This window comes from Cupressus sempervirens, chromosome 6 (genome assembly GCF_028749045.1).
Source record: "Cupressus sempervirens isolate cs-2001-9-10 chromosome 6, ASM2874904v1, whole genome shotgun sequence".
NCBI classification, from domain to species: Eukaryota; Viridiplantae; Streptophyta; class Pinopsida; order Cupressales; family Cupressaceae; genus Cupressus; species Cupressus sempervirens.
Genome location: NC_143123.1, coordinates 220,237,514 through 220,381,692, shown reverse-complemented (window position 1 = coordinate 220,381,692; position 144,179 = coordinate 220,237,514).

The window sequence follows — 144,179 nt, the reverse complement described above, 5'->3', positions numbered from 1 at the left end:
TGTAGGAATTGTCTACATAAAAGCTATATTTTACATCAATGCCTAGAATTAAAGTGATAAAAAGACATATTTTCATAATTGGAGATACAATGAGAAATGATAGAAATGAATATTCAGTAAGTATCAAGCATCAATGGTATAGTCTATATTGACCGAGTGATCAAGAAGGATTACATACTGACCAAGTAAGTTGGCTATGACCGAGTGCATAACGTTGATCAAACTAAAGTTAAGGTTGAGCCCAATTATCAAACACTATTTGAGTACAAGGACATTTATTGCATACCTAAGTTGAAAGATTGAAGGTATATATCAAATTTGAACAATTATTTTTCTTACCCAATGATCAAGGAGCTCACATAAAGATTCAAAAGTGATCTTAGCAACCAGAGCAAGGAACCACAACAAGTTATCATTGAATTTACAAAGAGAAGTAGTACTCTTATTGCTGAGTAAAGTATTTTGTGAAAATATTTTATTGAAAATCCTAGTTCACAATGGCATCTAGAAGCCAAATGTTAAAGGATAATAATGTACAAATCATAAGGAATTGATCACCGATCTCCAACAAATTTCAGAGACATAGTTAATATTGAAACCCCTAATGATAATGTTGGAGTGTTGTCATATATTCTACCTAGTCTTGACTATGCAAGACATTCGATCATGTTATCAATGTAAGCTTGGAGAAATTGGAGATTTTGAAATTAGGACAACTTATTAAAAATTACATGTGTAGATGGAATTTTGAAAAATGAATTCAAAATCATTACAGACAAAGGGCTGACTTGTGCCCTATATTTTCCTAAATTTTTCAAGAATGGATAGATATAAATTATTTTAAGTTGAGTTCACAACATGAAAGTATGGTTGGAAAGCAGACTAATCAAGATCAACAAGGCAATCATTCGAAGAGTAACTAGGTATCCTACATTGCATCAACCTAAGAGCCTAAGGAGTGGCACATGAAATGAAATTGAAAGCATAACCAAGGCAAAGTGGAATGGTCGTGGAATGTTAATAGACAACATTGAGGATCCACTAATTGAATTGTTGTTCATGTGATCACACACAAATTTTATCAATCTAGCAGATTGAATAATGTGTCATGCATTACAATTGATTTGGGATACAAAATTGTGAAGAAAGATCACACATATTATCTTTCCGAGTTGCATTTACAACAACTTATAGAGAACCTAGAAGCAGTAAGAAAAGATAAGAATACATCGTGTAAGTTTGGTTCCCTATTAGTTTGTATATTTTTCTATGTACAAAACTATTTTCCTACTATTGGAAAGGTAACATGGGACAAGAACATGACTATTGTAGATTAGTTGAATGAACTAATAAAGAGATTGGGAGATAATTTTGAAGCAATCATGGACAACTATTTTGAAGAATTCAAAACTAAAATGAAGAACAGGATGAGGATTCCAAAATTAGTTGTAGATAAATATTATGATGAAATATGTTTCATTATGGACACAAATTCTGTGTACACACAAGCAGTAATACCAAGGGTAGCATGGTTGAGGCTTATGTCTTATGAGGTAAATGTTGATGACATATCAACAACAGTCACTACACTATTGACAGAAGACATAGATGCTAGTGTTGAGCAGTTTGGCACATATGAAATAGTTATTACCAAGATAATTGATGAAGCTAACACACCTAAGGCAAGTAAGCAAAGAAAAAGAAAATTTGTTGAGGCAAGTGAAATGGAACAAGGAGAAGGGTCAGGTTAACCCTCAAAGGCTGAGGATTGCAAAGGCAAAGAGCTTGCAATTGTGAAGTAGAAGACCACAAAACAAAGGAAGGTTGTAATAATTGCACCTAAGGTAAAGGAAGACCTTCAAAAGGATATGCAAGGAATGGTAAAACCATCAAGGCCAAAGGGAAAGGCTATCATTACAAGAGGTCAGCACAACCTACTACCCAAAAGCCCATCAAAGAATAGAAAGTAGGGAGACGAGCAAGTAAAACCAAAGAGGAAGCAAATAGTTGAACAAGAAGATGAGGAAGAAGAAAAGATGATAGAGTTTAATGAAATCAATAAACTACAAGTTGTAAAGAGACTCCCTCTAATGACTGTAGATCAGGTATGTGAAACTTTGATAGAATTAAAAAGTATTTTGGCTCTTAAAGACTTACAATATGATTATTTGAGCAATGAAGATCAAGATAAACTTGAAGAATCTTTAATTGATATGTTGATCAAGTTTACGTACACACCCGTGGAATTAGGAACTGGAATTCCTGTGGGATTGTTTAGAAGGGTGGGTGCTAAATGGAAATGGGCATTGACCATAGAGAAGCAAATAAGAGAAACAACATTGGCACATGTCATGCCAGATTTTGGAAATACACATATGCATATAGCCCTTAAATATTTTATTAAGAAGCTTATGCCAAGGGATAGAGAATACAAAGTTGTAAAGAATAAAGTTCCTGAAGTTGAGGAAGCCAATATTAAATTTTGGAAAGAAGTATTTGGAGTACTTACTCCAGCTATAGGGGTGAGGGAAGGTAAAGATGCTACATAACTTGAAGATGAAGATGAGCAAGAAGTAACCAAGCCAACAATAGAAATGGAAGAAATTATTAGTGGAATTAAATTTAAGGATGCTATCACAATTGAAGATGATACTGACATCCCCCCACTTAATCCAAATGTACTCACTGAAGAAGAAATCCAAGGATTGATGAAGGACTGAATAAAACTCTGTACAAATCCAATTATGTTACATATAATTGAATATCCAAAGCTTGAAGTTAAGAAGACTGATGATGTTATATTCACACCAATTATAGAGGCTACAAGTGCTCAGCAACTTGGTAAGGCATTGATTGTATATTTGCTACCAATGACTTGTATGCAAATTTTGAAAAAGGAAATAAATTCTAAGAAAGTTTCAACAACAAAGTCGATAGTTGAAGAAATTACATAGAAAGAGCAAGAGACTACTCAAGCTCTCATTCAAATTTTAAGTGCAAAGGTTGTAGAACCTACACTAGTGACACCTATACAACAGGTGATATCTACATCTATGATGTAACCAAAGGAGAGATCAAGTGATAAAGGGAAGAAAATACAACTATCACTGCCGAGTGATACACCCTCAAGATCTCAGGCTATGACTCATGTAGAAGAGGATAATGATGAGTCAATAGAACTTAATGAGGTAATTACTTTATCTACATATGATTTGAATAATCTTACCTTAGAGAAAATGCATGAATTGCAAATCTTGTTGAGTCGAAAGGCCAAACAAGAATAGCTAAAGAGAGAATAGAAGAGAAGACAAGTATTACATACTGTCAAAGACATTTTTGCAAATGCTTTTGGTCGTATAGATGTAAATCATCAACATATAATTTTGGATCAACTAGTATCTATAGTAGATAGAGTTCAGATAGAAGACATAGAAGCAAACAAGAAGTTGTTACAATGGTTTGAAAGGAGAATGGAGCATAAAGTATCGCAGAAAGTCTTGCATGTACTTTTACAATGCCAAGCAGAGCTTTCTACAACCATTACACAATTGGAAACAATTTTGAAAATAATAACATACATGAATGATTCGCGTATTCATGAGACTTTAAAGCAAAGTGCAAATAGAATGACAACAAACTAATCTAAACCCAAGAAAACATTGTCAAACGAAGACTCTACAAACATCCCACGTTTCCCTAACTACAACCACTAAGATTTCTCTCAGACCAGCATCTCAATAATAGTTCTAGAATGGGAGTATGTCATGAATGTAGATCTATGATTAAATACATATTATATGCGTGTAACAACTCTAGAATGCGATTGAATGAATATGCAATAAGCTAAACATGTGCTAAAATGATACTAAATAACATGAAAAGAAAGCTAAAATGCTATCAAAATAACATGAACTTGCTATAATAACAATGCTAAACATGATAACTCAAAATGTGTCTATAGTGCAAATGCCTAAAACTTGGGTCCCTTTGCTCTTGAATCTCCCTCCTATTTATGGGATTTCAAAAGGGGTTGGGATAAGAATTAGAATTTTACCTTTAGCTGGAGGATGGAGGTGAAACTAAAAATATCTCATAAGGCACCAAGAGGAAGAGTCCAAAAGACTTAGTTTGTGAGGATAAAAGAGGATTTTTCAATTCTTTTAAATGTAAAAAGGAAGATTTTCACTTTTGTGAGGATAAATGGATTTATTGATTTAATAAATGTTCCATTTATTTTCAACTTTTGTCTTTTCCTTTTTCCTTATTTATTTCATTTTATGATTTATCAATTTCTTTTCCTCTTTCTAAAATGATTTAGGTCCTTTTTGGTTTGATATTTGCTTGATTGATTGATTTTTGACTTGATATAATGAATGATTTGAAAGTTTGTTGTGTCCCTCTTATTTAATCCTTAATTCACATCCTTTGATCAAAATTGCATTGTTTATGTCTTTGCCAAATTTTGGGTGTGTACAAATAAATTCTTTATACTTAAAATTGTGTGATATAGATTTCTTTACAACAAATACTACACGATCTTTAGAGTTATTACATGCAAGCATATACTTAAAATTGTGTGATATAGATTTCTTTACAAGAAATACTACATGATCTTTAGAGTTTTTACATGTAAGCATGAAGACTAATGGTCACTTATTGAGCAAGAATGCAAGTTCAAATTCATTTTCATTCAATGAAGTTACATTCAATCAGACAAGGTTAGCTGAGCTCAGAGCTAAAGATTCAGAAATACAAAATAAGTTCACACGAATTCAACTTCAATTATTGGCATACATAGGTATAATTCATAAGGTTATTTCTATTGCCAAAGAAATTTTGAAGAGACATAAATTATGCAATTATTGCAGGATCCATTGACCTAGTTGTCGAGCTAGAGATTCAGTATCAAGTTTTGGAAAAGGTAAAAGAAAGATGGAACACAGGCTTTTCCCATATTGTGGCAAGTCATCCAATTTTTTTCGACAAGTTCTAACTCACCCCAATAGCCCTAACTGTCATCAGTGACAAAAAAGGGGGGATAATTGATGGAATTGATAATAAGGTAGAAGTAATAATAAGAAAGGGAGAGTTAGAGTTATGTAGAAGAAGGTATCCAACACAATCAATTTTTTGGTCTCAAGGGAGAATACATTTTTTTTGAAAGAAATGATTTGATGACAAAGTGTTTTTGCCACTAATGTCAAAGGGGAAGATTGTTAATCTATAAGTCTATGTTGCCTATTGGTGACCAAACACTTAGTCATTTACTAGGCAAGATTACAAGGTCATCACTGCGACTAAGTTATCTAGTAAAGGTCGAGCAAGTAACACTTCAACCAAGTAGAACAATGATTATCGAGCATTCAGTAAAGATCGAGCAGATATGCAAACCAAGGAATATAGTATGGGGTGAGTAATATAATGATAATTGAGCATATTGAGAAGTTATCATGTGCCAAGCACACTGACTTATATAAACCAAGCAACATCATACATGACCGAGCATTAGAGCACTGAAGTGTCGAGCAATGCAGTTTTGATATATGAGTTTGTAATGGCACAAACCCATATGCAAATCATTTTGGCCAAAATTTATATGAGATTTAATATCTATAGAGCTAGATAAGATTCTAATTATGTGTCATTAGTAGAAGGTAAGATCCCTAGGCAAATAATTCAACCAATCAGAAAAAGGGATATAAACATCAAAAGATGGAGTTTAAACTATTGATCAAGATCAATAAGCTTTAAGGAGGATTCTAACCCTAGAATTAGAGAGAGGCAAAAATGAAAGGATGAAATGCGGAAAGGATACTGTTAGAAATGGAAAAAGAAATCTGTAAATAAACAATACCAGGAAATAATCTAAGTGAGTAAATGCATGAAAAGATATTACCATAAAATAGGAGAGAAAGCTTTGAGCTCCAACACCATGAGACAAGATATTTGGAAAGGGGAAAGCAAAGAAAATAGGATCTTGGAGTTGTTTTTCATAGACCTCTGCTTTAACAGGATCTATATGAGTTGTAGCAGATACTAGCCCAGTCAAAGCTTCTGCGCGAACAACAGGTGAAGAGCTTCTGACAAGCTGTTCAAACAAATCACCTGCTGCTTTCACCTTCTTCTGTTTTAATTTGAACGAAGCTACTTCATGCATTATTTAATCCAAAGTTCTTTCATCCTCCCCCGTGTTGTTGTTCCACCAATCTATAGCTCTGTCAAGAGCAAACCCAAGGCTATAGAGCCTTCATATTTTGAATATTTTTTTTCATTTCTTCCACTTCTTTTGAGTAGGTTCCGATAGGGAAATTAAGGACAGTTTCAAGCCGTTGAGCTTGAGTGCGAAGCTGTTCAATAGCTCCTGATCGAAATGTATCACCGTAACACTGAGCTCATGACGCTGGCCTTCAACCAGTCTTGGGACACGCAAGCCCTCACTAACGCCTGCCTTTCCTAATGGTTTATAAGCTGCGATCTCAGGCACTGGACTTCAAAAACTAAGCTTTCATAGACATTAAAACAATTTCCCTGGTATAAACCCTGCTCAAATATAGAAAAAGATGATGAGAGAAGAATGAAACTGTAAATACAAGGCAGAAAATGCAGATAGAACTGCATGTTTAAAGAGAAGAAAATCAAATGGAGAAACGGAATCAGATTTTTACAATTGAGAAAAGCTCAACAAATGCCATCCAATTCGCCGGCAGTAGAATGGTGGAGTATTTACAATGTTTGACCAGTGCCGATGCCGACGCTCATGGTTATCCATGTACAACTGTTCAAGCCGGAGATTTTGGTACTCGATAACTTCTATTGCCCTTGGAAGTACGCATAATGGCACCTACCCAATTCTGCTAATTTTCTATTTGGGTATTTATGGATTGCTTTCGTCGCCACTTCTCGTTTAGGTAGCGCAGAGGATTTGAGCCCATTGTTTATGCCAAATTTGGGACTCATTTCCCCCTCTGTCCTCTAAAATCATTCAGAGATTCTCTTGATCGGAGATGTCAATTGCGTGTTGATGCCACCAGTGCCATGCCATCGTTCACCTGGATGGCAGGCAGGACATGGTTTGCCCCAATTGCAATGGGGGATTCAGATTAATCTCTCTATATTTAGATTCAGAGGTAACTTTTCTGGTCTTTTCATGCAAGATTCTTTTTCTTTTTTTAGCTCTTGATAGAGGCATCATTTGTTTTTTATCATTGCCTCTTGTCAACCTATTTTTGGCAGGTAATCATTCATTTTCAGACAAGTGTAATATTCTATCTCTCAAGGTTTTTTTAGAAAAGTTTTTTAACTCTTTTTAGTATATTCTTATCTGCCAGATCTGAACTCTATCATTATTTACTAACCTTTTTGCAGGGTTAGTTGTAACAAATTTTACATAAAAAAAAGAAGGGGAAATCATTTTTTTTAGCATCAAGCTATCATTTAATAATTGTAATTGTATGATTTCATACTATGATATTTTAAGTATACTTATTCAAGTATATATGGGTGCACACATATATACCAAGATAAATATACCAGCTATTACAATTTTCATATCCATGTTTACCCTTAATGGAGTTTTATATCTGATATCTATATTTAGTTGATCTTCCTTAAATCATTTTACTTAATTGGATTATGAGTAATCCTACCCATTTGCCTTCATTTTGATATTTTGATGTGCCCATAATTGCACTATTATGCGTTTATTGCATCATTCTATGCCCATATTGGCACTTTATGGTTTTATACCATTGATATACATGATTTATATGATTTTTTTTGAGTTGCATAGGGAGCTTAATATTTTTTCAAGGTTAACTATGTAGGTCCCCTCAGTAAAACTGATACATAGTTCCCTTATCTGGCCCATGGAGTATCCCTCCATCCTATATTGGTGTGCACTCATTTTATATGGAGTTTCCCTCCATTTGATCCTATCTATTTTGATAGGATAATATTTTTATGAAGTTTCCCTCCATGTTGTTCCATTTTGTTCCTCAATGAAGAGGATACTATTATTGGAGTTTTCTCTCCAAATTCAGATGATTTGATCCAATTTGAAGGCAATATGTTGATTATATCATGATAATTCTACTTTGATCAGCATGTCTCTCCTTTATGTTATTTTCATATATTAATGTGATAATGATCTGCATACATTATTGCTTAGATCATGAGTCATGCATGTTATGGAGGGACGCCCCCATTAGCTTGCAGTGGGATGATTCATTAAGTGGACTATCTATATCCATGTGATTGATGCAAGGTTGATGCACGTATCATTAGTTGGCCTTGTCTGTGGTCATTTGTGCATTAGTATAATATTCTTTTCATGAGAGATTTGATCAAGCTTTTTACTAAATTTGTCCTTGTTGACAATTTTTTGAGCATATAATTTATCTTGATATCAGGTTATCTCCATTGTTTTGTGGTAACATGTTTTACTCATTGTTTCTCTATGAGAGTTTTATTATCCTTATTCAAAAGGATTTCAAATTTGCATATATGATGGCATTCTACTTGTGGATATTTTTCTTGTTGTTTTTGTTTTCAGGTTATCCATCAAGGAACCTTCTTCAAGATGTGTCTATGCTTCCACATTCAAAGGAATCATGTACTTCTCTTGGATATGAAAATGTACCATATGGCTTGAAGACAATCAAATTACTTCATATTGAAGATTCAATTGCAATTTTTTGTAAAAATTATGGGTTTAATACCCTTTGATGTAATTACCCCAAGTAAAGATTAAAGGGGGGTGTTATAAGTTGTAATCTTTCCTTGGTGTGTTTATAAACCAAGGTTAGACCTCCTTTATTCATTATTATAATATATTAGGATATAAGCCAAGGTATCCTAATATATTTCTTTTTTGTCCTTTTTCCACTACATCTTATTTTGTCATCTAGTGGAATATGTGAGGATAAATATGTATTGTAATTTCTAATTTTAGATTATTCCTCCTTAAGAGGAATCTCACACTTGGCCTCACACACATATGAATGGTGGCATTCATAGACATGGGAGTTACATTCTAACTCCTCTCTCTCATCTCTATTTAAGAGATGACCCTCTTCTCTCATTAAACAATGAGGTTTCTTCCTCTTCTCAATTATTGTATGAGCATTGCTCTCTATCTCTCTTTCTCTTCCTTCTTAGGCTTTTCATGCCTCATTCATAATGTCACAAGGGGTTTTCTTTGCTTTCCCCTTTCCAAATATCTTGTCTCATGGTGTTGGAGCTTGAAGCTTTCTCTCTCCTATTTTATGGTAATATCTTTTCATGCATTTACTCACTTAGATTCTTTCCTGGTATTGTTTATTTACAGATTTCTTTTTCCATTTCTAACAGATGCACACATGTGAAGGAGTTAAAGAGACAGATCCAACAAAGAGAGCAATCAGAGCAGTGAAGGACTGAACATATTTATCAAATTAGGAGAATCAAATTAGAGATAGAAGAAAGAGGAGACCCAAGATCAGCTTGTAGATCATACTGAGGGTTAGGTACTAAATTAGTTATCTTGTAATTGAGATAGGGTAAATCTCTTAATAGAGTGGTCCTATTAGGCTTATGTAAATCTCCTAATAGAGTCCTTACTTTAGTGTAAGTGTCAAGCACTCTAACAAGGAAAGAACTAATAGTCTTTCAATTCTTTAACATGACAGACCTTTCACTAAGTAGATCACATCTTGTGGTCAAACATTATAACTTTATTGTTGCAACAGTGAAGATTTGTGGGTTTCATCCCCATCTGAGTTTTACCTTCATTTTGAAGTGTTTCTAGGTAACCAATCAATGTCTTATGTGTTGAAATATTATGAATGTGATGAACTTATTTTGTTTCAACATTACAGTTTTAATGATGAGTTAGGTATGATTTAATTAAATTGATTTTGTAGTTAAAAGTTTAAGATTTTAATTCACCCCCCAACTCTCAATATCTTGTTTCCCATATATATTTGAATAATATATACGTACACACACATATATACACATATACACACACAAACACACACACACACACACACACACACACACACACACACATATATATATATATGCATATGTGTATATGTAAATGTGTGTGTATATATGTACATATATATACATATATACATGTATACATACATATGTATGTATATATGTATACATATGTGTATATACATACATGTATGTATATATATATATATACATACATGTATGTATATACACATATGTATATATATACACATATATGTATGTACATGTATATAATATATACATATCTATATGTATATGTACACACACACACATATATATTTATACATACACATATACATATATTAGATACATACATACATACATACATATATGCACACACACACACACACACACACACACACACACACACACACACACACACACATATATACATACATATATATGTACGCGCATGCACGCGCACATGCACACACACATAACTTTGATGTGTTCTAATCTCTATGACTTGGGATCCTTCCATCCTTGGTGTATAATGACTTCATATGTTATAAATGAGGACTTGAGGTGGTGTTATTTTGGCATGTACATGTTCTTTCATTTCTTATAGAGTTGGTTGGGTGTTTATCCATTTTTATTTTATTCACATCTCATTTTCCCATTGGCTCCATACTAATCATTTCTCTTACATGACTTTTGGTAGGCATGAGGATGTTTGCACCCCATTTTATTGTGCCTAAATTCTTTGTCTATTCCATGTTCAAGTCTATATTTTTTCCTTGTGGCCCATTATTGATAAGTGATTTATGAAAATCTCTTCTTCTTCTTTTTTGTGGGGGTGGGGTGGGGGGTTCTCATGTAGAAGTGAAGGTTAAGAAAATCAAGAAATAAAACCATGAAGAACTTGAATTTTGACTTTTTACCTTTCTAGCTAAACCATGTCTAGCTCCCACTCTTCCCCACAAGGTCATGTCTAGCTGGAAATCCTTGCAAAGGATGAGGAAATCGATAGAATTTGACCAGGTATATTTTTTTTATAAAATTGAAATCTTACTAAACTTTCCCTTAAAAATTATCTTTTGATTCATTTACCTTTTTTTGCATGTCTTACTGGGGAGAACTTTTTCTAGCACTTAATTTTCCTACAAGTTATTAATGACGATAAAGAAATACCCATTCAAAGGTAAATACCTATTTCAATTAATTTTTCCCTTGTCCATCCGCTTTATAAATTAAATTTAATGTTTTTGGAAGTACAACCTACTTTTGAAATAAAACTTTAAAAATCAATTATATTTGATCCAATTTTCTCTTCTTGTAAGTGTTGTTCACTTAGCAATTTTTGCATTGAGTATTTTATGAAGTTGTATTTCAAGATTGGTAAAAATTTGAAGTCTACTTGAACCCAATCCTTACCAAATGAGTACAAAGCGCAACACCTTTTGTAAGTTCTATGTTACAATGCTTTAATGCCATCTTTATATCACCATCTTCCCTTGTAGAGATCTTATAGCTCATTGAGTTATACTATTTTCAAAACCACTTTCTAATCTACTTCAATTGGTCTTTTTATAGACCAATCCAATTATATTTTTGTGAATTGTACTTCTCTCATGTCATGATTGTGTCACCCCTGTGTTCATTTCCCCTTATGGATTGCACACTAAGACAATGGATCAAGGGAGATTGATCTTATTTCCTAATGCACATTAGGAAGGAAGTTGACCTACAAGGCTTAAGAGACTTAAGTTTTGAATGAGAGGAATGATCCTTCTTTGTAATGATAAGATGAGTTGATTAAGAGGATATAGTTGTATGCTACAAGGTATAGGACAAAATGATAATCATAGAACATATTTATTGAAAGAAGATAAACAATTTTGTATATTTAGCATAAATAGAAACTAGAAAACACCATTGACCTATAATTTTAGTTTGAGGTTGTTTGGTAGGGAGTAGGATGCTTGAGATGCCATGCTCTAGATTGGAAAGGGTTCTTTGTGTGACTTGCTTCTATTTCTTTTGACTAAATTTAATTGTAGAGTATTAATATGGTACTATACTTTCCAAATATAAAATGGTGTGAATGCCACTTGTGCCTACACCAAAAAAAACAAGAGGAAAATGTCGTGTAGGTGGGGTTTGACTGAATTAAACTCAAATTTGGAATCTACCTAAAAATAAAAGAAATGAAAGTGCGTTTTCATATAATAGAGACTAGATCTAAAAATGAAATGTATTATACCTTGCCAATGTGTATCTTTCTTTGGATTTGATCAAAGATCATTAATGTTATAGCTTTGAATTCACACAAATATCCAAAACTAAATCATAAAACCTAAAAAATTTGTGTAATGGATGTTGTAGTTTTCCATAATACTTGATTGACAGTGATAATAATGAAGTGAAGAATTATAAACTTGAACACATATGCTTGGATGTATGTATATGGATGCTTATATGATTATCTTCTTCCTTGATGGCGAACTCCTTTTCTTGGCCCTCAATGAAGGAAATAAGCTTGATCTATGGAGAATATTGCCTTGAAAATACCTTAGAATGGTTGAGATATTGCTTAAGAATGTTTGATATGTGGAAATATAGGAGAACTCTTTAAATCTTGATTGTGGATACTTGATTGATGTCAAAATGAGGATAGATAGATCATTTTTATACCTCTCACAATATTTAAGGGCTTAAAACTTGAAAGATGTTGACAAGAATTTGGAAATCCCACTTATCTAATGACATGATCCCTTGATTTAAATTCTTAGAAGAAAATAGGCAAAGAGGTTGGCCTCGACATCCTCTTCCTAGAAAAAAAGGCTAAAATCAAATTTTAGGAGTTGAGAGGATAGAAATAAAGCTAGAAATATAGGTGGTACAATGATGTGATACCAAAAATTAATGCTAGGGCTCATACATGCTAAAGTGGGACATAATTGAGCATCTTATTATAGGTTCTTACAATTTCAAATGATACATAAAGTAAATCAATCATTTTAAAAATCAATTCATTTACATTTTCCTATATAAAACTAGTTCAATCACATTGTGTGCCCCATTTAATGTTGATGTCATAATACCCTTTGATGATGTCATCCCACCTTGAAACACATCACAAAAATCATCCCTAGTCCATTATATGTCATCTTATCATTTTGTTAATATTATCATCAAAAGAAAAATTAAAAATTAAATATTAAAATATTGTGAAATTGGTAGGCTCAATTTTTATGGGTTTAGCTATCTATTCTCTTCAAAGGGACTTCTCAAAAACTCTCACAAATATTTCAATTGTATATCCAAATCTCCAAAAATCACACTAGCAATGCATTTCAATCCTTATAATTACTAGATTCAACTCAATGAAGACCAAAAATTCTAAATGACATATATCTACAATGATAAAATAAAAAATCATTTACCATACTTATTATGTGCAAGATTGCACAGTTAAAAAATTATTTTCTAAGTCATATATGATTAGATTTCATAGATGCGTATATCTTGGTTCTTGTACATAATCCCAATACTTTTGAATAGAAGGGTATGGTAGGGGTGAAAGGAACACACTTTCATGTTTCCTTATTGATCATATCAAATTTGGAATGGACATATTTCCACAAGACATTGGTCAAGATAGTAGTTGGGGTATGGACACTCCTTGTAGTTGTAGGGATCATGGATTTCCAAAGCCTTCATGCAAGTTTACATATATCTATTGTAGATACAATAGGGAAGTAAACTTTGAGAGTTTGGGGGGGAGTTGAATCAACACTTAAAACTTTCAACCTCTAAAACTATGCACCACACATCCATCTAACAACCTATGCATATAAGCTAAAATACCAAATTAAGCATATGCATCCATAGCATGAAAGTAAAATATTCAACACATGTATGACACAAGATATTTGGTTACCCAGAAACCCTCCAAGGAGAAGGTAAAACTAGGGTGGGGATGACACCCACAAATCTTCACTACCATAGTAACAAAGTGTATCCAATGAAGGTTATAATGTTTGATCATGAAACATGATCTACCCTGTGAAAGGTTTGCCCTATTAAAGGCTTACAATATTGTTAGATCTTACCCTATTAAAGGATTTAAACACCCTACTAAAAGTGTGCCTGGTAAAAGGACTTTAACTTACAATGAAGTAAGCACCATGTTAAAGGATTTACAATAACATGTCAAGACTACTCTGTTAAGAGATTTAACAGATTCACCTGTTAGAATGTCTGAGCAATGATCCTTCAATTAGCACTCTGTAGCTTAATGTTAGATCACCTCTATCCTAATGTATACTTGATCCTTTCTAATTAGATGTATCTCTATTGTCCTCTAATTCCTTTCCTCTGTTATTCTTTAATTGATTTTGCAATGTCAAATGTCGCCAATCAGAAAAGAATGGCCAAGTAGGCAATTCTGTCAAATCATAACACCTTAGTCACCATGAATGCTTTGTTTGTGCATGCAAACTCTTTTCAATTCTCCTTAAGCATTCTATAAATTTTTAGGGTTTTCCTTCCTTAAGAGGACCTAGGTGACTTAGGGTTAGGTATGAATCAATGGTAGTGATTCACGGATCTTGTCACTTAAGCCTTCACTTTTTCTAATTGGATGCATGTAATGCATAGGGATTCACAATTAAGATTCGTCCTTATCATCAAAGATCATAAAAAAATCTTTAAGTCGACCCAAAAACTATTTACATAGAAGTTTGTGCCATCACAAACATCTATGTCAAAACTATGTAACTCAACACTTGAAGTCCCTGATGCTCAGCATCAACTACAACTTCAATGTTGTAACTTGGCCTCTAAATGACTCGGCATCCTCTGATCACTCAACATCTAAATAACTCAGAACATACCATCTGCTCGACACTTGAGTGACTTGGCACTTACTAGTTTCTTCACTCACACTAAATATATGTCACTCAACATATACTATCTGACAACTTATGCTTGGCATGTATTGCTTGTTCAGCATGAACTAAGTAAATGACTTAAGTATATTGTCACTCATATGTCAAAACCAATATGAGATTAACAATCTCCCCCTTTGACATGAGTGGAAAAATACTTGATCATGTATAAATAACCTTTAGCCTTTCAAGCATAACTCAAATTATATCCATATACATACAAAACTTCAAAATTTTGCAAAAGCTTATGATTCATCAGTCATACCTCAAAACTGAATAACTTCCCCAAGTTGATTGTGCTTTTGTGTATCTGAACTCAAAATTATTCCTCCTGCTGTGTAGATTTGCATTAGCTAATTTGTGTAATCTATTTCTGATTTTGCAAAAATAGTATCTCCCTCAAAAATATTTTCTCCCCCATACCTCTTATTTCTCCCACACTTCTTACTTCTCCCCCATTTTGACACTGATGTCAAAGGGTTATACACTGATAGTGTGTTTGTACAAAAAAGATTTGTGGACCTCAAGCATGATTTTTAATGCTACATCCTAGTTGTCACAAGCTACCTCCAATGACTTGATGTAGATGCCTAGCTTGGCAGCAAGGTGAACTAAGCCTTCATGAGTAGAAAGATGCAGATCTTTCTTCATGAGTTTTTTAACAAAGGCTAGTTCCTTGTGCAATATTTCCATATGTGGAGTCAGAATGGACTAGATTCTTAGTATTTTAGCCTTGATGTTTGCTTCATCTATGTGTAACACTGCTAACTAACTTTGGAAGTTGAGGATATTTTTAAAATGTTTCTCACTCTATGCTGGAGATTTTGGCAGAGTTATACCAGATGACTATATATGACTCTCCAAACTCAAAATATGACTCTTTATTTCTTATGTGAAAAGTGTGGGATTGCACAATTTGGTGTACAAAGAGAAAATGTTCTCTAGTATGTCCTTCACACTGTCAATTTTGGTTGCTAACTCAACCTGTGATAGTGCAATATCACTTGATATCTTTTCATCAACCTTATGTTGGAACTTTCTTTCAGACCATTCAAGTAGTTTGACATTTGAATCTAGGTCTGTGCCATTTAGCTTCTCCACTAAGCTAGTTAGTTGTTCTATGATCGACTTTGTTTCTTATGGTGCTGGCAAGATAAATGCATCAAGCAAAATATCCTTGATATCTATCAATGCTTGCTTCTGCCTATGCTTGTATCTGAGCAGTTCTTGATTCTTCTTTGCTAGAGCATCGTGTAGTATGCCCATCTACTCAATAGTGATAATTGCATAGTCAAAGTTGGGTAACTTGATCACTTCATCCAAGTTCACATTAACAAATGATGTGACTTCATCTACCTTAGATGTGCTTGGACTTAGTCGTAATGATTGTAAGGGTGTAGCTTCTATACTCAGCCTATGAAGAGCTTGACTAGGAGGAGTAGCAGTTTTTGGTAAAGTTAGCAATATTTGTATTGCTAATTGCTCCTCAGGTTTGTTGCGATAATGGGTGTCACACACATTGCATAATATTGTTATATTTTATTATTTTATTTTATTATGTAATGTTGCACCTAGATGGATGTGCAACATGTAAAGATTTTCATGGGATATACTTGATGAGTTATATTGTAATATCATGATAATATTTCATGTAATTATTTAATATTGGGGAAAAGATTTAAATTTCCAATATTAAATGTGGGGTCAATGGGTTAGGTAGCACATGGTTTATGTAATACCACTTGGTGGTTTTGTGGGACTTGCTACTATATAAGTACCCACAAGGGTAGATGTTGTGTGAGAAGTGAGAAGACAAAAGGCAAAAAGGGAAAGAGTCGAGTGGGACAAGGCTTGACAGGTTAGCCAAGGGAGCCTTTGTGAAGGTTGAAAGCATGGCATGGGATGTGTGGATTCATGCTTGTTCACATGGATTGCTTGGTTATGGCTATGGCTTTGAAGGCTTCCATGGTTGTATTGCAATGGTGTTTTTACTAAATAATATATGGTGATGGATGCTTTTGGAGGCTACGTTTTTTTCTCAATAAGGATTTCCCAAGGTATATCTTGTGTCACATTTTGTGGGTATGTTGTCTGTTCTCTTGCATGTGGAATTTCAATTGCATATTTATTTTAGATCTATTATGGGTTATGTGGAAATGGTTATATTCTTTGTTACAAGTTTCCTTACAAGGTTTGGTAGTCATACCTAGCTCTTCAGTCTAATCCTTTAACTTCTCTACATTCACAGATGCACCTTGATCTTGTGTTGTTGGTGTAGGAGTATCTACCTGACCTATTTGAACTTGTGTTCCTTGTATCTTAAGAAGGGAGAAAAGGTAATTTAATAAATGAAATGAAATTAACCTTTTTCTCTAACACCCACCCTTGAGATGAGCAATAATGCAGCTACAAACAAAAGAGCAAGGAAATTACAATGCAATGCAAAAATCAAACTTGAGTCCCAACAACAAGGATTGATGAGGTACCTAATCACAACCAAATCTCTATGAAATTGAGAAATAGAGAAAACCTAGTGGGAATAATCCTACTCCAAAAAGAGATAGAAAAGGATGCACAAATGAAACATCTCAAGATAATCTCTCAAGACCATAAGTATAATGAAAGCCTCCATGATAGAAGCTTGAGACTCCATAGCCCCCCAAGAATGGCATAACTCCTATGTCGATGAACATACCAATGTGGCTCCAATCTGAAGGAAACAAAAGCAATGGACAAGGATATAAACCCCATGTATGTAAGGTGTATTTGGAAGTCCTAGCCAATTTTCAAATGAGAAGGCATGAGAATCTTGAAATGGAATCTCCAACAGAGGTGGGATAATAAGTGTATTGACTTTGTCATCTGAGAGGAGATGTGTGTCCTCTGATATATCCTCAACAACTGTATTAGGTGGCTCAATGACTAGAGCTACAATAGTAAGAATTGCTGAAGAGTATTCATGTGCAAGAGATGGAATCTGAATAGGAAGTGGAGGTTTAGAAGTCACAACACTAGTCTTAGGAACAATACATAAGCTCAAGCAACCTGACTTCATCTCAGTAGACTCTCGTGAAAAAAGAGAGTGAGTCTCCAATAGTGGAGATGGTGGACCAAAATGTGAGAAGGAATATAGGTGGGAAGCATGATCAACAATCCCTATAGCAATAATATTACTTGTCTCACTATCTCTGATGTGCACTAAATCATGTGCAAACTCAACTATCTTCCTTGTCCTACTGTGTGTAATATGATAAATAGAGATAAGGTTAGAGGACAAAGATGGAACACAAAGTACTTCATGAAATGTACTATCATCAATGTCAATAGAATCTTTCCCACATATAGTCATAACAATGTTGTTCCCCATTAAAATGTGTGGAGTAGGAGAAGCCTCAAAAGAAAAGAAAAAATCCAGAGAATATGCCATATGGTGTGAAGCACCTGGATCTAGTAACAATCTCAAATAATGAGGAATAGTAGTTGCACATAGTGCATGACCATTTCCTATATCTTTACCATCTGACTGAAATGATGACGATGAAGAAGATTTCTGAGAAGTAGAAGGAATATGAATGTTGCTCTTTTGAAGGAGAGCTATCAAATCTAAAACCTATTTGGCATAGCCATATAACTTCTTCTCATAGCAATGTGACCCATTGTGATTAGGCTTATTACAATAAGTAGCTTTGATGAATTGTGAGTGCTAGAATCAATCTAAGACTCTGTAGAATGAGATTTATGTCTTCTCCTTCATCCGTGAAGATGGCCAAGCTACCAATGCATAAGTTTGTGAGCCTGTGAGAGAATCCAATTGAGAGAGCTTAGCTTTCTCTCGAGTCAAATGATCACAAAAAACCTTAAAGGATGGCATGGTAAATCTATTACCCAAAGCATCTTTGGTGGAATAGAAGGGAGAAGCAAAAATCTAAAAGTTTCCATGAAGCTTAGAAAGAATAAGCTAGATGCACTCAATATCAGTCTTGGTCTTCCCACAACCCTGCAATAAAGATCTTTGTTGATTGAACTTCATCAAGAAGTCCTTAATGGAAGGAAAAGAATCTAGTACAAGAGAGGTAAGCTCTACCTCAATCTAAAGTGCCCTAAACTTATTCATAATACCAAACAACTCTTCAAGCTTGGTCCACATAGCTAGAGGGGTATTGCACCCATCAAGATGAAATTGTAGACTGTCAGATACCTATAAAGCAATCAACCCCATTGCCTCATTCATCTTGTTCCTATGCTACATGACCTCAAAAGGCCTCTGTAAAACTAGTTGCATGACATCTAAACAAGACCACAACCCCTTTGACTGGAGAAGCTATGTCATCAAAGTCTTCCATGTTGATAGTTATGAGGGGTCAAAAATTCTAGACAAGAAGAGGTCTCAGTCATTGTTTTAGAAGGCATTGGATTATTTTTTGTAGGCAAAAAAAAGACCAAATGCTTAAATTACTATGTCCACTCAATATTACTCCAAACTGATACCAAATTTGGAAAGTAGACAAAAAATTATGGACTTAAAAAAAATAGCACTTGAATATGTGTCCATATGAGCCCAAACAAATCCTTTGAAGTTGCAAAAATAGGAATTTTCAATTTTTAGAAAAATTTAGAAAAATAGATTACAAACAACCTGTAGCAATGTGTAGATCATGAAATTCTAGCCCAAAACAAAAAAAAAATTGCTTGAAAAAAGGAGTTTGTATGAGTGAGATATCGTTGTTTGAAAATCACCACTGTAATTATTTTTCTGAATTGCCATCGTCGCACCTCCAAAAATCAAAGAAAATGCTTGAAAAATGTCAGATCTGTTCTGTCAAACCTTCGTTATCCTTTTCCTTTAAATACCGAACAAGCTACAATAGATTTGACTTTGATACCATGAAAGATTTGAGCAATACAAATCCACAAAGCTTGGAGAATACCTGCATGTTAAAACCTGTCACAAAGAAGAAAAAGACAAGAAGAGGCAAGGGTTTGCTTTGAAAATATGCAAATTATATTCTCAGAAATGAAAACAATAAAAGATAATTACAAAATATCAATCCTTATAGAAGGAGATTGAAACCAAAAAAAATGGTAACCTAAAAGGGAAAAGCCATTTGATAATTACTAATTAATTATTAAATGTGAATACATAAGTGCATAAAGTGAAATCTTAAGAAGGAAGAAAAGGTAATTTAATAAATGAAATGAAATGAATCTTTTTCTCTAACATCTTAGGTGATGATAGGTGTCTCTTAATTCCATTTTCTTCATGAAAATATGTTAAACTCTCTAGAAGTAAACTCTCCACCTCTATTTGATCTTAAACATTTAATTTTTACATTAGATTCATTCTCAACTCTATTCTTAAATACCATAAAATTTTCAAATGCCTCAGACTTTTCTTTGAAAAATGCTATCCACATCATTCTAGTGAAATCATCAACAAAAGTCATAAAATACATTTCTCCATAGAATCCTCTTGATCTAGTAGGACCACTCAGGTCTATATGAACAATATATAACTTTTATGTGGTAGTGAACTTTTTGCTGGGAAATGAAACCTTCTTCTACTTAGCCATGATACATTCTTCGCAAACAACATTAACAAGCTTCATGATTCTAGGCAAACTTCTAACTGCAAATGTACTACTAGCCTTCACAATATTATTAAATTTTATATGAAAAAACCTTCTATGCCATACCCAATTGTTATCCACTTTTACAACAAAATAAGTCATCTCAGTAGGGTTCAACTGAAACACATTACCTTTGGATCTTTTTCCTATTCCAATCAACTTACCATCCTTACCTTTGATGATGCAAGTCTTTTCTGTGAATTGCAACTAATAACCTTTATCAATCAATTGTCCAACACTCAACAAGTTATGCTTTAATCCCTCAACCAAATAAACATCATTAGTGTTAGTATTTCCATCAAGAGTGGTAGATCCTATCTGTGTGATGTGACAAGTTGTATTCTTACCAACTCTAACAATTCCTCCATCATTATTTTTGAACTTAAAACAAACTTGTTCATATCACCAGTCATATGATGTGAACATGCACTGTCTATAATCCAATAAGATTTACTTTCAACTTGAGAAACTAGGGATTTTTATTCTCTAATTTTAATTTCAAAAGACTCTTCTTTTATAACCACAAATCCCAATTCATCATCACTTTCACTCTGAACCATTTTCTCAAATTCATCATCTTCATTTGCATACAAACAATCTCTAGACCTTCTAGGCTTAAAATTTATCTTATACTTTTTCTCTCTTTTAGGAAACTTAGAAACATAATGACCAAATTCATTGCAAGTCTAACATTTAATTCAATTTTTTTACCATCTAGTTCTCTTCTCGCAAGAAGAGCTATTCCTTGTTCTCTTCTCACAAGCAGGGCTATTCTTTCTTCAATTTTCCTATCTTCTTTAGATCTGGATTTGTTGCTACTAGCATAGTCTCCATTTGTTCTTGCACTTTTTGTGAAACAAGGATGAACATTCAATGTACTAAAAGTCATTTCCACTCTAGTCAATTCTCCAAATTGCCTCAAACTTGATTCTATTGCTTCCAATCTTCCAAGCAAAGTCTCCTTGGTGAACTTCTCCGTACAGGGTATCAAAAGTTCAATCATCTATGCTACTTGTTTGAATGGTGGTGTTAAGGTTCTCAAAATCTTCCATACAATCTTATCTTCTTCTTTATATCCTTCACAAGACTTTATTCCTACAAAAATCTTAGATATTCTACCAATATAGCTTCTCACATATTCATATTCCATCATCTTAGCATCTTGAAACTGATGCAGGAGCATCCAGAGGTATAAGGGCAATCTTGTGTCACCCAAAAAAATGTACTTAGACTTAGTTTCTGTTTCATGTGTTTTCATTTTTGGATACCCATTTGGGTCAAATAAAGGTTCCAACTCTCACAATTCCATTATTAGTGTTCTGGGTTAGAGTTTTTAATCATCTTGGGATACGTGTAAATGCCAAAAAATAGGAGTATGTAATTGAGCCATCATTTTGGTGAACTAAAAGGTGTAAATTTGTTGGATGATTGTAATTATAATGTAGAGCATTCCAAAAAAAGAATCAGGCCAAAAGGCCCCACGGTTTGAAAGTTATTGCAGTTTTTCGATTTTTGGAGACCTCCTAAGAATGCTTCAAAGTCAGGTTAGGGGCATTAAATGACCTCAAACAGGGCCAAAAAATGGGGGACAAGTGGAGCTATTCCATAGGGCTATAGAGCTTTTCGAAAATGTAAACGGTTCGTCAATCGGAGTTATCGTTCAAAAGTTATGCCTCCCAGAAGTTCGGTTACCGTTTCTAGATTCTTCTAATTTTGTGCCAATTTCTAATGTGACTTCTAGAACCTTCTATTTGGTCAGTGGATGCCAACTAGCACTTTCTGGAATGTATTCCTAATCCTTAACCCTCCGGGGTCTATTTAAGAACATTTCTGGCATTGTAAAAGGCAGCTCGGAGTGGAGTTTGAGAGAAGGTACTGGGAGAAGAATTTATCTCCAAATTTATGCTATTGTAAGCCCATAGGGCAAGTTTTGAAGTCTATTTTCTCTGTACTGAATGTATTAGCATATTTACATAGTTAATGAAATTTTTCCTTTCCTGTTGTGTCCATTTTGTGCTTGGATTGTGTCCCCATCAAGTGGTATCAGAGCTGGTTTTCTTGAGTGTGGAGACAGAGCGCCAACTATGAGGCAGTTTGCACTAGGACTGTGTGGTTGTGGGTTTGAGTTAAGAAGATGCCTCCACGAAGAGAGCATGTTGGAAGGGTCAGAGCTATTAATCTTGAGGAGGTTGGAGCCCTCCAAAGGTAGGTACAAGCATTGCAGGAGGAGCTCTATAGAGGAACAAATGTTGCTGCAGGTGACGAAAGTGAGGATGAAAATGAAGAAGAAAAAATTGGACTAGAAGGGGAATTTGATAGGGAAGTTTTGAATCAGGTAGAGGAAAGGCTTTTTAGGGCTATTACTAAGTTTGGGAAAAGACCTATAATTGATGTGGGTGTATTTTTAGAAAATTTGAAACCAGATGAGTTGATCGATTGGATCAATGAACTGGAAGAGTACTTTGAGTATGAGGATATCAGGGATCCAGATAGGGTTAAGTTTGCAAAGGCCAAACTAAAAGGCCATGCCAAAATTTGGTGGCAAGAGGTTCAATTGGAACGAAATAGAAGAGGAAATGATAAGATCACAAGGTGGGATCGTACGGTGGACAAATTGAAGAAGCAATTCATTCCTGTTAACTATGAGCTTGATTTGTTTAAGAAGATGCATGGGTTAAAGCAAGTAGGAAAATTATTCCAAGAATATACAAAGGAGTTTTATCAACTTTTGATTAGAGCGGGGCATGCAGAAGCAAATAAGGAGAAGGTTGCTCGTTATATCAATGGGTTGCGACCTAGCATCCAAGAGGAATTAAGTCTGGTAAGAATGACCAGCATTAAAGATGCATACCAGTTTGACCTACGAGTTAAAGATAAGCTAAATAAGAGGTTTGAAGGGAGACAAAGAGGGTGTGGTCAAGGAGGAAGGGGAAGTGGTAGGTCATCTGGAGGTCGAAATGAAACCCAAAAGAAAAATGAAGATGTGGGTACTAGTAGGAACCAGAGGAATGAGGGTTTCAACTGCTCCCATGATCAAGACTTTGGAAATCAGAGAGGAAGAGGTAGAGGACGTGGACAAGGAATCTAGGAGGCTTTCGTGGTACTTGTTTCCATTGCAACGAAGAAGGTCATCGTGCCTTTGAATGCCCTCAATGACAAGGAAGGACATATAGGAGAGCTGAGGGCCAAGCTAGGGTTGCTCATGTGGATGAGGATGCACAATCATCACATTCAGAGGATGCAGAAAGAGGAGAGACTTTAGTAAATGAAAGGGTCCTACTAAGTGGCGAGATTGAACCAGGACAAAGGAGGAGTTTATTCCGTACCAAGTGCAAGTGTGAGGATAAATGTTGTGATGTGATCATTGATGGTGGTAGCACTGATAACTTGGTATCAGAAGAGATGATCTCTAAGCTAAAGCTCAAGAGGGAGAAACACCCCCAGCCCTATCGGATTGCTTGGGTGAAAGATGATCATAAGGTCCTAGTAAGAGAACAATGTTTAGTGAAGTTCAAAATTGGGAGTTACCATGATGAAGTTCTTTGTGATGTTATTCTAATGGATATTTTCCATCTATTGTTGGGTATACCGTGGTAGTTTGATAGGCATGCAGTACATGATGGTCATGCAAACACATACTCTCTAACAAAGGATGGAGTTCGCCACAAACTGAAGCCCATGAAAAAGGAAGGCAAAAAGGTATGTAGCAGTGCTAGGATTTGTCTTGTTGATGGAAGGAAGTTTTTGGATGGCATGAAACATCAACGTATGTGCTATGCTTTGATTCCTAGGAAAGATAAAGAAGGTAGTAGTGAAATACCACTTGAAGTTTCAGATTTACTAGGTGAGTTTGGAGATATTATCTCTGATAATGTTCCAAAAGGATTGCCACCAGTAAGGCAAATAAGTCATCAGATAGATTTAATCCTAGGAGCTAGTTTTCCTAACAAGGCTGCTCACAGGATGACTCCTACTGAAACTGAGGAGCTAAACAGGCAGGTGCAGGAGCTATTGAGAAAGGGCTTGATTCAGGAGAGCCTGAGTCCATGTGCAGTACCTGCAATACTAGCACCAAAGAAGGATGGAGAGTGGAGGATGTGTACAGACTCTTAAGCTATAAATAGGATAACCATCAAGTATCAGTTTCCTTTGCCAAGAATGGATGATCTTATGGACTGCTTGAGCGAAGCTCGGTACTTCACAAAGATAGATCTCAAGAGTGGCTATCATCAGATACGGATACGAGAAGGAGATGAGTGGAAAACTACCTTCAAGACCAAGGAGGGTCTTTATGAGTGGTTAGTCATGCCCTTTGGAATGATGAATGCCCCAAGCACCTTCATGCGGCTTATGAATGAGGTACTTAAGAAGTTCTTGGGAAAATTTGTTATTGTTTATTTACATGATATTTTAATTTTTAGCAAGACTTTGGAAAAACATTTATTGCATATTCGTAGTGTTCTTGAGAGGTGGAGGGAAGAGAAACTGTTAATTAATTTGAAGAAGTGTATCTTTGCAAAAAGGGAGTTAGTCTACTTGGGGTTTGTTATATCACTTGAAGGTCTTAAAATGGATCCAGAGAAGGTAAAAGCCATCTTGGAATGGCCTACTCCAAGGTCTGCTACTGAGGTGAGATCATTTCATGGTCTGGTTAGTTTTTACAGGAAGTTCATTAAGAATTTCAGTGGCATATGTGCACCCCTAAATAACACAATAAGAGGGGATAGAAAAGAGTTCAAATGGACTGCGACAGCTGCGAGAAGTTTTGAATTGCTGAAGAAGAAGGTTACAGAACAACCTATGTTGGCACTTCCAAATTTTTGAAAGGTGTTCTAGGTGGATTGTGATGCCAGTGACAGCGCTATTGGGGCTGTATTAAGCCAAGAAGGTAAGCCTATTGCATATTTTAGTGAAAAATTGAATGATGTGAAAAAGAAATATTTTGTTTATGATCAAGAGTTCTATGCAATAGTTCGGGCCTTAAAGAAATGGAGGCATTATTTATTGCCAAAGGAATTTGTTTTGTATACTGATCATCAGGCATTATAGTACTTAAATAGCCAAGGTAAATTGAATCAGAGGCATATAAAGTGGGTAGAGTTCTTGCATAGCTATACATTTGTGTTGAAGCATAGAAGTGGAAAATCTAACAGGGTTGCAGATGCACTAAGTAGGAGACAGTTGTTTCTTACAGTAATGCAGGTTGAAGTAGTTGGGTTTGATGAACTCAAGAATCTGTACCCTGAGGATCCTGATTTTGCTGAAGCATGGAAAGCTTGTAAAGAGCCTATTGTTTTAGATAGAACTAAGTGGCTAGACTATTTGATTCAGGATGGTATGTTGTTCAAGGGCAGTCAATTGTGCATTCCAAGGAGTTCCACGATGAAAAATCTGATTAAGGAGAAACACAGTGGAGGGATGGCAGGACATTTTGGTCGGGATAAGACCATTGCCATTCTCAAAGAACATTATTTTTGGCCTCAAATGTCACAAGATGTGAAGAAGTTTGTACAGAATTGTCAGGTTTGTCAAGTGGCCAAGGGATTTAGTCACAATACTGGACTATATCAACCATTTCCTATTCCATCAAAGCCATGGGAGGACATAAGTATGGATTTTGTTCTTGGATTGCCGAGGACACAAAGGGGTAATGACTCAGTATTTGTGGTGGTTGATAGGTTCTCCAAAATGGCACATTTCATTCCATGCCACAAAACTCATGATGTTGTCCATATTGTAGATTTGTTTTTCAGAGAAGTGGTGAGACTACATAGTCTCCTAAGGAGTATAGTTTTTGACAGAGATACTAAATTTGTGGGGTATTTCTGGAGAACATTGTGGAAAAAGTTGAGAACATACTTGAAATTCAGTTCCACACTTCATCGGCAGACTGACAGCCAAATAGAAGTCTGGGCAATTTGTTGAGATGTTTAGTTGGGGATAAGCCCAAGGGGTGGGATTTGATTCTACCATAAGCAGAGTTTGCTTACAATAACTCTATAAACAAGAGTACTAGTAGATCACCATTCCAAATTGTATATGGAAGTAGCCCAAGGATTGAACCAGAATTGAGGAAGATAGAGCAAGGGGAGATGACTGAAGCTGAAGAATTTGTTGAACATATCAAGCATCTACATGGGGACGCTTAGGCACACATTACCAAGATGAATCAAGAGTATAAAGCTAGGGTTGATCAAAGGAGAAGACATAAAGAATTCCAAGTAGGGGATCTAGTCATGGTACACTTACGAAAGGAAAGATTTCCAGCTGGTACTTACAACAAGCTGAAAATGAAGAAATTTGGCCCCTGCAAAATTCTGAAGAAACATGACTTAGGAAATGCATATGAGGTGGAGTTGCCAGATGGTATTCATATTTCTCCCATTTTCAACATTGCAAACTTAATAGAGTATCATGATGATGTTGCAGATGAGGAGCCGATGTTAGAGCCATGTCCAATTCTTGCTTCTAAGAAGGAGGAGATAGAAGACATTCTAGATCATCATGTGGGTAGGAGTACCAGAAATAAGCAGTATGAAGAGTATTTGGTCAAGTGGAAAGGACGGCCGATAGAGGACTCAACTTGGATTTCAACAGCTGAGGTTTCCCATTTGGGATTTCCTCTACCATTCATAAAGTGACAGGGTCACTTTTCAATCTACCTTGGGTCTCTAATGCAGGAGCATCCAGAGGTATAAGGGCAATCCTGGGTCACCCAAAAAATTGTACTTAGACTTAGTTTCTATTTCATGTATTTTCATTTTTGGATACCCATTTGGGTCAAATAAAGGTTCCAACTCTCACAGTTCCACTATTAGTGTTCTGGGTTAGAGTTTTTAATCACGTTGGGATACGTGTAAATGCTAAAAAAATAGGAGTATGTAATTGAGCCATTATTTTGGTGAACTAGGTGTAAATTAGTTGGATGATTGTAATTATAATTTAGAGCATTCCAGAAAAAGAATCAGGTCAAAAGGCCCCACGGTTTGAAAGTTATTGCAGTTTTTCAGTTTTTGGAGACCTCCTAAGAATGCTTCAAAGTCAGTTAGTGGCATTAAATGACCTCGAATAGGGCCAAAAAATTGGGAATGAGCAGAGCTGGTCCATTGGGCTATAGAGCGCTTCGAGAGCTTTCCCAAAATGTAAACGATTCGTCAATTGGAGCTATGGTTCAAAAGTTATGCCTCCCAGAAGTTCAGTTACCGTTTCTGGATTCTTCTAATTTTGTGCTGACTTCTAATGCAACTTCTAGAACCTTCTATTTGGTCAGTGGATGCCAACTAGCACTTGCTAGAATGTATTCCTAATCCTTAACCCTTCGGGGTCTATTTAAGAACATTTCTGGCATTGTAAAAGGCAGCGCAGAGTGGAGTTTGAGAGAAGGTACTGGGAGAAGAATTTATCTCCAGATTTATGCTATTGTAAGCCCATAGGGCAAGTTTTGAAGTCTATTTTCTTTGTACTGAATGTATTAGCATATTTACACAGTTAATGAAATTTTTCCTTTCCTGTTGTGTCCATTCTGTGCTTGGATTGTGTCCCCATCAGAAACAAACATATCCAATTGTGTAATCTTACTATTTTGGCATGTTTATCTCCTTCAAAAGTAGACTCTAAAGCTTTCCAAATTTTATAAGATGTCTCCAGTGATTTTACCTGACTGTATTCATTTTCAAGAAGAGCTGACAATAATGCTTATCTATCTCACATATTGCACGTAAGTAGATCTCTTTTAGCTTCAATATATTCCTCAAGCTTGCTTTCTTCAACAATAGCTTTGTTACTTTAAATTGTAAAAAGCCAACAACTTGTACTCATACACAGTAAATGAGTCTTCATCTTGTCCTTCCAACTGTCATAGTTAGCTCTATCAAATTTAGGAATTTCTTTTTTGAAGTGACTTGCCATTGATCTCCCAAACCTTTTAAGCTTTCCCTTCAAGGACCTGATGCTTTGATACCAATTGTTAGAAATTAAAGTCCACCAATATAACAAGGAAGTGGGGGGGGTGAATCAGTTATCCAACTATTAAAATGCTTATCAACATTATTAACCTTTAAGCATGTGAACAATATAACCAACAACCATAACACGATACTCATACACAATAACACTAGATATGTTAACTAGGGAAACCTTTGATTAGAGGGAAAACCCCAGTGGGGATGGTACCCATAGAGTTATGTACTAATATAGATGTTCCTTGTTAGAGGATGGGCCTTGTTAGGATTCAATTAATACATTTCTAGTACATATCAGTCCCTCCTAAGAGACTTTGAATACCTGTTAGGAGATTCCAAACCTATTAGGAGTTATGCTTACCCTGTTAGGAGTTGTAGAAGGTAGATGAACCCACTATCCAAATAACTTAAGGGGTAAGACCATTGAACTCACTATCCAAATGATCTTTGCATTATTCCTTGTTGAATAATAAAAATGAATTATACTTGAGCTTCCTCTTCCTTTATCCTGTCAACCAGACTTCTCTTCTTCAGATCTTGATACCAGATCACCAACTAATAATAATAGGACCACGTTAAGATAATTAATTATATTATAATTACACAGCACTGTCGGCTCACAGTCTTCACAATTTCTCATGTGTGAGACTTCTGACCTTGCACACTCACTGACATCATCATACTATCTTTTGTCATTGTCTAACCTCACATATTACGATTCTATCTCTATTAGGAGATAGAATCCATTCATCAGAAGCTACTTCTCAAGAGCTCTGTCTGTACATTGTTCTCTATAAATCAAGCATGCCTTTACTTACTTCATGCGCACGTGACCATGTCATCAGTTACAATGTAGAACACTTCCTTAACAATGCTTCACCTGATCTTTAGTACTTTGTCTGTACGACCTCGTTCACTGTTCACTACTCTACTAGTCTTCACAGAAACCATAATATGTTGCCATCAATGACAAACACAATCATGAATGCAATTTGACATCTCAATTATGCTAACAATCTCCCATGATCTCTATAAATGCTTAGGATACTCCCCCAAATGAATACCAACAACATTCATGCTAACAACAGAAAGTGCACACATGAGACAAATTGATGTGTAAGATCTCAAAGGTGATCCTTTCTCCAATTCATCACATAGAGGATTTTGTTAGCTTTTGAAAAACACCAAAACTAATTGATCGTACAAGCATTCAAACACAATAAAACCATTGGCTCCATCACTATGCATGAACACAAATTCACAAATGAATTGTACACATTCTAGCAAGAAATACTACACAAGAATGAGAGCACCAATAACATACTTTATTGCATCAAAATTCTAGCCTTGAATACTTATTACATCTTTGTATTTATAGGAAACCTTATCCTTAATGCAATTTTTGGATCTAGGATTTTTTCCTTGCAAAAAGAATGCTAAAATCGTTTATTTTAAGCATATTACATAAAAAATACTCCTAACTAGGTGCTAAGTAGGCCTGCACTCTTTATTTATTTAATTACATTGTGTGTGGAACTTTACATGACTCAAAAACTTATAAAGAAGAAGAAGATAAGAAGAGAGAAGACTTGAGTTGATATGAGAGTCTCTGACACTTCTTTATATGCAAACTCGAGTTTCACTTGTTGGAACCCCTAGCAAACTCAAGAAGCAAATTTTCCTTATCTAGTCATATGTTCACAAGTGCGACTCTCAGATATCAACTTTGGATACATATGTTAGTTTTAGGCAAGTATGTATTATTGAATGCAAATATTTAGGTACACTCTATTGATTCTGTTTTTCTTTACATTTTAGTTCTCATATAGGATTCATTCTTGCTAAAATATATTTATCAACTTCTAAAAATCTATTTTCAATGAAATTTCAAAATAAAGGTATATCTTCCCTTACAAATAAAATTCAATGGTTTACTTGAAATATGTAATTCCTTTGAAATTTTTAGTTTTCAAATAAATCTAGGGTTGTATTAAAGATCAATATACTTGAGTCCTGACATTGTTCTCATATTGCCCTAATATTATAAGTAAGGACGTGAATATGATATTTGACTTCTAAATACATTAATCATTTCTTTCTAAGAAAATGAGTAAATTATTATGAAGGATAGAAGTCAATTTAAAGGAAATGTATTCCGTTCAATAAGATTATTGAAATATCAGACGTTTTTTTAGATGCCTTTAGATGAGAATGCATTTGTGAAATTGAAGTGCACATTTTTAGATAATGCATTTAGTTTAAAAGCAAATAAGTTAAAGTGGATCTTTCAACATATCTTGAAATATTAAAGAGGAGGAATGTATTTTTCAAGTTTATGATGTGCAAAAGCATTAGGCATGGTGCCCAAATAAAATAGAATGGAATCTCCAATTTTGAGTTTCATTACAAAATTTATATATATTTCTTTTTCTCAGATTTATAATTCTTTCGTTGCATACATAAATGGAACGACTTAAACATCACACACTAAGGGCTCATTTGGCAATGAGAATACAAGCGGAATAGGCATATGTAAATTCTTAAAATTTTGAATTCTTTGTTTGGATGCATCAAATTGGAATTGGAATACAAAATAAAATTGGAATACATATTCCAATTTTGGCCCAAAAATGAGGTTTCACAATTCCACCCAAATAGGTGGAATTGGAATACGTATTCCTATTTCAATTTTATTTATTTTAGAAAACATAAAATTTTGGGTCTGTGAATTCTCCATCAAATTCTGGCTGAGCCAAACAGAGAATAAGAATATGTACCCCCATTTTCTATTCCAGAATAGCTATTCCTATTCCCCTATTCCTATTCCTGCAGTCAAACGGACCCTAAGTTTAATTCCTAGATTAAAAGTGTTAAATAGTCAAAGTTGATTTTTCTTTTGTCCAAACTTAATTCTTCCATTAGTATGTGATGTTTAAGAGTGGCATATTATTTTGGATATATGACTCGACGACTCCAAGTTATTGCCTGGGTATTGATGTGCGAGTTTCACTATGTATGTTGTTCTAGTTTCAATTCACGCAGCAACAATAGCAAAATTACAATCCCGTGTAAACTTTTGAGGCCATTTTCGGGGGCTATATATGTTTCTTATATGGTAATTTTCATCTTCAATTGGTTGCCCAGACCATTTACCTGGACTTTGGGAGCGTTTTTACATTGTTTTTGATATTTTTTGGAGTGCAAAAAGGCTTCGAAATAGCCTAAATTGGCAAATGACGGCCAACAAATTCTATTCAGCAAGAGACGCTTAACACATACAGGATTAATGTGCGTTGCCAGGCAGAATTTTATGCACATTCAAATCGGTTAATACTGCGACCAATTTCTTATTTGAGAAATTGGTTATAAATCAATGATAAACAAAATTTCAGGCGAGAGTAGGAAAATTGTATTAATCATTTCTTGGTTCATTTCGCCGTCTCTCAATGACTATAAATGGACCCACACATATGGGAAATGATGATCATGTTTGTAAACAATAGCATCTGTGTCATGACACGAGAAGTATTTGAGCATGAAATGGCAAGAGCTTGATAGTCATGCGTTGAGCAGCATATTTTGACCTCCCTGTAAGTGCAAAATCGCATGAGGTAAATGTTTTGGCCTCTGAGAATGCAAAAATATGAAACAAGAAGAAGTCGAAGATCGCGATTTCGCAAAGGTAAATCTTCTCATCTCCCGAGATCGCGAGAAGGTAAGTTGGTTTCGAGGGCTTTCGATAATGCGAAAATTCGCAATATCGCATCGATAGCATTTTAACTGCTCCAAGAGTGCTAACATAGGTAAGAGATAAAGGTAAAACTATGCTCTTATAGTATTTTATTTTTACCATATCTTCAATATATTTTAAGTATTTGTCAATAGACATATATTATTGTAATTGGTTTATTAATAAAACCAGTTTCAACCAATTAAAATTTATTACTATTTAGTTTTTTAAAGTTTTGAAATGTTTAAAATTTATTATTTTTTAGTTTTAAAAAGTTTTGAAATATTTTCTAAACTGATATGTACAAACTTTAAATAAAGCACTATTTTTTAGGCGTTTTGTTTGCATAGAAATATTATATGTATTAATTGATTTGATATTATCAATCAATTTATGTATATAAATCAACATATACATTAGATCTCTACTAAAGGAAGAATGGAGAGATATGGAGGATGGTGAAGAAATTTTAACAATGGAGATTTCACTCAGAGGAATGGTAGGAGGAAATGGAACAGAGAGACATTTAAACCTAATAAATTCAAGAGGGATTCGGGATCCAATGCAAAAAATTTAATTATAAAACTTCCTGAGGAAACTAAGGAGGATGCTGTGATTTGGGAGAAGTCGGTAGTTATTCGTCAATTTGTGGGAGACCGTTTGAAGAGAGAATCAATCAGAGAATGGGTTTGCGAGCAATGAAGTAAGGAAGTTGAAATCAAATTTATTCCTAAGGGCTTTTTCATTGTCATTTTAAAAAATATTGAGGAGCGAGAACAGATCCTCAAACAAAATTGGATTCTAAGGTCGCTCCCTCTGTATCTGCAACCTTGGCAAAAAAACTTTGATACAACTCCTTTAGCGGTGTACCAGAAGCCTGTATGGATTCGATTGTACAATTTACCATTTGAGTATTGGGGAGATTCTAGTTTGGAGTGCATAGGGAACTCTTTGGGGACACTTTTGGAGGTTGATGAGACAATAATTGATAATGTTTCATATCTATATGCATGTATGAAGATTGTGGCAGTTTAGACCATTCCATCCTTCATTTTTTTGAATAGGAGAAATTGTTCATGGAAACAATAGGTTGAAATTGAAACATCTACCATTGAATGCGATATATGTGGCTTGAAATCCCACACCAGGGCGAACTGTTGGGTGTTTGTTAAGCCTGCCAAAGCATGGCTTCCTAAGAAAATTCATAGAAAATAGTTTAGAAAACTGTTATGAAGGAACCACTGAACCCACCTTCATCCACTTCGGTTTTCATTCTGATGGAAGAAGGGGATTGTTTTGAACTTTCTTAGGGGAAGGAGGAAAAATTGAAGACTCTGTCAAAAATTCAAAATAATAAGGCTCATTCGATTTCAAAGATAAAATATGATATGGACTCATTATCCAAAATTTCTTATTGAGTGATGATTTAGATAATATAGAACCAAGAGTCATTAGTCAATTGGCCAATGTTCTTTTGGGAAAAGCCAAAGGTGGTCGGGGACAGAGATCATAAAAGTAGTTTAGAGAGAAAAGGGCCAAAGAAAAAGTGATTGTTAGTATGGTAGATTTGATGAAGAAGACCAAGGGAGCATGGATCTCCCTTGGAGAGCAATGAAGATTGTTACTTGGAACGTCAAAGGTCTTTCGGCTCCTGACAAAAGATGCTTGATAAAATGAGCATTATGTAAATCTTAAAGTGATATTGTTCTTTTGTAGGAAACTAAATTATGTTTGGACAAAGCTCTTAACTTTCTTCATTCATTTAATAAGTATGAAGGATACTTTCAAGCTGCAAATGGTTTGACAGGGGGATTGGGATTGTTGGGGAAGCTAGAATCTGCTTAGATGTAGGAATTAGAAAAATATGAAATTTGGCTATATGGTAGAGTAGTTTGTAAAAAGGATAAACTCAATTTTCATCTATTTAATGTTTATGGTCTGATCAAAATGAAAGCTAAATCTCAGTTGTGGACAACTATATTCACTAAGATTTCTGATATTAGGGATGATAAATATATTGGTGCTTGAGATTTTAATGCTATTTTGAGTTTGGAGGACAAGGAGGGTGGATTGAGAATGTCAAATCAAGTCATGGCTGATTTTAAAGATTTCATGCTTCGTAATAATTTATTTGATGTGGTACCTTCTAATGGTAGATTAACTTGGACTAACAGAAGGGCTATTTTTTCTAGGATTTCTGAGAGATTGGATAGATTTCTGATAGGGCAATTTTGGCTCAATTCCCCTATCAGTCTAGATATTAGCATTCTCCCTTTATCCCTATTCATTTGTGTTTTTTGAATGAGGTTAAGAGTCCTAAAGGTAGCTTTCATTTCCAGAGTATGTGGTGGAGGGATAAGGACTTTCTTACCAAAGTGGAAGGCTGGTGGAAAGACAACAAATTTTATAAGGGCACTCCAAGTTACACTTTTGTTCAAAGACTTAAGTGGATTAAAAATAAAATAAAATTCTAGAATAAGCACACATTCAAAAACATTTTTCAAGAGAAGCTTAGGGTGGAAGATGAACTAGAAGCAGTCAACCAAATTATTTTTAAAGCTTGTATGTCTAAGGAGGAATTCGATAAAGAACAACCCCTTAAAAATGAATTGATGGAGTTATTGCACAGAGAAGAAATATACTAGAGAGATAAGTCTAGGGAGATATGGATTTAGGAGGAAGATTTGAATACTAAATTTTTCCATGCCTTTGTCAAATCTAAGAGAGTTTCAAATAGTATTAACCGCATACAAGATGAGTAGGGGAGGAGTTTTCTTGGCTCGAAAGAAATAAAACATATAGCGGTAGGTCATTTTCAAGCTTTATTAGGAGCTTCTAATGATACATAGGTTCCAAATTCTTCGAACTCTCTAACAGTGATGGACAAAATCATAAAGAATGAGGATAACTCTTGGCTCATGCGGCCTTTTTCTCTAGAGGAAATAAAAAAAGCTATCTTTGCTAATCCTTCCTATAAAGCGACAGGGCCAGATGGTTTTCCCTCAGAATTTTTCCAGAATTGTTGGGATTTCATGGGCTTTGATCTCCTCAAAATGGTGGAATCATTCAAGAAATAGGGGCATTTTATAAAGGAATTGAATAATACAACCATCACTTTGATTCCTACGAAATATGAGTGTCTTACTATGGATGATTTTCATCCTATATTGCTTTGTAATGCTCTTTACAAAATATTGTCTAAAGCCATGGCAAATAGACTCAAGGAGATTATCAACAGGATCGTATTGGTAGAACAACATGGATTTGTTTTGGGCAGAGAAATTGTGGATAGCATTCTTATGGTGGGTGAGTTAATTCATAGTTTGTACTCATTGAAGAAATTAGGTATGATTGTCAAGCTTGATGTTAGAAAAGTGTATGATAAAGTTCATTGGCCATTCCTATGGAAAATTCTTTCTAGATTTGGCTTTTCGCAAGAATATATAAAATGTATATCTTTTTCTATGTTATCAGTTCATTTTTCCATTATTTTTAATGTCTCGGTTTGTGGGTATTTTCAAGCAACTAATGGGTTGCGTCAAGGAGATCCCCTATCCCCTTTTCTTTTTGTTTTGATGGCAGAGGTATTGGGTAGACTTATTAAAAAATAGACCTCGATTGGCAGATGGAAAGGTATTTCTGTACATAATGGGTTGGAGCCATTTTCACATTCTCAATTTGTAGAAGATGCAATTTTGTTTGGGGAGGCTTCTATTCAGGAGGTGGATATTATTAAAGAAGTGTTGGATACTTATGCTAGGGAATCGAGTCAGTGTATGAACATTCAAAAATCAAAGCTATATTTCCTCAGTACTACCCATCGCAGGAGGATTGCCATTTTAGTGATTTTGGGGTTTGAGCATGGTACTATCCTGATTATATATTTAGGGATACCTTTATTTGCAAGCTAAGTGAATAAAAGTTTCTAGGAGGACATTATTAACAAGTTTTGGGGAAAAGCTTCATCTTGGAAAAATAGGTAGTTGTCTCAGGCAAGGATAATTTTAATGATCAAATCAGTTTTATCAGCAATCCCAATATATTATTTGTCTGTTTATAAATTCCCTTGTAGAGTGATTAATGGCTTGGAAAGTATATTCAAGAAGTTTCTTTGGGAAGGCTTAAAGGATGAGAAGAAAATTCCCCTCATCAATTGGGACATTGCTTGCTTGGTAAAAGAGGATGGGGGAGCAGGTCTTTGAAAAATGTCCCTCTAGAATCAGGCTTTGGGAGCGAAGTTGATTTGGAAAATGTATAATTCTCCTGAGAAACCATGGTGTTAGATTATGGCTACTAAGTATCTTGACACTTGGGAATTAGATAGGATTTTGACAGTAGCTAATACTCTAGAGGGATCTCACTTCTGGAAATAGCTGTGAGGTAATCACAAGCCATTTAACATGGTAGGTTGGTGATGGCAAGAGAGTGTGATTTTGGAGGGACTCGTGGAATGGCGAGCCTACTATTGATTCTTTCTTTATGGATAAAGATTGGGTTAACTCAATGGAAGCTTCGGAAGGCATCTGGGTAGCAAATTATATGTTCTTTGACTCCTCAACCTCAATGAAGGCAAGATGGAGGAGAATAGGTGTTGTTTCTTCACAACAATCTATTTTATTACAAAATATTCTCCAGAATAGAATGGTGATTAGATCTTCTTTAGTAGATACTTTAATATGGTCTACTTCTAAATTAGGGACAAAAAGAAGTTAATCTAGGATATGAACTCCTTAGAAAAAGGAATTTTAATAAATTCTAGCCATATAAATTATGCTAGGGTAAAGGGCCTTTACTAAAGGCTAGAGCCTTTATATGGGTAGCATTACATGATAGGATTTTAACTGGAAACAGATTGAAGATGATAGGTATTGAGAGTCCTCATTGGTGTATCCTCTGTAAAAAGGTAGAAGAGTCACATGAGCATTTACTTTTTTAGGAAGATTGGTTATTAGGAAGTTTGTAGTGTTCGACAGTCAGAAATAGCTCTTTTCTAGATTTTCTTACTCCATGGCCTACATATAAAGCTAAATCTAAATGGGGTCTTCTTTGGCTTATAAGCCAGTCAATGTTCGTGTGGTACATATGGAAAGAGAGAAATCATAGGATATTCAAAGAGGAAAGTATGTCAGTGAATGCATTAAAAATTAGGGTTCATGCGATAATCGAGGAAGTATTCATCTCCAAATCTCATGGTAAAAGATATTATTTTCAATCGAGTTGGGATTATGATATGGAGAGGATTTGGCAGTTCAATCTATGTAATGTTCAAATGAGTTTAAAATAGAAGCTCGACAAAGGAGCAACATAGTGTGGAAGACACCACCACCAGGTTGGATGAAGTTAAATTTTGATGGAGCAAGTAGAGGCAATCCAGGTAGAAGCGACATTGGAGCTATCATTAGAGACGAGAATTGTAAGATGGTTTGTGGCATCACACAAAGTGTTGGTATCACTACCAATAATCTGGTAGAAATATCAGCTTTGGAAGTTGTACTAAGTTGGTGTACTAACAATGGCATCAATAAGGTTGTCATTGAAGGCAACTCACAAATAATTATCAACGGAGTTATAAGAACCAAAATTTTCAATTGGAAACTTGCTAGTTGGCTGCCTAAGATAGATGTGGCTATCAAATCATTATAAGACTTTCATTTACATGTTTTTCGAGAAGGGAATAAGGCAATGGATCTTCTGGAAAATATGGGAGTAGATTCTCTAACAGAACTAGAGTTTGGACTAGATACAATAATTCCTATGGGTTTGCATGATGTCATATTGATAGATGCAACTACTCTTCCGAGGGTCAGGATTGGCTGATGTAGTCAGAACTAGATGACATGGCAGTAGTAAGGTGGAAGTCAGAGTACAATATTGTGGTCCTCAATATCTTTTTAATGATTCATCATATCAATGGTGAGGATTTGTTCTAGATTTGGAGCAGGCTAGGTGATCAATTTAAACCCTCACCTTCTCTCAACTTCATTAAGAAGAGGAGTCATGCCAGACATTCTTGGTGTTCACTGTAAGTGTTCACAGGTGGAGGGGTGGGAGGAAATGCCAGAGTTACAAATCAACAGGATCTTGAAGAAAGCAAATGACTACGAGAAGGAGACTATGATCACGTTGTTGGGAGTTAAGTGCTAGAGTAACGACCATGTACATGATGGTAAGCTAGTCCATGACTTGTTCTAGCCAATCATTCAAATATTAGGCCATCCGTTGACAACCTACCAAATGATTCGTAGGATTGTTAATGTAGAGATATATCTCAAGGTTATGAATGCAATGAAGTTGATTGTTTCAAGTTTATTAGGTGGTGATTTATTTAGTTTAATTTGCTTGGAGGTAGAAGGCAAGAAAAAGATAATGAAGAAATCTTGGTCGCTCTTTAAGTCATGTGTGATGAAGGAAAATGATTTGAGTAAGTTTGAGACATTTTATCAAGCTAATGGTAATATTTTCTTAACTGAGGTAGCAGAAGGATGGTTAATATTGGTAAAGGTATTGGATACTTGATTCATTGAAGAGAGGTTGTAAAGTTGGTTGGTTAGGTTTGTGTTATGTAAGAGGAATAAAGATCTCTAGATCCATATGTAAGTTTCTTTAATAAATAAAAAGGGTATTACCCCCTAGACAAAACTTGCCAAAAAAAAATTAAAAAAATCAACATATATATTAAAATCATGAATTATTAACTTTTGTATACTATTTAAATAATTTAAAATAAATAATTTTTAAAAATATATAGTTTTCTAGTATTATTAATTAATTAATTTATCATTTATCATTTACATTTAAGTTAATAATAAATAATTAGTTTTATTTTAAAATTAGTTTAATAAATTTAATATAGTTAAATTATATGTAATTGAATATTATAGCAATAGTTATAATGAATATTTTAATTATAAATATATTAATTATTCTAACTATAATCAATTATCTGACAAATACTAGTGGCACTTATTTAAGTAAGTGATATAAAGTTATAAATTATAAATATTTTTGTGTGTATTTTAATACTCTCAAATAAAATTTTATATTATTATAAGGTATTAACATCTTAGGGAAATAAATTTCATTTTGTTGCTAAAAGAATAATAATTATAATAGTGTTTTATAAGATACTATTATTCTTTTTCTTTCTATTATTTGACAATATTTTAATATTTCAAGAAATATTCTAATGAAATATTGTCATGATTTTACTAACCTATAAAAGAAAAAGGTAAAAAAAATTCGTATGAACTAGCAAATCAATTTCCTATTTTCCAATTGAGTATTACTTAAAGAAATGTTTATTTCTTGTATATCCAAGATGCACAATTGGTTTCTTTTTTTGAAAGGTACTAAATATTTATGGGGTAGTGAAAATATTGGTAAAATATATAAGAAGAATCATTGTTAGGGCATGTTTTTATACTTTCATATAGTTTTTAATCGAATACTTTTTTCAAATATGAAATGCTCTCATAAAGTTTTTATGTAGGAAATATTGTGAATTAATCTAGACAAAATGAAAAGGTAAGGACTTGATTTATTTTAAATTAAATATGTTACTGAGTTATTTTGTGTGCACGATTTATTCATCAGATAATTAATAATTAAGAATCATAAAGTCATTTTCCAAGCAAAACAAGAGGGAGATTATAAAATTTATTAAAACTAAAGGGTGTGATCTTTCATTGAAGATAATACCAAATTCTTGGATTAATTATTAATCTTTTCATTGTAATAATAAGGTATTCAATTGTATTTTAGGTTTTAGTTAGGAAGCATCGCAATGATCTGAATCTTGTATGCATCCTTTGAATGTTTAGAAAGGATACCATGACCATTGACATTAAATATAGTTACATATAGTTACATACAAGGGAATATTACAAATAATGAGACACTGGCGAGATGATTATTGTGGTTTGATTAGGTAATGCAACTTGAATACAACTCAATTGTACTTCTTTTTTGAATCAATGAAATGATGTGATTTTCTATCTAGAATTGGGAAATTGTTTTTCAAGACTTGTATACTATATCGTCCTCTTGGATCTAGAATTACTGTTAGATAGACCAAACTTCATGAACACTCATTGATTATTAGATATTTGCATACTCCACTATGGTATCTATTTGATTGGTGTCCTTTAGTTGGTGTTAAATTCATTTAGACTAGGGTTTCATGATGGTGTGGCCAGCTATCTTCATAAGAGTTTGATGATAAGTTATTGCAATGTTGACTCCAATTGCCTAATTGTACTTAGGGAATGGTCTTTATTGATTCATATAAATTTGTAGTTGCATTCTAGTGTTGTTCTTTACCTTAATCACTTGCATATCATTCATCCATTCTCAAGCATATTATCAATCACCATTTAAAGAATTCCAAAATTATTTAGCCTTATAATATTAGATTTCCCCTTGAGAACACATTTTCCCACTCAAGAGTATCTTCCTTAAATATGTATCAACAATTTTCTCCCCACTATAAGGGTTGAGATAGAAGGTACATTTGCCTAGGTCCATAGAGCCTAAAGTGTGGAGATTGATTGTAAAGTCTTTAGTCTCTGAAGTTGAAAAATATTGTGTTGAGATTCCTACCATCAAGTAGGTAAGGCTTGTAGGAATTCAACCAACAATTTCAAGAACCAACATCAATGTGTGTCTCTACCAATTAAACTGGTGCCAAAACACATTTTTAGTACATGAAACACTAAAAAAATGGAACTGATAGTTAATTGGTAGTGCTACTGTAATAGATCCAAAATTGTTGGTGCACCTGTGCACCTTGCAAAATTGTGTGCCTAACGCACCTTCACACGTGCACACCTTTAGAGGCGATAGGACCAAAATTGACAAAAAAATTCTAAGACTTAAAATTTCAGTTTCTAGCATCTAGGCTTTTTGGCCCTTCTACCAAAATGATGTCTGGATGCACTACTTTGAACTTTTGGATGATGGCAGTGATCTCCTGAGTATCCTACAAATCTCAAGATTCATATCTAGTCTTTACTTCCCGATGATACTCACTAACCTCTTGTCTAATTTGTGCAAAATCCTCCAGCTTGGAGTGCAACTCTTTTAGTGTCTCCTTAGTTTTTTAGAAGTGCCTGATGTCATGTTTGGAGGATACAACTTAAAATAGTGATCAAAACTATTGTACAACTATCTCAACTAAGTACAATTGTGACCTAGAGTCATCTCCAAAAATTGCCAAGCTGGCAGCACTATAATATTTTTCCACTTCCAAAAATTGATCTAGAGTCCTCTTCTTCATATCTTGAATATCTTCATAAACTTTGATAATGACCCTATTACCAGCTTTTATCTTTTCCATCCAATCATCTATTTTATCTAACTCTTTTATTGTATATACATCCAAAAATATTTTGTATTTCTAACCCTTGATAGTTCACAATGCTTCCAAGTCGTTGGTCCAAGAGGACACTTCATCCATCAACCCAAAATCTTGGTCAACCACTATAACCAACCCACCAACATTCTTCTATATATTATATAGTAGGTTCATATTCGCATCAATTATATGCACATCCCTATCCTCAAAACTATGACACCATCAAGCTTGCATGTGTCCAAAAATGATCACTTTGTGTCAAGGTCAGAGCTCATTTCTTATGGGCAACCGTTAAGGTGATCTCAGGATTCTTAGGGTCAATATGACCTACTATCTCCTTTACATACTCTTTCAATAGATCATTTTGTTTCCTCAATTTCAAAATTTCTACCTCATCTTGGTCTAAGTGTTGGAACACTTGCTTGAGGCCTATGGTGGTCAAAACTTTGACCATGTCTCTAGTGGCCTTCCCTAATACTACTTCCTGTATTTGGTAGTCTTTGGGGGTGATCTCTTCTATATTTGTCAGAGGAGGAGGGATGGAAATATGTTCAATGAAATCATCATTCTAGTTCTTCATGATAAAGGCTAGTTTTTAGAATCTCCCTATATTTTATTTGGTGATCATACTGCCTTTGTCAATGCTTCCAATCCTTCTTCCTTGTTATACTCCACATATCTCCTTTGACAAGTTAACACTTCTTGTTTCAACCACGCTGGAGTAGTACCCACAGGAGACATATATTGACCAAATGATGATGTCATATTTGAAGATGTTCATTTTTCCTTATCACAAGAATCTCTAAGGTCTTTTCTACTCGTGGAGGTTCCACTAGTGGGGTAGTATTACATTTCTCAAAGGAGAGGGTCCTAACTCTACCATGGGTGAAGTTTGTTCACTTTCCCCAAAAATTTTCCCTTCATCTAAAACTTCATCTGTATGTAGCTATACATATTCATCCCCCTCTACTATTTGTCCCTCAGGTTCTGTGATCAGAGGCAACAATCGAGTAACATTTTGTTCTAGTGGAGGTGGAGGCGGTGACAACAAATTCCCCAGAGGTGGAAATATGCCTAACCCTTGTGGGAGTAGAGACAATTGATTCCTATCCTCACCCAATAATTCTTAGTGTGACATATCCTTTATTAATCCTCCCTCCAAATGAGTCCCTGTAGGCATGAAGTGTAATTCCAAAAGATCGAAGACATCCAACCTATCCCCTTCTATAGATTCAATCCACCCTTCTTGCTATTGATCGATGGATTCTTTAACCTAAATTGGTTGTTCTTGAACTACTGGGGGCATTTGTGTCAAACTCCTTATTCTTTCTTCTTTAGTGGCCTTTGATGATCGGGTCCTCTTTTTCTACGGGAGATACTCAATTTCTTCCCCCCCCATTCATCATACTTAACCTTAGGTATGGTCTCCACAATTTGAGGCAAAGGAGTGCCTTTCTTATTTATTTTCCTCATCTTTACCTCAACCACCACTATTTTAGTTCTAGAATTCTTCAAAATTGAAGGGGAGGCCTCTATATGTACTGGGGCTTCTTCAAGTTGAGATCCATCTTCTTTAGTAGACTTTATTTTCTTCTTCCCCTTGCCCCTGTCACTGCGGAAGTATGCCACTTTATGTTCATGCTTATATACATTCTATGACCTAACTAGGTACTTCTCTTGATATGTGAGGATTGCTACCTTAGTTGCTTTTCCCTTCTAGGGTCTCAAAGGTGCTTGTAGGGATGGTACATTGGGTACTTTTTCCAGATAGAAAGGCTTCTTAACCTAGTCTTTTTTGAGTTGAATGACATGTCTTGCCCAATGCTGATTGTCATGATTCTCCTCTATGTCAATCTTCACATTCATGTTGAGGTGCTCAAATATTTTGTCTATGTTGTAGAGAGGGTCCAATACATCAGAGCTGTCTTTTTTCCATACCTTTAAAGGTATATTCAAGTTGAGTTCCCTCTCTGCTAGTGATAGATTCATCCTATAATAGTACTTGATTCAAACATCATAGTCATCTATATATTTCATCTAATGATCTTCAATGGATGCATTAGGTATGAACTCCTTCCCTATGAGATGCTGGACCATCCAAATGTTATCAAAGTAGGGGTGGGGCGCCAGATAATCATCCAAAGGGTATTTATCCCACTCTATCTTGTAGGTGGTATTGTCTTTTTTTGCTTCACCTCAATAGGTCCAATGGTGATTGGCCACACCCATGTCTTGTTAAGCATCTTTCTTACTCTATCATAGGCTAAAGCCAATTGTCTAGTGATCTCTAGAAATATAAGTCTATCTGATAGATGACATGAAAGTGTCTTTAGGAATATGAGGGTCCCAACTATCCAGATGTAAGTGAATGTATTGAATTGTGTGAAGTATGCGCCCGCTTGTGTTATGTTGGTGGTTGCCTCTACATATATCCTCTTTGCATAATATTGTTCTAGGAAATGGATTATCACAAAAAAAAAATCATTTTTTATAATCCTATAATTTGGATTCATATCTAGGAGCTTCTTCTATATGAGCTAGGGGTACGCAACATAGGGCCATGTAATGGGATCTTGTATATTTCCCCTCATCACCAATCCTGGATAGTTTGTTGGCTGGGCTACCAATAAGTAGACCACATAGGAGGTTATATAGAATTGAGGGTTTGACTTCACTGAAATGAGCTACTCATCTAGGGAGTTTCTAATAATGGTGCCCCGATCAATTTGTAGGCCTCACTTCTTAATGGTCTCAATAAAGTGGACCATCCACATCTCCAAATAATTCTTTTCTAGGAGCTAGATGATTCTACTAAAGAGGACTATGTAGTAGCCTATTCCATCTATCATATACCCTTGGGTCATGTCCACTTTTCTAGGTCTTCTATTAGGAGGAGTCCTCACGAGAAGGTATTTCTCTTTTGCCAAGTGTTTGGACTCTCATTCATGTTCCCAGTACCACCTGCCATTTATATCATAGGTTATCTTATGGTATTGATCTATGATTGGTAAATGGAAACCCTTCTCAATCTTATCTAGGTGGATGTCTAAGATGATTTCCCCAGTAATGCTCTTTACCACCTTTTCCTCAGGTATGTAACATTGAGACAACACTATAATCAACTGAGACTATTGTACTTATAGTGGGTATAAGGTTGTGGTTACTAACCCACTCAAAATTAATGATGAGACCATCTTTGGTCTCTCCCACAACTTGTTGCATAGGATCAAGAATGCATTGTAGTCTATGTGTCCCAATTTCGTGTCATATACTTCTGAGTGCTTGTCAATAGATTGAGACTTCCTTGGTGCACCTTTTAACTTGAAGGTCACTGATATGGGTGTGATATTTACTACCATAGATGATGATGAAGATGCCATTTAAACTTGCACCAAAGACCGATGTCAGTATACCATTACTAAAAGATAAAAAAGACACTTGAGGAATAGGCAAGACTAGTAAAAAAATTGACGAGAATGGTAAAAACTTGCAAGAGATTGATTTTGGTGCACTAGCACACTTAAGACACTTGCTTAGGTGTACCTAGTGTGCTACTTAAGGGGTTAGTCTTAGCATTTCACATTGATGCATTTTATGCAATTAGCACACTTAAGCATATACATAGGGTGCACAACATACACAAGCTCATGGTTTGGTATGTTTGCAATAGTTGGTGTTAAGGGTGGGTGGTGCACATGTCACACATTTGCACATCTTTGAAGGTGCACATATGTGCATGTAGTTTACCTTGGTAATTGCCTTGGTGCAGCAGAGTGATCCTAAATTTAGTGCAGAGTCTCAAGTGTAAAGGTGCAATGATCTAGGGATCAAGAGTGTGAATGAGAAGACTTGTGGGGGTGGGTCATGTATTTATAGGTTCTATTGTAGGAAGAACATGCTTGGTACACACTTTTAGCGTGTGCAGGTGCACGTAGTGCACCTGTGCACCCAAAGAGGTGATGCCTTATCAGGTGCACTTAGCACACCTTATCAAGGTGCACTTAGTATGCATGTGCATTCTTTTAGCCCTTAGTGACAAACTAATTTCCCAACTTCCTAATGTTGAATGCCACTAACCAACTGAACTAGTAACATAGGACTATAGGAGGCTTTCTCTTCGAGGCACCTAAGAAGATGCCCTATTTTGGAAAGCAATTTTCACTATACAAAAAACTAGAGAGGGGGATCCCCATTTTTTAGTAGAAAATGGGGTGTGTATTATGAGGCCACAAAAAATAGCCCCACCAAAAGGAAGAAATGCCAAATGCATTTCCTTATCAACAAGTAATATTCATATGTGCATCAAGTTTGGACTTGGTTCCTAATGTTAAAAGAGGTTGTTTGAAAACCTTGACTCGAAACTTAGACTATCAATCTTCACACTCAGTGTGTATTTTTAGTGTCCTGATTTTGTTGACTTTCTAAGTGCTTGTCACCATGGGCATGTAGTAGTTTTAGAAAAACCCTTCACTAATTGACAAGAGCTTTAGAAACTTTCCATAAACAAAATTTCAACCACTATTGACCATATGTGAGAATCTATTCAGAGGGCTCTTAATGAGACATCTTTTTCTTGTATTTTGGGTTTCATAGCTCCCTTATCAATTTATCAGAGCTTGTATGTTTCCACTTGATTCTTCCTTAAAGTTTTTTTTTGTTCCAACAAGGTAGCCATTAGGTGGTGCTAATCTTGATTGACCTGCTTTGTTTGTGATGGGGCCTCTTTGCAACACCATTTCTCATTTTTCTCTATTCTTTTATTGTTTCTTTTTGTGCCCTCTTGATTGCACTTGGACTTGTTGACCATATAGGTTGTTTTCTATTAGTGAAAAATACTTCATCATTTTCTAGGAAATGTTGGTCCATCATCACTATGATCGAGCCATAATGGAGGCTGAGTTATCAAGTAACTAAGTGGATGAGTTCAATATGTGTCAAGGCATTTATAGTTGTTGAGTGTACATAAGAAATGCTGAGCAATCCATAGTCGCCAAAAAATCCATAGTAATCGAGCATTTTAGTGGTTGCTAAGTGATTCAAGAGGCAACATGTATTGAGAAAACTTAGAAGGAAGATTTAGTTATGGCCAATTCAAGTTCATGTTGAGGGACAATATGAAAGAACAAGTAGAGCCAAGTGCTAGGAGGTATGTGAGCTGAGTAACATAGTTTTGGTAAATGAGTTTGAAATGAAACAAAATTTTATGTAAGCTATTTTTCCCTGGTTGGAAGCATGTTTTTATGATCGTTTTGTCAATCATGGAGGTAATTATGCTTGTAATTATAGATCATTAATTCCTATGTTATGTGATCAACCAATCAAAAAAATAGAACGGTCAAGCGAAAAAAAAGATGAATCCTAATCGTAGATCAAGATCAAGAAGCTTCATCAGATGGCTATTTAAGAAGGGTTCAAGACCTAATGTTGTGTTGTTAAAGTTGTAAGAAAGATGATTGTGGAGTTGAAGGTGAATAAGTGATTAAAGGACCAAGGCAACCAAACAGTGCAGAGAGGACATATTACATATCTATCACAGTGAGGTGATTACAATTTAGAAAGAGAAGAACTGTTATCAACAATCAAGTGCAAATCAAAGGATCATGGTACTAATTACATTCTAACTAGTGTATTAGGTGAATCTCTTAATAGAGTAGTCCTGATAGACATATTATAAATCTCCTAATAGAGTGCTCATTTTATTGTGATGTAAAACTACTTTAATCAAGGCATACTTAATAGTCTTGTAAGCTCTTAATAGGGTAGACCCCTCATAGGGTAGACAATCAGAAGTGATCAAACTTTGTATCCCTAACAAGCACACTTTATTGCTAAAGTAGTGAAGATTGTGGGTGTTATCCCCACCACAATTTTACCTTCACCTTGGAGGGATTGTGTGTTACCAAATTTGGTTTCATGTGTTGATCTATTACTTATATGTGTTATTTATGTTATTACATACTAGATGTGATATTACATGATGTTTCATGATGATGTGTGATTAAGGTTTAAGGTTGCGATGTGTGGTGAATTAAGTTTGAATGTGATTCATGTTTGAAATGATAAAAGTTTGAGTGATCATGATTCAACCCCCCTCTTAGTATCTTACTTTCCCTATTGAAATTCCAATAATTGGTATCATAGTGCACAATTATGTAAGAAAGAAGTCTAACTACTTAAGAGTTAAAGATCTTGGAGATGGAGGCCTACAAACTGGGAGAGGTGATTAAGAATCAAAATCTTGATCTGTAGCTTGCATTTGAGCAAGTCAAGGATGCAAAGGAGGAACTAAAGACATCCTTGAAAAGAAGGAAGGAGATGGAAATCCAACAAAATGACACAATACAAAGAAGAAAGCATTGAGAACTAATGTGATGAAGGTAGTTCTAGTGAAGTTGATGCAACAATAGAAAATCTATTAGAGAAGAACAATATATTGAATGAATAAATAAGAGCACTGAAAAGAGAACATGAAATATAATCAGTGAGGTTGTGTGAAGTGATTGAACAAAATAAAAAGGTTGAAGAAGACAAGATAATGGAAGATGGTGATAAAAGACAAATGGATACAGGTCTTGATGAGAGGATCAATGAGGTACAAAGGCTAAATCATGACCAATTTGACATGGTCAATCAATTATTAAATGCAAATCATGATATTTCTAGGAAGGTGGAAGAGATTGCAAATTTGAGAACAATCAACTAAAAGCTTAGTTGAGAGATGAAAATGAAATCATTGAAAGAATGAAGAGATCTAAAGAGGCAATGAGACAACTTGATGAACATTTGAAAGCACAAGTAAGACCTCATGACCCTACTATATTAGGTTGTAACGAGTTCATACCATCTATTGAGTAAGGAGAGTCATCAAGACATGGAGAATGAAGGAATATGTCTGCAAAACCAAAGAACGAGAAGCCTACATGCCATCACTATGGAAAACCATTCCACACAACTAATGTTTGTAGGAGGAAAATTGGTAAGTTAAATCCCAAGCCTAAATTCAATGGTAATTGTTTCAATTGCAACAAGCATGGACATCAAGCACATGAATGTAGATCAAAGACTAGTAAGAAGCAAGCTACATCTAGATTTGAAGGTTGTAGTTACACATGTTAGAAGCATGGTCATAAGGCACAAGACTATAGATCTAGTGAAAAACACAATTGGACACCTAAAGGTCAGCAACTAAGCAAGGAAATACTATAATTTGGGATTACAATACTTGGGTTAGTTGTCAACTCTGTGGAAAGTATGAACATATTGCAAAAAATTATGCAAGGATACATCTCAGAGGAAGATCAGGAAACTAGAGAAACTTTGGTCTAGTATGCTTTAACTATCCAAAGGTCGATCACCTAAGAAAATACTACATGAACTGAGCACCAACATTCAATAATGAAGAAAGTAATGGGAAAGCAAAGGTTAATACTAAAGAAGTGAGAAGCTAGATGAATCAAACTTGGAAGAATAAATTTGATGAAGGCAATGGTGCAAATGGTGAAGTTGTGATCACCCAATCCAATGGATTATGTGATCCCCCCACCTCACACTAAACAAAGAGGTATTTATGGAACTGTATTTCAAATTTCTAAATCTTACATTACTTCCTAATGTTGAAATTGTAAAATTCTAATTTAGCATATTGTTAGATGCATAAGGATAGATTTGAAGTGTGAACAGAGTAATGCGTATGGATGCCAATTTGCTAAGTTATTAATTATTGAGTATCAACATTAGAGGATGAAATTGTTAAGCAGTCAAGTAAGATTTCTAGGATTTCCCAAGTTGGTATATTAGCTGAGTTGAAGACTGAAGAAAGTATGACTATCGAGTTTTGTAGAGAAGGCTGAAAAAATTGTTGTGCACCCATTATGTGTATGACACATTTATGATGCCCTAAGATTGATTTTTTTGGACCCTTGTAATGAATTTTTACAATCATTTTGAATACCTTTCATTTGAGATATTAAGAATTGAAGAGATAGAATGAATTTAGAGCAAAGTTGAGTGATTTGTGTGAATATCTTATAGTGCGTCATTGAAAATTGTGAGTGATGTGAAGGTTTTGTTGACATTGAGTGAATCAAGAAGCACCCCTTAAAATAAAAGAAGGTAAAGGTGAAGATCTATCTAGGGATGATGAGGAAGAAGAAGGAATTAGAGAAGAAGAAGGAAATGGAGAAGAAGAAGGCCATGAAGGAGAAGAAGCCAAAGGCAAAGGAAAAGAGATAGTTGTGGCCAAGCCACATACTAGTAAAGGAAAGAAGAAATGTTAAAAGCCTACCCTTGAAACTTAGGTAATAACCAAATAGAGAATAAGGGGACCTAGTAATATAGTTGTTGAGCTACAGAAGAAGGGAGTGATCAAAGTGACCATACTAGCTCAAGAAAAAATCTCAGTAAAGAGAAAAGATACTCCAAAGAAGGATGAGCTAAGGAAACCTATGAAGAAGCCAAGGAGAAGGCTTGTAGTTGCTAAGGATGGTGAAGATGATGAAGAAAAAATAAAATCTAAGGATACTAGTCAGTTCAGAGTTGTTGGGCACAAGAATCCCCAGACAATAGATGAGGTATGTGAAAATATTAGGGGAAATACATGATTACATGGATTTCATTTTGTAAAATTTGATAAATTGAGTTGATAAATTGAGTAAGGAGGACAAGAAAAAAGTAGAACAAGCATTATTAGATATGATGGAAAACTTTAAATACACACCATTAGAGCTAGGAAACATGATACCCAGTGAGCTCTATGGTAGAGTAGATGAAAAATAAAAGTATGCATTAGGGATATAAATGGAAATTAGAGAGGGAAAATAGGCCCAAGTGATGCCTAAATTGAACAAGAAAAAAATTTCAAAATCCATGAAAGAGTTCAATAATATATTTGTTCCTAAGAGGAGGGATTTCCAAATTTTGAAAAAAAAAGTGGAAAATGTTGTAGAGGAGAGAAAAGTGACATGAAAGAAAATATATGGATTAATTATTGATGATGAACAAAATTATGAGGAAGAAAATGATAACTAGGATCATGTTGAATTATATAACAAAGAAGACATTTATGATGATATTGAAAATTTTGTTGACACAATTCATAATATGGTACAACAGAGTGAAGGGAAAACTCATATAGTTGTAATAGATGATGAACCTAAAATGAACCTAGATAGAAATGTGTTGAAAAAGGAAAATGTCACAGCTAAGCCAAAGAAGCAAAGGGAAGATCATGTACAAATTGAGTCAATAGAGGTGCTATTTTGTGAGAAATTGTTGGACCCTAATCTTGTGATTGTGCAGGTCAAAGACTATCCCAAGATTAGTGCACAAGAGTCTACATAACAGGTGGAATCTACAGTTTTTATTTCTACTATTCTAGTCATCACAATTAGGAAAGGTCAAGGAAAAGGAGATGTAAGTGATAGTCTTTCCAAAAAAAATAACGTGCCAGCTAGTGAAGAGAAAAATGAACAAGTACCAAAACAAAAGAATGATGCCAATGAGTGAAATGTAACAAAAAATATTGAAGAGGATAAGAATGACTAGTGTCAAAATGATCAAGTGGATCACTCCACTATAGGTGAAAGACCAAGTTCCTTAGGACATCAGATTAAGGGAGAAAAGGAGGTTTGACAACTGGGTTCCTCAAGTGAACTCACTACAAATGTGTAAAAGGAAAAGAAGAAAGCACCCAAACAACAAACGACTACTACAAATGAGAAAACAACAGATGTGGAGCATGCTAAGACTATGGAGACACATAGATTGATCATAGATGTACAAACTAAATGTCTATAAATGATAATACCAAGCTCCAACACCCTAGACTCAAAGGGGAAGAGAATAAAGAAAAAGAAAAGAAAGTGTCCAATAGGAACTCAAGGTTTACTTGTTACCTTAGATTAAGTGATTGTGATCCCTAATTGGGACACAAAAAATTTAAATTTTGATTAGTTTAAAACATTGAGTGAGTTATTAGCAAGAAAGGCTAAGCAAGAAGAATTGAGAAGGGAGCATCAACATAAACAAGTATTGCATAAAATCAAGGATATATTTCTTGAAATTATTGATGCTGAGAACTAGAATGAACATGCCACAATCATTTAACAAGTAGTGAAAATTCTGGAGAAGTTAAATGAAACTAATATAGATACAAGTGAAAAAATTATGTAGAGGTTAGAGAGGAAATTTGAGAACAAGGTGATGGAGAAAGTTGCAATAGAAATTGTAGTAAAATAGGTTGAACTTTCTAACCTTGTAAATGATTTTGAAAAGATAGTTCAAAATGTAAATACATTGTTTATAAAGATATGCCATGTCTCATCATTTACAAAAGGAATAAGAGACCAAATAGACAAGATTGATGCTAATTTGTACAAGCATGGGGACACACTAACTTTGGATGTAAGTTGAGGTTCAACTCATTATTCCAAGTTAAGATTTTGGTAAGGAAAAAATTCTAAGTTGATACAAGAAGAGTGAAAAATAAGGGTAGAGATTAGAACAATTCAAGCTTTGTTGACATCTTATTTGTGTTGAAAACAAATTGATATAAGTATGATAAATGTGTGTCAATCATTGTTTTGTCACTAATGCCAAACCTGTTATTTGCTGGAAAGACAACTACTTATATGATTTAAGTACTCTCACTTATTTGACTGATGAAGAGGATTTGATAAAAATGATGTAACAATAGCACCTAGAGGAAAGGTTGAGTTATGATATGAAAAGGAGTACAAGAATTAGCTAAGATAGTGATATTATAGTGCATTGGTAATCTACTTAAGGCTACAAAGATTGGTTGCACTGATTAAGTTTAGAAGAACAAGTTAAATGAAGTTTGTCTACCAAGCTTGATTGAGTGTACAGTAGGTGCCGAGAAAAGTTAGTGCAAACTGAGCATAAAATCAATTGGAGTCGAGAAAAGTCAATTTCAGTGTAAGTTGAGTGAAACAATTGATGCTAAGTAAAGTTTAGTTGATGTTGAGCACTGGTAAACTTTAGTTCGTGCCGAGTAATTTTATAGTGGATGTCAAGAAATACAGTATGTGTTGAGCATCAAAAGCCAGTTAATGTCAAGTGTCAACATTATGAGAATGATTGAGAATTTGATGAATCTGGGCCAACAAGTTTGTTTTCTTGGATTGTGTGAACCATGTGGAAGATAAGATTGATGAGTTGGTGACATAGAATTCATGGTAAAGCATTTTGAGGCAAATTCAAAGAGGATTAAAGGAGAAGTTTCTAGAAGTGGATGAAATGAAATAAGGGGTAGATTTATTGAATCCTACCTAGTCTATCCTAACCCTAAATTGAACGATGGAGGACAAATGAAAAAAATCTTAATTCTCTATTTATAGAGATAGCTAGTCAGAAGCAAGGTTGGTCATGTGCGAGAACCTAAGGAAGACAAGGAGTCTAGGTTATTGCTTCATTCAGTGACCTAAATGAAGAGTCTGTATTGGCAAGTTAAACAAGAAGGATTAAGGGTATGAATGCTTGAAGGGTGAACAAGCTATCAGAGCTAAAGTGTGTAAAAGCCAAGTAGAATGGAGGACTGAAATAGAGATTTGTAATCTACAAATGGAGTTGTAAGTTGTTACCGTATCAAGCCTTACTATCACTCTCTAATAATTGTATCAGTCTAGGATAAAATCCTTTGGATTAAGGTTGACCTAATAGTCATTTGTAAATCCTTTAACTGGGTGACATTCCAAGTGAATGGTCTAAAACCCTCTAACAAGGCTCACTCCTAATAGGGTGATTGAAATCCTTTGACCAGGTCACATTTAACAGTGTGTATTGTAACCTTTAACAGGGTTGGCCTTTCACAGGGCATCACTTCAGAAGAGTGAGAAAGAGTAGCATGTTATTGGCAGTTTTTCCCAAATTGGGTATCCATGTAAATCATCATGTCAAGTGTGTTATTGAATCTTTTATGTTTCATGTTTACATTTATGCAAATTGATTTGACAGTAACCTACAAGTTTTAAGTGATTGCATAATCTTATGGATGCATGCATGATGATAAATGTTTTATGGGTTCACTAAGTTGTGAAAAGTTTTATTTATACATCTAGATCTTGGGTAACTGATTCACCCCCCCTCTCAGTTATTCTAAAGAATTCCAATGATTTGGAGGTTATGCAAAGACATTTGCAAACTACCAAGGATTTGATTTAGAGTAATTAGAACTTATCCATTGTAGATAATATGGTGGACTTAGTTGCTAGATTAAAGATTGAATGCCATATTCTTGAAAAAATCAAGAAAAATTGGGATACTACATTATCTATTGTGATGAAATGGCATCACCCATTTTCGCCAAGTTTGGTATAGTATCTAGTCCCCAACTTCAAGTTACTGTGAGCCAACTGTGACAAAAAAAGGGGGAAAAAATATTGTACAGAGATCACAAGGGAGAAATTTTATATACCAAGAAATAGAGCAATGTATATAGTGGTCGAGCTATGGTATTGAGGACACCCAAAGGGGGAGTTTAATTTTAAAGTTTTAAAGTTTTGTTATGTATGCATTTGTGATAATGATAAGTGTTTTTTCAACTAATTCCAAAGGGGGAGATTATTGACCCTAAATGTAATTGTCTATTACTATAAAACACTTAGCCATTTACTAGGTAATGTTGGTCAGTCATCAAGTAACAAAGTTATCAAATTGGCCATTATGCAAGCCAAGTTATCAAGTGACAAAGTGGATGAGTTCAATATGTGCCAAGGTAGTTATAGTTGCCAAGTGATTCGACATGTGCCAAGAAATTTTAGAAGGAAGATTTAGTTATGGCCAAGTCAAGTTCATGCTGAGGGACAACATGAAAGAATAGTCAGAGCTGAGTGCCAAGAGGTATATGAGCCGAGTAACACACTTTTGGTAGATGAGTTTGAAATGGCACAAAATCTTATGTAAACCACTTTTGTCAAGCTAGAAGCACACTTTTATGATCGAGGAGTCAATCAAGGAGGTAATTATGCATGTAATTGTAGATAAATAATCCCTTATATGTTATGTGATCAACCAATTAGAAAATAGAATGGTCAAGTGAGAAAAAGGATGAATCTTGATCATTAATAAAGAGCTAGAAGCTTCATTACATGGCTATTTAAGAAGGGGTTAAGACCTAATTTTTTGTTGTCAAGGTTGTAAGAAATAGGATTACACAGTTGAAGGTGAATTAGAAATTGAAGGACTAAGAAGAACAATCAATGTAGAGAGGAGATATTACATATCTATCATAGTGAGATGACTATAGTTTGGAAAGAGAAGATCTATCAACAACAATCAAGTGTGAGTCTAAGGATCATGGTATTGATTACATTCTAACCAGTGTATCAGGTGAATCTTTTAAAAGAGTGGTCCTAATGGGCCTATTGTAAATCTCCTAATAGAGTGCTCCCTTTATTGTGATGTAAAAATCCTTTAGTCAAAGTAGACTTAGTAGTCTTGTAATCTCTTTAATAGGGAAAACTGTTGGTGTAAATAAGTATTTATTATTTACACTTTACTTAAGTTTACTAAGGTTAATGCATATTCATATTAGTTTTCATGTAGACACCTAGAAGTTTGCATATTCATATGAGTTGTCATGTTGACAACATAGTAGTTTGCACTCCAATTGAGCACATGTTGCCTACCACATCTCTTTATGAGATACACCTTTACATTCTTATCTTCTCATTGTTGCACGTACATTCATGCACAATGGAGGATAATCCACTCTTGGTGGACATGTGCTTAATTGTTGCTTATCTCTTTGCATGACTACTAGTTATCTTGATTGCCTTTATATACAAGGCACTTCTATGATGTATTCGTCCAATTATCTGATATCCAATTATCTGATTAATACATTCTCATTTGATCATATCTTGTCTCTCTTGTGCTATCTCTTGAGCTTCTAGATCTTGGAATTACATTCTTGCCTTAGAAAAATTCTTACATGGTATTAGAGCTATACCAAATTCTTACATGGTATCAAAGCCATAGGAGTTTCATTGCATAGTCATTAGAGATTTTTTTTTTGCATGGTCAAGATTGGAGCTTGCTAGTGTAAATCAGATGTTGGCATCACATTTAGAAGGTCAAAAAACCCCTAAATTGACTTTTGTTTCATCAAAATCAGACATCTAAGGTGAAATATAGAGTCATTTGATTTTTGGAGGTGTGACAACGGTGATTCAAGAAAAACAATTATAGAGGTGATTTTCAAACAATGATATCTCCCTCATACGAACTCCTTTTTTTGAGCAATTTTTTTTGTTTTTGGGTAGAATTTCATGCTTTACTCTTTGTTCCAGGTTGTTTGCAATATTTATTCTTGAATTTTTCTAAAAAATTGCAAATCCCAATTTTTGCAACTTCAAAGGCTTCGTTCAGGCTCATATGGACACATATTTAGGTGCTATTTTTTTTAAAGTGCATGATTTTTTGTCTACTTTCCAGATCTGGTATCAGTTTGGAGTAATTTTGAGTAAAAATAGTACTTTCATAATTTGTTCATTTTTGGCCTATTTTGGCACTTGTAATTAGATCCTTGAGAGATCTTGTGTGTTATATTGTTGAGTCTAATATAGTTTCATATGTGTTTTTGTAAAATTAGAAGTCCACTTTGGTTCATTTTGACAAGTGGAAATTTTATATGCACTAAGTATAAAGTGCCAATATCATCTATTTGGGGGGGTTCTTTGATTGAGTGATTTGGGGGGTGTCTTGAGTGTTTGCATTTCTCTTTCTCTTGTGTTCTTTTATTTTGCATCATGGGTTCTCCTAGGTTTCCACTTTTAACTCCACATAATTATGCTACATGGAAAATTAGAGCATAGAGTAAAATTATGGAAAAAGGTTTAATTGATTATGTTGATGGAACCATGGTTGCACCATCTGATTGTGATATACTAAAAGAATGAAATCATAACAATAAGGTTGCTATTGGTACTTGAGGAAGTATGTACATGAAGATCTTATCTTCCATATTGATAATTGTAAAATAGTAAAGGAAGCATGGGATAAGTTTGCTAGCTTGTATGCAAAAGTAGACAAAGCTAGGGGTTTTGAACTTGATGAAAATCTCATGTCATTAGATCCAAAGGAGTTTGACACAATTTAGGACTATATCACCAAGGCACATGAGCTAAGGTCAATGGTTAAGGATTGTAGAATTACCATAGAGGATGAAAAATTGATCTATAATTTGATGAGAAAACTTCCTCTAGAGTATGCATCATTTGTTTCGAGCTTCAACACTCATAAGTTGACCTTAGGTTCTTCCTACACCATGCCTTCATTTGATTCCTTCACAAAGATGTTGATGGTAGAACAATTAAATTTGATGAGCATGGGGATTCTCAAGTCTTCAAAGTCCAAAGCATTGGTGGCTAGTAAAGGGAATCAAGAAAAAAGGGTCTAACAAGAAGCATAAATCATGGCAACAAAATTCACAAAGAGAAAGAACATTCAACCTCCTCACCACAAGACAACTCCAACAATAAGGGAAATTCATCCAAGAAGGAGTTTCTTACTTGTGAATATTGCAAAAAGAATGGACATAAAGAACATCATTGTTATAAGAAGGAGATAGATGAACTCAAGAATCTTCTTAAGAAGAATAAAATTTGTCTACCATCAAGAATGACCACTTCATTCTCTTCTTCACATTTAGATTTTGATAAAGGAAAGGATCACATGGGAAAAGGTCAAGCCTTAGTAGCTACTTCAAGTCAAGATTTAGGGAGATGGCTTCTAGATTCAGGGGCTTCTCATCATATGGCATCTTCAAAGTCTATGTTTTCATCATTTGCTCCTTGTCATACTCCACCTATTTTTATGGGCAATCATACTTACATGAATATGATTGGGAGATGAACTATTGATAAGGGGGAGGGATACTTCAAAGATGTGATGTGTGTACCTCACCTAAGTCATAATCTTCTTTCCATCTATTAGCTCACTCATGGAGATAGAGGAAGGACTATGGAATTCACACCTGGTTCAGTTTTTATTAGAGACTTGGAGACTAGATAGATCATTGCTACAAGGGTGGCTGATCATGCATCTTAGCTATACTAATTTTCAAACTTTGGTCATGATGATGACAATGATTATTTAGCAAATTCTTCAGTAGATTTTGATCACACTTCTACTATTGATTCAGACTTTGAGGAGAACTTTGGCTACTTGAACTTAGGTGTTCTCACATGTGATCAAGTTCTTGAGTCATTGATTTCTCCTCTTCCTATTGATATTGCATCTACTATTGTTCCTAATGATAGTTGTATTCACATAGCCATGGATTCAAGTGATTTAGTGTAGCAAGATATTCATTGTCTTCTAGATTCAGTTCCATCAGATGACTACTTGATAGGCATTTCTAGTTTGTTTGTGTAGTCCTATATTGTAGATTTGGAAGACACTATTGATGACATTCATCTTCTCTTTGGTGAAGATGATCCTTCTTTAGTTGTTACAAGGGAGCATGTTGATCCTCATTTTTGTTCTCTACTTGATTAGTCTTTTGAGGTTGACATGATGGTGGATACTTTGATAGAGTAGTTGGAGGAGGTCACTTTCTCTTTAGAGGAGACACTTGGATCTTTGATATATGTTCTACATTCATTCTCAGTTGATCCTAATTTTTTTTTTTAGCAGAGTGGCATAGTAAACATGATTGGAGGAGGCACCTTTCAATATTGACATTGGGACACTTGAGCAGGTTTCAGAGATTTCATACATTTTGAGGTTTCTTCCTACAGATGGGAGAGGCTTCATTGATACACCTTTGGTTCTATTTCTTCCTAAGGGGAGGAATGATGTTCTACACTCATGGAGGAGTTCCTACATTGAGCCTAAAGCATCTACCATAGGTGTACATTCTACATTGTTGGGGGGGGGGGGGGGGGGGGTTACTTAGACTATCTTCCTCTTCTTCTCTCTTTAACTATTTAACCATGCAAAGCCATGACCTACCTTCTTTTATGCTTATTGTTGTGCCACAACCTATTCTCACTTTAACCCTCTGACTACTGTGACCCTGCGACTATGTATTTCATTACTTCAGAGCTTAAAATTTGACCACATCCTTGATACCTATGACCATGCAAAGACCAACCCTTGACTACTGATTGCAAAGTCACAACCACAAACAATTATCTTTATTTAACCCTACAAAGCCATGGCCAAATAGTTTGCTACTTCACAACCTTAACCTAGAGTTCAACATTTAACCCTATGACTATACAAAAACACATAATTTTAAATTCTTGGGGTTAAGGTTCATATGGCCGTCACTTGAAAAATGAAGCTTCATCAATGGAAGAAATTGATTGAATTGGTCAACCTTCATTCAATGGAATATCTCAGCCCCTGTGACGATGTGACTAAAGGTCTTAGAAGTACCTAGACCACCATGACATGTGGTGAACGCTTACTTTCCAACTTTGGTTAAAGCTTGTGCATCGTTAGAAAGTGCAAATACACCAGTCATTGATTCAATCAGCTCTAATGATAGCAATATAACTATAGATGCCTATATCACTTTGCAATTTGGGACTTGAGTTAGCACTTAACCCCGTGACCATGCACACAAAATCTTTCTATGACTTCACCACTAACCCTGGTTATAAACTTGATTGCACACAAAGATGTGAGACAAGACCAATTTGTAGCGTAGCCATCTTGACTCATGGTTAAGGCTCACTCCTTGCGATTGTGTGATGAGGAGTTAATTGCAACGTTGCCAATTGAATTATTAACCTAGATGTTAACCTTAAAAATAAATGATCAAGGGATTTCACTGTCTCATAACCCTAACCTCAGATTAGTCTTAACCATTTGTGATGCTGCACTAATAGTTAGTTGCACCTTCACAAATAAGAATTGAACACTTGCCCCTTGAGTTGCAAAGCTATGTCATCTTTGAACTTGACTATTTCATGTGTTTTTGGCTTAACTGATAGTTACTCTCTAACTGCCTATGATTGTGCAAGAAAGGGAAGACCACAACATTGCCACCTTAATTACAGATTATACTTGACCCTCTATAAGCAAATGAAAACATATAAATTAGACCATTTGAGTTAATCTTTGCATGGTCACAACTTGAAACCATCTAAACTTGAAGTTAATGATGATGACATGGCTAGTTGGGAATTTGACTACGTCCCACTATCGCGACCTCCTTCATTGTTAGATGCTAGCTGTCTGTGACCAAGTGAAAATGGATAATCACATTGTTATAGCCTCTTTCGATATGAAAGTTATAAGGGTTAGGGATATAAAAGAAAAGCCAAAGATTTTTTTCCGTATCCATATTGGTCTACAAGGTAGATATACTTGAATAGTAAAATTTGAATGTTGGTCATGTCTGTCACCCTAAAAATTGAAATTTTGGTAGGGGGTGGGGGGACAAAAATGGCCAACAATTTTGGCAACTCAAATGGGATGCTTTCCTGCTAAGCATAGATCAGTGGCCTTAGCAATCCATTGGTCCATAGAATCATAAGAATGGAACCAACATACTACCTAAATCTTTACAAAAATCTACCTCCTCTGTGATTTTGAATCTTCAGAAACCTGCCATTTCTCATAGATAAGCTTGTGCCTATGCACTTATTAAATGCAGGAAAGTACTCTACATATATACAAAAAACCTTAACCTTTTTCATAAGCATGGTTTAAGGTGAATTCCATTAATTGGAATTGGCAAAAAATTACCATCAGGCCTGGATAGCTAAAAAGCATTGGCCTCCTTACAACTGGTAATAACATATGATGCACTCTACATAGTATCAAATTTGGAGTGCCTGCCATGTTTATCTCTATCTGCATCCCACTTGAGGACAAGGTCTCCTTATTTGAATACTCTAGTTGTAGCCTTCTTGTCAAAAATTCTTTGGACTTTCTACTGATGTGCCTCAAGTGTTTGCATAGCTTGTTGTCTCTTCTCATCTAATTCAACCAGTTCTACCAGTTTGACTGTTATGGAATCATTTTCAGCTAGCTCCAACTGATAAGCCAATTCAAGAGAGGGGAAATCTAGTGAAATAGGAAGCCTAGATTCTTTCCCATATACCAGCATAAAAGGTGAGTTCCCAATTTCTCTCTTGGGTTTAATCTTGTCAGCCCAAAGGGAAATCTTTAACTTGGCGTGCCTACCCCTCTGATTATCTTCAATTGTCTACTTCATTATCCTGATGAGGTTCTTAATGGAGGATTCAACCAAACCATTCCCTTGGGGATAATAATTTGAGGAAGTACTCAAACATATTCCATATTCAAGAGTCCAAAAGCATTATGAGCTCCAACAAAATATTTAGCATTATCTGATATGATGGTTGATGAAACACCAAATTTGGTCACTATTCCATCAAGGAACTCAACCACTAAAGCCTTTGTTGCATCTTTTGGAGCCACTGCCTCTATCCATCTTGTGAAATAATCTATAGATACCAATATCCACTTGTGACCAAAACTAGAAGGTGGGTTAATTAGACCAATGAAATCTAAACCCCATTGAGAAAAGGGTTGGTCAACTTGAATAGGGTGGAGAGGAAGGGCATCCAATCTTTTCTTTCTTGAGAAGAATGCACATTTCTCATATTTCTTCACCCACTTGTGGTAGTCATTAAATAGGGTCGGCTAATAATAACCAACCCTCATTATTTTCATTGTAGTGATCCTGGTTGGGAAATGACCACCACCATGGGCATCATGGAACTCTTCTAATAATCTGCTGACTTGATCTATTTTGATACACCTCAATAGGACTCCATCAACATCCTTTCTGAACAATTTTCCATCCAGCAAGACATAAGGAATAGACTATAATATGAATTGTCTTCTCTTTGATCTATCTAGGCCTTGGGGATATCTTCCTTCTACGAAGAAGGTAGTCATATCATGTAACCAATCATTATGATTCTCATTTTCTACTAGTTTCTCACCATGTATTAAGAGGGAAACTTCTTCAAATGTTTTAAAGGATGAAACCATCTGCTCACATAATCCCTTGCCTCTTACAAACTTGGCAATTTTGTTATCAATGTCATATTTCATGACTTTGGTGATCCATCCAACTCTCTTTTCATTTATGTCCTTTTTCAGGAGGAACTCCTTCACACTTGCATGTGGTACAAAGAAATGGACCCTATTGTCAGATAACAAATGTCTAAATTTTTTGAGAGCCCTTAAAATAGAAAGGACTTGTTTCTCTATATAGCTATATCTGTCTTCATAAAATTCAAGCCATTCACTAAAGAAAGCAATGGGCTATTCCAAATTATCATCATTCACATGTGTTAGAACAATTGATATGCTTGACTCTCCTCCATGAGAGTAGAGGATGAAATCACTGTCAAACCTGGGGTTGACAAGGGTGGGAGTTGATGCAATTGATTTCTTGATCTCCTAAAAACTAGCCTTCCCTTCCTTGGTCCAGGAAAACACCATATTCTTCTTTAACATAGTTGTAAGAGGTTTCACCATAGAAGCAAGATTAGGGATGAACCTCCTTAAAAATTTGATTTTACGAAGAAAACTCCACAGTCCTTTTTTGTGGTTGGGAAATGGAAGAGAGAGAATTACTTTTATCCTCTCTAGATCTATTGCTAGCCCACTCCTTGATACAATGTGTCCTAGGAGCTTTCCTTAATCAGTGGCCAACACACACTTTTTAGGATTTAGAGACACACCATACTCTCTACATATGACAAATGCCTACTTGAAATGAACAAAATGATTTGCTACATGATTTGAAAAGATAGTTATATCATCAAGATATACTAGTACAAAACTCTCCAGCACACCCTTGAAGGCCATCTCCATTGCCTTTTGAAAGGTAGCACCTACATTGGTTAGTGCAAATGACATTTCTTAATAGGCATAGGTGCCCCATTTGTAGTGAGGGTTATTTTATGTTGGTCTAACTCTTGGACAAGTACCTTATTATAGCTTGAAAAAACATCTAAGAAAGAAAACCTTGCTGAGCCACTAACCTTGGACATAATTTGTTCCATATAAGGAAGGGGATAGTAATCTTTATGATAAGCCTTATTAAGGTCCCTAAAATCTACACATAGTCTAATTTCTCCACTCTTCTTACTAATAGGGACAAGATTAGCTACCCATGAGGAGTGCTTGATGGGAAAAATAATGTTAACCTTTATGAGCTTAGACAACTCTTTTCTCATTAATGGTTCAATGTTACGGTTGACTGACCTTTGTTTCTACCTAATAGGCTTTACATCATGAGTTAAATCCATAGTATGCTAAAATAAGCTTGAGTCAAAACCCTTTAAATATTCATATGTACAAGCAATAACATCATTGAATTATTGACATAGATTAATGAATTTTTTTTGTTCAGTCTCTATGCATACCTTTCCCATGTTGAGATTCTTTCCATCCGCAATGATGACAGGTGTGTAGTCATCCCTCTTTGTAGTCAAGTTTGAACCTTTGCTTCTTGCCTAATCATCAAAGTTAAATATGCCTTCCAAAGTGACTAGACATTTAGGATTTTTTTTGAGTTGAGATTCACAATTTGATCCCCATGCCGACTTTGCATCTTGAATTGATTTTTAGCAGAGAATTCTGCTTCATTTTGTAGAATAATGTGCAAGTCAAAATCAAATACTTGCCAGTTTGTGCAATTGTCTGGGACTACAAGCCTTACAAAAATTCTAATATATTGCTCCCTTCCATTAGTAACATGCTCTAGTATATCATGATGAGCTCCAATTGATGCAAGCTTGTTAGCATGTTTATTTTTATTTCTAGGGACACTCTATTATTGAATGCTTGGAAGCTTTCAAGTAGGTCCCAAACTCTATGTTTGTATGACTTGAGAAGGTTGTTCTTTGTAACATTCTAATTTTTGATTTAGTTCACAACTAGCTCAGTGTCCTCAAATAACATCAAGAACTTAAAACCTCTTCTTTGTGCAAGTTGGAGACCTTGAATTAGGGATTCATATTCTACTACATTATTGGTGCAATTGATTGGATTCTATGCGAAAAGTAGTACTCTCCAAATTAGGTGAAACCAACATTACACCAGCACCTGAGCCATTTTTATTTCTTGAGCCATCAAAGAACATATTCTATAATCAATTTGTATATTCCTTTTCTTTCATGAGATTGGGAATAGGAGCATTCTCCTCAAATATGCATTAAGTTCCAAGACCTATCTCCTTAGCCTCTAGTATTGGGTCAAATTGATAAGCAGTGGTCCACTCATCCAAAAGATAATCAGGCACTTCTACCAAGGAAGTAGCATGCTCATGTGCTATGCCATTATCATCTACCTCATGAATTATACAATTCATATTTATGGTGCTAGGAGTATAGGTCTCTATATGATTGAGGGCCAGAGCTTTTGCCTTTATGGAAGCTTTTGTTCCATATCTTGTTCTAAAAAACATGTAGGACTAGTTAGATGCAATATAGCCACCTATTTTTGCAAAGAAATCCCTAGAGAGACAGATGACAAAATGTGGCTTGACTTAACTACTGATATGTCTTGTGTGATAGTACAACCAGGGCATGTATGCAGTGCCATTTTCACATTTTTAAGGATTCCTACTATCTTAACAGAGCTACCAACTGGAGCACATCCTTAACCATTGGCCCACATTTAATACCAAGGAGGTTAGATATACACTTAGGCATTACATAACTAGTAGCCCTTGAATCAATCATACAATTATAGACTAGCTTGTCCCCTATGATCAAAGAGACACAAAAAGGGGGAGGTTTGTTGCTATTACTTGTTTCTCCTACTTTTATTGATTGCACCAAGCTTATTGCACCCTCCTCTTTGGTTGACTAATTCATCACTTTTATACTCTCTAACTCCCTTTGCAGTAGCTCCAACTATGATGGCATAGTGGCAAAAACATCCCACATAAGAACACTAAAATTGGTCCTCTTCATTTGATCTACAATGTTGATAGGAGTGCCAATTGTTTTGATTAGAGCCTTAGGAGCTATAGGGATTGATGATTGACATTGAGCAATCTAAGATTTAGTAGGCTTCTTGTTGCCCATAGCTTGCCTCTTTTGGGAAGCAACATTTGGTTGTGCGGTTGTAATTGGAGTAGAATAGGAAATACCTAAGGTTAAAGCTTGGTTAGATGGAGAAGGTGTAGCATTTTCAATAGATCTCCTTTTGCTTCTGGTATTATGAGTAATGGCATCATAGCTATCATGATTAGCATGGCAATGTTCTTTTGGCTGATGATTCACAAAAGAACAATCACCCTGGTATTGTGGATGAGAAGCATTAGTAGATTGGCCAGCATTACATTGTTTTCTTATTTCTTGATCTTGTATGGTTAGTGTTTGATATGCTTCTGCACTATGGTAGATACAATACCCATATGAATAGTTGGAAGAAGGACAGAAATCCCACTCTTGAGCAAGGTTTTTTCGAGGAACTAATGCTCTTACTAGGTTAGTACTTGTATTTATAGAAAAGGTATTACCCATAGGCCTATTTTGGTTGAGTGGAACATAACCCTAACATTGATTTGGTGGCCTATATGTGGGGTTTTGGTAATGAGGCTGGAAAGGCCTTCTATTTTGAGCTTGTTTCCTTTCCAAAGTCACCACCTTGTTGCTAATTTTCTGCAACACTGAGAAGTTATCCTCTAGTTTCTTTTTCTAATCTTGCAAGTTCTTATCTATATTTTGCATCAAGGCCTACATCATGTCCTTTAACTCTCCTAACTCATTAGAGGAAGTAGAGGCTATTGGAGTTAATGCAAGAGGTTGGCATGTAGATGTGGTAAGAATAGGGGCTGCTATAGACCAATGGTTAGACATATCAGGGAAGAAAGACATTGGAGGCCTTAGAGCTAACTTCCCTCGAATCAAAATATATTTTTTCTTTTCTGACAATCTCATATGCAATAGGTAAAGTATCTCTTTCCATGGTTTGTACTGTAATAGCAATATGACTATTAAAAGCTCTACGGTAATGCAAGAAAGCATTTTTAGGGGTAGGCTTTACTACAGTAGGTATTCTATCCCATGTCTTTTGAAATCTATAATACATTCATGGGTTTCTCTCATAATGGTAGTTAGCTACTCTAAAAGTGATAGATGATCACTTTTATCCTCAAAATTCTTGCAAAGCCTTTCATCTAACTCATCCCACTTAGTGATTGAATTATGTGGTAATCTCCCATACCATTGTAAGGCATTTCCTTTCAGAGATGAAGCTAATATTCTAACAACAACATCATCCTCTTTAATACCATGTATATTACAAATATTTGAAATCTCTTGAATGTGTTCTATAGGAGAAATGGAAGTTTCACCAGTAAAATCAAGTATACTCTTAAGAGAAGATACTGGGGTATCATGTCTTTGAGCTAAAACAAGAGGGCTCCCACCATTGAAGGTGGCAAAAAATTGATTTCTAGGTTGAGCCATGTTGAATAAGGATCTAATTAGATGAAAAGATGGTACCCTAGGCTATGATCTATCAACAAAAAGAGTAGAAAGTGATCTATCTAGTGTGTGTGCTACTGCTGAACTCCTAACAGGTGATAGGAAGAGTCTAGTTCTATTTCTTCTAGGATTCAAAAATGAAAGTTTAGTATATTGAAAAGTACCTCTAGAAGATGCCCTTGTTCAAGCTCTAGGCATGAATCACAAAAATTATAGTTTGGAACCAAGATGTAAAAGTAGAGTAGAGTTTCCAAGTGCTTGAATATGAGCCTTTTGAAGGCCTAGAATACTAAGAGCAACATTATCTCATTAGCATAGATGTGAAGTCCTTTACTTGACCACAATGAACAAGTAGACTTAAAAAATGCTTCAATGTACTCTCACTAGGCGTGCCAAAAATTATTGACATGAAAGTTTGCACCCTTTCCTAAAATTTTACCTCAAGACAACCTTGTGTAACATGGAAACAATCTCAAAAGTATGGGACTTTGCAATTAGAGATTGAGTCTTTGGAGAAGGCCGACTTCCTCACTATTAGGGTGCACCTAACTATTTCTTTAGAGGAAAAGGGAGAAGGAATGCATGAAAGAAAACTATTTATTCTAATCTAGAGGGGGTGATACACAAAATAGTGTTTTGATCTACTTCTTTTCTAATGACTGCACTAGAATCTAACACACTTCACAAGATATACTGTTATCTATATTTCTCCAATCTCAATATCGCAAACAAGCCAAGAAGATAACATAATCATGAAAGAGATGCAACAGATTCACTTAATTAGATTAGCTATCTGAGATGAACATAATCATATGGTATTGCAATTGTCAAAGTATATATTCAGAAGAAGTGAGGCATAACAGGTTGCACAAACTTAACTGGATGATAATGGATATGATAAGAGTGATTCCCATTCCCATTGGATTAGAGGCACAACAATTACAAATAAAATCTATGAAGGATTAGAAAAAGAGATCATAGGAAATAATCAAAACTTGCCTTTATAGGGTGCAGGCATAACCTAGATACAACCTTGAGTCTAAAACTTCCTCGATCATGAGATTGGACTATGAATGAGAGCAATAATTGAGGATATGAAAAAATCTGTTCATAGAGTGCAATTTCTAACAATAAATGACATAAAGAACAAGGGAAAGCATACACTCAACTGCAAGAGATCAAATCAAAACTAGATCAATTATGCTATGCATTTAAGAAGAATGGAGTGTGATGGCATTGAAGACATCAAAAATAGTTGTAGACAATGAATCATTATTTTGTTTTCCTCCACTTGCTACATGAATTTTGCCTACATTTAGCCAAATCAACAAGTCAACTAAAGTCAATCATTCCTCTGCCACATGGCTCTGTGTCTTTGAAGTATTTTGCCACCTCACCCAACAGTCTAACTTTATGTTGACCTGTGCCTTCTCATTGTTTTCGGAGCTTCACATCTAACTTTTCTCTTTGACTATTTAACCATGTGAAGCCGCAACCTGCCTTGTTTTATGCTTATTGCTACGTCACAACTTCTTTTCACTTTAACCCTCTGACTACTATGACCTTGCGACTATGTATTTCACTGCTTTGTAACTTAATATTTGACCACATCCTTGATACCTATGACCGTGTGAAGACCAACCCTTGACTACTAATCACCTAGTCACAATAAAAAATAACTATCTTTGTTTAACCCTGCAAAGCTGCGACCAAAGAGTTTTCTACTTTGTGGCCTTAACTTAGAGCTCAAAATTTAACCTTGCGACTATGTTAAAGCACATAATTTTAAATTGCTGGGGTTAAGGTTTGCATAGTCATGACTTGAAAAATGAAGCTTCATCAATGGAAGTAATTAATTGAATTGGTCAACTTTCATTTGATGGAATATCTCTGCCCCTATGACAATGCAACTAAAGGTCTCAAAAGTATCTGGCCCACCATGACACATGACAAACACTCGCTTTACAACTTTGGTTAAAGCTTGTGCATCTTTAGAAGGCATGAATACACCAACCATTGATTCGATCAAAATTGAGGGTAGCAATATAAGTGTAGATGCTTGTATCACTTTGCAATCTAGGACTTGAGTTAGCATTTAACCCCGCAACCATGTGCACACAATATTTTTATGACTTTGCCACACTAACCCTGGTTCACCCTTGATTGCATGTGAAGGTATGAGACAAGACTATTTTTCAACATTGCCATCTTGACTCATGGTTAAACCTAACTCCTTACGACTGTGCAATGAGGAGGTAATTGCAAAGTCACTACTTGAATCATTAACCCATATGTTAACCTTGCAAATGAATGATCAAGGGATTTCATTGTCTCACAAACTTGACCTCAGATCAATCTTAACCTCTTGTGATGCTACACTATGGTTAGTTGCACCTTCATGAATAAAAAATGAACACTTTCCCCTTAAGATGCAAAGCCATGCCATCTTTGAACTTGATTGTATTGCATGTTCGCAGCTTAACTAACAGTTACTCTTTAACTACCCATGACTGTACGAGAAAGGGAAGATCGCAACATTGCCACCTTAACTCCAAATTATATTTGACCCTCTGTGACCAAGTGAAAACATGTAAATTAGACCACTGGTTTTAATCTTTGTGTGGTTGTAACTTGAAACTGCCATAACTTGAAGTTAACGATAATGACATGACTAGTTGGCAATTTGACTATGTCACATAGTCGCGACCTCCTTCATGGTTATATACTAACTGCTTGTGACCAAGCATAAAGGGATAATCACATCATCATAGCTTGAAAATCCTCCTTCTATATGAAAGTTATAAGGCTTAGGGATATAAAAGAAAATTCAAATATTTTTTGCTGTATCCCTATCTGCCTACAAGGAAAATATATTTGAATAGTCAAAGTTGAACGTTAGCCATGTCTGTCACCCTAAAAATTTGTTGGTGTAAATAAGTATTTACTTATTACACTTACTTAAGTTTTACTTAGGTTAATGCATTATTTAATTATTTTGCATTATTTTATTATTATTTTAGGTGAGACACTTAGGAGTTTGTTTACTCTCATTGAGTTACACAAATCTGATTATGCACATGGTGTCTACAACATAGGAGTATGCATCATTCACTGAGTTGTCATGATGACAACATAGTTATCCACACTCCTCATTTAGCACATGTTGTCTACTCCACTGATTTGCGTGCTACACCATTGTAGGCTTATCCTCACATCATCGCACTTAATCCCGTGCTCAATAGAGGATAACCCATATCTGGTAGACATGTGCCTGATTGTATGACATATCATGATGCTAACTTCTATGCATTCTAGAAGCTCTCCTGAGGCCTTTATATTCAAGCACTCCTAGTGTACTCTCAAGCAGTTATTGAATGAATATCGTCATTCTGATCATACCTTGTCTATTTTGGTCTACTGTGTGCTTGTGTTGAGTTCTTTAGTTCTTGGGTGAATTCTGGCCTAAGCCAAATTCTTACATGGTATCAGAGCTAAGGGAGATTCTCTACACATAGTCGTTCGAGACCGTTCATGCTTCAGTACCTCGACATGAATCCGAAGGATCTGCAAAAATTGGGAGCATCTAGAGCCAGACCTAACCTCACCATTGCGTCCGGAGTGTCAATTTGGTAAAGATCGATTATAAATTTTCCTATATTTGGTGAAAGTTGATCATGAGGCAAATTTTTTTTGCAAATTGAAACTCGGAGGCCCCGATTTGCAATTTAGGTATGATCGTTGATTTGATCTGATCATTAATTTTCATATCTGATTAATTTTATTCTCTGCATTTTTGAGTATTTTTCAAATATTTATTTTTGAAATATCAGTCCCAGCAGAGAATTTTTTTTGGCCAAACTGGGCAGTGACACCCCGACTTAGCTCTGTATTTTGGTGGTGGAATTTTTATCATATATTTGCAGGGTTCTTTATTTAATTTTTGGGCATGTAACCCATGGTTGTACCCTTATAGTCTCTGTGAGATCCACTAATAATAGTGGCAACTTCACCAAATTTCTGGCAACATCTAGCCTATCACCTCTTCGATGGGAAGTTCACTGGAACTGGGCGACAAGCCTACAATCTGACGGTATCCTACAAATTTTGACACGACGGACTTGCCTTTGCATTTGCAATTGAGGGTTATTATTTTTATAAACCCATAAAATCCCCAACCCCATGAATGTGGGACAAACATTAAGGAATCCAAAACCTTGGCATCGACAGTCTATGAAGAATATTTCTGCATAAAGTGTGCCCACAGGGACACGTGGCCCTGGCTCATTTGCCCATGCAGACAATGTGTCTTTGTCACGCGGCAATGAAAATACCCTCCACGTGCTAAAAATTGCCATCTAATGCATCAATCCATGTAGGTGCCACATTAGCTATCATCGATACAACTATCCAACAGTCAGCATCCAACTGTATGCCACATCATCGCATAGTCAGCAGCCTACATCAGCAGGACACGTCAACACAGTTTATACATTGCTGATGCCATCCGAGGTCCTATTTTTGCTGACATCATCAAGTTGGCTATTCTAAATTTGACATCCGTTAGGATGTCATTTCCAGGAAAATTGAACTGCTGTGACGGCCATATGATCGTCAAATTTAACCCCCTCATTCGCTGATGCAACCCTTGTCCATATTCATTTTCATTTTTTTAGTCCGACTTTGGGAGGCTATAACTCGCACATCTAGACTCTAAATTAGGTGCAATTTTTTTTGAAATTGGGTAGAATTTTCTTAATTTTATAGTGGTGTAGCTATTTTTTGGTTTTGGTGCATGGATTGTTCAAAAATTGCATTTTTTGGCAATTGTACCTGGATAATCCTACATTTTGCAACTTCAAATGCTCCGTATGGGCACATCTGGAGTCGAAAATAGGTTTCATTTTTTTTGAAAGTACATATTTTTTGGTCTACTTTCTAGATCTAGCATCAGATTATAGTGTTGTGTGGACAAAAGTTTCACTTTCAGCAATAGGGCCTTTCTTTGCTTTGTAATGCTTCAGTATTGTAGCACATTGTAAAGTTTTAGATTTATACTCTATTAAGAAGTTGTAACAAGCAAAATTAGAAGTCCACAAAGGCCAAAATTGGCAAGTGGCCCATTATAATTGCACTACTGATAAAGTTCCCAAAGCATCTATTTTGGGGGGTTTTCTTGATTTAGTGAAAAGGGGGGGGGGGGTGTTCTTGGTGTTGTGTTCTCTCTTTTCTGCAATTTTCTTTCATTTTCTACATTATGGGAAACTTTAAGTTTTCTAAATTAACTCCTCATAACTATGCTTCGTGGTCAATCAAAATGTTGTATCACTTAATGCATAATGGAGTTTCACAATATGTAGATGGTACTCTTCCTAAACCAATAGGTGATAATGTATCAAGTGAAATTTCAAATTGGGTATCCATGGATAGGAAAGCCCTAGGTGATATATGTTTAGGGGTAGATGATAAGATCACGTATGAAATCAGGAAATGTACTTCATCCAAGGAAGCTTGGGATACCCTCAAAAGCCTTTATGGGAAAGTGTCTCAAGAGGATGTGTTCAAAATTGAAGATGAGCTTGTATCCTTAGATCCTAAGTCGTATGACTCAATGCAAGATTTCATCATCAAGGTGAATGAATTAAGGACAAAGCTTACTAATTATTGGAGCTCTATCAAAGATGACAGACTGGTCTATCTCATTCATAACAAGCTGCCATCAGAGTATTCCACATTTGTATCTTCTTTAACACCTCAAAGACTACCTTAGGATTTGCCTACAAGAAAGTCACTTTTGATGAATATGCTAAACTATTGGATGATGAAGAAAAGAAGTTGAAATCAGTGGGGATTCTCAAATCACCTCAGTCTAAAGCATTGGTGGCCAATGAGGGTTCTCAACATTCAGCTGGACAATCTTCAAATAAAGGAAAGGGTAAGAAGAAATGGAAGAAAGACAAATCTGAGGATGCAGAAAAGACAACACCACAATCCAATCAACAAGGCAAGTCCTCGAATTCCAACAAGAAAGGGGACAACAATAAGGAGAAGAAGAAGTGTGCTTATTGCAAGAAATTAGGTCATGAAGAGCATGAGTGTTATCTCAAAAAGATCAATCAATTGACCAACATCATGAAGAAACATAATGTTCCATTGCCTAATGCTTACAAGGATAAAGGATCTTCTTCTAATTCTAAGGGCAAAGGGAACACAGTCATGGAAAATGAAAACTCTTCAATGGAATGGATATTTGACTCAGGCACCTCATATCACATGGGTTCTTCAAAGGAGGATTTTTCTTCATTGAATCACTCAAAGGTATTGCACATCTTCATGGGGAATGATAGCAAAATGGAAGTTGAAGGAAAAAGAAATGTGGAAATGGAAAATGGAGAGTTTCAAGAGGTTCTCTATGTTCCAAACCTAATTTTGAATCTCCTATCAATCTACCAAATCACTCATCTTGGAGATGGACATAGAGTTGAGTTCGTTCGAGACTCGGTTCAGGTGCACAGTCTTAAAGACAATTCCTTGGTTGTAGTGTGGAAAGTGAATGATCACAAGAGGTTGTACTCTTTCTCTCATTTTGTACCCAAGTCTCCTTCAAAGGCCTTGTTATCTCAATCCAATTCAATCATGCAATTATGGCATGAGCGGTATGGTCATCTTGACTATTGCTATCTTTAGCAAATTTGCACATACCAAATGGTCAAAGGTCTACTTCAAATCAACTTTTCTAAGGGTGAATGTTCAACAAATTCAATGGATATGCATCCAGGAGAAGTTACAATGAGGGAAGTCTTCTAGAGCAAGATGTGTTCTACAGATGGTTCACATGATATTAGCAGGTCCTTTTGCATTCAGCCAAGGTCACTATATACTCAACTTAGTTGATGACTTTTCAAGGTTCACTTGGGTCTACTTTGTTCATAACAAGAGTGAAGTGTTGGAAAATTTTCTAGACTTCAAGATTCATGTAGAACGAAAATCTAGAAAGGCCATCAAAGTACTCTACATGGACAATGGTAGCATGGATGTGAATAGAAGACTTAAGGACTTTTGCAGACATGAGAGCATTGATCTTCAGACTCCTTCAGCATTCAGTCCGCATAAGATAGATGTTACAACTTTGAGGATTTGAACTCTTAAGTCTATGGAAAGTTGCATGATTCATGCGAAGTCTATTGATCCATCATTAGAAGTCAAAGCAATCTCAAGTGCCACTCACATTCTTAATCATTCTCCTCATCCAACCTTAGATGGAAAAACTCCTTTTGAGGCATGGTGTGGCAGAAAACCTATTGTGACACACTTCAGAGTCTTTGCTTGTCCTGCATGGACAAATAGATCTTCCAGGGGATGCAAGGCACAATCATCTCTGCCTTGTACCTTCGTTGGTTATGAAGATGGTGTGAAGGTATATAGACTTCTAGATCCTGAGACACATCAGATATTTGTGGAGAAGGATGTACATTTTGAGGAAAGTTCTCCAAGCTTATCCTCTACTCCTCTTCGCACATCCTACCATGTGGAAATGGATAGTGATTTTAGTGATAGTGCTTCAATAGATTCAGACATGTGGGGTTCTATCGACAGATACAGTGAGAGGTCACTTCATCAGTTCAATCCACATGCATACATTGCCATAATGATAGGTCCAGAATAGCAGGGTACATCTAGTCTTCCTGATACATGTTCAATGATAGATTTGGGGGATAGTTTTGATGATCTGCCTCTTCTTCTTGATGTAGAATTACCTTCTTCAGTTGTCACGAGGGTTCCAGACTCTCTTGTTCATTCTATACATGATCAATCATCACAGGTTGAAGTGATTGTGGATACTTATGATCAGCAGTTGTAGTAGGGTTCTTCATTAGTTACAGAGATAGACAATTCTTTGGGACAGGTTCTTTAGCTAGTTGAGCACATTTCAGAGACATCACTTATTCATGGGATTCTTTCCATGCATAGCGAAAGCATCTCCATTGTACCCATGGCATTGTTTCTTCCTAAGGGGAGGAACACCATTTTGCTGTCTTGGATCAGCTTCTTCATTGGAGCAGTCACTGTTCGGCATTCTTCTTTGGGGGGGGGGGGAGCCCATCATGTCTCTCTTCCTCTTTTCATCATTCTCCTATGTATATACTGGATGTATGTCGTAATGGGGGGGTCTTGATTACTCCATCCATCCATGCATCCTTCTTTATCTCTCTTTTTGGGGGAGGGCTTTTCCCATGAGGTTTTCCCTCTTTCCCCGCTTTATGGGAGATTGCATATCATTATGTACATGGGTACGTAATATGGCCTAGTAGCCAGGACCCATATTGCATTTCATCCTAGATTTCATAAGCTTAAGGGCATTCCCCTAAGTTGCACTTAAGGGGGGGTGTTGGTGTAAATAAGTATTTACTTATTACACTTAAGTTTTACTTAGGTTAATGCATTATTTATATTTTGCATTATTTTATTATTATTTTAGGTGAGACACTTAGGAGTTTGTTTACTCTCATTGAGTTATGCAACTCTAATTATGCACATGGTGTCTACAACACAGGAGTATGCATCATTCATTGAATTGTCATGATGACAACACAGTTATCCACACTCCTCATTTAGCACATGTTGTCTACTCCACTGATTTGCGTGCTACACCATTGTAGGCTTATCCTCACATCATCACACTTAATCCCATGCTCAATGGAGGATAACCCATATCTGGTGGACATGTGCCTGATTGTATGACATATCATGATGTTGACTTTTATGCATTCTAGAAGCTCTCCTGAGGCCTTTATATTCAGGCACTCCTAGTGTACTCTCAAGTAGTTATTGAATGAATATCATCATTCTAATCATACTTTGTCTATTTTGGTCTACTGTGTGCTTGTGTTGAGTTCTTTAGTTCTTGGGTGATTTTTGGCCTAAGAAAAATTCTTACAAAATTCAAATTTTGGTGGGGGGAGGGGGGGGGAACAAAAATGGCCAACAATGACCAAACTTTGTAGCCCTCACATGCACACTTTATTGCTGCGGTAGTGAATATTTTTTGGTTGTCATCCCTGCTGTAGTTTTACATTCATGTTAGAGAGTATCTTTGTTACCACATCTAGTGTCATGTGCTGATCTATTTCTTATATGTGTTATTTATGTTATTATATGCTAGATTTGATATTACAAGCTATTTCAAGATGATGCATGATTAAGGTTTAAGGTTGAGATGTGTGGTGAATTAAGTTTGAATGTGATTCATGTTTTAAATGATTAAAGTTTGAGTGATCTTGATTCACCACTCTCTCATCATCTTACTTTCCTATTGATATTTCCAAAAAGAATATGCATCTAAGAAGTGGTGTTTAGTCTTTCTTAGATACTCATCTCTTTGATGTCTTTTGCATTCCTCTTTTAGTAAAGTTTTGGGAAACTCACATGCCAATAAGTGATCTTGGTATGGTCATGGGGAAATAACCTTCACATGAACTTAAAAGTTCTAGACTTGACTTAGCCGTTGCCTACCCAAGTTATGAGAAACTCGGTCAGTCATTTCCCAACATGAATCAGTAGTGTTGAGAGCGATCAACCTAGTGTTTGATCCAAGAGCCAAGAATATCCTATTACTTGCACATGGCACCATTATTTTAGTCTTTTCAAGAGACAACATCATCCAATTTTTTTCATGAAGAAATACCTCTTCCAAAGGTCTAGGTTAGTTGAGGTGGTTCACATACCCAAGGTATACCTAAATACACACTCACTCCTGACTCAAACTAAAAAAATAACCTAATTATGAATCATTTAATTTTTTTTGTTGAATAACTCAGGCCTTGAAATAGTGTTTTAGGAATTGGCCATTGACTAGCAAAGGAACCCATTCCCCTTCAAGTGTGCACAACTTTAAAGTATTGTCCCCTAAATTTTAGTGATTTGGTAGGGACTGATCCATACGTGTTGAAAATTGGCATGAATTCCTATCTTCTCCTTCATTTTAACTCACTTGAGAACAAGGTTAGAGATCACGAAATCCTTTCCTGAGGCTCTCTTTTTGAACCAACATTTGAGGATAACTTGATGTTTTGACATATGTTCTAATGTCATCATCCTTTTCTTATCCAACTGTAAAAAGTTCATCAGTCTAACTTGGACTCTATATCCCCTCATGAATTTTAGTACTTGGATCTTGAGATTAAGGGGAAGACATGCACTTGGTTGTAAACCAACAAATACGTGGACATTCCCAGAGAATTCTTCATTGTGACCCTATCTATAAGGTGTCTTTTAAATGTGTATACTAGTCTATTAGATTCCTTGTAAGTTTTTTATGACTGTGATGAAATTATTGTTGGTAGACTCAATAGTTCCATTTCCTTGTAGATAGTAATTGGATGAAAACTTGATTATCACTTGATTCTCCAAGGCCCATTGGATAAGGAAGACTGATGCAAAGGAGGATCCATTGTCGCATACTAGAAAGAAAGGCATCCCAAACCTGGTCATGATATATTCTTCAAGAAAATTGGTGACCACTTGTGCATACCAGTTTTGAAATGTTTTAGCTTTATTCCATCTTGTGTAATAATCAATAGCTATCAATATGAAAGCATGCCCTGTTGAAGACACTGGGTTTACAGGCTCAATGAAGTCTAGCCCCCTCTTGGGAAAATAGTGAACCTTAAAGATTGGTTGCAATGACATGGATGGATTTATGTCTCTATTAGCACTTTTTAAAAAAATATGATAGGACCACACATGCTTGTAAGTATCCTTGAAAAGGATAGGGCAATAATATTTGAACCTCAAAATATGATGAGTCATAGCTTATGTTGATCCATGATCGGTACCATATTTATCATGATATTGATCCAACACTAATTTGGCTTCCTCACAATTCAAATACTTTAGGTATATTCCTTCATAGTTCCTCTTGTATAGTTTTCCATCCTGGAGCATATAGCAATCACATTTCATCTTTATACCTTTGTGTTGGGAACTATTCATTCCTTGAGGGCATTAGTTATGAAGAAGGTAATACATAATGTCTTGATACTAGACATCTATTATGACCCCTTAATTTCTATATACATGAGATATTATGCCCTATTCCTTGTTGTTGGCCATCATATTGGTTAACCCTTGTCCTCTTACTATCTTCATTGGTTGAACTTCCAAGTCAAATTCTTGTAAGATAGCCATCCACTTCCCTCTCCTTTCTTTTAGATCATTCTGCACCAATAATGACTTGGCTATGGGGTTGTGTACAATGACACATACTTACTTTTTATTATATAGTGGTATAACTTTGTGATTGCATTTACTAAGGTAAACAATTGTTTGTTCAAGTTAGGATAATTTAGTCCCACATTCTTTGTAGGGTAGACCATGAATGCAATGGGCCTCTCATCTTCACCATCCCTCTTTTGTGTAAGAATTCCCACCCATGAATTCTCTAAAGAAAAAGAGTAGACTTTGAATGTCAATTTATAGTCAACGCTGAAAAATACTGGGGTAGTAGAAATAGCCACCTTGATGTCTTTGAAATATTTCTTGACTTTGGGTGTGCATTCAATCTTTATCCCCTTCTTTTGTAGATCATTGAGAGTGAGTACTATTTTAGTGATACCATTGATGAATTTACACATGAAGTTAATCATTCTAAAGAAAGACTTTAACTCTTTGTGGCTGTTGGGTGGTAACAATTTGAGTATTGCTTCCACTCACTTGGGGTTAATTGAAATGCCTGCTTCAGAAATGATGTGTTTGAGGAGCTTCCTCTTTGTAACCCCAAACAAATATTTCTTGGGATTGAGTGATATGCCATATTTTCTACGTCAATAAAATACTTTCTTTAGATAAATGATATGATTTATTCTCTCCCCCAAGAAAACTATAAGATCATCCACGTAGATGATGCATTTGTTTACCAAACCTCTGAATGCTTCATCCATGGCTCATTGAAATGTGGCTCTCGTATTGATAAGGTTGAATGAAATCCACCTATATGTGAATATTCCCTTCTTGGTGGTGAATATTGTATGTAATCTATCATCCTCATATATCATCACCTAGTTATATCCATAGTACCCATCTAGAAGTGACATCATCTTCGATCCATTCACAATCTGTAATACTTCATCGAGTCAAGGAAATTGGTAATTATCTTTCTAAGATGCTCAGTGCAGGTTCCTAAAGTCAACACAGAGCCAAGTTTCCCCACTCTTCTTCCTTACAGGTACTAGAATGGAAACCTAGGTATAGTGTCGAACCAAAAAAAAGATCTTGGTATCCAACAATTTTTTACCCTTTTCATTGTCAGTGGCTCGATGATTGGGTTCATCAATCTTTTCCTTTGGTGAAAAGGTTTAGCATTACGATTTAGAGGGATATTATGCATAATGATGTTGGGGTCATAAGTTTTGAGGTCCTCATAAATCCTACAAGAAATGACATCCCTATACTTTGTGAGAAGGTGTAACATTTTATCCCTTTCCTAGGTAGTACATTCTTTCCCAATGTTGATAATCTTGGGATCATCCTAGGTGCCCAAGCTGCAAGAGTCACACTTGTCATTTCCCTTCTCTTTAGGGGTTCTTTTGGAGTGTGATCATTTGTCATGATCAAATATATGTTACAAATCCACCATCCCTTTGGGAATAGTGTTGGTTTTTAGGTTCACAATGTCATTGTGATCTTCTTCTTCTTCTCGATCTTTTGGCTCTCCTTTAGGCTTGCCATCAATTATTTGTTCTTTGAATAAAATGCTACACATGATGAACTCAAGGATGTGTTGATCATAATGGAAGACTTAGAAGTTTGTGGCATTATTTGGGATCGATGGGGCAGCCACAAGCTCAACATAAAACCTTTTGAGTTTTGTCTTCTTAACGGGTTGCAATTCACTAGCCGAGATAGCCAGTACGTCAATAGCTGTATTCCTTGTTCTAGGTATATATTTTTCATTTAATGTTTTGAAATCATCCATCAATTACCAAAATTTCTTGCAATAGACTGTTAACCTCTTTTCATTGTAGGAATAAATGAATTTGACTTGTTGAATTATTAGTTGGGAATCTCCCTCCACTATGAGAGCCTTGATATTCTTCTCTAATGCAAAAAGGATTCCTCACACTAGGGCCTTGTACTCTTCCATGTTGTTGGTGTATATAAAATTCAAGTGATAGGAAATGCAAAAATATTATCCTTTGGGATTAATTAGCTCAATCCTAGCCCTAGCTTCTTATTTACACTTGGAGCCATCAACTCTGAGAGTGCAAATGACTTCTTCCTTGGGCACTTTGGACTTGTGTTTATTCAATCTGATAGTTTCTTTCACGTGGTCTTTCAAATACCTCTTCTTGGGGACCCACTGCATCTTTCCTTGAGTTGGTCCATTGCTAGTAGTTGCCTCTAGCATGGGAACAATTAATTCCCTTTGTTTTGCTTGGATTTCTTTAATCAATTCAGTGATCTTGGAAGTTTGGGGTTCAAGACGTACAACTAGTGATACCAAACCTTGACCTTTTATAAAGTGCCACCTTCTACAAATTGTGACTATCCTCTGATGTAGGAGCATTTGGGGTTGCCTTGTAATCCTACACTTTTGTTCATTCTACCAGTTATTGCCGAGCACTAGTTTTTAGTTGTTGCTAAGTTATTGGTAGGTGTTAAGCATTTAGTTATTGCTAAGTTCTTAGTTGCTACCAAGTGACCCTTTGGTTTTTGAGTCCTCCATGGTTGCCAGGCATTGGAGGATGCTGAATTCATAGTTAATGTCGAGTGACTCTTTGATGCCAAGCTCGTGTGATTGTTGAGTGCCAGTGTTTTGGTGAAGTCTTCATTTGCTGAGTAGTCTATATTTGGTTCTAGTTTTGGGCCGACCTTTCTCACATTTAGTTTTGGTATAGGTAGTTAATATCTGTTGTGAGATGACTTGTGGATATGCATGAGTTTAATGTAGGGTTTAATTTTGTGATAGCCTAACCTATGGTCACACAAGTATTTAAGGAGGTTTAGGATTGGAAGGATGTGATATGTGTTTGGAAGTGCGAACTTGAAGTTGGATCATGAATCTAAAAGTTGTATTTTTGTAATTGGCTGTAACTCAGAAGGCCTTATAGCTTGGCATGTATGCTGATTATCTGATGAATATATATACTTCTTGTTCTCTCTCTCCTTGGTGTTGTTCTTGTGTTTTGTTTTCCACTGTGTTAACTCTTGCAGGGTGGTTTGGATAGCTGGGTGTGCCTTTGGTCCTAGTTATTTTATTCCTCCCTATGTCAAGTAATATTAGAGCTCGAGGTTCATCCTTGTGGTGATTGGATTTTGTAGAACCCTAAGTAAATTTGGTTGTAGGGTTGTAGATCTATGGATTTGACCTATAATTTGTAGAGGGTTACAATCTTGCAGGAACCTAATTTGTGAAGATGGTTTGAGGTAGAGGAAATGATGATAATGAAATATTGGATACTAATACATTGAGACAAATTGCAGCCAGATTAGATGCTATGGAGATAGCCCAGAGGATAGGAGAACATCTTGATGATGATGAAGTAGTAGCACCAAACCCTAATCTAGAACTTGAAGAAGACCAAGAGAAAGCAAGGTTGTTGAGAGTATTATCTAGGGAAAATTCAAATCCTACTATAGAAATTGTTCCTTATGATGGGAAATTGGACACCAATGTTGTGTTGGATTGGATCTCTAAAATGGAGAAGTTCTTTGAGTATGAAAATACTCTTGATAATAGGAAGGTGAAGATTGTAGTTACAAGGTTGAAAGGTCATGCCTCACTATGGTGGGAGCATTTGAAAATTGATAGACAAAGGAGAGGAAAGGAGAAGATCAGAACTTGGGTGAAGATGGTAAACAAAGTGAAGAAAAAATTCCTTCCTACTGATTACCAAGTTAGCTTGTTGAGAAAGATGCAAAATTTGAGACAAAGAGACATGAGTGTGAAGGAGTATACTGAGGAATTCTATAGATTGGACATTAGATCTGGACATGTGGATGATGATGTTAAGAAGATTGCAAGGTATCTAAATGGATTGAGATATGGAATTCAAGATGAGATAAGTTTTGTGAAATTAGAGAGAGTGGAAGAAACATATCAATATGCCTTGAAATTTGAGGAAATCTTGACAAAGAATCATGAACAAAGACATAGAGGTGGACCTGGTAAATTCTAGAGAGGCAGAGGAAGATATTATGGTGAAGATGGCATATTTGATAGTTCTATGCATGATAGAGGAAAATTTGAATGGAAGAATGATGACAAAGACAAGACCGAATGGAAAGGTGGTAGTTCTTACCGAGGAAGAGGTAATTCTTATTCTAGAGGTGGTTTTCATGGTAATTGTTTCAGATGCGGTAAAGAGGGACATAGATCTTCTGAAAGTAGGCAAGGTAATAGAAATGTTGTGATTCAAGGAGATGATGAGGGTTCACCAAGTGGGTTTGAGGTTGGTGAAAATTTGATGGTGAGAAGACCTTTATGTAATAAGGGAAGTGATGAGGAACCTGTTTTAAGAAGAAGTCTTTTCAAAACCAGATGCAAGATGGCTGGAAAATGTTGCAAAGTGATCATTGATAGTGGAAGTTATATAAATTTGGCATTAGAAGAGCTGGTTACCAAGTTTTAGTTGTAGAGACTAAAGTATCCTAAACCCTATCATGTCTCATGGAGCAAAGATGAGCATAAGATATTGGTAAGTGAACAATGTATTTTGAAGTTCAAGATTGGACATTACTTTGATGAAGTTTTGTGTGATATTATGCCTATGGATTGTTGTCACATTTTTTTGGGTGGACCTTGGCAATATGATAGATATGCTATACATGATGGACGATTGAATCAATATACTCTTTGGGTGAATGGGAGGAAGCAAATATTGCTACCTTTGATTGAAAGTCTAGATGAGGTTAATTGTACTGCTATAAAAATTTGCATGGTTAATGGGAAATAATTTGAAAAAGAAATGAAAAGGAACCAAGTTTGTTTTGCTATAATTCCAAGGAAACTGAGTTGTGTCAATAGTAACCAAGTGCTAGAAAATAATGTTAACTGAGTGCCAGTCAATGGTGAGCAAGTGACAGATGGTAGTATTGACCGAGTACCAGAAGAAATTACAAAATTGTTAAATGAGTATAAAGAGATTGTTGCTAAGGATATTGTTGATGGTTTACCTCCAATAAGAAGTATAAGTCATTGTATGGATCTGATTCCTAGAGCTAGTTTACCAAACAAAGGACCATATAGATTGACACCTACAAAGAATGAAGAACTTAACAAACAAGTGCATGAATTGTTGCAGAAAGGTTTGATTAGAGAAAGTTTGAGTCCATGTGTTGTACCTACTATATTAGCACCTAAGAAGAATAGAGAATGGAGAATGTGTATTGATTCTAGAGCTATTAACAAGATCACACTAAAATATGGGTTTCCTATGCCGAGGATGGATGACATAATGGATTGTTTGAGTGGAGCAAAGTATTTTACCAAGATTGATTTGAAGAGTAGCTATCATCATATTAGAATCAAAGAAGATGTTGAATGGACAACTGCTTTCAAGACAAAAGATGGTTTGTATGAATGGTTGGTTATGCCTTTTGGTTGTACTAATGCACCTAGTACTTTCATGAGGTTAATGAATGAAGTTCTGAAATGATTCTTGGGTAATTTTGTGATTATTTGTTTGGATGATATTTTGATATTTAGTAAGACCAAGGAAGAACATCTTGAGCATGTTAGACAAGTAATGCAGAGGTTGAAAGAGGAGAAGTTGATGATTAATTTGAAGAAGTTTTCTTTTATGCAAGAGGGGATTGTGTATTTGGGATTTGTGATTTCAAATGATGGTTTTAAGATGGATCCTAAGAAGGTTAAAGCAATTTTGGAGTGGCCTACACTTGAGAATGTGGGTGAGGTAAGATCATTTCATGGTTTGGCTAGTTTTTATAGAAAGTTTATAAAAAATTTCAGTTCCATTTGTAATGCTATGATTGAGACAATGAGAGGAGATAAAAAGGAATTCAAATAGACACACGAAGCTAATAAAATTTTTGAGACTTTGAAACAAAAGGTTTCTAAATTACTTGTATTGGCTTTACCTGATTTCAATAAGGTATTTCATGTTGAATGTAATGCAAGTGGTAGTGCAATAGGAGTTGTATTAAGCCAAGAAGGTAAACATGTTGCTTTCTTTAGTAAGAAGTTGAATGATGCTAAAAGGAAGTATTTTGTGTATGATCAAGATTTTTATGCTATTGTTCAAGCTTTGAAGAATTGGAGACATTATTTGATTCCTAAGGAGTCTATGTTGTATACTGATCATAAAGCTTCACAGTAGTTGGGAAGTCAACATAAATTAAACCAAAGACATATAAAGTGGGATGAGTATTTGTAAAGTTTTACATTTGTGATTAAGCATAAGAGAAGAGTTACTAATAGAGTTGCTGATGCATTGAGTAGAAGACATTCTTTATTGACTAAAATGAATGTTGAAGTTCTTGGTTTCGATGAAATGAAAGAGTTGTATGATGCTGATCCTAATTTTTTTGAGGCATGGAGAGAGCGTAAAGCACCAAATCTGATAGATCACATGAGTAAGTATGATGAATATTTCATTCAAGAAGGCATGTTATTCAAAGGTATTCAATTGAGTATCCCTAGAAGTTCTATAAAGTTGAATTTGATCAAGGAAAAGAATAGTGGTCGATTGGCTAGACATTTTTGAATTGATAAGACATTAAGTTTGCTAAAGGATAAGTATTATTGGCCACAAATGTATAAGCATGCTCATAAATTTGTAAAGAGTTGTGGAGTTTGTCAAGTTGCAAAAGGAGTAAGTCAGAATACTGGTTTGTATACAACAATTGTTGTTCCTGAGAAACCTTGGAGTGACATTAGTATGGATTTTGTTCTTGGATTGCCTAAAACAGTAAAGGGGTATGATTCTACATTTGTTGTTGTGGATAGATTTTCTAAAATGGCTCATTTTATACCATGTAAGAAGACATCAGATGCTAAGCATATTGCTGAACTTTTCTTTAAAGAGATTGTGAGATTGCATTGACTACCAAGAATTATTATTTTTGATAGATAAAGTAAGTTTGTTGGTTTTTTTTTGGAAGACTTTGTGGAAGAAGATGGGAACTAAGTTGAAGTTTAGTGCTACATTCCATTCATAGACAAATGGATAGACAAAGGTTATGAATAGAAGCTTGGGTAATTTGCTGAGATATTTAGTGGGAGATAAGCCAAGTAATTGGGAAGTAGAATTAGCACAAGTTGAGTTTGCATATAATAATTCTATGAATAGGAATAAAGGGAATACATCTTTTGAGATTGTTGATAGAATGCAGCCTAGAGGAGTATCAGATTTGAGAGATGTTGCTAGTAGAGGAAAGAGAAGTGCTATAGGGGAAGAATTTTCTAATTTTATGGAGTTTTTGCATAAGGAAGTGAAGTTGAAGATTGTTCAAATTAATCATAAGTATAAGGAGAATGTTGATAAGTATAGAAGACATCATGAATTTTAAGTTGGTGATGAAGTGATGGTTCATTTGAAGAAAGGAAGATTTCCTATTGGAAGATACAGTAAGCTGAAGATGAAGAATTTTGGACCTTGTAAAATCTTGAAGGAGTTTGATAGTGGTAATGCTTACGAAGTCGAGTTACCTGATGACATGGATCTATCTCCTATATTCAGTGTTACTAATTTGTATAAGTATCATGAGTTAGATGATGAAGTTGTTGTGTTAGAAGATTATCCTAAGAAGTAGATTGAAGAAGTTGAACAGATATTAGATTAGAGAGTTAGTAAGACCACAAGAGGAAAATATTACTATGAGTATCTAGTGAAGTGGAAGAATAAACCAATTGAAGATGCTAGATGGATTTCTTAATCTGAGTTGGATTCAGCTTAGGTTCACTTGCATGATTCAGGAGAATCATTTCTTCCAACCCTGGTTGTCTGATGTAGGAGCATCTAAGGTTGCCTTGTAATCTTGCACTTTTGTTCATTCTACCAATTATTGCCAAGCATCAGTTTTTAGTTGTTGTCGAGTGACCCTTTGGTTGCCGAGTCCTTCGTGGTTGCCAAGTGTTGGAGGATGTCTAGTTCATAGTTAATGTCAAGTGACTCTTTGATGCTGAGCTTGTGTGATTTTTGAGTGCTAGTGTTTTGGTGAAGTGTTTGTTTGTCGTGTAGTCTGTGTCTGGTTCCAGTTTAGGCCGAGCTTTCTTTTATTTAATTTTGGTAGAGGTAGTTAATATCTGATGTGAGCTAACTTGTGGCTTTGCATGAGTTCAATGTAGGGTTTAATTTTGTGATAGGCCGACATGTGGCCACACAAGTATTTAAGGAGGTCTAGGATTGAGTTTTAAGTGGAATAGGGAGGATTGGAAGGATGTGATATGTGTTTGGAAGTGCTAACTTGAATTTGGATCATGAATCTAAAAGTTGTATTTTTGTAATTGGCCATAACCCAAAAGGCCTTATAGCTGGGCATGTATGTTGATTATCTAATGAATATATAAACATCTTGTTCTCTCTCTCCTTAGTGTTGTTCTTGTGTTGTGTTTTCCTTTGTGTTAACTCTTGTAGGGTGGTTTGGATAGCTGGGTGTGCCTTTGGCCCTAGTTATTTCATTCCTCCTTGTGTCATCCTCTTAGGAGGAGAGGCCAAGGCCCCACTATCTAAGGATGTACCACTATATGAAACATTAAGGTCTTCTATAATTTCCTTCATAAATGTGCTTTCTGCAGTATCAAACTTTTCTTGGTGAACCTCAATGTCTTGATCATTTATGGTATTCTCTTAAATGTCATATGTTTCTTGGTTACCCATTATCAAGAGGTTTCCTCAGTTTGTATCTATTGATTGAGATAGATGTGTCATTACTCAGGTGAAAGTGTCTTGGAAACTCAAACAATTAAACTTAGAATGGCTTGCGTATCATAATCTACAAAATCTGGTGTATCATCTTAAAATGGAAGCACTTCTATATTAAGAGAATTTATCTCTCTAGGTAAGTGGTTTGGGGTCATGTCAAGAATCTTGAATGGGTCTTTGGATGGATCTAGTAGTTTTACCGATGTTCTTCTTCTCTTTCTCTATTTCTAGACTATTTCTGACAAACTGCTTCAGAAAGTTGCTTTTCCCACTTCTAGGTCGGTTGTTTTAGGTTTTGGAATGGTAGATTCTTAAATTAAATTTAATCTAGGTCCATTACTAGGGGTTAATGTTAAATGGGATTTAATGTTCCTATGTCGGCCTTCTCTAGGAGTTTGTGCCCTAGATCTCTATATAATGAAGCCTCCTCCTCTCATTTTTCTCTAAGGAAGAAGATGCATTAGGAGATTGGATGAACTTTTACCTTTATAAATCCATTATTCTATGAAGTGAAATTCTATCAAACATTCAAGCATTCAAGTTTTCAAGCATCCAATTCATCAAGTAGATCCATTGTTAGCTATTGGAGGATTCAATCTCGATGGAGCCCTCTTCTTGAAGATTTCTCCATCCACATTCATCCAAGCCTTCTTCTATGCAAAGATACATTCAAGATTGGTGTTTAAGATCTAATGAAATTGATTTGAGACATCCTACATACATTTCTACATTCATTTGGAGCATTCGTACTTGTGGATTCAAGTATTTGAATCCTACACAAGGATTTCGACATAAGCAAGGTAAATAGTTCCATTTAAATTTTTTATGCATATTATAATTTTAATTATACTTCAAGGTTAACTCCAAAATAGGGTTTGACTGAGGCATACCCCCCATCCAACAAATAAACAATTTCTCTTGTAGATATAGGTGTGGAAAAATGAATTGAAGAAAAGATTTAGATACCCTTTTCATCAAACTTGCAAGATCTATGAACATAAATTTTGTTAGAGCAATGTAAGTCAAGGTCAACTTTTCAGAGTACAATTGCGCCTCGAGGTAAGATTATGCCCCCCACCAATAGGGTTAAGGTTGACCTCCCTTCAAAAAGACAAAATATTTCTTGGTTTTCTTCGTCTTGACATTTTTAGTCCAAAATAGGTTGTAGATTTTCCAAAAATTACATACAAACATCAGAAAACAATATTTTCCATATTCAAGTTTAGTATTTTTCTTTTATCTATTTTATGATTTAAACACATACTCCCCCACAATAGGAAGATCACATAGCCTTCTTTCTCCCTATTTTCCATCACTTGATCCATTTCTGCATTGAACACTTTCTTGTGCTTAATCAATTTGGATTATTCCTTTTGGAAATTAGGAAAGAGAAGTGGTTTCCATTTTCATCCTATTCATTTTGCTGAACCCGCCATAATTACCCTCTTTTCTTTTGTGGAATTAGATGTCCTATTGTGTTATATTTCCTTTCATATTATCTTGTGCGTTCACCTTCACTATTCATTTTGGTGAACTTGACACACTTACCCTCTTTTCTTTTGTGGAATTATATGTCCTATTGTGCTTTGTGGTGTTATATATAATTTTATTTTATTAGATATTTTCTTGCATTAAGATTAAATTTAGATTATGCTCTTGCATTTTAAATTCAAGAATACAAAAAAATTGCAAAATTTCTTTCAAAATACAAAGATATTGTTGTTTTATAGTTTAGTTCATTTACATTATATTGGTTTATGAGCTTTATTACTTCTAGTCCTACTTCTAATCTTAGGGTTAGATGCAGTCGAAGACTTATGGGTACTTTTGAGCCTAAGTCTTCTTCTCCTTTCCTTAGGATTATGGATGAATCTTTGATTCTTCCTGATTTTAATCCTATTATCGAGAAAATTTCTTCTCACTTATCTCATGATGAGAATGATGCTTTAAAATTTCATCCTGAACAAGTCCAAAAAATTTCAAATGAACTTGATAAAATGGGTAATTGGCTTCTTGAAGAAAACCATAATAAAGATTCTATTCAATCTATAGAGGCTCTTAAGAAAGTTCTTCATGATAGTGACCAAGGTGTTAATCTCTTGCATGGTATTACACACCTTGTGCATTCTAATATTAAACCTTAATCTCAAGAAGCTCAAGATTTAGGATTGACTGCTCTTGTCACTAGCGTAGAACCTTCTTCTATTCCTTTCCCCAGTGTTCCTACTTATACTCCATCTTTGGTGACTATGACGGTTCCCTCTATTCCTATGAGTTTTCCTCTTGTGTCCCTTCCTATGTCACAACCTTATTATCATAATGATCCTTTTACTTATTCTACTCCTATGCCAACTATAGTTCCTAGTGTTCCTCCAATTTTGTCTTCTATTCCAGTAGCTTCATACACTTTACCTAGTGTTTCTATTGTTTCTAGTTCTCATATTTCTTCTCATGATTCTACAGTTATCAGTTTGGCTCAAACTGTGTCATCTTTACAACAAAAACAACTTGCATCCTTACTCAAAACAAGTTTAGTAGCCCTACTTGTGACATGGGAAGCCCTTTGTCTTAGGATATTATTTGTACTCCCATTCTTCAACAAACTGATATACCTCATCTTGAGAATTATAATGGTAAGGGAGACCCTATTCATCATGTTAAAACCTTTCAAATCCTTTGTAGTGACTATGCTCATGATCATAGGATTTTAGTGAAGTTGTTTGCTTGAAATTTTTGTGACAAAGCCTTACAATGGTTTTTTTCTTTGACTCCTTATTCTATTCATTCATTTCCTCAACTTGCTAATGCTTTTATTCAAAAATTTCAAAACAACATTGGCTTGCAAGTGTCTTTGACTAATTTCATGCATTGTAAACAAAAATCTAAAGAAAAATTGACTAAATTTATTAGTAAATTTAAGAATTTGCATGCTCAAATTTCCTATCATGTTCCTGATATTGATATTCAATGCATGTTTATTTCAAATTTTCAAAAGGATATTAGAGATAAGATTTTTCTTACTAAAATTACTTCTTTTCAACAACTTTGTGTAGTGCTTCATCATTATCAATTACAAGTGAGTCAGTTTGAAAGCACCACTCTAATGGCTCCTGTTCCTGTTGATAAAGGTGATGCCACTCCTAATCCAAATAAAGTTCAAAAATTGAACAACTATGTCAAGATAAATAAACAAGAAAATGAAGTTGCTGATTGAGTTGTTGTTGCATCTCACAATGCCATTTTTGCATCCACTACTTTTTGATTGAATTGTATGTTTACTCCTCTCTTTGAATCTTTATGCTCTATTATGAATAGGTTTTTAACTACTAATATTATTACTCTACCTCCTACCTGCTACAATGGTAGCTAAATCTTTTGATTCAAAAGCTTTTTCTCAATATCATCGCTAGAATGGTCATGATACTCAGAAATGTTATTCTTCAAAACATAAAGTTCAGGACTTAATTGACTCTAATGCTTTATCTATTGATGATTTTGACAGTAGTGGGAATAAGTCTATTTCTCCTCCTAATCAAAATTTGAAAATCTATATAAATTGTTTACCTACACATGATAATAATACTATTTCTCAACCATCTTTTATGGATATTGTGTATGATTCAAAGATGGATGATCTTAATCATGTGGTTAATCAAGTGGAGCATGTGGTTCAATCTATATCTCCATCTCAAACTGAACCTCTACTTCAATCTCAAGATTTAGCTCCACTGAACTGAAACCTAAGCCTAAATTGAAACCTCAACCTAAACCTCAACAATAAACTAAGAAAAAATGATCTCAGGAACTTTTGATTACCTTTGATGATTCTGAGACTATTAAAGCTCTTGATGGTCCTCTTTATATTTATGCTAAGATTGCTGAGATACCTACTCATAGTTTTCTTGTTGATCCTACCTCCTTAGTCGATGTTATTATAGAAGAAAATCTTTTTATGAAAAGTTTGCAATGTGATTTTTATGATAAATTAGATGTATGGATTCAAAATTGTAATGGTTTTCTTTATCCATCATTTGGTTCTATTGATTTACTAGTTGAACTTTGTTGAAAGATTGTGAACACCACCTTTGTTGTTATTCCTACTTCTAATCAAATCTCAAGTTAAGCTTGATTTATCATGGTTAAATGCCATGCATGTTTTTGCTTCACCTATTCATAAATGTCTTAAGTTTGTTTATGATGATGAAGTGAAGACATATAATCATAGTTTATTCCATACTTCTAGGCCCAGGGATGCTTCTACCATTGACTTCTTTTGGCCTTGTTTACCTAATTCACGTCCTACTTGACTTGATCATCTTTTCCATTCATATCAAGTCTATAAGAAAACAGAGATTCTTGAGTTAAGTTTACCTCCTAGGGATCTTAACTGTGGCCTTTTGCCTACACCTTCCATACCTCCTTTATCTATGGCTTCTACATCTGTTAATCAAGCTCCTCCTGGTACTTGTCAGTATGCTAGTAATCCTATTAATCCTCCTATAGAACCTATGAAGTATCTTGTAATTGTTCCTTCTAGTTCTCAACACATTTCATGTAAAACAAAATGTAATCTCTTTGCTAACGAACGTTGTAAAAAGCATTGTTCTCAAGCTAAAGCTCATAATTCTACTATTCAAAAATCTTTATCTTCTTTGGATAAAATGAATTGAAGAGCAGATTTGGATACCCATTTCGTTGAACTTGCAAGATCTGTGAATATAAATTTTGTCAGAGCAGTGCAGGTCAAGTTTGAATTTTTGGGGTACAATTGTGCCCCAAGATAATATTGTGCCCCACCAACAAGGTCAAGGTCTACCTCCCTTCAAAAATACAAAATATATCTGGGTTTTCTACATCTCGACATTTCTAGTCCAGAATATGTTGTAGATTTTCCAGAAACTACATATAGACATTAGAAAACAACATTTTCCATATTCAAGGTTAGTATTTGTCTTTTCTCTATTTTAGGATTTAAGAACATACTCCCCCACAATAGGAAGATCATATAACCTCCTTTCTCCCTATTTTTCATCACTTGATCCATTTATGCATTGAACACTTTCTTGTGCTTAATCAATTTGGATCATTCCTTTTGGAAATTAGGGTTGAGAAGAGGTTTTCATTTTCATCCTATTCATTTGGGAAGGAGTAAGATATTTGGATTCACATCATCTCAAAGGAATTATAAGTTGGTGACCATGCTATCAACAAACTAAGTGATAAGTTCATCTGGTGGAGAAGACTCTTGTAATCCTATAGTAGAGTTTTTGTCATACCTTTTTGTTTGGAGCACATCAAACACCATTACTCTGTAGGATCCTTAGTCCAACTAAAGGAAAAATACTTCGTTAGGGGCATTGTATTTTTTGATCATCTTCTTTAGGTTGGTCTCAATATTGATCTTGATTTGGTTGTTTAGTCCTTTTCATGGTAACCATAGTTGGGTGAAATCTATGGAAAAACATTTTCTAATGCATCTAGTCCATTCCCTACTCAGGAGCATACTATATGTCTCAGGTATGTCTAGTACATTAATATCAATGATGTCTTGCATCTTAGGATCTATGGTCAACTTGATATGTACATCTTTTAGCACTCTAATGACTTTCACTTCTATCTTATCAAGTTAGATTACCACTTAGTTGGTAGGCTATAGGGTGACTCTTAGCCTTGGAGATATCAACAGTGGTATGGCATTGCATGAAGCATCTGAATTAATGAGGCAGTTATAAAGATTCTTTTTGAAGATTTTGATACTTAGTAGGAATGGGGACACCTCTATTTTGTCATTAAACATAGTGAGCATGTCTTCGATGAATTTTATTTGAGGATTAGTTACTTTTTGGGTGGTGGCACTAGTTACTGCCTTAGTATGATCAAGTATCTTTAGAAAGGCTTCTCTTTGGCTAGGAGAACTTTGTAGCATGTCATACATTGAGATATTAGCCTTAGTCCTTTAAAGTTCCTCTATTGCATTATACTTCCCAATTGATCAAGAAGGGTTCTTTAACAAGGTGGGATTAGTTCCTTATGCTCGAGAATGCTGTGTCTAAACATGCACATTTTTAGGCATGAGATTTGGTTGTTCACAAATCAGGAGGAGTAGGCTGTGATCCTAAAGGAATTCCATTGATCAATGATTTCTTCTGACTGCATAGATTGTAAGTGTTTCAACTATTATTATGGAAAGTGAATATTTCAATAGGTTTAGGCTCAACCCCTTAGTTGAATGGGAACATAAATTCTTTGTTGGCAAGGTCTTTTTTCTCTACATGTAGTGGGGTATCATAGGATTCTAATAACATCACATTAAACTGAAGGGTAGGTGCGTCATGCAAATTTTGACTCATCTCCTAATTTCCTCCAAAAAATACATTGGTATCATTGGGCATATTTTGGGTCATGTCTACTTTTTTGATTTCAAAAAACTAAACATTATTGTTGGTATTAGCTAGGATTCTCCCATTGTTCAGGTAGGTATTCCACAACTAGTTTTGCCTAGGAAGCCTATTGTTGCAATTTGATTGGTTGAAATTATTTCCCATGACCTTATTCCCATATGAGTTGAAATTCCTTCATTAGTTTTTCCCATAACTACTATTGTTCATGGCTACATTAGATCATTGGAAATTGTTGTTTTGTTCATGTGATAATCAAAGACATGTGAGCTCATTTTTTATCTAGGAGATGGTCTTCCTCATTTTATCCAATTCGATTGTCACATTGTTTCCTGTCTTAGCAATTGGTGCAACCTTTTGATCAAAAAATGCTATTTTTGGAGGCTCATACCCTGGATAAGTTATGGCTAGTGTGACGACAACAGGTACTTGTTTTACCCATATTAGGTTCAAAGGGGGAAAGTGATTAGGCACCATTTGTGCCACTGCTAGATAAGGTGGGACCATTGTGGTGGAGCTAGCTGAAAAAATCATACTCCCTCCACCACTAGGATTAGCTTGTTTTGTGAAGTTGACCACTTTTTTGAAGACCTTTTCCAAAGTATTAGTGTTTGTGAAAGGGAGTCTTCTTAGGAAGATGGAGGTGAGTTGATCCATAGAATTCAAGTAGATATGTATTGTAGCTTCTAGCGGTATAGTATAAGGAGATTACAATCTTTGGTATGTCATATGAAAATGATGGTTAAACTAAGAGATGGTTTCTACTAGATCCCTTTTAATTGAAAAGAAATAGTAATGCAAGATAGTCAGGTTGATGAATGTCTTGAATTGATCCAAGAACAAATTCTCAAAATATTCCCAACTTTGTATAGACCTATGGTAGATTAACGTACCAATTGAATACAACTTCCCCCAAAGTGTATGGAAATAGATAGAGGACCACATCTTCATGTCCATTTTTCTTTGTTACATATTTCCTTAAAGACTTTGATGTGATCTTCCACTATTCGTGTCTCACCATAGATGAACTTTGGACATAAGTTTTTAGTATTCTTAGGGAGGTCATGAAGTTGAGATTGCAAGTAGATTGGTGAGTCATGAGCATTCACAAAGAAAGCCATGGGTGGAAGTGGTGATAGCTAACTCTGCTGTTGTGAGATGCTTTATGAAACAATGTGAATGGAAGTAATATAATGTGAGGTGGAAGATGATGATAATGGAACTTGTGGCATAAATGGGTGGAGTTTTGGTATCCCTTTGTCACTGTGAGGCTTCCTAAAATGGTCAAGTTCCAAGAATTCACATTTTTTAGGTGAGGACCTCAATGCTCACTGGAAGGGAGACAATATATCAATATTTTCTAGTTTGCACACATCTAGAGTTGTGCATTAGTGCACCTACATGCCTAGCACACCTTTTCACTTCGCACACTAGCACATGAGTGCACTTGCATTCCTTCATAGTGGTAGATATTTAGAGTTGTAAAAATTGTAGAATTTGGCCCTCCTTCTAGCACCACTTCTATTGATCTATCATTTTACATAATGGAAACAACATAAATCCTTACAAATGTCTCTCTTGAAAAGCTTGTCAAATTGCCAACTCCAAGGTTCCTGATAGTTGATTTCAACCCACTAGGTAGCTTAATTGAAGATAAATGTGAATGTTCACAAGGAAGCATTTGATGGTATCTATAAATCTTGCAAGACTTTGAAGAAATGCAACCACAAACCAATGCATTTTATTTTATTTTATGATTTTATTGATGAATGCAAGTTCTAGCAATGCAACTATATGTATTCCTATTATAACCAATTGTGTGCCTAGCACATCCTCAACCACACCGATACTATCATCAAAGGGAACTTAATGGAATCCATTCGATAATCTATTTTATCTTATTCTTCTACTATATATACATCTAGCAACATTATGTATCTTTGACCCTTGAAAGTCCACAATGCTTCCAAGTCATTGGTCTAATAGGACACTTTGTCCATCAACCCAAAATATTGGTCAACTACTATAACCAATGTGTCAACATTCTTCTCTATGTCCTTAATGCAATTTTAGGATCTAGGGTTTTTTTTTTTCTTGCAAAAAGAATGCTAAAATCACTAATTTAAAGAAAATTATGTACAAACAAACTCCTAACTAGGTGCTAAGTAAGCTTGCACTCTTCATTATATTAATTATATGGTGCATGGACCTTTACATGACTCAAAAAAACTTAAAGAAGAAGAAGATAAGAATAGAGAAGACTTGGGATGATCTAGGAGTCTTTGGCACTTCTTTAGATGTGATCTTGAGTTTCACTGTGTGTCTCTACTAGTTAAATTATTGCCAAAATGCATTTTTGATCCATGAAATGCTAAAGTAATGGAATTGGTAGTTAAGTGTTGGGGCCACTACAATTGATTTAAAAATACCAACACACCTATACACCTTACAAAATTGTTCACCTTTCCACCTAGCACACTTGTACACCTTTAGAGGTGATAAGACCAAAATTGGAAAAATTAATCTGTCTCAAAATTTTAGCTTACGACATTAAGGATTTCTAGCCCTTTTACCAAAATGATGTTTGAATACATTGCTTTGAACTTTTGGATGATGGTGGTGATCTCCTAAATCTCTAACAAGTTTATAGATTCATATCTAGTTCTTAATTCTTGATGATACTCACTGAGATCTTGTCTATTTTTTGAATTATTCTCCATCTTGGAATCCAACTCTTTTAGTGTCTCCCTAGTCTTGAAGATGCACTTAATGTCATCTTTGGAGGACATTTCTTCAAATAATGTTTTAAACTACTATACAACTATTTCAAATGAGCCCAATTATGACCTAGAGTAGTCTCCAAAAATCTCTAAGCTAATGGTGTTATAATATTTGTCCGCTTCCAAAATTGATCTAGAGACTTCTTCTTAATACCTTGAATATATTCATAAACTCTAATCATTACCCTATAACTAGCTACTATATTTTCCATTTAATAATCTATTTTATCTAATTCTTCTATCATATATACATCCAACAACATTCTCTATCTCTGATCCTTGATAGTCTGCAATGCTTCCAAGTCATTGGTCCAAGAGGACACTTTGTCCTTAACCCCAAAATCTTGTTCAACCACTACAACTAACTTGTCAAAAATCTTTTGTAGACTATATAGTAAGTTCATGTTTTCCTCCATTATCTACACACCCCTATCCTCAAAACTATAACACCATCTCTTGCATGCATACAAAAAATTGAATCACTTTTTGTTTGGGCTAGAGCTTGTTTCTCAAGGGCATTCACTAAGGTGATCTCAGGATGATCAAGGTCAATACGACCTAGTATCTCCTTTACATAAACCCACAATAGATCATTCTATTTAATCAATTTTTAAGTTTCTTTCTCATCCCAATCCAAGTGTTGGAACACATTCTTAAGGCCCATGGTGGCCAATACTTTAGCTGTGTCTCTAGTGGCCTTCCCCAATACTACTTCCTCCATTTGGTAGTCTTTAGGGGCAATGTATTCTATATCTATTAGGGGAGGAGAGATGGAAATATGTGCAATCAAATAATCATTCTGGTTCTTCATGAAAAAGGTAAGTTTATTAGGATCTCCTTGGACGTGCTTTGGTGATCTTACTACCTCTACAACTGCTTTCAATCCTCCTTCCTCGGTATACTCCACATACCTCCTTTGGAAAGTTATCACTTTTTGTTTCAACCATGCTAGAATAGTACCTATAGGAGACATATATTTACCAGATGATGATGTTATCTTTGAAGATACTCCTTTTCCCTTATTGCTCCTCTCTCTAGAGTCTTTTCTACTTGCAGAGGTTCCATTACTAGCATGGCTATTATAGTTTTTGGAGGAGAGTAGCCTACCTCTACCACATGAAATTTTTTTCTCTTGCTCCAACAATTTTCCCTTCCTCTAAAACTTCATCTATATATAGTTGTATATACTCATCCCCCTTTATTGTCTATCCCTTAGGATCTGTGATTAGAGGCAAAAATAAAGTAACATTTTGTTCTGGTAGAGGTGGAAGTAGTGAAGGCAGATTCCCTACATGGAGGTGGAGGAGATATGCCTAAAGGCCCTTGTAGGAGTGGAGGTAGTTTATTTACATTATTTATCACTGATTCCTAACGTGACTTATCCTTTATTGGCCATCCCTTGAAATGTTTCCCAGTAGGCATGAAGTCAAAATCTAAAAGATCAAACACATCTAACCTATCCCATTGTATGGACTCAGCCCACCCTTCTCATTCTTGATCGATGGATTCTTCAACTTGAATTAGTTATTCTTGAATGTAGGCTAGGGGTGTCTATGTCGAACTCCTTATTCTTTCTTCTTCAACAATCCTTGCTGACTGGGTCCTCTTGTTCAACAAGAGATATTCAATTTCTCCCCTTGTTCTTTATCCTCAACCTTGGGTATAGTCTCAAAAATTTGAGGTGAAGGAGTTTTTTTATTCTTTAGTTTCATCCTCTTTACCTTGACCACTACAATTTCAATTCTAGTCTTCTTTGAAACTGATGGGGAGGTCTCTATCTATATTGGGACTTCTTTATGATGAGCTCCCTGTTAGAATACATAGTCCATTGATATAACTTAAAGGGAAGGGGGTGAATCAGTTATCCAACTATTATCACAATTATCAACTTTAAAAAAAATTAACCATATGAGTGATATAAACTAAAACCACAACAAGGTACTCATACATAATAAAACCAGTTATGTTAACTAGGGAAACCCTTGATCAGAGGGAAAACTCTAGTGAGGATGTACCCACAAGATGATGTACTAATATAAATGTTCCTTGTTAGAGGATGGACCTTGTTAGGAGTCTATGAATACATTCAGTACATATGAGTCCTTTTTAGGAGACTTTGAATCCATGTTAGGAGATTCCAACCCTATTAGGAGTTGTGGAAGACAGTTGGACCCACTACCCAAATAGCTTCAAGGGAAAGACCAATGAACCCATACTCCAAATGATCTTTGTATTATTCCTTACAAAATAATAGAATGGTACTGCACTATTCTTTCCTCTTTCTTCATCTTATCAACCAGACTTTTGCTCCTTCTAATCTTGTAACCAGATCACAAATCTTGCATCCACTAATCCCTTGGATCTCTATTAGGCATTCACTAAGAATTCTGCTTCTTTTCATACTTTGCACTACTTGCAATGATCACCACACTTTACAACAAGGAAAACATCTTTCCTTTATACCATATCTTCATAATAATTCCTTGAGTCAGCCTTGAGGCTTTCCTAGTTAATTATAATTAAAATAGCACTATCAGCTCACAGTCTATACAAAAATTCATACATGTGATACTAGGGCTTGCACACTTGCTAACATCATTAACTAACTATCCTCTATCACTACTTAAATGTGCATCTCTTTGTTACCTCTCAGATGTAAGATAGCTAACAAACATCAAGAACTACTTTCCCAATACTCTGTCTCTAAACTACTCTCTATAAATTAGGTATATTTTATGTACTTCTTTGACTTAGACTCAGTGCACTTGACCATGTCATCAAGACACTATGCCAAATATGTCTGTAACTGTGCATCACTATACCATCAAAGCATTGTTTGTACCATCAAGATCTTTATCTGTTACTCATCTAATCTTTACTAAAACCATGTATCAATAAAAAATATAGTCATGAATGCAACATGTCAATACGCTTGAATGCTTAGAATACTCACCAATGTAGTATCATCAACACTCATGCTAACAATCTCCCCCTTTGGCATTGATGGTAACATAAATGAAAAACCCATCAAAGTTACAAGAATGCCAAATAATGGTCTGTTGTTTCTGCTAACTAGCATTAGTTGTTCATATGCTAAAAAGTAACTAAAAACATTGTTGATGTTTGTTTACTTCACACTAAACAATTCATAATACATAAAATGCATATTCTTGCTTCCTTTCATGGAGCTTTCTAATTCTCTCTAAAGAGATATCTATCCCCCATACGTAGGAGATGTTTATTTTCATGCATACTCTACCCCATGCCTTAGGAGGTACCATCCCCCATACCTTAGGAGAAGTGCCTTTTTCATGCATACTCTCCTCCATTGACATCAATATCAAGGACCTCAATCTCAATGTTAGTTGATACCAATTGATGGATACTAGCTACTAATAAGATGCTCCAAGTCTTCAACCAGCCTGAGTTTCCAAAGACACTATTCAAAACCAAATACTAAGAGTCCTTAATAAATTTTCTCATCACAAATACTCCCTCATATAGGAAGCATAAGCATTTAGTCTAGGCTAAAAATAGTTCTCTATACTACTAGACTGATGCACTCTCTACATCATCTACTTAGAAGTAGGTAGGGGCATAAACCCAAGCATACCTCTCAAGTACTCAAATGTATCTTTAGGAAAAGGCTTCATAAAGATATCTGCAATGTGATCTTTAGTACTCACATGCTCCAATCTGATCTCCTTTTCTGCTACTTTCTCTCTCGACACATGATACTTAATAGATAGATGCTTAGTCTTAGAATGCAATACATGATTCTTAGAGATACTTGCTATACTTGTGGTATCACAGTAAATGATAATAGGTTCTTCAAACTCAATTTTGATATCCTCCAGCATCTGCTTCATCCACATAACTTGATTAAAGTTATTTGTTGTTGCAACATACTCTGCCTGAATAGTACTCTGTAAAATACAATCCTGCTTCTTACTTAACCAAGAAACCAATCTTCTTCTGAGAAAGAATGCTCCATGACTAGTGCTCTTTCTATTATCTATATTGCTACCCAATCTACATCTATATATGCACATAGAGTGAAATAACTCAATTTGTTATACAAAATTCCATAGTCAGATGTTCTTTTCAAATATCTAAATATTCTCTTCACTACTGCAAAATGATATTCCTTAGGATCAGCTTGAAATCAAGCTATAATACCAACTGCATTTTCTATATTTTTTCTGGTGTGAGTTAGATACTACAAACCTCTAATCATGGATCTATACTTCTTTTTCTCTACTATAGGTGTCTCATCTTTATTAGATAATTTGTGACCAGTTATCATAGGTGTACCAACTGGTTTACAACTTTCTAGACCAAATCTTTTCAACAAATCATTCAAGTACTTAGCTTGTGAAATGAAAAGACTATTATTGTTCTATATAATTTACAATCCTAGGAAAAACTTCATTTCTCCTATCATGCTCATTTCAAACTCATTCTTCTTCTCTTTAGAAAACTTATCACTTTCTTCATCATTACCTCCAAAAATTATGTCATCAATAAATATTACAATAATTAGCAAGCCATTTTTAACTTCTTTCAAATACAAGTTACTATCTGCCATACCTTTAGCAAATCCAAGCTTTTCCAAATAAAGATTTCTTTAATTTACATACCATATCTTTATTTTCTGATAAAAAAAAACCTTCTAGATGCTTAATATATACCTCTTCTTCAAGTTATCCATTCAAAAAGGCTGATTTAACATCCACCTAATAAACCTTGAAGTTCTTATTCATTGCATAAGCGAAGAACATCCTTACTAATTCCATTATGGCTATAGTTTCATATGTCTCCTCATATTCTATGCCTTCTTTCTATGAATATCCCTTGTATACAGGTGTAGCCTTGTTCCTCACAACTTTTCCTTGCTCATTCATCTTGTTTCTGAATACCCATTTGGTTCCTATCACATTCTTGTCTTTAGGTCTAGGAACTAACTTCCATATATCATTCTTCACAATCTAATCTAATCCTTCCTTCATCACTTGAATTGAATGATCATCTTTACCACTTCATCTGTGCTTGTAGGTTCAACTTGAGATATCAAACATATCTCCTCATTTACTCTATTCCTTGTCAAAACACATTTGTCTTTGCTTCCAATTATCTAATTAGGAGGGTGATTCTTTGTTAGATTCCTATTAGAGGTAGGAGTTGATATCTAACCTCTTATCTCTTCTTGAGGTTCAGATCTCTACTCTCCTCTTTTCTCAATAGTGAGCATATCATTTTGAAAATCATTATTAGTATCAAATAAAACTTCAGCATTCTATCTAACAATTCCATAATTATCTTCTCCTTCTTCTAAATTATATTCTACCATCTTTTCCTTAGTTCCAAAATTTTCATCAATCCTTACATTTGCGCGTTCAACTATTATCTTAGTTATATAGTTAAAACATACGTATGTGTTTCTTTTCAATGAATAACAAAGAAACTTACCAATGTCATCATCTCTCTTAATGTAAAATTTTCTCTCAAATATTCTAAAATACTGAAGCGATGGTGAATGACCAAACCATAGTTCATAAGGTGTCTTGTTCATACCTTTTTTGATATGCACTCCACTTAGAGTGTATACTACTGTATTAACTACTTCTCTCCAAAATGTCTTACAAACACCATTCTCAAACAACATCACTCTTGCTGCTTCTGCTACTGATATATTCCTTCTTTCAAAAAACCCATTCTACTCAAGTGTTCTAGATGAATATTGATGCCTTTTGATTCCATTCTCTTAACAAAATATGTTAAACTCTCTAGAGGTGAATTCTCCTCCTCTATCTGATCTCAAACACTTTACCTTAACACCAGATTCATTCTCAAATCTACTCTTAAATATCTTAAACTTATCAAAAGCTTTTGATTTCTATTTAAGAAATGCTACCCACATCATTCTAGTGAAATCAACAACAAAAATCATAAAATACCTTTCACCATAGAATCCTCTTGTTCTAGAGGGACCACTCAGATCTATGTGAACGATCTCCAACTTCTTTGTGGTAGAGAACTTCTTACTAGGAAATGATACTTTCTTCTACTTAGCCAAAATGCATTCTTTACACATAACATTAGTAGGCTTTGTATTCTTAGGCAAGTCTCTAGCTGAAAAAGTGCTACTAACCTTTACAATATTATCAAAATTTATGTGATAGAATCTTCTATGTCACAACCAACTATTATCCACTTTAGCTACCAAACATGTCATTTCTGTAGGACTCAATTTAAATACATTATGTTTAGATCTAGTGCTAGTTCCAATCAACTTACCATCTCTACCTTTGATAATGTAGGTCTTCTCAATGAACTGCAACTGATAACCCTTGTTTACTGGCTGTCCAACACTCAAAAAGTTATGCTTCAATACATTAACAAAATAAACATCATTAGTGTTAGTTTTACCATCAAGGGTAATGGATCCAATTCCTATTATATGACTAGCTACATTGTTACCAACTCTAACAATACCTCCATCATGATTCTTGAACTTAAAAAACTTATTCATATCACCATTCATGTGATGTGAACAACCATTGACTATTATCCAATCAGACTTCTTTTCCACTTGGGAAATTAGAGCACTTTCTTCTCTAATTTCTCTATCAAGATCATCTTCCTTAATAGCCACACATCCCAATTCATCATCACTTTCACTTTGACCTTTCTCATCAGATTCTTCATCTTTATTTGGATATAAACAATTTCTATCTCTATCTCTTCTAGGCTTAAAGTTTCCTTTATACTTTTTTTTCTCTTTTAGGACATTTAGATGCATAATGACCAAATTCATCACAAGTCCAACATTTAAATATTTTCTTACCATCTTTTTCTATTCTCACAAGAAGGGCTAATCCTTCCTCAATTTTCTTGTCTTCATCAGATCTACTACTACCAACAAAATCTCCATGTGTGCTTGCACTCCTTATTAGATTAGGTCAAATTTTTAGGGCACTGAAAGCTATTTTGACTCTTGCTAGATCTCCAAACTATCTCAAATTTTTTTCTACTGATTCTAATCTTCCAAGCAATGTTTCCTTTGTGAAATCCTTAGTGTAGGGCATTACTAGTTGAATCATTTGAGCTACTAGCTTGAATGGCAGTGTCAAAATTTTCAAGATCTTTCATATAACTTCAATTTCTTCCTTGGTTCCACCATGAGAATAAATTCCTACAATAATTTCTAATATTCTACCAATATAACTTCTTATAGATTCATCTTCCATCATTCTAGCATCTTGAAATGCATATATCCAATTCTATAACCTCATTCTCTTTGCTTGATTATCACCTTCAAAAATAGATTCTAATGCTTTGCATATTTGATAAGATGTTACAAGTGACTTTACTTGACTGTATTCATTCTCTAGAAAAGCTATTAGTAGAGCTTGTATTTCTCTCATGTTACACATAAATAGATCTCTCTCTTCTTCACTGTATCATTCAAGCTTTTCTTCTTCAATAATTCTCTTCTTACCCTTTGTCAAGATCCAATATCCTGAACCCATGCACAACATATGAGTCTTCATCTTCTCCTTCCAACTGTCATAGTTGGACCCATTAAATCTAGGACTATCCTTTCTAAAAAGAACTATCATCGATCTCCCAAAGTTTTTAAGCTTATCCTTCAAGGACTAGATGCTCTAAAACCAATTGTTATAATATATAGTCTACTAATATGACAGGGGGGGGGGGGGGGGGGGGGGAGTGGGGGTGTGAATCAACTATCCAACTATTATCAACCTTAAAAAAACTTAACCATATCAATGATATAAACTGAAAACACAACAAGATACTCATACATAATAACACTAGATATGTTAACTAGGGAAACCCTTAATCAGAGGGAAAACCCCGGTGGGGATGGTACCCACAAGATGATGTACTAATATAAATATTCCTTGTTAGAGGATGGACCTTGTTAGGAGTCTATGAATACATTCAATACATATGAGTCCTTGTTAGGAGACTTTGAATCCCTGTTAGGAGATTCTAACTATGCTAGGAGTTGTGACAAGCTTGGTAGGGGTTGTGGAAGACAGTTGGAACCACTACCCAAACAACTTCAAGGGAAATACAAATAAACCCACTATCCAAATGATCTCTGTATTATTCCTTGTAGAATAATAGAATGGTACTATATTTTTCCTTCCTCTTTCTCTATCATGTCAACTGGACTTTTGCTCCTTTTGATCTTGTAACTAGATCACAAATATCACATCCAATAATCCCTTGAATCACTTACATGCATTCAATAAGCACTTTTCTTCTTTTCACACTTTTTGCTTCTTGCAATGATCACCATACTTTACAAACAAGGAAAACATCTTTCCTTTATACTATATCTTTATAATAATTCCTTGAGTCAGTCTTGAGGCTTTCCCAATTAATTATAATAAGAAAATTAATTACAATTACAATAGCACTATCAACTCATAGTCTATAAAAAACTTCACATGTGTAATACTAGGGCTTGCACACTCATTGACATCATCTGCTGACTATCTTCTATTACTGAATGACTGCGCATCTCTTCATTACATCTCAGATGTAAGATAACCAACAAACATCAAGAACTACTTTCCCAATACTTTGTCTTTAAACTTCTCACTATAAATCAAGTATATCTTTTGTACATCTTCGACTCAGACTCTGGACACTTGACCATGTCATCAAGACACTATGATGAATATTTTGTAATTTCACATCACCAAAAAATCAAACTATTGTCTGTACCATCAAGATCTTTGTCTATTACTCAGCCAGTCTTTACAGAAACCAAGTGAAGTTGACAATAATGACAAACACAATCATGAATGCAATGTGTCAATACTCTCCAATTCTTAGAATACCCCCCTAATGTAGTATCATCAACATTCATGCTAACACTCCCTCTTCTTCAACATAATTTCCTTTCTTCTTGCCCTTGCCCCTGTCACTACAGAAGTATGCAACTTCTTATTCATTCTTATATACAATCTCTTATCTGACTAAGGGCTTCTCTTGATGTGTGGGGACTAAGACCTTCTGTTAAAAATATTCAAGACTAATCTTGGTTAGTGAGAGGGGAGGGGTGAATTAGTAACCTTTAAAACTTTATCAAATTTAGCATTTTATAGCAAGATACCAATTATCATTTATTGATCTAATTGCATGCATGAGAAACTAAAAACATAAAAGTATCCACAACACTTGAACACAATAATTTGGTGACCCAGAAATATTCCAAATAGAAAGTAAAACTGGGGTGGGGATGATACCCACAAAACTTCAATACTGCAACATAAAGTTGGTCTATTAAGGCTTACAATGATCACTTTTGATGATCTACCCTATTAGGAGCAACTAGGACTACTAGGTCCACCTTGTTAGAGGTTTTACAAACACACAATAAAGTGTGCACTTGGTAAAGAGATTTTGAGAAAAATTATTAAGTCTACCTTATTTAAAGGATTTAGACTAATTCACCTATTAGAATGAAACAATTTATCTCTGACTTACAACTGAATTATTGATAAAGATTCTTTGAAGTACTGATCACCTTTTGTGATGGATATGTCTCTGTTGCTCCTTTTCTAATATGGCCTTCAATATATAATTTTGTTGTTTCTTGATCACATTAGCATTCTTACATGTTCATTATCTTGCATGATGCATTGGATATGATACAATACATTACATATATATACTAATCCAATTTACAAAATTATAAAGTCAACCAATATACAAGTTAGCACCAATATTACAAAGTCGGCCCATATGAAGACACTCGGGTTTTGAAGATTGACTTGGTGAAGTTTTGATACTCGATGTCCACTATTATTACTTGACATCATCATGCATTCGGTAGAAGTAGAAGCTCAGTCCATACTAATCACCTCAAAGTAGCCTTGAAATTGGTTTGCGCTGGTGACTCAGTAGATACTGTGTTACTTGTCATAAACTGAATCACTCGATAAATACTAGTCATCATAAAACTTGGTTAACACTAGCTTCGTATTCCATGAACTGCTGGCTCGGTAGAAACTACAAAGCTCAACAACCACTGGAGTGCTTAGGTTGAACTGCTAGACTTCACACTAACTGAATTCCCTTGGTAACCACTGGAATGCTTAGTGGCCACTTAGAATTAGTCCAGAAGACTCGGTAGCAACTGTAGAGCTCGATGGCTACTAAATTACATGAAAAATATTGTAGACTGTTCGATGAGCTCAGTAGCCATACAAAATCTAAATAATTTTTGTCACTAATATCAAAATTGACTGATACGTCAACAATCTCCCCCTTTGGCATTAGTGACAAAACCACTTATTAGCCAAAACTTATATACATCACCATGTGATATTGGCTTGTTAGAATATTCTATTTTGAGATTTTTCAAAATTTAAGTATATACAATATACTATACAACATATCAACAAAATTCTCCTATGCTATATACATTTTCTCCTTTGCATGATTCTCCCCCATACAATATACATAGTCTCTCCCCCTTTTTGGCAATAATGCCAAAGATTTATTCAAAACTATATTCAAGACTTATTTACATGGAGACACCAATATGAGATAGAAACTTAGAATGTACCTTAAGAATAAGTGCTATATTTTTATCACAATTTTCTTGCAAAATCTTGCATGTATGGAGAGAAATTTGTACTTCTATAGAGAGTTCTATAATGTGATCTGCAATAGAGAAGTTATTGTCATGGATCAATGTTTTTGAATAAACAATATGTTTTTGCATTGTATCCATGATAGGAAGGATCATATTTTGAATATCTATCAATGATGTGTGGATCCTTGCTTCTTCTCTCAACAAATTTGCTTGCATATATGATAGAAATTTGATCTTCATATGATGTGCAAAGCTTGAACTAGGGTCAAGTTGCAATTGTTGTGCATTGGCTTTTAGATCCTCATCAATCTTTTTCAGCTTGCTCTTTATCTCCTTTGTGAACTTGGTAACATCACATAACTTCACAAAAAGTGATGTTACATTGGTGCAAGAGGTTTCAAGATTGGTCAAAATTGAGGAAAACTCAACTTGTTGAATGGAAATTTGCTGAGCAATGTGCTCAAGCACTTTATTGTCAAATTTCTTTTCTACTTTCTCAATTAATTTATCTTGATCACTAGAGTCCTCATTAAAATTTTGGACTACCTCTTCTAGTTGCAATAAAATAGGTTGAGAAGTATCAACCTCAATACCTATAGCCTCAGACAAAATATTCTTAGCATCATCAATAATTTTATGTTCTCTATCTCTCTCTTCTCTCAATTTCTTCTGCCTTGCCTTCTTTTGGAGGAGTTGACCAACTATATGCATTTGATCTGTAGTGAGATTATCAATGTCCCATTCAAGAATTTCTATTTTCTCATCTAGGTCTATATCCTCTTCTATCTCCTTACCTCTACTCAAAAATCTTTTACTCAGTTGAACCCTGGGTTCAACTATCCTTGTACTTAATGCCTTTGTATCCGAAATGGAAACAATTGTAGATATACTAGGACTTGTTGTGAAAATTGATATAGTACTTACTGATGAAATACTAATAGGAATGCTTTCTGAATCCAAAACTAAAGTATCCATTACTAAAGTACACAAAATTCTAGTATTAAAAAATGAAGTATGCTGAAGAGCTCAAAATTGTAGAAGCCACTGAACTCATTGCTAATGACTATAACTCAGGAGCTGAAGAAGAGGGAGGCTGCAACTCAGTAGATGAAGTGGTAATCACTTCTATCATTGATGTGCTGAGTTTTTTGGGGGTGAAGCGTGATTGGACATTTGAAGTACCTATAGATGTCACAATCAAACTTGCTGAAGTTGTCTCTGAGCTTGATATAGCACTTGGTTTGCTTGGAGAGTGAGGAAGTGAGGCAATAATTGTAGCTACTATCTTCATAGGGTTAGTCTCATCATCATCTTCTTTGTCTTCCTTTGTAGCTTCTTCCTCTTTATCTTCTTCAACTTCCTCATTGTCAAAATGTGTGGGCTTAGTGTAAGTTTCTTCTTCCTCATCATCACTCTCATCATCCTTAACTTCTATTGGGAAGTCACTTTGTTTATGCAAATGATAAACATTCTTCCACATGCTTGTTGCATTCTTAACCACATACTCTATATACTTGATCAAAATTAAACAAGTATTAAATCTAAGAGTCATCTTGTCTTCATTTTTCTGTAAGGATTCTTTTACCTCAACATTTGTCATGCTAGGTAGCAACTGCATTAGGGTTTGTGCATAAATATCTTTTGCTATTTGCATTTCAAAGTCCCATCTTGGCTTAATTTTCTCTAATAATTCATTAAAGATTTGGTAGGCTATCTGATCTAGTGAATACTTCCATTTTACCATTTTGGTTAACACTAGTTCTTCAACGTATTTATTTTCTCCCTCTAATCTTGTTTCATACTTCAAGGTTTTGAAGTTTGTTATACCTACAACTTCTTCCAATTGTTTCAATTTTTCTTAGAAGGTGGGGGTAGGTTTGCTAAAGATAATTTCACTGCCTTTCTTATTGGACCTCCTTGTAAAAATTGTAGTGGATGGCTTAGGTGGTTTGGTGATGATCACCTTGCCTTTCTTCTTCAAGGGTTCTTCTTGCTTTTCAGACTCATCCTTTGCCTCTTCATCTATATCTTCTCCTTTTCCCTCGGTTAACAATAGAGGTGTGCTTGATTTTAGTTTTTCTATCCTCCTCTTTCCTTTGTTAACCACTTATGGGAGCTTTATCTCCAGCACTATCCTTGCCTTTGCCTCATCATATGTTCCAAAATGTGATGCCTTTGGATCAACAGGTTCATTAATCAAAGCTTCAATTATGTCCTTTGCTTCATCTATATTCACCTCATAAAGAAGAGGTTTTACCTTTCAATTTTGGGTTTTACTACTTGAATGTAGACTCTATCATAGTCTACCATAAAACAAACATCATCTTTGTAATATTCTACCAGCGTCTTGGGTATTATGAATCTGTTATTCATTTTCTCTTTGAAAACTGCAAAGTAATTATCCATAATGCTAATAAAATTTTCTCCCATTTCACCAATGCATTCATTAATCTGATATAGTACAGGCACATCTTTCCTCAATACTACCGTGCCTTTGGAAGGGAATAATTTTTGAACATAGAAAAAAAAACAAGTTAATAGAGAGCCAAATTTGTAGGGGTTGGTTTTGGAAGTCCAAATACTTTCCATGTTCTTGTTGAATTGTTTCAAAAATAGATCTACCAAGTCATAAGACAAATTGTTCTTCACAACTTTGTAAGCTAAATCCACAACTTTACATGATACACTATTGAGGCAACTTGAACTATATATCTTGTGAGCTATCACATTTATCTTGAAATTTAGTTTTGCATCAACTACACTACTGGTTTTCATGCCTCTTCCATCCCACTCAGCAAGGGTTTTCTTTTCTAGCTTAGCCCGACCTAGGTTTTTGGTGGTTTTGGCTTTAGTGAGCATGGGAAGGCCGGTGATGTGATGAATCATTTTATTTGTAATCAAAACTGGTTCCTCAATCCATAGCTAACCATTATGTACCTAGCTTAGAATGTATCTGATCCATTTGATTTGAAAACCTTGGGGCATGTGAGGAATGTGGGTCAAACCTTTGTCTTCTAAATGCTTATGCTCAGGTTTGAGAACTCCATTAACACATAATTCACCTAGGGCATCATCCATTTCTAGGGTTCCAATTTCATAAATAGAACACTTGAAATGAGTTCAAATATCATTAATAAAGAGTACCTTTGGAGGAATTTTTGATTGATCTCCGCTTGGGTCGAGGGTTTCTACGATCGCGGGCACAAGTTTGAAGTTTGGTGCTTTCCACTCATCTCCTCAAACCAACATTTCAAACCCTTTCTTTGCTTTGCTGCTACTGCTGCTGGGTGCCATGATTATTTTGTAAATTATCAAACCCTTAAAAACCTTACTGAAAATTCACTTGAGGTTTCTTGATTGCATTGGAATTCACTTCTTCACAATAGCACTTAGATTTCATGGTGAAAAATGAGTTGAATTTCATGCATTTTGATAAAACTTTACCATTAATGCTTGGTACAAAGGTAGCTTGGTTGACATCATGCTTGACATTACGCTCAACAATATGTGCGACAACCTGTAATCAACTATTCTATTGATTACTTAGTGAAGGTTCCTTGACTTGGTGATCATGTGTGTCTTGTTACTCCCGACCTTGCTTTGTAAAGTCTATGACTCGACCTTACTTGGTAGAGAAGGTAACTTGGTGATAACTGATACTATTCTTCTCAGTGACCCTTTTGTATCTCGAATACTAATTTGGATCTTTGTCACCTTTTAATTTGGAACTATTTAAATTTGATCATGATAGCACAGTTCCAGTTCTCCTTTGGTAACCTAGTTGAGAATGTTGGAGTCACCCACTTCTTGAGTGACATGACCATCATTACTTGAACTAGCATCCTCAGTAGATTTAGGAATCCATTGCTACCTCATCTGCTTTTGAATGTTATCTACTTTTTCTTTGTTTTCACCTTCAACTCTACTTGTATTCATGCAATTCTTGGCTAGATGACCAAGTTTGGTACAGGTGAAACATCTTATGGTGGTATCTCTCTTCCTTGTGTGATGTTTAACATAGTTCATGCCAATGTTTCCATATTCTCCACAGTAATGACATCTACACCAAGTGTTGTAGTCCTGACTGAATATTGCTTTCATAATTTTCTTTGCTAGATTGAGTGACTTAGTTCTGAAATCTAATGCCTTGTGACCTTGTTTCTTGCATTTGTGACACTTGCCCTCAAATTTTGGTTTCTCTTTCCATTCATTAGCCTTGTGACCATGCTAATTGTAATTGTAGCATTTTCTGTTAAATTTTGCTTTACCATTACTCCAACATTTTTTTGATGTATGACCTATCTTATCATAATGATTGCAAATAGGTATTTGATTCCTTTGAGCACCTTGTTCAGAGGATTCACCTTCTTCTTTGTATCCAATTCTGACTTTACCTTTTTTCCTATAGAGATTCTTCTCATTTAGTTGATTTAATTGATTCATGTCTGCTTGGGATTTCATCATTCTTTCATTGATTTTCTTTTTAGTGTTTAGGTCACTTTTCAATCTTTCACTGATTTGCTTTTCAGATCTTAGCTGATTTCTTATTCTTTAATTGATTTTTCTTTCTAAATTTAGATCATTTCTTAATCTTTCATTGATATGTCTTTGGCTCATGATTTCCTCATTTGCATTGGAGATTTGATCCATAAGATCTGCATGCTGAAGGGATTGGTTTTGGATTTCATTGTTTCTTCCATCCATTTCTTCTTTCATCTTGTTCCTTTGTTCCAAGATTTCACATAGCCTTATTGATTTAATTTCTTGTTCTCTTTTAAGCTTTCTTACTTCTTCTTATAGGGAACCATTCTTCTCTAGGAGTTCTTTGATTGCATTATTTTCTTCATCTAAACTGCTTGAAGGGAAAAAGTCTTCAATTCTTTCTTCAATGTACTGATGACCATTCATCTAATTTGCAAGTTCCTTCCTTCTTTTTAGGGATTGGGAAAGTTGCTCCTTAGCTTTCTTGAGTTGCGCAATGGCCATTTCTAGATCCAACTTTTCATTGTCAATTACCTTATCAAGTCTGAATATCTCCATATTCTTGATCTTTGCTCAACTTGTTAAACTTTCTCCTAAGAACCACAAAGCTTTGATACCAATTGTTGGAAATATTCAAGACTAAGCTAGGTTACTGAGAGGGGAGGGGTGAATTAGTAACCTTTAAAACGTTATCAAATTCAGCACTTTATAGCAATATACCAATTATCATTTATTGATCTAATTGCATGCATGAGAAACTAAAAACATAAAAGTATCCATAACACTTGAACACAATAATTTGGTGACCCAGAAACCTTCCAAATAGAGAGTAAAATTGGGGTGGGGATGATACCCACAAAACTTTAATACTACAGCATAAAATTTGCATGTTAAGGCTTACAATGATCACTTCTGATGATCTGTCCTATTAGGAGCAATTAGGATTGCTAGGTCAACCTTGTTAGAGGTTTTACAAACACACAATAAAGTGTGCACTCGGTAAAGAGATTTTGAGAAAAACTGTTAAGTCTACTTTGTTTAAAGGATTTAGACTAATTCACCTATAAGAATGAAACAATTGGTCTTTGACTTACAACTAAATTGCTGATAGAGATTCTTTGAAGTACTGATCACCTTTTGTGATGGATATGTCTTTGCTACTCCTTTTCTAATATGGCCTTCAATATATACTTTTTTTGCTGCTTGATCACATTCACATTCTTACATGTTCATTATCTTGGATAATACATTGGATATGACACAATACATTACATATATATACCAATCCAATTTACAAAATTACAAAGTCAGCCAATATACAAGTTAGCACCAATATTACAAAGTCGGCCCATATGAAGACACTCGGGTTCTGAAGATTGAATTGGTGAAGTTTTGATACTCGAAATCCATTGTCATTACTTAGCATCGTCATGCATTCAATAGAAGAGGAAGCTTGGTCCATACTAATCAACTCAAAGTAGTCTTGAACTTGGTTTACACTAGTGACTCAGTAGATATGGTTTTACTTGTCATAAATTGAATCACTCAGTAAACACTAGTTGTCGTACAATTTGGTTAACACTAGCTTCGTATTCTATGAACTGCTAGCTCGATAGAAACAACAAAGCTCAGTAACCACGGGAGTGCTCACTTTGAATTGCTAGACTTCACACTAAGTGAATTCCCTTGGTAACCATTGGAATGCTCTATGGACACTTAAAACTAGTCTAGAAGACTTGATAGCAACTATAGAGCTCGATGGCTACTGAATTACATGTCAAATACTCTAGTCTATTCAATGAGTTCAGTAGCCATACAAAATCTGAATAAGTGTTGTCACTAATAAAAAACTTGACTAATATGTCGACACCTTGGTCTATTTTCCCTTCTTTGGCCTTACATGTTCATGTATGGTTGGTGCATTAGGTACTGGTTCAAGATAGAAAGGCTTCTTAACCTAGTCCTTCATTAGTTGAATGACATGCCTTGCCTAATATTAGATGTCATCATTCTCCTCTTTGCTAATCTCCACATTCATTATGGGGCACTCAAATGTTTTATTATTATTTTAGAAAGGGTCATGTACATTGGAGTTTTCTTTGTTCCATAACTTAAAAGGTATACTCAAGTTGAGTTCCCTCTCTGCAAGTAAACTCATCCTACAATAGTTCTTGATTTGAACATCATAGTCATCTACACAATTCATCCAATGACCTTCAATAGCTACATTATGTATGACCTCCTTCCATATGAGATGTTAGACCATCCCAATATTGTCAAAGTAGGGAAGGGGCACTAGATAATTATTCAAAGGGTATTGATCCTAGTCTATCTTGTAGGTGGCAATGTCTTTATTTTACTTCACCTCTAAATATCCAATGGTGATTGACCACACGCTTGTCTTCTTATGCATCTTCCTTACTCTATAATAGGTAAAAGTCAATTGCCTAGAAATCTCCAACAATATAAGTCTATTCGTTTGATACCGTGGAAGTATCTTCAAGCACATGAGGGTCCCAACTACCCTAATGAAGTGAATGTGTTGAGTTGTATGAAGTATGCATCCACTTGTATTATTCTAGAAACTGCCTCTACATATATCCTCTTCACATAATCTCCTTCAAGGAAACAAATTATGGAAAAAAGAATAATTTATGATTCTCTATTTTGGAATTCTATCTGAGAGATTCTTCTATATGTGCTGGGGGCACACAACACATGGTCATGCATTGGGATTTGCATATTTCCCCTCTTCAACAATCTTGGATAGTTTTTCAACCGAGTTGCCAAAAAGTAGACCAAATAGGAGGTCATGTAGATCTAAGGGTCCAATTTCACTAAGATGAGCTACTCATCTAGGGAGTTTCTGATAATGGTACCCTAGTTAATTTGTAGGCCCCTCTTCTTAATAGTCTCTATAAAGTGGACCATCCACATCTCTAACGAATCACCGCTGGGAGACCCATGAATCTTTTCAAGAGGACTATATAGTAGCTTATGTCATCTATCATATATCCTTGAATCATGTCCACTTTCCCAACTCTTATATTAGGAGGGGTCCTAGTGAGAAGGTATTTCTCTTGCACCATGTCTTTGGCCTCTCATTCAAGTTCCTAGTACCACCTGTCTGCTATATCATAGGTTATCTTCTTGTATTAATATTCAATCAGTAAGTGGAAAACCTTCTAAATTTTATTTGGACAAATGTCGAGGACAATTTACCTAGTAATCCTCTTTACCACCTTTTCCTCGAGTATGTAATAGTGAGCCAACACCATAATCAACTTAGAGGATTTTACTGACATAGGGTGTGAGGCTGCATTTACTAACCTGCTAAGAATTAATGATTAGATCATCTCTAATCTCTCTTGTAGCTTGTTTCATATGGTCAGTAATGCATTCTAGTCTATGTGTCTCAATTCTATGTCATAGACTTCTGATTTCTCATCAACAAATTAGGACTTACTTGGTACACCTTGAAACTTATTGGTCACCGATTTGGGTATGATCTTTGCTACCATGGATGTTGATGAAGACACCATTTCAACCTAAACAAAAGACTAACTTGAGTATACCATTGCTAAAAGACAAAAAACATGCTTAATAACTAGGCCAGTCTAGAAAGAAAATGGACGAGACAAGCAAAAATTGGCAAGAGACTGATTTTGGCACACTTGCGAACCTAACACACTTGCATACACATCACACTTTTACATATGTGACAAATGAACCTAGTGTGATGCCTAAGGGGTTAGTCTTGACATTGCACATTGGGAACATTTCACATAGTTAGCACACCCATGCATATAAGCAAGGTGTGTAACATGCACAACCTGATGATTTTTTGAGGCCTCAATAATTAGTGTTAAGCATGGGTAGCACATGTGTTGCACATTGTACATCTTTGGTGGTGCACATGTAGTTTATCGTGGTTGCTTTGGTATGTTGGAGTGATGTATAAATTAGTGTAGAGTCTCAAGTGAAAAGGTGCAGTGATCTAGGGATCAACAATGTTAATGAGTGGACTTGTGGGAGGGGGGTCATATATTTATAGTCGCTACTATAGGAAGGGAATGCTTGACATACCATATTATGCTATGAAGGTGCACTTAGTGCACTTGTGCACCCAAAGAGGTGATGCATTATCAGACACACCCAACATACATTATTGGGGTGCACAGGTGCATCTAGTGGGCATGTGCACTTTTTCAACCCTTAGTAAAAAAACTAATTTCCCAACCTCTTGATGTTGAATGACACCGCTCGACCAAACTTCTAACCTAGGAATACATGAGGCCTATTCTGTAAGGTGCCCAAGAAGATGTCTGGTTTTGTCGAGTTAGTTCACATGTTCTACAAGTAGGAGATGGGGGGGGGGTGTCCCCATTTTGAGAAAATAGGGTGTGTGTTGTGGGGGGTCCCCATTTTGAGTAAAAAATAGGGTGTGTGTTGTGAGATCACAACACCAATCACCACCTCTTGAACTAATAACAATCCTTGACTTATGTTGAGTTTGATGATGTCAAAAACTATGTTACTACAAAGGAAATGTGGGACAAACTTGCACTTCATTGTGGAGGTGATCATAATGTACTAAGGGTAAAAGTTGAAAGTCTAATATGCAAATTTGATGAAATGAGAATGTAAGATGGTAAGAATATTATGTAAAAAATAAAAAAAATTAGGGAAGTGGTTAATGATATCAATGGAGATAGTGGATTCATAAGTGAATAAGTTGTGGTAAGAAAAGTTCTTAGAACTTTATTACTTATCTATGCTATTATAGTTTTCGTTATTCAAGATTTGAGATCCTTTTCTAGAAATGATATTCTTCTTAATGCTTCAGTGTGTAGCCTAAATGCTTTTGAGCTTAATAATTTTGATAGCTCTTTAGCTAAGATTGAAATTGCTTTCAAGTATTTTCTTAGCATTGGAAGTTCAAGGAAATAAAAGAGAACTAATTACAATTAGAATGATAGTGACTGTGAATTAGAAGACAAAGATCAAGAAGAGCTTGAAGCATTGCTAGAAAAGGGGCTACTGAGAGGAAAAAAAAAGTATAAAGGTAGAATACCTATTATTTGTTTTAAATGCAATAAGGTTGGTCACATTACATATAGCTATTTTGACAACAACACAAATGAAAGGAATGACAAAAGGGAGAATAAATACCAAATGAATAGAGACTACAAGGACAAAGGAAAGAAGGCTTATTACTTAGTAGAGGAGGATGACACTGAGTATGACATTGTCAATCAAGAAGGTGGTGGTGAATATGTTGTAATGAAGGTTGACTCTAAAGGAGAAGAAAGGTACGAAGAAAAAATATCTCAGTTCTCAAGATAGTAAGGACAATACATGGATTATTAATTTTGGTTGTTCACATCATATGATTGGTGATATTAGAAAGTTTGATAATATTTAACACTATGATGGAGGATTCATTAAACTATGTACATGGATTAAAATACAATCTATTGAGTGTGGCACAATTGAATAACATAGGTGACAAACTAGAGTTTCAAAACTAAAAAATGAAGATCTATGATAATGCTAGAAATCTGATTGGTACTAGAGAAATAACAAGATGTAACTTATTCTATCTGAATTCTATTGAGAACACATGTTTTATTTCAAGGAATACAGATGTTTGGTTATGGCACAAAAGGTTATGTCATGTTAGATTTGATAACACAATCAAGGTTATTAGGAAGAAAAGAGTGAGAGGTTTACTGAGCTTAAGAAAAGTTGATAAAGTTTAAAAAGAAATTCTTACTCTTCTAATGATGTACTGGAGTTGGTTCATATTGATATTTGTGGTCCTATGAAAGTTCAAAGTTATCATGGTAGTTTGTATTTAGTTTTATGTGTTGATGATTTCTCAAGAATGATATCTGTGATGTTCTTGAAAGAATAATTTGATGCATTTCAAATGTTCAGGTGGTATAAGGAAAGATTTTCAAAATAAATAGGTAAGAAATTAAAATTTTTAAGGTCTAATAGAGGAGGTGAATTCATTTTTGATAAGTTTTCTTTCCTTTGCAATGAGAATGGAGTTAAAAGTTAACTCTTTGCACCGAGGACACCACAAGATAATGGAATAGATGAAAGACGAAAGAGATCCATTTTTTATTGTGTTTGAAAATTGTTTATTAAGGAGGTTGCACAAATATACTAGAGAGTGGAAATCGATATTGTTTTCTATACCCTTAATCAAGTACAATTAAAGAAAGGTACAAACAAAACACCTTATGAACTTTGGTATAGGTATACACCAAACCTTAGCTATTTGAAAATCTTTGGAAGTACGTGCTATATTCTAAGAAATGTTAGGAATGGAAAATTTGAGTCTAAAGGAGATGAAGGTATATTCCTATGTTATTCCACTAGGAGAAAAGAATATAAATATTTGAACAAGGTTACTAACAAAATGACCTAAAGTGAAAATGTGGGAATTGATGAGTTTGCAGAAAAGAATGATGAATAAAGAAAGAAAGAACCTGAAGGTTATTAGATATTTTTATATGCACAAGAAGGATCACCAAGTACCCTACCTAAGTCACAACCAAAAGTTACCAAGCTACAACAAGAATAAATTGAGAAATCTATTGAGCCACAAACAAGTGGAGAAAATGTTGAACAATAGAGAACCGAGCCTAATTAGAAAAGTATGTAAGAATAAACCATTCACCAAACTGGATATTTGTAGACACAAATGTTGGTGTCATGACAAGAAGTAAGTTGAGAGACAATACGTGTTTGATTTCTGAATTTGAACCTAGAATAATAAAGAAATATTAGAAAATAAAGATTGGATTAATGCAATGAATGAAGAAATTGATCAAATTGAGAAGAAAAACAAATAGACATTGCTGCCAATAAAGTTATTGGTACAAAGTGGATTCTCCAAAATAAGCTGAATGAAAATGGAGAAGTAAGAATGAACAAGCAAGACTAGTATCTAATGGATTTTTGATTCCTAAGTCTTGTTTTCCATTAGTGTCAAATACTTGGCAAAGTTGGTTAGTCATCACTGCGACCTAGGCATCCTATATAGGATGGGCATTGTAATTAGACTTATATATATTTCATGTATGAACTAAGTAGTAGTGACTGTCGAGCAAGTCTATGGTCATTGAGTACTCCTATACAAGTCAAGTTGATCAGAATACTATATAAGTTGAGTTATCTAGAGTTAGTTTTTACCATGTCATATTGTTTGTGCCAAGAAGATAGAAGAAAAGGGACAACATGGATATCAATTTTTACTGAGCATCAAAGTGTTCATGTGTCAAGCATACCAATTCTTGTATTTTTTTTGGAATGGTACAACCAATAAGGTAAACCATTTTTCTGATATGGAGATGTATGTTTTTGTTCAAGGAGTCAATTATAGAGGTGATCACACATTTTTTTTTATGAATCATCAATCCCTATGCAAGGTGATCAACCAATAAGAAAAATAGAAGGATTAAATGAAAAGAGAGAGAGAGAGATCTAGATTGTTGATCTTGGTCTAGAACCTTCATCAGATGGTCATAAAAGGAGAATCCAAACCCTATTTCAGTAGAGTGTGCAAGAGAAGTGAACTTTGGATGCCATAAGAAAAGTATGAAGGTAAACTAGATATAGTGACTGAACAGAGCAATGATGGGTAGAATACAAACATATCAGATGAGAGATTGTAAAAATGAGATTCATAATCAAAATATTGTGTAAACTGAAGGATCATGTACTGATACATTTTAGCAAGTGAATTAGGGTAAATCTCTTAATAGAGTGGTGCTAATAAGCCTTTATAAATATCCTAATAGAGTGCTTACTTGTAAGTTTTCAATCCTTTAATTAAGGTAGACCAAATAAATCTTACAAAATTTAACTAGGTAAACTCCTCACAGGGTAGATCATTGGAAGTGATCAAAATTGTAGTCCTAATAGGAAAAATTTATTGTGGTAGCATTAAAAATTTGTGGGTGTCATCCCTACCTCAATTTTACCTTCACTTTGGAGGGTTTTTGGGTAACCAAGATCTTTTTGTTATGTGTTGATCATTTACTTTCATATTTCCTTGATGTGATTAGTAGTTATATCTGATACATAATTGTAATAATGCTTATGTGATTTTTGATATTGTTGAGATAAGGATATGTGGTGAAGTCATCAAATTTGATATTTGTTTCAAATGTTAATTTTTTTATAGATCTTGATTCACCCTCCTCTAAGTATCTAAATTTCCCAATAGACTTTCAACAATTGGTATTAATGCCTCTATCTCTTAGCAAAAGTCTAAGTACTTAAGAGTCAAGATATTGGAGATGAAGGCCTATAAGTTGGAAAAGATCATTGAAATTGAAGAGATAAGAGGACTAAATAGAGAGATAATGAAATCTAATTAGTAAGAATGTGTGAAGTGAATGAACATAAAAAGAAAACTGAAGAAGATAAGACAATGGTTTATGGAGACAAAAGGCAAATGACCACAAGACTTGATGAAAGGACATCTGATGTGCATAAACTCACACATAAGAAATTTGATGCGTTCAATAAAATTCTAAGTGTAAATCAAGATCTTAATAGGAAAGATACATAGATTGCAATTCTGAGATCAAAAAATGAGCATCTGAGGAATGAGTTGAGATCTAAAAAGAAATTTATTGAAAGGCTAAATAAACCTAAAGAAGCTACGAGATATTATGAGAAGTTGATGAGATCATAAAGAAGACCTCATGACACATCTGGACTAGGCTATGCTAAGCACCTATCATCTAGCAAGGAAGGAGAATCATCGAAAAGTGGTGAACAAAGGAATGCAAAGCCAAAGACCAACAAGCCTACATGTTATCATTGTGGGAAACCAGGTCATTTAGGAAAATGTTTTTAGAAGCAAGATTGGTAAGCAAAACCCTAAGCCCAAATTCAATAGATACTATTTTAATTGTATGAAGCAAGGAAATCAAGCACATGACTGTAGATCCAAAGCTATCAATACACCAGTTGCGCCTAGATTTAAAGAATACTACTACACTTGTCAGAAGTATGGACACATAACACAATAATTTAGATCAAAGGAAAAACCTAATTGGACACCCAAGAAGAAAATAAATTCACCTAAGAAAGGTAACTCATACAATTCAGATTACAACACATGGTACAATTATCATTTATGTGAAGAAAATTGTATTAGGATATGTTGCAGAGGTAAATCCAAGAGTTGGATGAATGATAGTATATTTATTACAGTTATCATAACATTGGACATTTGATCAGAAACTATAGAACCTAAGCATCAACACCTAGTAATGAACATAATAAAGGAAAAGGTGCTGTTGATGTAGAACAAACAAGAAATTAGATGAATCAAGCATGTAGAAAGAAGGATGAAGGAAACAACATTAGAGATATTGATGTCAAGATCACTCAATCTAATGGATCAAGTGATCACACTACCTCAAACTAAGAACATAAGGTAGATGTGGAACTATATTTTAGATGATATATTATAGATAAATTCCTAACATGTGATGTAGTAAAGTCCATATTTTCACGAGATGAGATGCATTAGGATAGATTTAAAGTGTGAACTGAGCAAACAGAACATATACCAAGTTCGAGTATAGTTGATGTTGACCATCAATATGAATTTTAGTTGTGACTAAGTTACAGAGTGGATCATACTCCTATATCGACTGAGTTGATAAGTTGATCGACCTAGTAAAAGGAAGTACAAAAGTCACATTGTTGTATGTAAGCTGATACATCTGTCATACATTTTGCATCCATCTACTAAAAGTATGAAGCATTAAATGAAAGAACATTTCAATCATTTGAAGGTGTTTATTTTATTTTTTAGTTCATTTCTCATTTACCTAAATATTAAGAAATCTTAGAGAATGATCAAGGTGATTGTAGAGAAATTTGTGTGAATTGTAGAAAGATTAGAGTGCATGCCTTTGGCCAAAAAGTGTGTGTAAATATTCTTTGTACCAAGTTGATTAATTTGTGAAATAATTTGAAGTTCAAACCCTAGTTTTCAAATGGAATTGTCTATATTGCAAGTGAGAAGAGAGAGGCATTGAAGGGTCGTAACGCTCAAACTATGCATAATGATGTATGCCCTCCTCCAAAATTCAAGGCATATCCAAATATTATAATGATTGGAGACTTATCTAGTGTATTTTTGTCTATTCCACCCTTTGTTATCATGGTTCATGATGTAAGGTCATGATACATGTGCAAAATTGGTGATTTTGAATTGAAAAATGCATATGATAAGCCATTTGAGGATGGGGTATTAAAGGAGGAAAACATAGTGATTTCCAAGAAAAAGTTAACCCACGTCCTAGTGTTCACTAAGGTATTCAAGGTTGGATAGATTTTTTTTTTTTGAGAAGATTGCATGATGTGAAGTTATGGTTGGAGGATGGGCCAATTAAGATCTCTTAATACATCATACATCATGTAACTAGCTACCCTACTCTTGACTAAATGAAGACTATTCATTGCTAGGAAAGAAATATAATTGATGAACTAACTAAGGTGAAGTGGAATGACCGAGGTATGTCTATTGATGCAATCACATATCCAATCATTGAGTTTATAATTTGAGTGATTTCCCATAAATTCTATTAGTTGAGCTAAATAAATAGTGTGCCTTGTCTAGTGGTTGACATGGGATACAAAATAGTCAAGAAGGACCTTAGCTACAACTTGGTTGAGCTACAATTGATTTAGCTTGAAGAAAACCTTGGAGCCATCAAGAAAGCTAAGAACACCTCATGCAAGTTTGGATCACTTATATATTATGTATATTATTTTATGCTTAGAACTCTTTTCTCACAATTAGAGATGTAGTATGGGATAAGGATAGACTTGTGATCAAGAAGATAAACAAATATATTGAACAACTAGCTAAACTTTTTGAAACAATTTTGGATGTATATTTTGAAGATTTCAAAAGGAAGATGAAGAATAGGTCAAGGATACCTAGGTTGGTGGTTAATTAGTATTATGATCACATATTTTTTATGGTTGATACCAACATATCTATGTACAAGTAGTAATACTCAGAGTGGCATGGCTAACGCTTATGTAGTATGAAGTCAATATTGATGAAGTGTATGCTTCTATTACAACACTATTGGTTGAGAAAATTAACAAGATTTTTGTTCCATTTGGTTCATATGAGACTACAAAGATCAAAATGATGATGCAATTTTTTTTTCCAAAGATGGACAAGAAGAGGAAGAAAATGATCCAAGACTTGGAGGGTAAGCTTGGAGAATCACTGCAAATCACTGAAGGCAAGGGAGGAGATCATAGCAATGAAGGTGATGATGATGATGAAGATGAAGCTAAAGGAAAAGAGCTTGTTGTTGTTAAGCCATAGGCAAAAAAATGTAAAAATATTTTAATTATTGATCCTAAGGTGAAAAAAGGCCTAAATAAAGTGGCTAGATTACCCACATTTAAACTAAGGAGAGTCACCGGACAAGGATTCAAGGAAACAAACCCTATAGATGTTAAGCCAAATAAAGGACTAGTAAAGATAACCAGTTCAACTAAGGGCAAGACTCCAAAGAAGAGGAGATCTGAAGCCAAAGGGACCGAGCAAGGTCAATAGAAGAAGAGGTAGAAGGGAAAACTTGTTTTCAAACCTGATCATGAGGAGGAGGATGAAGCTAAGAGGACTAAATATGATGACCTAAGAAAATTTTAGATAGTACCAAAGAGAGCTCCTTAGGACATTGAAAAGGTATGTGTAAATGTAATAAGTTCAATAGGCTTAAGAAGTTTCAACATTGATAAGTAGGAGATAAGTTTCAACATGTGAAGTATGCTACTTTAGATAAAGGTGATAAACAAAAAGTAGAACATGCTATTTTAGACATGATGTAGTAAATTTCAAATACACACAAATAGACTTAGGTAAGGAATTTCCTAAAGAATTATATAATAAAATTGATGCAAAGTGGAAATGGGCTCTAATCGTTGAAAGAAAAATAAGGGAAGCTACATTGGACCAAACTCTGCTTGATTTAAGAAAAACTCATATGTCTATAACCTTGAGAGACTACTTAAAGAAATTTATGCCAAAGAAAAGGGCATATAAAATTTTGAGAAATATAATTAAAGATTTTGTATAGGAGAGAAATTTTTTTTGGAAGAAAGTGTGTGGGTTGATGCCAACAAGAGTGGAAGAGGAAGAAAAAGAAGATGACACAGTTGAGCTAGATAACATAGATGACATCTATTCTGGCGCTGAGCGACTTGTAGAGGCTATGCAACAAATGGCTCAAGAAGCTATAAAGACCATTGAAATAATCCTATCAAAGATGAGTCATTTAAAGATACAATTCCCAATGTGACATCTTTTGAAGAATAAGTGGAGAAAAGGAAGATCCTAGTAGGAGAATGAACAAGCTTCCAAATCTATAAAAGACATTTTGATCGAATCTAATCTAGTTATTGTGTAGATAAAAGAATATCCTACCAGTGAAGACAAGGGTAAACTCAATAGGTAATAGTCACTATCAAAGATGTTCCTATAATTACTATTGAATACAATGTACTATTACAACAAAAGACTCTTGTGATAGATGCCAAGAAACACAGTGCACCGACTCCTGAAGAGGTAAGAGTAGAAGAGACTATTAAGAAATATCAAGTTGAATAGGGTATAAATAAAGAAGATAAAGATAAAGAATAGAGCCAAACTACTCAAGTAGAGAAATATACTTCAAGTCAAGCTAGATCACTCATCTCAAAAGCTCTTAGCAAGGGAGTAAAGGAGACATTACAAATAATAGGAAGAGAAAAGGAGATAAGAAGACCAAGTTCAACAGGTGAATTGCAAACTATTGTGACAATAGATCAATTAGGTGGAACAACACCACAACAAAGAGTAGGATAGATAGGCAGAGAAGTCAAGTAGAGTAATGTGATTAAAGGATCACAAATATTCATTCTAGCAGTTCAAGTAGAAGGTTTACAACTGACATTGTTGAGTTCTAGCACCACAGATTCAAAAGGTAAAAGATTGAAGAAGAAGGTGAGGCACTCACTATAAATAATCAAAGGTAAGTTAGTTACCTTAGATGAAGATATTATTATACCAGACTATAATAAGTCAAATTTTAAAGATGAGAGAATGCCAAGAAAGCCAAGCTAAGAAGAGAGCACCAAAAGAAACAAGTTTTGTTTGAGATTGAAAATATTCTTTTAGATACTATTATTATTGATGTTTTAGATGAGAATATACCCTTTCTTGATCAATTAGTATATATTGTGGACAACATAAATGAGCTAGATGTTGATGTTCAACAAAATATGATAGAAAGAGTAGAGAGGTGTTGGAATGAGTATATGGGAAACAAGATGCTGAGAGCGGGGGAGGGTGAATCAGGATCTTAAACTTTTGACTTCAAAATCAATTGCATAAAGTCACACCTAATTCATCTCATATTATAGATCTACCATTACAACTGTAATGCTGAAACATAAATGAAATACATCACATCCACAAATATTTCAACACATAACACAATGATTTGGTAACCTAGAAACACTTTAGGATGAATGTAAAAATTGGGTGGGGATGAAACCTATAACTCTTCACTATTGCAACTATAAAGTTAACCTGTTAGGGTTACAATGTTTGATCATAAGATATGATCTACACTGTGAGGCATCTACCCTTTAAAAGATTTAGAGACTATGAGGTCTCATCTTGTTAAAGGATTTTAAACTCACAATGAAGTAAGGAATCTATTATAAGGTTTACATAGGTCTGTTAAAACCACGTTGTTAAGAGATTTACCTTGTCTCAATTAAAAATAATTGATTTAGTACCTAACCCTCACTTTTCTATGTAAGCTAATCTTGGGTCTCCTCTTTGTTATATCTCTGATTTGATCGCCGAATATGATAACTCTATTCAGTCCTTCACTTATTTGATTGCTCTCTCTCTGATATGCTTTGAAACTTTATCATCACTCCTTTTCACTCTCACACTCATAAGGATACTCCTCCTTCACCTTTTATCCACACACGATTCTAGGGTTAGAATCCTCCTTAAATAGATGTTATGTAAAGGTTTTAGATCTAGATTGATGGCTTACAGTTCATCATATTTTGTCATTTCTATCCCATTTTTTGATTTGTTGAATTGCATGCCTTGGGATCATTACCTTTTGAAATGACATGTGATCATCTTCTTATCTAGCTCTACAAATATTAAATATCATAGAAAAGTTAGCCAAAATGGCTTAAGTAAGTGTTTGTGCCATTACAAACTTATATGTCAAAAATAAACTACTCGTCACTCAATTTCTCTAATGGTTAGTCATGTATACTTGTTTATTGTATGACTCAAATTCTATATACCTTCTTGCTCAACACTTAATAAATTGTCAACATGCTCCATCTCAACTATAGTTCTCAGCGCATACATCTTATGGATCACTATTAAATACTCAACAATCACTATCCTGCTCGGTATAAGCTTTGTATGCTCGACCTCTACTAGATAACTTGGTCACAATGATGACCTTGTAATCTTGCATAGTAAATGACAAAGTTTTTGGACACTAATTGACAATATAGGCATAGAGATAAAAAAATCTCCCCCTTTAATATTAGTGAAAAACACTTTTTCATGAATAAAATAATCATTTGTTTCAAAAAATGAGTACCCACCTTGAGACCATACTTTGATCTTGTAAGATCTGATATCTGATCTTTGATCTACACATTGCTTCTCCTTGTCTTATTTCCTTATATCCCCTTTTATTTTTTTCATATTCCTCTTTTTTATTTCACACCCCCCTTGTTTTTGTCATAGATCAAACTTGGGGTTGTTGGGACTAATTTATATTTATCAAAGAATTGGTAATGAATTTCCACAATATTGGTATAGCCATTATTCCATCTTTCCTAAACTTGTTCCAAAATTTGAAACTAAATCTCTAGCTCAACAGCCAGATTAGTGAACCCTTCTATATGTGAAAAGTGTGTCTCTTTCTTCAAAATTTCTTTGGCAACAGAGACCACTTTCTAAATAATCTTGATATGTGGAAATAGTTGTAGTTGAATCAATGTCAACTTATGCCTGATCTCTATATCTTTAGCTAGGAGCTTGACTAACCTCTTTTGAATAAATCTCAAGTCATTATATGAAGAAGAGCTTGAACTTGCATCCTTGTCCATTATAATTAAATTTTCTCTTATGTCTACATGTAATAGCTTTAATGAGTGTTTAGTATATGCTATAAAGAAATCAATATCACACAATTTCAAATATAACAAATTAATGTTTTGAAAAATTATTTCTAGCTATGTGACTAGTGTAGAAAGCTCAACTTGTCTATCTACAAGTTCCTGTGAGACTTTCTCTAATACTTTATGCTCCATTCTTCTTTCAGACCACTGTAGTAATTTATCATTCATCTCTATATCTTATGTTTGAATCTTATCAACTAAATATACTAGCTGATCTAAAATTGAATGCTAATTATTCAAATCTATGATCCCAAATGCATCTACAAAAATATCTTTGAAAGTATGTAGTACCTACCTTCTCTTATGCTCTCTTCTTAGTTGTTATTTCTTTACCTTTTGACTCAACAATATTTGTAGCTCTTGCATTTGCTCTAGTGTAAGATTGTTCAAATCATACATAGGTAATGTAATTACCTCATAAAGGCTCACTAACTCATCATCCTAAACTAAATGAGTTACATCTTGAGATTGTGAAGGTGTATCACTTGGTAGTGATAATTGTAGTTATTTCCCCTTTTTACTTGATCTCAATTTTCTTTATTGTACTTGTGTTGAAATCACCATAGGTGTCATAATGATTTGTTCTGCAGCCTTTGCACTCAGCAATTAAATAAGAGCTTGAGTAGCCTCTTGCTCTTTCTATTTTACTTCTTCTTCTACCAAATTAGTGCATGATTCTTTTTCAAAGTTTGCCTCCTCTTTCAAAATAGGGATACAAGTTAATGGTGTATATACAATTAAAACCTTAACAAGTTGCTCAACACTTGTATCCTTTATAACTGATGTGACATTAACATCACCAGTCTTCATATTTTCAAGCTTTCAAAATTCTACTATCTATAAAAAAAAATGGGTTAGTAAAAAGTTTGTTTGAATCTTTTATTAAGCCTTGAATTTCATATCTAGTTAGTATATTTAGATTAGATGGGGGGGTGTTAGTGTCATCTTCTATTGTGACAATCTCTTTTTATTCACATTGACTGACTAGTTGCTGAATCTCCTCTGTTAGCTTGGCCACTTCTTGTTTGTATTCATCTTCAAATTCTATTACATCTTAGCCATCCCTCACTCCCATAGATGGAGTAAGAAATCCAAATGCTTCTTTTTGTATCTGAATATTTTCTTGCTCAACTTCATGAGCTTTATTTTTAAAAACCTTATATGCCCTATCTCCTGGCATTAACTTCTTGAAAAAATCTTTAAGGGCTTTAGACATATGGATCTTCCCCGTATTTGACATAGCTTGTGCCAATGTTGTCTCTCTTATTTGTTTCTAGGTATGCAATGCCCATTTCCACTTTGCATCCACTCTTTTATACAATCCCACTAGGAGTCCAATCCCCAATTCTAAGGGTGTCCATCTAAACTTGATCATCATGTTAATCATTGTTCCTTCAAGCTTAACTTGATCATCATTATTCAAAGAATCATACTGTATATCCTTGAATCCCATAATACTTTAAGATTCAATCAATTTTGCACATACCTGATCCATAGTCATTAGAGGGAGTCTCTTCACTATTTGAAATTTGCTGGGTTCATTGGACTCAGTCTTTTCATTATCTCCCTCCCCCTCTTGTGTTATGATTAGTTTTCTCTTTGAGTTTTCATGTACCTCACTTGGTTTGTTCTTCTTAGATGTACTTGTTGTGACTTTCTTGGTAGGGGACTATGAAGTTCTTTTCTTGGTGATGATCATCTTTCCCTTTGGTCTTTGAGGTGTCACCATTTTTTTCATATCCTTCTTCAAGTCAACCTTTACCTTAGGCTCAAATACAAAAACCTATTTCTATTTGGTAGCCTTCGACTTTACAACAACAAGTTCTTTTCCTTTGCCTTCCTTGAACTTTATAGGTTGTATAGACCCTTCTCCTTTTTCCTTATTTCCACCCTCGACAACCTTTCTCTTTCTTTTCTTCACTGCTTTGGGTGTGCTCAATTAAGCATTCAAATCAGCAATTACAATTTCATATGTGTCCAATTGCTTGACACTAGCATCTATGTCTTTTTCCAAAAGTGTAGCAATTGCTACAATGACCTCATCTATATTTACTTCATAGGGCATTAGCCTTAGCCATGCTACCCTCAACAAAACTATTTGAGCATATACAAAATCTATATCTACAATAAAACATACTTCATCATAGTATTTTTCTACAACTGACTTAGGAATTCTCATTCTATTTCTAATATTTACCTTGAATTCTTCATATTAGTTGTCCATTATTGCTTCAAATTTTCTTCCCAATCTACTAATTAAATCTCTAATATGATCCATAGCTATTCTATTCCTAACCCACACAACTATTCCATTAGTAGGAAAAGATTTTTGTACATAGAAAAACATACAAACTAATAAGGATCCAAACTTACAAGAGATATTCTTTGCTTTCCTTACTACCTCTAAATTTTCTATAAGTTTGTGAAGTTGTAGCTTGGAAAGATCATAGGAATGATCCTTCTTCACAATTTTGTATCCCAAATCCACTACTACCCAGGGTACATTATTCAACCTTCTAAATTGATAAAATTTGTGTGCTATCAGATGAATAACAAATTCAATTAATGGGTCCTCAATTCCATCAATTGACTTACCATGACCATTCCACTTTTCCTTGGTTAGATTTTCAATTTCATTCTTTATTCCACTTCTTATGCTCTTCGATCGATCTAAGTTAGGGTACCTAGTTACCCTAGAAATAAAAGCCTTGTTAATCTTGATTGGCCCACCTTCTAACCATATTTTTATATCATAAACATGGCATAGAAAAATCTTTAACCATTCAAATTAAAAAACCTTTAGAAAACCTAAGGCACATTTAAGCCATTTCTTGACAATGATCTTGTATTCATCCTTCATGATTCCATCAATGCATAGATTGTCATAAGTTGCTCTAATCTCAATATCTCCAATTTCTCCAACTTTACATAGATTACATGATCTTATATCTTGAATAGTCAAGACTCTTGGCAAAATTGATGATAAAGCTCCAATATAATCAATAGTGTTTTCGATGCTCACTAAATTTGTGAAGTTAGGTGGAGGACTTTGATCATTTCTTATGATTTGTGCACTACTTTCCTTCAACATTTCACTTCCAAATGCCATTTTAAACTAGGGTTTGAAACAAAAATCTTTTGCAAATATCTTCACTGAATATTTAACTTGACATTGAGAGTAATACTTACTTTGTTTCACAAATTTGCTGATAAATTGTTGTGATTCTTTTGCTTTGGTCACTAAAGTCATTTTGATCACCTTGAAATCTTCTTGTAAGCTCTTTGATTGCTTGGTGAATGAAAATGAATGCCTAAATTCAATAAATACCTTCAAACTTTCATTTTAGGTTTGTAATTATTATCTTTGTACTTGGTTGGTGTATGATAGCTAGCTTGGTGTCTACTTCAGCTCGATTATGATTACTCACTCATCCATAACTAATTCATTTGATCAATATATTACCTTCCTTGATCACTTAGTTTATATTGCAAAGCTCAGTTAATATAGACTATACCACTAATGCTCGATACTTTATGATTATCTTTTCTAATAGTTCTTAATGCATCTTTACTTATACATATATGAACTTTTAGCACTTCTATGCTAGGAATTGATGTAAAATATAACATTGAGTGTACAGTTCCTACATACATTCTTTCTTTAGTGATATGTAGTGTGATCACCTGATCCATAAAATTGGGTGGTCACAATTTTGTCTATTCTACTGCTTCCAACTCTTACTATATCTATACATGTTTTCTTTCCTTCAGGTTTGTCACTCCCATTACTTGTTTTTGGTGCTGGCATTCTAGTTTTGCAGTTTTTACTGATGTGTCCAACTTTGAGTCAACTAAGACATACCATATCTCCATTTAGCCATTTCTTGTAATTTTCTATAAAATGAGTTTTGATACAATTTTCTAGAATGTGTCCATATTCTCCACAACAGTGACAACTATACCATGTACTGTAATCCCAATTGTAGGAATTGTGTTTCCTCGATGTATGAGTTTGTTTTTTAGGTAATTAGTTTGACTTTTTCTTGAACCTTCAATCATGAGTTCTATGTCCATACTTTTAAAAATTATAACAATGAGCTTGGAATTTAGATCTCTTATTGGTTGAGTCATTGTTCTTTGATCTACATTCATCTGCTTGATGTCTCGATTTCTTTCAATCAAAACAATTATGACTTGGTTTAGGTTTCAGAGTCTGCATATCATTTTTGCTTCTAAAAATGTTGGCTATTTTATCAATTTTTCCCACAGTGATGACATGTAGTTTTTCTTTTGGATTTTGTATTCCTTTGTTCTCCACTTTTGGATGATTCTCCTTCTTCAGTTGATGAACAATGCTTGTTGTATCCAGGTCTAGAGGTGTCTTTTATTCTAGGTGACCTCAACATTTCTTCAAAGTGTTTGATTTATTAATTTAGTTTGTTAAATCTCTCCATGAGTTCCTTTTAATGTCATAAATCACTTTTCAATTACTCATTCTATAGCCTTAGATTTTTGATCTCCAAATATTTTCTATTTGCTTCATAATTTTAATTACTAGTTGATTTATCATATCCAACTGATTATTGGTAATGTTCTATAATTCAAATGATCTCTCTTAAAGTGTGCTATCCATTTTTCTTTTCTCTTCTTCAGCCATGAGCTTGTCTTCCATTGCTTTCTTCTTTCATTTGATTGCTTCACATGGTGTAACTTATTGAATTTCTTATTCTGTCTTGAGATCTTTTGCTTCTTTTGCTAGGGCACTATTCTTCTGTAGAAATTTTGTCAGTACTTCATCATTGTTACCAATATTTCCACTATCAATAAGTCCTTCTATGCCAAATTCTTTGTAGTGAGTGTCATTTAGCTGAATAGCTATCTCTTTTCTTCTTTTAAGGGTTTTCCTTAACTCCTCTTTTGCTGCTTCTAATTGTTGCAATATGATCTGGATTGAAACCATCTAATTCTTAATGATTTTCCCCATCTTATACACTTCCATCTCCATGACCATATCTTCTCAAGATATTAGGCTTCCTGATAAGAGAACGGAGCTCTGATACCAATTGTTAGAATGAGTATATGAGAAACATGATATTGAGAGGGGGGGGGGGGGGGGGGGGGATGAATCAGGATCTTAAACTTTTGACTTCAAAATCAATTTCATAAATTCACATGTAATTCATCTCATCTAATAGATGTACCATTAAAATTGTAACTTTTAAACATAAATGAAATACATCACATCCACACATATTTCAACACCAAACACAATGATTTGGCTACCTAGAAACACTTCAGGATGAAGGTAAAATTGGGCTGGGGATGAAACCCATAAATCTTCACTATTTTAATAACAAAGTTAACCTATTAGGGTTAAAATGTTTGATCATAAGATATGATCTACCCGATGAGGGGTATGCCCTTTTAAAATCTTAAGAGACTATTAGGTCTCACCTTATTAAATAATTTTACATTCACAATGAAGTAAGGACTCTATTAGGAGGTTTACATAGTTGTGTTAAAACTACTCTATTAAGAGATTTTCCTTATCTCAATTAACAATAATTGATTTAGTACCTGACCCTTGGTTTTTTCTATAAGATGATATTGGGTCTCCTCTTTGCTACATCTCTAATCTACTAATCTGATAACTCTGTTCAATCCTTCACTACTCTGATTACTTTATTTCATTTTCTTTCAAACTTCGTGTTCACTTTTTTTTTTCTCTCACACACATAAGGATACTCCACCTTTTCTCTACACACAATTCTAGGGTCAAAATCCTCCTTAAATAGATTTTCTGTGAAGGTTCTAGATCTTGATCAATGGCTTACACTTCATCATTGCATGCCTTGGGATCATTACTTTCTAAAATGACACCTGATCATCTTATTAGCTAGCTCTACAAATATTAAATATCATAGAAAAGTTTTCCAAAATGGGTTACATATGTGTTTGTGGCATTACAAACTCATATGTCAAAACTGAACTACTCGACACTCGAATGCTCTGACGTTTGGTCATCTATACTTTTTAAGGCTATAATTCAGCTTCTATATACCTTCTTTCTCAACACTTAATAACTTGTCAACATGCTCGGTATCAACTATATTTCTTAGTATATACATATGCTTAGTGGCTATTGAATACTTGACAATCACTATCCTTCTTAGTATAAGCTTTGTATGCTCGACCTTTACTAGATAACTTGGTCACAATGATGACCTTGTAATTTTATCTAGTAAATGACTAAGTGTTTGGAAACTAATAAAAAACATAGGCTTAGAGATCAACAAGAGGAAATGTGATAATAATGTCATAGAGAAGGTAGCTAAGATTGCAATAAAGATGGTAGATCTATCTACCAAAGCTACTAATACTGAGAAAATTGTCACAAAATCAATTCTTTATTTGGAAAGCTATGTTATGTTCCAACATTCATGAAGGAGGTTAGAGAATAAATGGATAAGTTAGATTTTGAAATAAAACCAAGTACATAAACATTGACCTCATATGCTTGTTCCATCTCTATTTATTTTTCAAATTTATGAGTTTTACAAACCAAACAGTTTCAACTTTTGCATGAAGAAGAAAAAATAAGAGTCAAGTTTTTCTTACAATTCAAGCTTTGCTGACTCTACATTTGGTTGTCATGGAAAAAATATTAATATTTCTAAAGATTTAATCCAGAGTAATTAAAAACTATCTATTGGTGACTGTATGATTTATCTAGCCACCACCTTAGAAATTCATAATCACATCCTCGATGAATTGAACAAAAATTGGGAGAAAAAAATGTATATGATTCTAAACTCCAATAAAATGCTTTTGGAGAAATATGGAGTGATTCCTAAACCGTAGCTACATGTAAGGACAACCTTGAAAAAAAAAAGGGGGAATAAGTTGTATTGCATGATCAATGATAGGATGGTATAACATATTATATATTTATCTAATCATGTATGTAACTTTTGAATTATTTTTTGTTCATATAAGTTTTAAATTATAAGGAGTTACAATTACGAGTTATAGTCCAAGGGGCAGTACTTTTTTTTATTGATATGTAATGTTCGATCATGAGAAAGTGTTTTTACCACTAATTTCAAAGGGGGAGATTTTTGATCCCTAAGTCTTGTTTTCTATTAGTGTCAAACACTTATTCATAGACTTGGTAGAGTTGGTCAGTCATCACTGTGACTGAGCCATCCTATATAGTCTGAACATTGTAATTAGATTTGTATATATTTCATGTATGAACCACGTAGTAGTGACTACCGATAAAGTCTATAGTTGCCAAGTACTCCTATAGAAGCCAAGTTGATTAGAATACTATATAAGCTGAGCTATCTTGAGATAGTTCATGTCAAGTCATATAGTTTGTTCCAAGAAGATAGAAGCCGAGAGACAATATGGATATCATTTTTGACCTAGCATAAGCGCGTTCATGTGCTGAGAAAGCTATATCTTGTATGTTTGTTTGGAATGACACAAAAAACAAGTTAAACTATTTTTGCTGATACGAAGATGTATGTTTTTGTTCAAGGAGTCAATTATGGAGGTGATCACATATTTTGTTATGAATCATCAATCCCTATACGAGATGATCAGCCAATCATAAAATTAGAAGGATTAAGAGGAAAAGAGAGAGATCTAGATCATTGATCTTGATGTATAACCTTCATCAAATGCTTATAAAAGGAGAATCCAAACCCTATTTTAGTGGAGTGTGGGAGAGAAGCAAATCTTGGATGCCATAAGCAAAGTGTGAAGGTAAACCATATATAGCGACTAAACAAAGCAATTTATGGAAGAATACAAAAAAATTAGATAAGAGATTAGATCAAAGATTGTAAAGAGGAGATCCATAATAAACATATTAAGTGAAAATTGAAGGATTAGGTACTAATTCATTTTAGCAGGTAAATCAGGGTAAATCTCTTAACAGAGTGGTCCTAGCAAACCTTTATAAATCTCCTACCAGATTTCTTACTTAGATGTAAGTTTTAAATCATTTAATCATGGTAGATTGAATAAGTTTTTCAAGCTCTTAATAGGACAGGCCCCTCATAGGGTAGATCATTAGAAGATCAAGATTGTAGCCCTAATAGGAAAACTTTATTGTTGTAGTAGTGAATATTTGTGGATGTCATCCCCAACCTAATTTTACCTTCACCTTGGAGGGTTTATGGGTAACCAAAAACTTTGTGTTATGTGTTGATCATTTACTTTTATATTTCCTTAATATGATTAGTATTTAGATATGATACATCATTGCAATAAATGTTAATGTGATTTTTGATATTGTTGAGATAAGGATACGTGGAAAAGTTATTAGATTTGATATTTAATTCAAAGGTTAAAAGTTTTATAGATCTCGATTCACCCCCTCTTAGTATCTAACTTTCCCAATAGACTTCCAAAAAATGATATGCACTGAAAGAAAGAATTAATTATGGCAAGACATTTTCCCCTATTACTACATTGGAAGGTATAAGAATTCTACTTGCATATGACACTTTCAAAGGATTCAAGGTTTATCAAATGGATGTGAAATCCATATTTCTGAATGGAATTCTAGAAGAGGAATTCTACAGTGAGAAACTAAGGATTTGTGGACCATAATTAGAAGAATATGGTATGAAAACTACACAAGGCATTATATAGATTGAAGTAGGAACCTCAAGCATATTATGAAAGATTACACTTGTATCTGATGAAAATTGGTTTTATTAGAACTAGTGAGAACAATAATCTATACCTAAAAAGTGAATTAGAAGATAAAATCTTGATTTTGTTTTTATGATATCATATTTGGAGGACATGAACTAATGTGTAAATTTGATCATGAAATGAGAAAAGAGTTTGAAATGTCTATGTTTGGTGAGATTAAATTATTTATTGGATTGCCATTTCAACAAGTGAAGGATGAAATTTACACAACATAATCCAAATACATCAAGGAGATTCTAAAAACCTTTGGCATGGAAGACTCAAGACTGGTTGGTTCACCAATGATCACAAGATGTACAATATTAAAGGAAGATGATAATACCGAGGTAAATGAAACACTTTATGAATCTATGATTAGCAAGCTAAAATATGTTACTCATAGACCAAATATTTCTCATGTTCTAGGTATTGTGGCAAGATTTTCTTCTAATCCTAAGGAAACACATATGACTGATGTGAAAAGAATATTTAGATACTTGAAAGGGATATAGGAAAAAGGTTTATGATACAATAAAGATAGAGGATTTGAGTTGAAAGTGTATACTGATATTGATTAGGCAAACAATGTGGATGATATAAAAAGTACAAGTGGTGGAGCTTTCTTTTTAGGAGAAAGATTGGTGACATGGATAAGAAAGAACAAATTTGTATTTCACAATCCTTTATTGAGGTAGAGCCTATAGATATTGCAATCAATTGCACTAACATTGTGTGGATCAAGAAATTACTAGAAAGAATACAAGAGAAAGTGACTGATCCATTTACAAGATATTGTGACAACACAAGTTCTATGCACATTTCAAAGTATCCAGTGATGCATGCAAAAATAAAGCATATATCTATCAAGTTTCACTATTTGAGAGAGAAAGTTCCGGAGAAACAAGTAAGGTTGGAGTATGTTAAGTCAATGGAGTAAGGTTGGAGTATGTTAAGTCAATGGAGTAAATGTTGATATATTTATAGACATTACATAAGGAAATCTTTAAATACGTAAGAGCTAAACTAGGGGTCATTCCATTATCTAATGTCAACTAAAGGAAGATGTAGGATTACAATAATTGATGCATTATTTAAGTATCTATTGATAAGTTGATGCAAAAATTCACTCTTTAGGAGTTGCCTAAAGTAGTGAAAATGATGTAAATAAGTAGAAGTGATTAGTAAAAGAAAGGTAAAAGGTTAACAAATTTCCTTTAGACTTTCTTTGGTAACTAAGTGAGCTTGGTTAATACTCATTCTATGCCAACTTTTCTTTGGAAATAAAGTGAGCTTGGTTAACAATGTCTTCCTATAAATTCCCTTTGGTAACTGAGTGAGCTCAGTTAACACTAGCCCTAAAATTGGTTAATACTAAAATGCTCATCATACATTGTAACTTCCTTTGAATCTTGAGTTACCGATTGCTTCGTATATACTTAACATTTGTGTAACATCAAAGACAACATACAATTGAATGATTGTATCCAACAATCTTCCTCTTTGTTATTGATAGAAACACAACATATCATGATACATAGAAATTTTAGAGAAAAATAGAAGGATAATATTCGTAGTTTCATTCTAATTCTCATCCATGAGAACTCCATCTATCAGTGTGAACTCCCTCTATTATCAATCTCTGATTGCAATGACTGCAATAAAAAACTCTCCTTCTTTGATATCAACTCAAAATTTATGATATGAAAAATTCTCCCTCTTTGAAATCTCATACATAAACAAAATTTCTCCGATATATGATAGACAAATCTTCCTCTTTGACATCTTATGCCAAAGACAACAATCAATGTAGTTTTCATGTACTTGATGTACAAATTCATATACAATTTTCTCTGACAATATTGCATCAACTTGTCTGATCTTCATTATGCTTGGTTGATGCATCACTAAAATCTAATTAGTGAGATTTAGATAGGGAATCACCCCTATCTTACCTCTTAGATACAAAAATGCATCCTTAGGCAATGACTTCGTGAAGATGTTTGGAATCTCTTTGATGTATTTTGATTGAGTAATATAGATACCATCCTTCATTTTTTGAATTTGTAAGCCAACAAAGAATTTGATCTCTCCAAAAATTGACATTTCAAACTCCTTACTCATTTCCATAGAAAACAATTTGCATAAATCATCATTTCTAGTAAATAATGTAGCATCCACAAAGATTTCTGCCAATACAATCTTCTTATCTGGTCCTTCTTTGATTTATAGGTTGCTATTATCATTAGTTCTTTGAAAACTAATCTTTATGAGATAATTATGTAACATTTCATACCAAGTTCTGGGCGCTTTTTTGAGACCATACAAAGCTTTGTGTAGTCTGCAAACCATGTCCCTTTTGCTAGGATCAATGAAACCTTTTGGTTACTCAATGTAGACTTCCTCTTCTAAGATTCCATTCATGAATGCTGATTTCACATCCATTGAAATAACCCCGTCAGGATTATTGCTTCTTTTAAAACTTCAAGGGTTAGGCATTCCGTCAAACAGTTAGCAATCAAGGTTGTTACGAACCAGAGATGAACTGAGATTGCCTGGGTGAAGCTTATGTTTTCATCCACATGAATGTCTGCCTCTTCTCTATGAAATATAGGATCATCACGAACCTTTATGGTTACAAGAAGATCCCCTGACTGACCACTTCCAAAATCTGTTCCTCACAACGTCTCTCTATTATCGATACCTTCCATTACATCCAAAGTAATCTTCTTCCGTGCTTTTACAACTCTATCTCCACGGCAAGTCTTGCAAAATTCCTTCACAATCGAACCACTTCTCCTGCATGTTGAGGATGTAGATTCCAACCGAAATGTATCCCGTTGCCTTCTAATCGTCCCAGATCCTTTACAATCTCTGCATGTCTGAGGTTTTGTCCCAGCTGGCACACCACTTCCAATTGGGATAATTTGGGCCTGCGAACTCCATACGGAGTACTGCCGTCGACTTCTTAAACTCCCTCATCCATTCATAATACCATCAGCCTCACTTGCTTAATAGTCTTCAACCTCGATTTGATGTGAATGGGTTCCTCCTGTGGTGGAAGTGATTAACCCGTATGCAGATTATTATGCCTTCGGCTTGTGAGAGCTAACAAATGGAGTCGGATTTGGATTTGCCTCGCGGTCGAAGACAATGCAATTTATATCGTTGAGACAGTGGTCGATTACTGACGGATTTACTAATACTGGAGCGGGGGCTTGAAGTTGCACAGGTCTTTAGAGCTGCAACGGAGGTTATTTCCCCTTCAATACCTACACCCACGACTTCCCTTTTCCTGCGAATTTCACGGATCCTCAAACAATGAAAAGAAAATGCCTACCTCAAAAAGATTCAAACGGCTTCTAGTCCAATTCAAATCAGCTCCACCTCCCACTTGTTTCCAATGGTGTCACCTTATAATAGGACATTGGTAATAGCCTTCAGTCCAGACTTCGATTCCTAATATTAAACAACAATGCTTGGCGATAAGATGTCTTGGGAATTCATTTCTTCAGCCCTCGATCTGCTCACACTACAACCTCCCACATAGAATGCTAATGGAGTCATCTTACTCCTGAAATAATAAACTCCAACTTTACAAAAATCTTAATTTATTTCTCAGAATGATCCTCCAAAATGTTTGGCTTTAAGCCACAGACTCTGCCTGGATGAAATGACTGTAACGTCACCTCCAATCTGCAATAATTCAGATGATATTTCACACCCTCAAAATTGCGTACCTATTGAGAGTTATCGTTCTCAATGGTCAACTGTGACAATTGTGAAAACCCTAGGTTCCACAATGCACCTGTGATTGAATCACAATCTAAAATCAAAGGAAGATAAACAACTGCCTGATTCGAATGGAGCCCCGGGGTGCCTATTTATTCTCTTCTCTCCATCATCTCCAGAGACTTCTAGAACATTTTTGATCTTATCCCTTAAGTGACTTTATTAAATATTTTATAATCCAAGTCACTTTATTAAATTAATTAAATATAAAGTTATCTTTTAATATTTATTTATTTGATAACTTTATAAGTAATTATCTTAATATCATTTATTTATTTAATTAAAATGATTAATTAGTCACCCTCATAAAACATTCATTATTTTGGACAACCAAGTTAATCAAATTAATTAATCAGACTGCCACCGAAAATTGGGGACATGACATCCATATGATATACTTTGAATCCTTCGTGTGTTGCATATGCAAGGAGTGTTCTAAAACCTTCTAGTCTAGAAATAGGAGAAAAAGTCTCTCCATGATCAATACCTTCTTCTTGAGCATAACCCTTACAAACTAACCTTACCTTGTTTCTTGAAACTTCTCCACTCTCATTCATCTTATTTATAATTACCCATTTTGTGCCAATTACATTCTTGTCCTTGTGTTTAGGAATAAGAGTCCAAGTTTTATTCCTATCAATCTAATTAATCTCTTCATTCATTTCCTCATTCCAACTTTCATTTTCTAATGCATCTTTGACAGTTCTAGGTTCAAAATTAGTAAGAAAACATGTACCTTTTAATTTGTTCCTTGTCATTGTACCATTTGAATGATCTCCAATGATTTGTTTGGGTGTATGATGCCTTTTGACATATCCAAAAAGTCTAGGCTCCTTTCTAAATTCACTAGGTTCACCATGATCTCCCAAATCATGCTCTAGTCCCATTGTCTATGAGTGTGGTCCATCAAATGATTTAGCATGCACTTTCTGAAACTCGGGTCCTTTTGACTACGACTTAGGTTGTACTAGCTACAACTCAGGTTGAACTGGGGATTCAAGTACTTGGGTGGTGAAGATTGTTGACTGCCATTTGTTTGAGCTTTAGGTAAAGTATCAGGCTCATAGTAAAAAAAGTTTCTATATTTTATATGTTCTTTCCTACTTTGTTCTTCAAACTCTTTTGCAAACTCATCAATCTTCACATGTGCACTTTCTATAACTTTGTGAGTATATAGATTCAAACTTTGTATGCTTTTCTCTTATTGGAGTATCCCAATAATATGCCTTTCATCACTTTCATATTAAATTTTCCTTTTCTTAACTCCTTCAGAATATAAAATTTTCTTCCAAATATTTTGAAATAAAAAACATTAGGTTTATAACCATATCATTTTTCAAAAGGTGTTTGATTTGAGTTCTTCTTCAACTAAACTTGGTTCAAGGTATTAACTTCAGTGCTAATTGATTCCTTCTAGTATTTGAAATCAACGTTCTTCTCTATAATCAATGTTCTTGCACAATCCATGATTTACCTATTACTTCTCTCAGTAATGTCGTTCTGCTAAGGTGTACCAGGTGTAGATACTTGTCTTTTGATTCCTCTTTATTACAAAATTCATTGAATTGATTTTAGATGAATTCACCTCCTCTATCTGATCTTAAACATTTCAATTTCTTTCTAGTTTCTTTCTCAACTCTAGCCAGATACCATTTGAACTTTTGAAAAGCTTCTAATTTATCCTTTATTTACATAACTATCATCATTGTAGAATCTTGATCGACAAAAAAATAAAGTACTTATCTCTAGTGTAGCTTTGTATACCAATAGGTCTACAAAGATCAGTATAAACCAATCCAAGACTTCTTCAGAATGCTAGTTATTTGTTTTAAAATTGTCTTTCCCATCTTTCCAACTTGATAGTTCTTGCACATGCCCATATCAAGTTTCTTCAAGCTTGGAATGCCTCTAACCCTTTTGGTGTTGCTTATGTTGATTAGGTTATCAAAATTCACATGACACAAACTTTTATATTATAACCAACTTTCTTCTACTTGGGCTATGAAACATGAATTTACAATTAGATCTAGGTAGAATAGATTACCTCTTATTTGATTACAATTCCCAAATAGATTTCCATTTCCATCCTACAGCTTGGCTTTCCTATTCATGAATCCTACCTTGAATCTAATGTTATTCAATTGTGCCACACTAAGAAGATTATGCTTTAGTCCTTCAACCCAATAAGAACTGTCACATCTAAGATCATTGGTTAGTGCAATACAACCTTTTCCCTTCACATAACAAGGTTCAATATTTCAAAATCTGACACTCCCACTAACATAGTGTTGCAGGTGCTCAAATTTAGATTTATCACTATTCATGTGGTAAGAATAACCACTATAAATAATCCATGTATCATTCTTACTAACATGAGAGATGAGGGCCATCTTATTATTCTCATCATCTGATTCATCCTTAACAACAATGTAAACCATTTCATCTTCTTCACTACTATCAGAATCTTTAGCCATGTAACAAGATTTCTTACCTTTGTCCTTGTAGTCTTTGTAGCTTTTGAAATCATTCTTTCCTTTTTACTTGTCATGCTTCTTTTCTTCTTTTTATTTTATGTTTGGACACATTGTAGCAATGTAACCAACTTCTTCACAAGAAAAGCAGATCAAAGGAATTTTGTCTTTGTACTTTCCTTTGCCTTTGGGAAATCTTCTTGCAAGAAATGCTTCAATGAATTCAAGATCATCATTAGAACCATCTTCATCTTCACTACCAAACTTCTTTCTTTTAGACTTTGTAGCTTTCTTCTTGAGTGATAGCTTGGCTTGGAATGTGGACTCAAGGTTACTAGAGTTAGGAACACAATTATCAAAATTATCTAACTCAAATGCTATCAACCTTTATACTAGAGCATCTAAGATTATATCATTCTTAGGATCACATCTCATTTCTTGAATAGTTGGCACTGTAATTGCATAAACAAGAAGAAGGGTTTTGAGTACCTTGCTTACCATTGTTAATCATCAATTTTCTCACCCAAGGCTTTGATTGCACACACGTTGGCTTTGATTCTTTCACTATACTTTGCAACATTTTCATCTTCTCTTATGTTCATTTGATGAAATTGACCTTTGAGACTTTCTACCTTAGCCCTCCTTACATTGTCATCTCCTCAATAGATAGCTTTTATCTTGATCTACATCTCATTAATAGTAGCACAATCTTTGACTTCATTAAATTTAGCATAATTGAGAGTAGAGGCAATGCCAATCATCATTATGTTATGATTCTTCTTTTATATAATTTCTTCCATAGTCATAGTTCCAGTAGGTTCCACATACTTGGTATTAAGATATTTTAGGCTTGAGTCTCCAATTGTTCCCAAATGAAGCTTCATTAGTTCCTACCAAGCTTGGAAGTTATCTCTATTTAGCTTAGGAATCTCCCTTTTGTAAGACATCTTGATCTTTAGCTTAGGTACTTGAAACCTTCTTTGCAAGCATGAAAAGCTCTAATACCAATTTTTGGAAATGTAAGAGGAGTAACATAGAGGGGAGGGGTGAATTAGTTACCACAAAAACAAATCCCAGACCCTTAAGATGTCAGTACAAAACAAGACCAAACTCTACTGAAACTGAAATATTGTTGTAACTTGGTTAGCATTGAAACACTCGGTTTACACTAAGAATGACTGTCACTTAGTAAACACTTGGTTAATATTGAATATATGCACTATTACTTTGTTAACACTAAACATGCAAATATTATGATATTAAGTTTGATTAACCTTAATTAACTTAGTTGTAGAATCATAAAGAAAATAACATGAACATGAGAGACACCAAGATTTAACGTGGAAACCCAATTTGGGAAAAACAAAAAATTGCAACTAGTTACTATTTCTCAGTCTTCTAAAGTGAGCCCTACTAGGAGCCAACCTTGTTAAAGGATTTAGTTCACCCTGTTAGGAGTGGCCTTGTTGGAGGTATTTAGATACTTCAATCTAGAAATGCCACCTTGTTAGAGGATTTGGCAAATAGCTATAAATATAACTCTATTAGGAGATTTGATTCACCACTACAATTATTAGAGAGTAATAATGATATGACCTAATTTCTAAGGAAACTATATTTTCTAATTTTAGATATCTATTCTGGCTTGAATACTTGATCCTCCTTGATTAGAATGTTATTTTTAGCTCAGTTAACTCAGATACTTTGATATCCTTCTAATTCACTTCCTTAATTTATCTTTTCAATCCCATGCTTCTTCTATAATTCAATCCTCAACTTGACCTTATACTTATATATTTTACCTTGTCAAGTCGGCTTAAATACAATTTCAAACATATGAAATTGATCTCATGAGTTGTCTATAACTAACCAACAAAACTAATAGATCAAATATATTGATACAGGGAAGTCCTTTGTTAGCTGACCCAACTCGGTCAACATTAAATTAGAAACAACTTTCCTTCAAACTTACTTTGGTAACTAAGTGAGATCGATTAACACTCATTCCATGCCAACTTTTCTTTTGTAACCAAGTGAGCTCAGTTAACACTATCTTTCTACAAACTCCCTTTGGTATTTGAGTGAGCTCAGTTAACACTAGCTCTAAACTTGGTTAACACTGAAACACTCGTCATACACTACAACTTTCTTTGACTCATGATTGATCTTAGCATACATTGAGTGCTTAGTATATACTTAAAATTTGTGTAACATCAAAGACAACATACAATTGAATGATTGTATCCAACACTTGACCTGTCTACTCTTTCCTTATATTTACCAACACTCTTTTGAAGAGCCTATTTTACTTGATCATAAATGTCTTTAATATGTTAAAAAAAGTTCTCCCCTAAGGCACTCCTCTTCTCTATATCTTTGGTGTCTCTTAGTTCTAGTACCCCTCTTGCATGGCAACCATAAACAATCTCAAAAGGACTTTTGCCAGTACTATTGTTTACTGAATCATTATAGGCATATTCTACCTACCCTATAATTATATCCCAAACTTGGCCATATTGTTTGGTAAGGGTCCTCAAAAAATTTTCCCAATGAACTATTCACTACTTCAGTTTGACCATCTAATTGAGGATGGTAAGCCAAAGAAAATGCAAGATTAGTACTAAGATTTTCCCACAATGTCCTCCAAAAGTGACCAACAAACTTGGAGTCCCTGTCACTAACAATACTAAGTGCTAAATGATGAATTTGGAAAATTACTTTAAAGAAAAAACCTTCAATATACACAACATCATTGGTGCTCTTGCATGGGATGAAATGAACCATTTTGCTAAATCTATGCACTACAACATACACACTGTCATAACCCCTTACTGTTTTAGGTAGCCCCAATACAAAGTCCATACTAAGGAATTCCCAAGGCCTAAATGGTATGGTAAGAGGTTGATAAAGCCTAGCATCGGATGATGTTCCTTTACCTTTTTGGAAAATTCCACATTGTTCCACAAAATGCCTAACATCTTTGTTGGTGTAATTAAATATTCACTAATTACACTTACTTAATCTTACTTAGGATAATGCATTGCATAGTAGTTTGTGATTGAGACACTTGGGAGTTTGTACCTCAATTAAAAACATTGTGTAGGAGAATTCCACTCTAGGTGGTCATAGTTGTTATCTCATTCCTTTTTTAGTTTACTTATCACATTATCATCCTCATCATCACACATACTTCATTGCATAATGGAGGATGATCCACCTTTCATGGACATGTGATTCCAACTTGTGTGGGTGATAGTTTATCTTCTCCTTATCATTGTCTCTTATCACCTCTCCTAAATAAGGAGGCCTATTATGTACATTTCAAATCAATCCATTGGATGTCAATCAAGTCCATTATCAATAATAGCATTCTTGCATCTTCATGCAATTGTCTTGCCAATCTCTTGTGGAAGTTTTCTTGATACATTTTAGGTCAAAAGTATGTCTTGTTTACCTATATAAATGTCTTGTCATATCCAAAGTGTCCTCCAAGACTACCTTGGTATTTTTCTTTGACAATGTTGGTCGTCATAGACCATTGAGGTATACATAGTTGTGATCCTTTAAAAAGTAATCCATCTTGCAATAAATAGTTAGCATAATCCACATGGAACGCATTAGTAAAATTAAAGAACACCTTATATGCTTCTACACAATCTTCATTTGTAGCATACTACTCCTTTAATTCCTCTAAACCCACACTTTGCAATTGGGC